The 144179-nt window shown below is 38.1% G+C and overlaps 1 pseudogene across 2 annotated transcripts; it reads right to left on the bottom strand.

Annotated features, from left to right (window-relative positions):
* Nucleotides 1-132836: 132836 nt before the first annotated feature.
* Nucleotides 132837-135526, bottom strand: LOC149140559 (PRA1 family protein B3 pseudogene; annotated as a pseudogene). 2 transcript variants are annotated; one of them, XR_016264069.1, is made up of 2 exons: nucleotides 134726-135526; nucleotides 132837-133085 (listed from the first exon to the last, which is right to left on the bottom strand). The product of XR_016264069.1 is annotated as a PRA1 family protein B3 pseudogene, transcript variant X2 (transcript). The 2 variants fall into 2 exon arrangements; XR_016264068.1 differs by having other exon boundaries at nucleotides 132837-133082; nucleotides 134726-135524.
* Nucleotides 135527-144179: the final 8653 nt, after the last annotated feature.

Below are 144179 nucleotides of genomic sequence, written 5' to 3'. Positions count from 1 at the left end.
GTTCCTAATCCCTGATGAACAACAATATGTAATGAGGGAGTGCATGGCTGACTTCGCACTGGTAAGATGAGATGGAGGATGTGGATGAGAATGATTCACTATCAGATCCTTCAGTGTTCTTCTTTGCCCTTTTCCTGTTAGGTAAGGGCAACTTAGTAGGTTCGATACCGAGTTTTCTACTCTGAAGTCTGGTGAGAGGATGAGGTAGATTGAATTGCGAAGTCTCACTGCCTTGTGATACCTCAGATTTCTATGGTGATATCAAGAAGCTTTGAAGTTTATGGATGAGTAACTGAACTTCAGGGGACTTAGGACTTAATCGTTCTAGAGTATTGTGGGCTTGAGCAGTGGTAGTTGATTCCTCTTCTTCTTGCTTGGATACTGGAGAACCAGCATGCAATTGGGAAGTACGAGGTGAGGTGGAGCGAGATTTACTCTCAGAATGGATTGTAGGTTTGGGTTTGCTCGCCATTCACAGTTCATGCCCTCCTTCTAGCACCAAAAATGTTGATTCCTCGAAAGTCGTTGCATCAACATCGGGGATAACCACCCGGTCCGGACCTTAGAGGCAGCTCCTTTTCCGTTTGGTATGGTGGCTCCGACTGGATATAATGGGACCAGTTTCCCAATGATTGGTAAATGAGATGAATGAATGATTGATTTTCTAATATCTAACGATGATGGATGGATGATCTAATTTAAAAGTAAAATATAAACAACTATTCTATCCTGGGAAATTGCTTCTTTTAGTGTAACTTTGGATGGTCTTCATTCACAAACAGGTATATATATGACTCTTGTTGGTAAGCAAAGATGTTTATTCATATGATAATTACTAATCCCAAATAGTTGAACAAAGCAATCAAGCAAACATTACTACACTAGTTCTCATTTATATCATAGACATATACATGAGTGGAAGGATAACAGTCCTCGGACATCCAATAGTGAAAAGTACAAGGCTTGTTGTTAAAGCACATATATATATTCAATGATAGCAAAATTTAAACGAATGCAAATTCATATAAAAATGACAGAAAAGCATAGATAATAGTACCATATGTTTATTCGAGTCACTTCCAATATCAACCACATTCACATTCCTTTTTTCAGCTTAGAAAACACTTCCACAAGAGGCAATAATGCACAGATTATCAAAGCTTTCTTTGTCAAAAATCAGAATACTAGCCCAGTCTTTATAAAAAATAGATCAGAAGCACAATAGTGTGACTTCCTGATTTGAGTTTATACAAAAACTAAGGACCCTTTCCAATGCATTGAAAGGGCCTATAAATACTAATTAAACTAACTAATTACAAAATAAAACTGCTAATAAATTGGTACAACTATGCTATGAAGATCTCCTCAAAATCAGCTTGTCTTTAGGTGGTAGCATGATTCATTGCTTCGAATGATCTCCCTTCAGTTTGAGCTGGCATATTTCTAACATCGATTGCAACTCTGGGGAGCGGCTTAGGCGAGAATTCAGTTGAGCTGAGTATGTGGCATCTTGTATCTCGGGGATCATACAACTGATAGCATCAATTAAACACTTGAGCGCAGCCCTCTGACTGTATGTCTTGATTAGGAAAAACCAAAAGGTATCCCAAGTTAGACTTTGGATACCAGCGATCAATCTTCCTTTCTTTTCCAGCTCCTGGTTGCCTATTAGTTCCAAAGCTTTAGCCGATGTTAACTTTCCTGGGTTACACTGAGAACTCATATTAGATAAATAAAGAGTGTCGTTGACAAATTCAATTAAATTGCTAGTAGATAACCGACATCTCGAGGTTTCTCTTTCTGCCTTCATTAATTGAGTCTGCCACTCTAGGAACAGGATATCTTTATGTGCTTCAATAATTTTGGGCAGATCCGAAGCCTGTCCTTCAAGGGAGTCTTGCCAGGTGAGGAAATTGGTTAAGGTTTCATCGGCCTGTTCCAATTCCTATCTGGCTTCAACTGATTTATCAACTATAGCTGCAGTAATTTCACAAAGAGGTTCAGCCAAAGAAATTTTATGACATAGCAGTCTCATTTTTGTAATCAATGCTTTATTGATTTGTAGAGTTTCTGTTCTGAATTCTGCTATTTGAGGAAGGCTCCTGAACTTTTCCACTTCTTGTGACAGTTGAGCGATTTGCTCATCCTTAGTCTTGCTCATTTGTTCGTTCATTGCCTTTAATTTGGCCACTGCTTCAGACAGTTCCTTCTGTTTCTGCACTGCACTGGAATCTATCCTGTGTTTCTCTTTGTGTAATTGCTCAGTTAATTGGTTGTTGGTCTGCCACTGTGCTGCTAGCTGTTGTTCCAATTGATCTATTTTTCCTTGTGCCTCAGACACCTGTGACTGCAATGAATCAATCATTTGGTCCTTTTCCTTGAGGAGACTGCTCACTTCCGAATCCTTATCCATTGTGGCTATCGAACATGCTCTGGCATACTAGGAGAGTTTTGTAAGGTGATCGGAAGGGTTCAGTTCCTCCTTCCACACCACGTTAGCCATCTCTGTTTGATCTGGAAAAAGGGAAGATTGATCAAGTCTTTTCCTTTTCCTCTGTCTTTTCACCACAGCCCTGTGTTTAGGGCTGTAAAAGACGTCTAGTGGTGGTATGTCTTCTACCTGTAAAACAATTTGATCTGATGGATCTCTGGGGATTATCTTTGCATCCTTACTGCTAGGTAGGCCGCTGGTTCCTTCCATCGGAACCGTAGTTGTGGTTGTTTCTTGGCTGACTGTCACTTGAGGCTTGCCGAATCCTGGTGGAGTCTCGGGATTATTAATAATAGAGTCAAATTTCTGCCACTCTTGGAGGATTTTTGGATCAATTTGAGTCTCCAAATCAATGACTTCATTGTCATGCTTCTTCCCTTTTTCCTGTTCTTTTCCCTGCTCCTTTCCTTTCTCCTGCTCTGTTTCTTTTTCGATAATTTCTTTTGTAGCGGAGGCTCGATAGTGCTCTTCTGTCCAGGCTCGCTTGACTTAATTTTTGGTGTAGTGGTCAAAAAGTCCAGAGGCAGAGTTTGCAACCTCTGTTCTCTGAGCCTATTGGATTCCAACAGTGCTTCATCATTATATCTCATTCTATCCAATGTTTTAACCTGAGACAAGGATTCTACTGAAGAAAACAAATCATCAAATTGATCTTTTTCATGGTCAAACTTGGTGAGTTTGGCCTGTTCGAGCACATTGTAGGCAACCTTCCGGGGATCAAATTTCCTACTAGGGATGGTCGGAAGGTTGAGCACATTAATTTTGCCTGCCTCCTTCTCAGCATGTTTCCAATCAAGTATGGTGTAAACACCACATCTTAAATGGAATACGGGCCATAGCTGCTTTTTGGAAGTCCTAAGAGTTTTGGACATTCCAGCGGTTGTGATTTGGTAGGTTAATTCATGTGCCAACAGTTTATTGGGCACATATAATGGGAGAACATGAGGTTTTGTGGCATTGCCAAACACCCGTATATACGTGAAATTTTCTTCCCCGAACCAATTCCCCACTGCAGTTAAATCAATTTCGGCCTCCTCGAAAATTCTTGGGGCAGGCCTATCAAAGATAGCATAATAAATGGGCAACATAAAACCATTAAAAATTTGATATAAGTGGTCTTTGTAATGTGCCTTCCATAGCATCTGATGGTAGATGTGAATTGGTTTGGGGTCTTGTGGCGTCCATCTCCACTCGAGTATCGGGTATTCAGAATTAAAACACAACATATCCATGACATAAGCACTGTAATAGAAGGGAGGGATAGTCCGGGTAGTTTTGCGTGAATTGAATCTAAAATCAAGAATTGCAGAGGCTAATTTATCAGACAAAATATTGGCCCAATCCATGATATAACTACTAGTTGTCGCTTCCATTAAAGGAACCATTTCGATATCAAATCTTGCAGAATCATGCATCCCCCATATCCTACACATCATCGCCCCAGCGTAACAGTAAGGAGATGCTAAGGAATCCACGGAGTACTTACCCGATGACTCGTGTTTGTGTTTTGATGGATTCTATCTCCACTGTCTAATTGGGGCTGATTCCGTCTCATTTTCATCTGCGAATTTCTTTAGAAAAGATTTGTTGTATTTCTTCTTCGGCTTGGGCAAATGGTACATTTTCCTCAAGTCGTCAGGCTGGAATGAACCGAAAACTCTTCCATCGACCGTGCAAAAGGTCCTATTAGAAACAGGAATTTGTTCAACCACCCATCGGACCACATCAGTGTAAGGGAGAATTTTCTCCCGAGCTGCTATCCTGTGTAAAAACGAGTCGGCCAAATCCTTTAGCGAAGCTTCTGATCTGTTGGTTGAGTCTGCAATCGCTTCTTCTTCTGTTTCCTCTGGTTCTTCAGCCTCAATCAGATTATAAATGCTTTTCCAACTGGTATTTCCCAGGCTGAGACATGTAGTGTCTGAAATCAATCCCTTCTTGCTTGGTCTTGGGTCACTGGTGGGTTGGATAGTAACTGCAGGGGCTGCTGCCGCAGCGGACCTCTTAGATTTCTTCCCCATTTGCTCAAAACTTGAAACTTCGACGGAATTCTGCACAAGGAAGGAAGACCAGCGTGATACAAAGAAACAGATAGCAAGAGCCGATATGAAAGAGTATGAATAAAAATCACGATAAAGATTGCAGCAGATGGAATCTAAGTGGAAAATCTTGGCGTAACTCCTTCATTAATTGGCCGCTTCATCTGTCAGTGATGATAAAGGAGCTTTTAAATAATCCATCATAACGTATATTGATTCAAGCGTTGCTTATATTTTGGCGGTTAAGCGCATTTGATGATTGGCGTCGTGAAAAGGAGGATTTACATAATAATCCAAAATATCGTTCAATCACCGAAGGTGATACAATGCATGCCAATCTTTATTATGTTTAGAAATACGCGCCCAGATTTAATGTATCGCAATCGGGGCAGGGCTTGGGTTCCTTTATTTGTGCCATTGCGAATCGCCGATTGCCGATAGCGATGTGCCTCATCACGTCAGGGGATTTGAGGGTGGCTCAATTAACGCAACACTTACCAATGCCGATTGCCGATAGCGATGCCTTTATCGCATCGAAGGAATTGAGGATGGTTTAATTAACGCAACACTTGCCAATGCCGATTGCTGATAGCGATGCCTTTATCGCATTGGAGGAATGGCGAATGCTTTATAGGTGATGTGCTTTGTCTTTCCCCGATATCCGATAGCGATTTCCCTTTTCGGATCGGAATTATTCAATGTGCCTTTATTTATGTTCCTTTTTTTATTGCGATATGCGATCTTATGATCACTTTATCGCAATACTAAAAGCTTTATAATTTGCTTCTTTAAAAAAGCGCTTTTCTCATTGTTTTCAAAGGGGAAATCATATTTCAATTGGACTTTTTATGAGGGTTTTTTTCCTAATAATAAGTAAATACCAATTTATTGACATATCTATGTTTAAAAGGGACCCATTTCCTATTATGATTTCAAAGAAAAATTTTATGAAATGGGGGGTTGTTGTACAGCACAATAGCTTCTCTGTTGTTTTTTCATCTTCCCTTGAGAAATGAGGAAGAATTTTTAGGTATTCTTGAGGCACTGGATTCAATTGTTGAGGCAACTGAATAGGTGCATACCTATTCAACAAGAATGCATGTGTTGCCATGTTTGCACTTGAACTTACTAAACCTTGAGTACCAGCAGATGTAGAACCTGTCTAAGAGGTAAATGGAGTATGAAAAGGGGGTAATGTAGATATAGGTTTAGGTTGAACAACTATAGCAGATATATTTTTAAATATTGAAAAAGAAACAAACTCTAAAGACTGTTCTTGGTAGTTGGGTTCTTGAAATAAAGTGGATGTAAAAGGTAATTCTTGAACAAGAAAAGGTGAATGTTTGTATGAAAAATGTGCAAAACCGCTGCCAGGTGCAGATACTGTAGGATCTAGTCTAAATGGAGTTTTTGTCTTTCCAACCCTCTTGGAAATTAAACTCTCAAGGTTCGAAAGGGCTTGAGCTTTCTGTTGTGAGGTATCTGACCTCGTATGAGGCCTTTTTGAAGCAAAAGTTGTTATTCTTGTTCAATACAGCCAAATATTCCTCCTCACTGAACAACTAGAGGAATGCCTTCATTCCCCGGCAATGGCATCAATTAATGTTGTCCCTTAAGAAACCAATTTCTAGGTTGTGGATAAATTTTGTTTAACACGTTAAATTTTATTATGCATGTCACTTATTTATATAATATATCTTGATTTGAAGGATCTAAAGGGCCTGACCTTAAACCCTTAATATTTAGTTGATATGAAAATCTCAAGATGCCATGTGATGCTGAATATAAATGTTGTGTGAGGAATATTTTGAGAAATTAAAGACAATATGCTTTGTTTGACATAAACTATTATCTATAACTTAGAGGAAATATAGAGAAAGGGGTTTTAAATATGGGAGCGCTCTTTTAAGGAATTTTAACTTTATTCACATAAGAAAACAAAGACCTGTAGCTTCATTACCATATTTAAAGAGAGGAAGAGACATAATGACACATAATAGATCAATTACAAAATCATACCCACCATTGTATGGAAAACTCCTGATTCTTTCATTAATCATCAATCTATCAAGTAAAAAATAGTATAGTCTTTAGATTCTTCAAAATTCGGACCCTTCTTCTATAATTTCCTTCTTTTTATACATCACAAGATAATTGGTAACTACCAAAACTGTCAGACTACTTAACTACTTTCTAACTGTCTAAAGTAAAAGTCATTACAGAACATTACATTGGAGGGTAAAAGGCACCTCATTTTTCTCAGGAAATAGGACAACATAAAGTAAAAGAAATTAAAATATGATTGGTGATTGTTGATCGCTATTTGAATCTATGGCTTGAGTAGGTGGTCCTTCTGGTGTATCTTTGGTCTGCTCTATCATCCATTCTTTTCATTTTCTCCAAAATGGTACATTTGACTTTGGTTCTTCTTCCAATTTGTCAAGTGCTATTCTGCATGTTGTAATCCTACTATAAGTAGTCTTATCTGTAAACAGAGTCTTCACCATCCATAGAAGCTTCAAATCTTTATTAAGGTAATTTACAATAGTGGCTCCCTTCAATACTGTTGTCTTTTCATGAGTGTTGTCAACTTTGATTTTTGCGTCAACTAGCAAAGTCTCATATGTCTTCCATGGCAACAAGTTTCCTTGTAGATCCCAGCAAGAGGGAAGTCCAACTCTAACCCATTTATCAAATAGGATGTTAAACTTGGAAACTGCTTCCTTCATCTCATTTATATTCTTCTCAACAGTATTTCTGTACATATTTCTGACAATCATCTTGTTAAAATCTATTGCACATAGCATTCTGTCTAGCATGTCATGCTCCTTTAGTTCTAAAGTATATTTAGAATTAATAAAATCTATCATTCTCTTTGCAAACTTTGATCTATCTAAATCTTTTTGCTTATTTTGCATAACCACACCTTCCATGTCTCGGACAATTGTTTTCTCCTTAGAGATAATAACAAGGAACTCCCAGATGCCCCTGATAATTTCAATGATTTCATCCCATAGAATTTCCCTGGCTTGAATTAAGGACATATTGCCCTTCATTTTCTCCTTCAATCTTTTAATTTCATCTTCAACCCTTAGAATATCTTCCCTATACATTTTTGCATTTTCCTTCTTCATTCTTGCTTCTTCTTCACTCAAATTCAATAACTTACAGGCTATTTCCAATTCCCTTTGTGCTTTCTTCACATCATGCTTAGCCATTTTTAGCTTTGTTCCCAACTGTAATACCTGTGCTGCTTGATCCTCTATATTGGTTGGCATTACTATTGTGAAGACATGAGTATCTACCTGTTGTTGCAGCTTATCCAAAGATTCTTTAAGTAAATAAACTTCTTCAGTTTTCTACAATACATCTTGTAGGAGCTTTTCTTTCTCAATTTCAACTTCACCTATCCCTACAGCAATGCGATGCTCACATGTAGGCAGATTCAATTTCTTTTCTAAAACCCCAATCTCTGACTTAGCAGATTGCAACAATTTCTGAATTTCAGGTTGATCATCAGGGTTGACACCTATTTTTATAATAATCTTCTTTAGTTCATCTACCTAGGCATTTAGAGCCCTGGAGTTGGATTTCTCCAACTTCAATTGTTGAATTACTTTATTTAACATTTTCTCTGCCTTAATAGCAGTTGCATTTGTTTTATGTAAATCATTTACAATCAATTGTCCAGATTGCATGTGCAAATTGATCTTGTTAAGCATTGGAAGCTTATTAGTATCAACAGTCAAATTAACAGTTTTGAAATTACTGGTGGACCCAACTGACATTTCAGTAGGATGAGAGAAAGAAATTTTAAGTTTACTTTTCTCCAAAACCATAGCAGGTAACAATCTAGTTTGTTCAGGAAAAACTTGAGACTCAACTTGAGCCTCCATATTTAACTTCACTTTCTGGTTTCTCTCAGCTATTTGAGCAAACATACTTTAAATTAAAGGAACCTGATCATGAACAAGTTCTCTGGAGGATGGGGAAGCTGGTTCACCCTCTGTTTCTCCCAATTGAATTACTAAACCAAGTTTAGCTGCAGAGATTGCATCTATAATTTTAGTTCTTTTTGTTGCTTCTGATTCTTCTTCATCCAAATAAATAACATCTTCTCTAGCCCTCTTGACACCTTTTTCTGAAATACTAGGGGTTTTAATCTTTGTCCCCTGGGTGTTCTGTAAACCTCCATTTTCCATTTTCTTTGTTTCTATCATACTCTCATGCACAAAGGCTGAATATCCATTCTCTATCCTCCTCTTTGAAATAATTTGATGAGGGTCATAAGCCCACTCAACCACCTATAAAAGACACATGTCATTCAATAATTGTTCAACCTCTTCAGCATCATGTCTAGTATTCACAATGAAGGGTCCTACTGCTTTGGGCAGTTTGAAGAAATAGCCTTTCTTCATAGTAAAAAAATGAACCTAATCTACATTCAAGCTCTGTCTGATAAATTCAAGAGCAAAAAGCCCATTGGCCAAATTTTAGTAATCTGTATGGTTTGATAGAGGCTCCATAAAGCATGATCTGTATGGTTTGATAGAGGCTCCATAAAGCATGATCTATGCATGTTCTTCAAATATGAACCAATCTCCACATCTCACATCTTTACTCAATTGAAGGAATTCTTGAGCTTTAGGAAGAAATGTTGGGGGAAATGTTCCATTCAAGATATTGTAGGCCACTGGAAGGAATAAAGAAGTGAATTCAAATAAACCACCATCTCCTAGATCACCCCTTATCAGGTCTGTCCAGAATACCACTGACTACTTCTTTTTATTTATGTCAACAATATTTAGAACCAAACCTGTAAAATGTTCAGCATTTTGGTACAGAAATAAATAAGTAACAACTGAAGGAAACTTAAAGGACCTAGTAAAAGGAAAAGTCATGAATTGAGTATTGATAGTATCTACCCAAAATGTTGGAATATCTAGTACTACTTTTGGTTTCAACATTAAGGAGAAAAATCCCAGCACTGCTTTATCAATGTGCTTGGAGTCTTCCTTTCCTAGAATCTTAGAAATTACTTGCAAGACAGGTCTTATATCAACTGCAAAAATGTCTAAACAGAACAAATTTCCATCTAGAGAGAATTGTCCAGATTTAGGATCTAGGAATGAGGTAACATAGGAAAACTCCTAAGGTGATAGGTTATCGTAATATGAGACCAGAGACTCTTCAGCAAAGGTGGTGTAAGTTCCAGATACAGGGTAATTCAAAGCTTGGTGAATTAATTGAGAGGTTACTTGGAAAACACTCTCTCCAAACTGATTCATTACAAAACACTTCTTGGGGTACATTGCTAAGGATAACCATTGAATGAACTCAAGGAACAAATGATTCCTTTGGACAAACGCTGCTAAAACACCTAAACTAACCATTGTCATGAATTTAGGGGAGTTTTTATGGTTCATGGTGACTTCTTGATATAGCAAAAGGTGCTTAATTGTGTAGATGGTATCGGAAATATCACGTTCAACGTCCATTAATGGAGTATGGATGACTGAGGAAGAACTTACTTTTTTGGCCATGGCGTCTATGGATGACAATTGTTGATGATAGTTTTTGATTCGGAATGTTGAATTGGAAGTGAAGTTGCTCAGTACTGAAAGCAAATGACTAATGCAATGGGGTTTTTACATTTCGTTTATATATATGGTAAGAAAAATAGAGGGAAACTTGTAATTAATGTAAGGAATTAATGGAGTGGCAGATGAGGTGATGGGGTACAATGGGTGAGGTGGACGGTAATGAATGAGAGTGATGGATGACATGGAGGAGGTGAGGTGGAGTGAAATAGTGTGGGTGGCCCATTGTGGGGGTATAGAGTGTACGAGAGGTTCATGAGGCTTGAACCCCCGCAGCGATCACAGGTCGTAGATCTTGGTCAACCATATTGACGTCATGGTCAACTGCTAGGGTTGAGCCCAAATTATAACTTGTGCTCATTGCTCCCCCGCAGAGCACTTTGCCCGCCTCTTAAGTCGTCGTTTGATCACACTTCATAAAACTACTCAAGTTTTAGCAAATAGGTCGGGCCCACCTTATATTGCTTTGAATGTCGCCAATAGCATAAATCAAGTCACTACTTCGGACTTTCAAATCCTCCTTTGATTTTTCAAAACTTTAAACATAATATTTTATTTTTATGTGATAATATTAAAAATAAAATTCAAATGAAAATGGATGCTACAACACATGCAAAGAATTCGAGTTACCCAAATGTGGTGCAAATTCCAAGGCAGAGTAACATCGTTTGTAGACTATTCTTGAGTCTATAGGTGTTTCATGAAGTCAAATGATCAACCTTAGGAATTGTGCAAGCATTTTGGAGGAGATTCCTAAATAATAGGGGCCTAATTTCCTCAGGAATTGCACAAGGAAATAGGGGCTCAAGCATAGGTAGAAATTGGCTAAGTCTAGGTCAAAGCTTCTCAATGAGTAGAGAGATAGGTTATTCACTTGCAGGTTGAGCTCACATTGAGCTAGAAATTGTAATACATCTCTATTCATCAAATTAATGAAAGCAAGCAAAGGGGTTTTTAGCAGATTACTTTCCCCTGGAAAAATATTCCATGAATGTGTGTTATTTCTCATTGCATGTTTGTGATTGGTGTTATAAATTGTGAATTGAATTATCCAGAGTATTAGAGTAGGATTGTGCTTGCGATTTGGATTAAAATTTCATGAGCAGTTGCAATTCTACACCATAATTTCTACAATAATGTCTTGCCACATCATTTGTGGAATGTAATTGTGTAATTTCCCAAAATGAGAAAATGTAAAATATGTGGAAGACCAAGGGTCCCACATGGAATATGAAGAGTCACTATTGAGTTTTAAAGTCATATAGAAGCTCAAAGGTCATGTAATAATTTGAAAAGTCATTGTAGAAGCTCAAGAGTCATGAGGGAGGTCAAGAGTCACATGGGAGGTGGAGAGTCACCTCATTTGTTATAAATGCACCCTCATAACTCAAGCAAATGGACTTTGGTACTTGAACTTCCCACCTTGGCTTCTCTAGCATTAGCATAGGAGAGAAGATCTTTATTTGGAGGAGCAAGTGGTGACTTAATGTTCCACTATTGGGGCTAGTGTGGTAGCATTGTACTTGTATATCTTGGCACTTCCACTTAATATATGAATCTCAATGAGCCAACACATTTTCATGCATGTATCATGAATATAGTAAGAATTTCTTTATATGCTTGCAGTATGTATTTCATTCCCATGTACTAAGGAAATTGAACTATTTTTATGGCTTTGTTACTTACCTTGTTGAAGGTGTTTTGTATTTTGTTTTATGATCGTCGTTGTCTTGTGAACTATTTTGCAGGTTAACTAACAATCCTTTTATGCTTTTATGTGTCTCTTTTATGATAGTACTATTACTTTTATTCTAGAGTATCACCCCTCTTTCTCTTTACCATGAAAGTACCTTATATACATTGCAATTGTGTGCCTCAAACGGTCGACTTACATGCTTGTGTCAAAGAATGTTTTGTTGAGAAATGGCAATAAGAAATTCCAGTTTAATTTGTCCTTGAACTAAACTGAGAATTAAAATCGAATTCTATTCCCATAGAAACTTGTAAATAGTTAATTAAGTTTAATTAACCTAATTAGCTTAGGAATTTAAAGTTGGAAATATTTTTGTAGTCATGTATATGTTCTCCCTAAATTTTAGGGGTCCAATATGAGTTTAAATTGAGTTGGAAATTAGAGAACTCATTTTACTGAGTTAAGTTAATTAAATTAGTTCCAAACTGTTTATGGAACTAATAGAGAGTTAAAAGTCAGTTGGTGCACTAGTGCATTCACAAGTGTCACTCTAGTTAACTGAAGATTCCCTCATCAAAAACTCATGCATGTCGATTCTAAGAAAGACCCAGTTGAGACTAGAGTGCAGGGATAGTGTACTATTAGTTGCATTTTTTACTGGAGTGTAAATATCATGCATGCATCAGAGATTGATCCTATGTTTGGATTGTATAGTTTTGGAAGTATGAATTCCCTTTAAATACGGGTTATTCATCCTAGGAATTTCACAAGAGATTAGGAGCTTGGAGAGCTATATAATTGGCTAAGTGTTGGCCAAGAGCTTGCTTGTGAGCTAAGAGGGTTGAGCATACTTGTGCAGAATTGTTTTAGTGAGAACAATCTTTCTATCTTCACTAATATTTCTGATATATGAAATATAGATAGTGGGGTTTTTAGCAGTGTCTTTCCCCATGTACATATTGTGTTATGTGCCATTGATTTATCTTCTTCTGGTTCATATTATTTTCATCGATCTATTGGCTTCTGCTGGTTGCAAGTAGATGTAGATTCTTTTCATGTGCTTTAGTAAATTGCATGAGCTTATGAATCTACAGGAAATTCTACATGGTATCGGAGCTGAGAACAATATACTAGAGGAGATTTCGAAATTTTGAGTTTTCGGTTAGAGGTGAAATTCAAATTTGCAATACATACTTCAGGATCAGAAGATGGTGTTCTATGGTTTGCGGCTCAAGTATGCCTTGGAAGGAAGCTCAAATTTTATAGCCTGGAGGGACCGAATGGAGGTTTTGCTAGAGGATAATGGCTTGAAGTAATACGTTGATCAAGAAATTCCTAAGCCAATAGTATCAGATGCACAGAATTTGGCCAAATGGAAGAAGTGTGTGTCGAAGGCGAGGCGGATAATCCTTGACGAAGCTCGAGACCACATTGTCTCGAGTCTCCATGGCAAGAAAAATCTGTATGTTATGTGGAAAACATTGATGGACTTGTATCAGAGCATAAGTGACCAAAGGAAATTGAAACTGAAGGACAAACTTCGAAAAATCAAAATGGATAAAGGGAAGACAATTCCAAAATACTTAACCAAGTTCACTCAGTGTCGTGATGAACTTGGAAGTGTTGGAATCATGGTTTCCGAGGATGATATGGTGATTCTTTCTCTTCTAGGACTCCCAAAGAGTTTTTATATTTATCAAGACTCTGTCAATGGTCGAGATAAGCTTTCGAATTGGGAACGATTGTGGTCAGATTTTAGGCAAGAGGAGATCCGGAAGAACACCAAGGATGGCTCTTCATCAAATATTGATGATGAAGAGAATCGTACCTTAGCAATTAAGGTGAAGAAGGGGAAATGGAAAGCTTCCCATCCCAAATCAAATTCTTATCATGGAGGTAATAACAAAGACATGACGAAAATTAAGTGCTTTCATTGTCATGAGCTAGGCCATTTTGCTACAAATTGTCCACTCAAGAAGTCCAAGAAGAAGTCATCAGGAGGAGCGGCGGGTGAGGCTTTGGCCTCTCAATTAGAATTGGACGTTTCCCTCATCTCATGCATGGTGTCATAAATTATGGGAAGTGTATGGTACTTAGACAGTGGAGCTTCGTTCCACATGACTGGAGAAAAAGAGTTATTCAGTGACCTTGAGGAGAAAGATCTCTAGATACATATCAAGATGGGTGATGACGGGAATTATAGTATTATTGGATTGGGCACAATTACTTTCCAAAGGTGGCATGGGGCTCCACTCACCTTAAAGAATGTTATGTATGTTCCCAGGTTGAAGAATAACATGGTATTTGTTGCCATGCTTGAGGATAGAGGCTATGATGTGATCTTCTCGAAAGGAAAGGTGTTCCTTCGACACATAGCCACGGGTCAAGTAAAGAAGATAGGGATTCGGGTGAATAATCTCTGGAGGTAGAGGAGTGTGTTGCTTTGAGCACAAAAGCAGAAAGGATGTAGAGTCGAGACATTGGTGAGTTGTAGCAAAAGTAATTGGGCCACTTGCATCATGTGGCTTTGAAGATCATGCAATAGATCTCTATCGGTCTTCCCAAAGGTACACTTGATCAAGATAATACATGCAAGGGGTGTACTTTGGGAAAAAAACACCAAGTACTCCTTTCACAACAGAGACAGCCGAGCATAGGCTATTCTAGAGTGATTCCATTCAGATGTGTGTGGACCATTCTTGACAGCATCCACGGCCAAACATAAGTATTATGTTATATTTAGTGATGATTATTCTATTAAATGCTGGATATTTTTCATGCAGAAAAAGGACCAACTTTCACAAAGTTTTGTGCTTTTGAAGCATTGGTGGAGAAAGAGTTGGACAAGCATGTTAAATCGCTACGGAGTGATAATGGTGGTGAGTATGTCTCAAATGAGTTTAATAACTTCTTTGTAGTGGAAGGGATTAAACGAGATTTGACGACACCCCATAACCCTTAGTAGAATGGGGTGGACGAGGGGAAGAACACAAGCATAGAAGGGGCAGCAAAGGTGATGTTGCATGATCATGGCCTACCACTACACTTGTGGGCTGAGGCATGCAACACAACATTTTATGTTCAGGACCGTACCCCACATCAGTTACTTGAAATGAAGACACCAAAGGATGCTTATTCTAGTAAGAGGCTAGATGTTGGCCACTTCAGGATTTTTTGGTCATCAGTATATTTCCATGTGACCAAAGATGCATGGAAGAAGCTTGAGCCTACAGCAGAGTTGGTGATATTTGTGGGGTACACTAAGACACCTCACAACTATCGGGTGTACTTGTCGACTAGCAGGATGAAAGTGGTTCCTAGGGATGTCATATTCAATGAGGAGAAGGCCATGCGAGTTTTGTTGGGTTGTGTTATATTCTTTCCAAGACTAGCCTATATTAGGTGGGAAGAACCTACCTATGGTTTTGTACATGGCTTTGGCACATGTTTTTGGGCGCGATGGTTTTTCGGTCCATGGTATTGGATGCTTCAGCATGTATATATATGTATTGTAACATTGAAAGGAACATAATGAAAAATCAAGCTGGTAGCCCTAGTTTTGGGATCCAGGGGAAATGTACGGGGTTAGAACCTACATTTGGTATCAGAGTTGTTTTGGCTTCAAGGGGACACCTTTGTTGCTAAGGGGTTTCGCTCAAGCTTGTGGTAGACCCTGTTCAGTGGAAGATTTGCGGGATCAATTCTAGAGGTGAAGGAAGATGGCGAGCAGTGGAAAGATGGAGATCAAGAAATTTAATGGTCATAGTTTTGAGTTGTGGAAAATCAAGATGGAGGATCTATTGGTGGATAAATATCAGTGGATCACAGTAGATCCGGGTACTAAACCAACGGGAGTGTCCGATGAAGAATGGAAGAAGTTAGATCGGAAGGAAAAGAGCACAATTCGATTGTGTGTCTCAGATTCAGTTTGCTGAATGTATCAGGGGAAGCTACAGCGAAGGCTTTGTGGTACAAGTTAGGGACTTTGTACCAATCTAAGTCTCTGGTGAATAAATTGTTCCTACGGAAAAAGTTGTATAACCTGAGGATGAAAGATGGAGGCTCGGTGACAGAGCATTTGAATTCATTTAATATTGTGGTAATTCAGTTATTTTCTGTTGATATTAAAATTTCAGATGAAGATAAGTGCATTAGTTTGTTGTGTTCTCTACCAGATTTGTGGGATATTCTGGTTATTGTAATAGGTAGCAATGCAACTGCCTTGCAGTTTAATGAAATAGTCTCATCCTTGCTAATGGAGGAGATGAGATGGAAAAATATGGAAAGTCGAAATGGTGATGCCTTGTCTGTACAAGGACGGTCCTAGAACAGAAACAAAAATAAGTCATCGAGTGGGAGATCTAAATCTCTAGGAAAACATGTAAAGGTGGTGTGCTGGAAATGCGAAAAGGAAGGGCACTACAAAATGGACTGTAAATCTAAAGCTCCTAACAAAGGAAAGGGATCTGATGATGCTCCTTCTGCAGAGGTGAAACCCACCTCAGATGAAGGTGGGAATATGTACTTGGCTTCTTCAAGTACACATATAGATCATGAGGCATGGTTGATTGACTCAGGTGCATCTTTTCACTTCACTCCCCATAGAGAATGGTTCTACGAGTATGAGAAATATAATGGTGGTGATGCCTTCTTGGGGGATTAAAGGAAGGCTAGAATCGTTGGTCGCAGAAAATTAAAGTTACAGTTGCAAGGTGGAAGGATTAGAACACTTCTAGGTGTTCTGCATATTCCTGCATTAGCCAGAAATTTGATTTTTGTAAGCAAGCTGGATGATGCAGGTATAAAAAGAGTGTTCGAGAAAGATACCTACAAGATGGTTCGGGGAGCACTAGTATTGATGCGGGGAGTTCGAATTGGAACTCTGTACAAGCTGCAAGGTGATCAGCGCCAGAAATGGGTAATTATATGGGCTCATTATGCCTACTATTCTCATTTAATTCGCCATTCTCAATAGTTTTTTGCATGTTTTTTAATATATTTATGTCAAAAGAGTGAATGGGGATAGTCACTTTTCCACATAGTCTAATGAGTGTTTATTGCATATTTTTGGACATTTTTAGACAAAGACCGGACATTTATGAGCAGAATGGAAGCCAAAATCGAGGAAACAGGGCTAAGGACTTATAGGAGGGGTGTCTCCTGCATTAATGACCCCTTCCTCGAGTTCTCCACCAGCGGCTCGGAGTACACAGGCCCACAATGATGATCCAAAGGGGCAGCCAAGCAAGTCTAGTAGAGCTACTGTTATCTTCAGTTTAGGTTGCTGAGTTCCTTAAGTTTAGGAGGATTGTTGGGAGTCCCCACTTGTATAAATAAGAAGGCTTCAAGCCTCAGTAGGTTATCCATTTGATATTCTATTTTCGCACTTTTGTGCAGTCCTGAACTCAGCTCATTTTCAAGCTCTTTTTGCAGACAGTTTTATGATGTAACTATTACTTTTTGATCAATGAATATGAATCCAGTTTTGAACCAGCTCTGATCTTTTCTAGAGGGCTGAAGCTCTTGGGTTAGGGCCCAACCCAAGCTGCCTAGCACCTCCTTTGTGTATTTATATGTTTTGCTTGCATTCATAGGATAATTTCTGTTATTTAGGTTAAATCTTGCTTTGGTAAAATAGGTTGCTTTTGATGGTTAAAATAGTTGTTCTTGCTTCAAGTTGCTTAAGTAGTTTGATGTAGTAACAGATAAAGATCCAAAAAGGCTACCAGCAGGTCTTGATCTCCTTTCTCCCTCCTTGGGACCATGATTTGAGGTCAAGGCACTACTGCTGCCACCAAAAACACAGTTTTTGCCTTTCATGCAATTGCTAGTGTGATGTTTTGAGTTGGAGAAGTTGATATTTGCTTGGATCCACATGCTTGGACAATTTCATATTCATTTACCATGGATTTCTTGCATAACTTTGATCCAGGTGGATGTTGGTGGCCACCCACCTATCCCATTTGGACCCCCACAACTATCTCTTTCAGCTTTTTCAGTTTCCTAAATTGTAGCACAGTTTACTATTTTTAGCAATTTTTCGGGTCCTGAACTTCCGAAGCCGTTTTGAGGCCCTAAACGACGTTTTTTTGGGAATCTGGGGCAACATGGGTCCATGGACCGATGTTGCCTCCCAAAGTGGTAGTTCTCGGATAGATATTTCTTACGAGCTATCGTATGCGTCAAACGGAGATCATATGCCAAAGTTACGACCCCGGGAAATTGATGTACCAATTTACCCAAACGGGGCCCACAATTTGGCGTTTCATCTTCTAGGGTTAGGTTTTGGAATGTGAAGGGTTTTCCATTGTTTCTCAACAATAAATAGGCCTTCGAGCCTCATTGTAACTCAGTTTAGAACAGTTCAGAGGCATGTAGCCGCACATCTCTTCTCAGAGATAAGCTACCATCGCCCTAGCTGGTTTATTTCCATTTCTGGTTGTAAGCATATTTCAGTATTTTACAGTAATGAAATGAAGTATTATTTCCACTGCATCTTTGTGCTTATGGTTATCTCTGTATTTTATTGCATTCCTGTTTAAATCCGGATCTGTGATATCAGAGCGGTCTGCTTTTTTCTCTGTTTTTCTTTGCATGTCCCCAACAAGGTCGGGATATAAGGAGTTAGGGCTTGAACTGGTTGAACCTTTGCAAGACCAGCCTCGCAAATCCCGACGGCCTCCCATGGCGGATGAGAAGAAAGACGAGGGGGTAGGAGATCCTATCAAAATCTTGCTCGAAGAAGCGCTCGAGCGGCAAAGGAACGCGATGATGGATAGCTTTGCGCAGATCCTTCAGCGGCTACCCAGAGGCGACGCATCGGCTTCCAACAGCGACTCTAGAAATGCCACACCATTTAAGGTACAAGTTAATTTTGAAATCCCCATCTTTGAGGGTCAAATAGACGCAGATGCCGTAGATAAATGGTTAAATCTGCTAGATGGGTATTTTTCTGTTCATGAATTTTCAAGTCGGGAAAAGATTGTTTTCGCTCTTCTCAAAGCAGCCCCCCACGTCAAGGACTGGTGGGAAACCTACTGCGAGCAGAAGGATGAAAGTACACGCTCACTATTTTCAGCCGCACCCACTTGGAATGACTTCCGGGATGCCATCAAGGAGCAGTACTACCCTGTCAGAAGCTATGAGGACAAATACATCAAATGGACCACACCGCGGCAGGGACAAGACCAAGATGTGTCGGAGTTCACAAACATTTTTCATACCCTTCGCACACAGTTGGGTATCAAAGATTCTGAGCTGCATCTGGTACTCAAATACCGCGGCTGCCTACACAGATACATCCAGGAAGAGATGGTGTTCTTGAACATCTCCTCACTCGGCACGGCGTACCGATATGTTGTCAAAATCGAACAAAAGTTCAAACAGAAGAAGCGAGACTTTGGATCTGCAAATCCGAAGCCCAAAGGACAAAGCCAAGGCGGGGTGACCCAAGACAACCCGTCGAAGCCACAAGAAAAGAACAACACCATGAATCCAAAGAAGGACACAGGGAAGTGGTGTGAGTTCCACAACAGTCCCACTCATAACACAAGTGAGTGTCGGACCAAGCAGTCGCTGGTGGCCGAGTTGAAGGCTTCCGAATCAGATGCATGTTCCGACCCTGATCCAGAACTCGACAAGGGGAATGGCAAAGGGAAGCAGATCATTGATGCAGATCCCAGCGCCACTTTTGCCACCGCCAAGATCCAGAAAGATGAACCCGAAAATCCAGAAGAGGGGGAGCGTCTTTTCCACTCATAGATGTGGGTGAAGGGTTCGCCGCTGCAATTCATTGTCGACAGTGGCAGCCAAAAGAACCTCATTTCAGCAGAGGTCGTGAAGCAGTTGGGGCTACCGACTACACCACACCCACAGCCGTACAGTATCGGGTGGCTTCATGAAGGACGAGATCTCAAAGTTCGCCAGCAGTGCCGCCTTCCCTACAGCATCAAACCCTTCATTGACGAGGTATTGTGTGATGTTACACCTCTGGATGTTTGTGATGTATTATTAGGCCAACCATACTTGTGGAGGCGACATGTTGTGTATGAGTCAAGACCTCGTGCTGTCATTATTTCTTTAAATAATTCATTATACAGGATACCGGAGGTAGCCCCACCTACTGCCACATCTTTGATCACTGCTAAGAAAGGCAGCAAGCTCATCTCCCAAACTAGGAAATTTATCTGTTTGGTTCACTCCCAAAGTAAGGGGAAGATCGTTGCTACATCCATGACCCCTGCAAAGGGTTCCTCCACGCAGCAGCAGCAACAAAGGGATACGGTCATGACAGAACACAGGAACAACTTCTCCTCACCCACAAGGGTACCACATAAGTTTCAGGTGGGTAACAAAGTTTGGTTACATCTACAGAAAGAATGCCTTACAAGAGCCCATCAGAAGCTCCAACCACTCCGACATGGTCCTTACACCAGTACCAAGGCTATGGAAAACAATGCTTTGAAGCACAGCATTCCTCCATTCCTTCGCTTGCACCGAGTCTTCAATGTGGACCATCTCCGACCATGCTTCCCACCATTTCTGGTCACAGCAGAGATTGCAGAATAGCTCACCAGAGACCCAGCTCAGCAGAAGCTTCCTCATCTCAAGGAGGAACTCAACGCAATGGGGACCATTGCTTCCTAAGGGGGGAGGAATGATCCAGGTGGATGTTGGTGGCCACCCACCTATCCCATTTGGACCCCCACAACTATCTCTTTCAGCTTTTTCAGTTTCCTAAATTGTAGCACAGTTTATTTTTAGCAGTTTTTCGAGTCCTGAACTTCCGGAGCCGTTTTGAGGCCCTAAACGACGTTTTTTTGGGAATCTGGTAGCTCTCGGATAGATCTTTCTTGTGAGCTATCGTACGCGTCAAACGAAGTTCATATGCCAAAGTTACGACCCCGGGAAATTGATGTACCAATTTACCCAAACGGGGCCCACAATTTGGCGTTTCATCTTCTAGGGTTAGGTTTTGGAATGTGAAGGGTTTTCCATTGTTTCTCAACAATAAATAGGCCTTCGATCCTCATTGTAACTCAGTTTAGAACAGTTCAGAGGCCTGTAGCCGCACATCTCTTCTCAAAGATAAGTTACCATCGCCCTAGCTGGTTTATTTCCATTTCTGGTTGTAAGCATATTTCAATATTTTACAGTAATGAAATGAAGTATTATTTCCACTGCATCTTTGTGCTTATGGTTATCTCTGTATTTTATTGCGTTCCTGTTTAAATCCGGATCAAACTTTCTGTTCATAAAGTTCTGATCAGCAGTACTCTGTTTTAGGTCAAAATAGACAAACTCTGTTTTTCTATTTTTTCTTTGGTCAATCTTGGGAAATAAGTGTGTAGCTTCCTTGTAGAACATTCCAGCTTATCATTTCTCCATAGCACAACCTGTACTAGTTCATCTCTCAATATTTCCCCACTCATTCGCCTCATGTCGCCAAACTGCCCTATTTTCTGCATTTTTCCATAAAGTTGCTTTCTTCCCCTTTGAACAAATCCAACCCTCTCTTTCGTTCCAGATCTTCATTGACAGAGTCCTATACCCTCCAACACCTTCATCCAGCCTTAATTTCCCTTTTCCCACCATTTCTCCACCTTCAAACCTCAAAAAACCACTTTCAGCCTCCTCTTGTAGATTCTCCTGTAGATCCCCTGCAGCCTCCTGTAGAAGTTCATGCAAGCGATTTTTCGAAGTCTGATCGCAATGGAAGTTTCCAGAAGGGTATGAGGGACTTCTTATGACCTCTCCACACCTTCCTCATCTTCATCAAAAGCCAACTCCATCCTCCTTTGCCACCAACCCTCTGCACAGTCACAATCAGTCAAACCATAAGCATAATAATTCCACACAAAATACCCAAAAGTACAAAAAGATGATTTCTTTCCATCTCTCTACAGAAGTAGCTTGAGTAAATGAAAATTACCTTTTTAGATGTTAATGGCACCCATTTTAGTAGTTTCTATCTCTTTTCTTGCACAATTAGGGTTTGTTAGGGTTTGCACTTCATTTCAGCTTTCCTTCTCTTTCTGCAAGTAGAATGGCCCCTTTATAATTAGCTCTCTTCCATCACAGTAAAAGCTTCTTGTGAGAACTCATAGAAGTTGGCTTAAGCTCCTAGCGAACTTGTGCCAGCTGATCAAGTGACAGCCTGCAATAAGAGCTAGTACTTGTGCATACAGCACTGTCGCTTCCAAGTTTGTTACGAACTACCGAGTTGATAAAAGTAAAGAAGGAAGCCCCAGGAGTTGCAGCATTATTGCTACAATACTGGAGCTCACCACTCTTTTTGGTGTCGTTTCTGAGGAAGCATCAGAGTATTTTGTGATTACTGCTTTTCTTCTATTTTCTACTACAATGTTCTATAAGTAGTTTATTTCCGCAAAAGTAGAGTAGTTGTTTCATTTCCATTCTACAATTTCAATTCAGAAAAAGTATATTAGTCATTTCCTGCTTTCATTTCCATTCTGAAAAAGTAGATTAGACATTTCCTGCTTTCATTTCAATTCTGCAATTTCATTTCAGCAAAAGTAGATTAGTCATTTCCTGCTTTCATTTCAATTCTGCAATTTCATTTCAGCAAGCGTAGATTAGGCATTTCTTGCTTTCATTTCAATTTTGCAATTTCATTTCAGCAAAGTAGATTAGTCATCTCTTGCTTTCATTTCAATTCTGCAATTTTCATTTCAGCAAGGTTTATTTTAGTTAGTTGCAATTTGTTGTTCAATCCATTTCAGTTTTTGCAGGTACAAGCAGAAAAAGAAACACAAAAATCACCAAAAAAAAGAAATTTCCTTTCATGCCTCGTAGGAACAGAGACAATTCAGGAAAATTCCTACCCAACACCCCCAACACATCACTGAGTCACCCTTCTCTCTTCTTTGGTGGCAGTGATCCAGAAGATCCTATAGGTGAACCTCCAGAGATATACAAAGATCCTATAACAGAAGAAGAGCAAGAAACCATTCCTCCTGAGACCATGGCTGAAAACAGAAACATTAGAGGGAATGGGGAAAGAATAGAAGTTTCCTTTCCTATCTGGGAGACCAATGGGGACACAAAAATGAAAAACATAAGTCCTTCAGCCTTACCTCACTTCCATGGACTGACTATCGAATATCCTGATACTTTCTTGTTTGAATTTGTTGTGCTCTATCGAACCTATGACTATGCAGAAGATGAGCAGACGTTGAAAATGTTTCCTTCTACCCTCAAGGATACAGCCTTGTGCTGGTTCATGGGGTTACCTGGAAACAGTATCACAACTTGGGCTCAGATGCAGCAAGCCTTTAACAACAAATACCGGGACTATTGCAGGTCAAAGGAAACCAGGGAATAAATCTTTCGAATGACCATGGGTAGAGATGAATCTTTGGAAGACTATGAAGAGAGGTTTCAACTCAGTTATAAAAGGGCTAGGTGCACACTTGACCCTGAATCTCTGAAGTTGGTTCTGCTCAGAGGAGTCCCTGAAGACCTTCTAGATACCCTTCATTTGCTAGCTGGGGGGGACATCTACCAACTACCTTATGATGACATAAATACTGTGTTTAGAAACCATCCCAGGTTAGCTAGGAAGAGAGGTAGGGGAAGTCAACCATTAGCCAGTACATCCTCATCCAGCTCATCCCTTAGAAACGAACTTGAGAATCGACTGGAAGATTTCAAGAGCAAGGTGAGGCAGACTCTTGCCATGCAAATGGATACCTTGCATATCAAAAGGAAACAAGAGGAAGCCGAGAGAGCTTTGGCCATATTTTGTCCCAGGTGCACGAGAAAGCATCCTAGGAACGAATGTCCACTGCACTCTATAGAAGTGTGTGTAGTCTGTGAACAAGACCATCCTACTAATCGGTGCCCTTCTTTGCCTGGAATCAAAGTTGCATATCAGGGGGCTGAAGGAGCCACTAAGCCACCCTATTTCATGAACCAAAGGAGGCCACATGGACCCAGACCTTACCAGCAAGGAATGCAAGGGACCTCCCAGAGCTATAACCACCCCAATCAAGCCACTTCCATGCCTTCTTAGGGCCTCCATGCTCATCCTTCCTGGTCCACACCACCTCCTTGGTTATATCCTCCTCAATACCAAGCTCCACTAGTTTCTCACTTGTTTCATTCTTATGCTCAGCGACAGCCTTAATGGAATGGACCTCATTAGGGGTGGAGGCCCCAGTATAACTCTCCTCCCACTCTTTTGCCTCCACCACCTGCTCAACCACAACCATTACCTCCTGCTCCTCTAAGACAACCCCAAATACCTGCTCAACCGAACCTGAACCCCAACAACCGATAGGCCCAGCAGGTATATAGTGGGGAAACATCAGGCCCAACCTATGTTGTGGAGATTCAGGAGATTAACCTTCGATCTAGGAAGGTTCTCCCAGATATACAACCTCCTCCTCCTAAGGAGGCTAAGGAAGAAAAACAGGAAAGTGAACCCAACGTCATTCCACCCTTTCCTGAGAGACTAGCTGGAACCACACAACGAACCCCAGAAGAAACTGAACTTCTGGGAGAACTGAAATAGTTATGTGTAAAAATACCACTTCTCCAAGCCATAAAGGATGTGCCTATATACAACAATATGATCAAGGAGAAGTGCTTCAGACACCCATGCAGGAAAAAAAGAGATGCCCCAACTATCAATGTAATAGGACAACTGTCCGACCTGATGTTGGGGTAGGTAATTTGTCCAAAATATCTCAACCCTAGGAGTCCTATAGTTGATTTCCACATCAATGCCACCATAATCCCCCATACCTTGATTGATCCAGGGGTTGCCATTAATGTGATGACCAGGGACACTATGCTCAAACTCAACCTTCAGGGTTCCCTAAGAAATACCTCGACAGTACTGCAGTTGGAAAACCGCTCCACCGTGACCCCTGAGGGGATTGTGGAAGATGTCATGGTCTCTATTGATTTTTGGGATTACCCTACTGATTTCCTGGTTCTCCAACCAAAGGCAAAGCTCACTGGGTACCCTCTCATCCTGGGAAGACCTTGGTTGGCTACTACAGATGCCTACATCAATTGTTGAGCTAGGAACATGACAATCAAGAATAGGCATATGTCCAAATAGCTAGTCCTTTATCCTCCTGCCCAACCTCTGCTAGAACATGATTTACCTCTCAGGTTGGAGGAGGAAGATGAGGATGAAGTCTATTCCACACCATTGTGTATAGTACAAGCTACCATGGGGGGTCCAAAAACCGAGGATGATCTTATTGAGAACTTGATTCAGAATCCACCCCCTATTGTGTTTCCCTTAGAAGAACTGGTGGAAGAAACCCAAGCTAATCCTTTAGTTGATCTCTGTGTGGCTGATCTGACCTCCCTCCGAGTTAAGAATGAGGAATTTGGCCCAGAAAAAACCTTGAAAATCAACTCATCCGTATCCACCTCTCATGAGAAAGAACTGTGTAGCTTATTGAAGAATCATTTGGATGCTTTTGCTTGGAGTTATAAGGAGATGAAGGGAGTCCACCCTTCAGTCTGTACTCATCACATTTACATTAAAGAAGAATGTAAACCAGTCAGGTAGCCTCAAAGGAGGATGAATCCAGCCCTTAAGGACATTGTCAAAAAAGAACTGCAAAAGTTACTGGATGTAAGATTCATCTACCCCATCTCTGACAGCGAATGGGTTTCTCCTTTGGTGCTAGTGCCAAAGAAAAACGGGAAGTGGAGAATCTGTGTAGATTATCGGGAACTAAATAAGGCCACCAAGAAGGACCATTTCCCTCTGCCTTTCATAGATCAAGTGTTAGATGGCCTGGTAGGGAAGAAGTTCTTCTCCTTCCTAGATGGGTTTAGCGGGTACAACCAAATCCAAATCAACCCAGAAGACCAAGATGAGACCACTTTCACTTGTCCATGGGGTACCTTTGCATACCGGGTCCTTCCTTTTGGGTTGTGCAATGCTCCAGCCACTTTCCAGAGAGCAATACTGAGCATATTTGTTGAACTAGTTCATGATTCAGTGGAGATCTATATGGATTACTTTACCCCTTATGGTTCTAACTTCCAAGAAGCTTTGACTAACCTGGGAAAAGTTTTAGCCAAGTGTATTGAGATGAACCTATTCCTCATCCTGAAAAAATCGAATTCCTGATGACTGAAGGGACCATGCTAGGTCATACAATTTGTTAGTAAGGATTACAGGTGGATCCCAACAAGATTGCTATCATCCAAAGGGTCCCACCTCCTCAAAAGGTAAGAGATGTTCGGAGTTTTCTAGGCTTAGCAGGGTATTATAGAAGATTCATTAAGGATTTTAGTAAGCTAGCCTCTCCATTGTTTAGTCTTTTGGGAAAATATGTTGAGTTTATATGGACTGACAACTGTCAAGAGGCTCTGGATGCCTTGAAAGGTAAGCTGGTAACTGCCCCAATCTTGAGAGGTCCAAACTAGGCCTTACCTTTCCACATTCACACAGATGCCTCAAACAAAGCGATAGGAGAAGCCTTAGGGCAAGTTGAAGAGAATCTTCCTTATGCCATATTTTTTGTCAGTAAAAACTTGTCCAAGGCAGAATTAAACTACACTGTAACCGAAAAGGAGCTCCTAGCTGTAGTCCACTCCCTAAACAAGTTCAAACACTACATCACTGGCTATCAAACATTCGTACACACTGATCATGCTGCAATTAGGTATTTGATGAATAAACCAGATATAAATGCTTGTATCATTAGATGGTTACTTTTATTGTAGCAATTTGATTTGACCATTGTTGATAAGCCAGGTAAGGAAAATGTTGTTGCTTATTTTCTGTCTAGACTAGATCTGCCTACAGGTAAAGAAGGAATGGTGGATGATCAAATTCCAAATGAACACTTATTTTCTATTTCAGTACTCTCTCCGTGGTTTGCTGATATAGCAAATTACTTGGTTTCAGCACAGTTTCCGCCACACCTATCCTCAAAAGAGAAGAGCAAGATCATGAGGAAAAGTGCCCCATTCACTTGGATTGGGGGTAATATTTTTAAACGTGGCCCTAATCAAATTTTGAGGTGATGTGTCAGGGAGGAGGAAGTCTTTGACATCCTCCTAACCTGTCATGATGGGCCTTGTGGGGGCCACTTTGCAGCAAAGAGGACTGCCTTCAAAATTTTGCAGGCAGGTTACTATTGGCCCACTCTTCATCAAGATGTCAGGAGATACATCAGCCAATGTGACCGATATCAAAGGATGGGGAAACCGACTCCAAGGGATGAGATGCCCCTGCAACCTCAAGTGACTTTCGAGCCATTTGAGAAGTGGGGCATGGAATTTGTGGGTCCTATCAACCCTCCTTCAAAACAGAAATCTTAGATCATTGTGTGTACTGATTATCTAAAAAAATGGGTAGAAACAAAGGCGATCAAAGCAGCAACAAAAGAAAAAGTAGCTGAGTTTTTGAGGGAAAATATCTTCTACAAGTTTGGCTACCCAAGAGAGTTAGTCATAGATCAAGGGAGTCAGTTTACCTCCAATTTGGTTGAAGACCTGCTCACACACCACAAGATTAAGCACAGAACTTCCACCCCTTATCATCCATAAGCAAATGGACAGGTGGAAGTCACCAATAGAACTTTGGAAGGGATTTTGACTAAGGTAGTGAGCAGCAGCAGAAAAGATTGGGCAGATCGATTGGTTGAGGCCACCTGGGCCTATAACACCACCTGGAAAACCACCATAGGGTTTACACCGTATGAGCTGGTCTACAGGAAGAAAGCTCTGCTGCCAATAGAATTTGAATATAACACATTAAGGATGGCAGCTCAACTGGACCTAGATCTCAGCCATGCACAAAAGGAAAGATTGTTTTAGCTAAATGGATTGGATGAACAGAGAATATAGGTCCTACTCCACTCAAAGATAGTCCAACTTCAAAGAAAAATATGGCATGACAGATACCTCAAAGAAAAACAATTCCAGCAAGGAGATTGGGCGCTACTGTATGATTCGAGATATAAAGACTTCAAGGGCAAACTGAGGACAAGCTGGTTGGGACCATATAAAGTAGAAAAATGCAATGACAATGGTTCAGTCCTTGTCCGGACCATAGATGAATAAGACATCCCCATGCTCATCAATGGGCATAGATTGAAGATCTACAGGAAGCCCCTTTCCAAGCAAGAGTTCATTGAGAATTTGGGAAAAAAAGTGTTGGTAGTCGAGCAAGTCCCTGTCTCTACTCCACCCACACCCTGAGCCAAAAAAAAACAAAGAAAAAAACAAAAAAAGGACTAAAAGATCCCTAGGTGAAAACCTCTTAGATGCACCCAGCGCAGGCAGTGAGGGTGAAAACCTTCTGGAGGCGCCCCAGCTATCTCAAAAAAAAAAAGCTTAACTTCTTTTGAATAAATTGCAGGTTGCAGGAGGGTCACACAAGAGAAAAAGACATGGCCAAGCTGCATACACCCTTCATAGTCCATCCCTCCATCACCGTTATCCTTTTCCAAGCCTCAATATCATTTTTTTTGAAAATTATGTATCCTACAGGAAACTCTGTGTATTCTACAGGAGGATCCTGTAGAAACTACAGAAAGGCCAAAATCAAGTTTAGAAAAGAACCCGAGGGCTGGAAGTTTGTCTAGAAGGCCTGTGGAACTCCCTACCACCATCCATCTGCCTAACTCTCCATTCCACCCCTGTGCACTCACACTTCCACTTGCATTTCTTTCCCTGCACAGACAAAATATAGAAATTTTGCTTCTTTCATTTTGTAAACACAAAAAAAAATGATGACAAATAAAGTAGCAGTGTTCTTCTCGCTTATTCTTACCTGATACCTCCGAGCTACTATTTCTTTCATTTAGACCCTTTCTCAGCTTTTTTTTTAAGCCTGATCAAGCATCAGCCTGAAATTCAAAAGGAGAAGAAGCTACAGGAAATCCTGTAGGATTCCTGTAGCAGCTGATCCCTTTGAAAAACAAACTCCTTTGTTGCTTCTGGAGTTCATGAAAATGCATCTTTCTTCAATAATGTTGTTAGAGGTGCTGCTATTCTCCCATAATTCTTAACAAACTTGTGATAATACCTTGTCAACCCGAGAAATCCTCGTAGATGCTTTATGGATGTGTGGATTTTCCATTCTTTAATGGCTTTAATTTTGCTAGGGTATACCTTAACTCCTTCATGAGATACAATATGACCCAGATATTCCACCTCTTGTACTCCAAAGAAACATTTAGATCTTTTTGCATATAATTGTTTCTCCTCCAATAGTTGTAGCACCCTATCAACATGTTCAACATGATCCTTCCAAGACTTGTTGTAGATTAGTATATCATCAAAAAATACTAACACAAATTTTCTAAGGAAGGGTTTGAAAATGGAATTCATCAAGCCTTGAAATGTAGAAGGTGCATTGGTAAGGCCAAAAGGCATGACCAAAAATTCATAATGACCCTCATGAGTTCTAAATGTTGATTTCGGAATGTCTTCAGTCTTCATTCTGATTTGATGATATCCTGAACGAAGATCCAATTTGGTGAAGTAAATTGATCCATGCAATTCATCCAGTAATTCATCAATGATAGGAATGGGAAACTTATCTTTAATAGTGAGCTTGTTGAGCTCCCTGTAATCCGAACACATGCGCCATGATCCATCTTTCTTGTGCACCAATACTACTGGAGCAAAGAAAGAACTTTGACTAGGTTGAATTAAGCCAGCCTCTAGCATTTCTGCAACCATACGTTCAATTTCACTCTTTTGGGCATAGGGATATCTGTACGGCCTCATGTTTAGAGGAACACTTCCTGGAATCAGATGAATAGCATGATCATGATCACGAATAGGTGGGAGACATTTGGGAGTCTCAAATACCTTGGAATGATTGTCCAAGACTTTTTAGAGATCTGGAGAAATAGATGATTCCGATGTGGAAACATCTAGCGAACATAATTGTGCAATTACACCTCTTTATTCCTTTTTTAGAAGCTTTTCATACCGTTAGCGCTGATTATCTTTCCTAGTTTCCCTGTAATACCCCTTAATTCAACTTCCTTTCCTTCCGTAGAAAATTTCATGAAAATTTCTTGAAAATTAAAAGCTATTGTACCCAAGGATTGTTGCCATTGGACTCCTAGTACAACATCAGCACCTCCCATTGGAATGGAAAGCACTAGGCTATTCAATACATATTGTCCCATGGATAGCTTGATATTATGGCACTTTCCAGAGCAATTTATCATTCCTCCATTTGCAACCATCACTTGACACTCTGGTGCTGGATATACAAAGCAATTCAATTATTTTGTTATCTTACAATGAATAAAATTGTGGGTACTTCTTGAATCAATCAACACTATTACCTTTTTCTTCTTGATTTGTCCTTCTATCTTGATGGTTTGAGGAGTGGTAATTCCAACCAATGCATTACAAGATATGGTCAGATTCATTTCTTATTTATCTAGGCTTTGTTCCTGGAGTAGATCCTTTTCTTTTGACCTTTCTTGCTCCTTTTCTTCTTCCTCTTCACAATCTATGTAGAATAATTTCTTCTCAGCACACTTATGACCTTTAGTTTATTTGCTATCACAATTGTAACAAAGCCCTTTTTCTCGTTTTTCTTCCAATTGTTTTGATGTCAACCTTATAGGTTGTGGAAGGCTAGGGGCAACAACACTTCCATCTTTATAGTTGTGAGTGGTATGCTTCCTAGTTCCCATAATTTTGCTTTCCATTTTTCTTGCTAACCTGAATGCCTTCTCTAATGAATTAGGTTCCCAAAGGCAAACATCATGTTGGATATTATCCTTTAAAGTCCCTATGAACACATCAATCCTATGCTTCTCTGGAATATTTTTTACCCTTATGTTCAATTTTTGGAACTCCTCAATGTGCTCCATTATTGAACCCTTTTGTTTGAGACTTATCAATTGGCTAAAAAAAGTGTTGCTTTTTGTATCCTCATAATGTGTTGTCAATTCTTCCGTAAAAATTTCCCAAGTGATAATTTGTTTATGAGAGCAAAGCCATTGATACCATACAAACTGATTTGGTTCCAAATATAAAGTTGCAATACGTACCTTTTGTGTGTTTTGCACATCATTGAGATCGAAAAATTGCTCCATCTGTAATATCCATGTTGCGGGATCCTTGCCATCAAAATTCCTCATATCAATTTTTGGAATATGGTGGGTCTTCGATCCAACATTAGAGTCTATGGAATCATAATTAACATTTCTTTTGTTCTCACCATGAGTTTCCTTTGCTACCCTTTCACCATTAGTGACCATTTCTTATAGCAACTTATTCAATTTTATATTCAATTCTTCCATATTATCATCCATGCCATCCATTTTAGTGTCCATGCCATTCATCTTAGCTTCCATGCCTTTCTTTAAACCATCCATCTTAGCTTCTACACCTTTTTGTGCAAGTGACACTTGTTGCACTTGGTCTCGTAATTTTGATATATCATGTTGCATTTCTTCCTCTTCTTCATGAGTCATCCCAGAGCTTTCAGGTTGCTTACTTGGTGTTTACATTTTCTTTCCTCGGGGCATCAATTACCGATAATAATGTTTTACTATGCCCTTTGAATTCCTTCAAACTAATTTTTCAAACCAAGCTTATGCAAAAAAATTTAAAAAATTACACACCTTTTTTTCACTTTGTAGGAGCTTGATATTGAATTTGATGTATCTCTGTAATTTCAGATCATCCAATTCTGAAATTGAGACCTGTAGTAGCCCTCTATGTCCTATTTCCAATGCCACAAGTCTGGTCCAAATTGGATTCTCCAAGGAAGAGTTATGCACAATCTCCCAAGATGACCTGATTATAGACCTTTCCAGAAGCCCGAACTTGTATGAAGTGCCACGTGTCACTGTTTCGACCTTTGGCTCTGAAAAATATATACAATAAACTACAGTCCGTCCTCTTTCTGTACCTTCTTACAAAATTTCAATCTGATTCTCAGCGAGAAAGTTATGACGATTTTCCCCAGGTCACCTGTTTGGAATGTAATTCAGGAGTCTGTGAAAAGACCAACTTCCTCAGATCATATCTCCGCAAATATAGCGCAAAAATCTCTGAAATTCAGACCCGAGGTTTAGTGAGATTTCATCTCAAATAGGTTTTTTTTTTCGCTTCTGAAACGTCGCAAAAAAAAAAAAATTATATTGAAAATTCCACGATGACCTATTTGGAGTAGCGAAACCCTAGAATCCAAAGCTCTGATACCAAATGTTATGAAACCAGCTCACAAAAAGATAGAAAAGATAGATCAACACCTTAGAATTCAGCCTCTTCGACGGGGCAACCTCCTTTACATTACATAAATGAACAATTCTTCGATGATTCAAATGAAAAAACCTCCTTTCTATATATATGAGTCTAAGGAGTCACAATATACCCCAGCCGACCTAACAATAATAATATAAAGCCGCAAAAAATAACAATAGAGGGATTCTATGGGACACAATAATAACAATATGGGGACAATAGGGGCACAACAATATTAATCAGGGATACAACTACAATAGTAATGGGGTAATCACTAGTATTATAGGGATCTAACAAGCAGAAACAGCAATGAGGAAGTGAAGTGCCAAAGTCTGAAGCATGCATAGCACAGCAGCAACTAAGCAGGTAAGTGGCTAAACCTATTCCTTGATTGCATGAATATTATTTCAAAACTGCATGAACTATGGGAATGGTCATGATTAAGCGGAATCGGTGGCCAGCTAACTGGCCACCCTCGTTCAGTTTACACACCCTCGTGGAATTCAATTGGGCCACGTCCAATGCATACTACCGATCAGATACGAAATCAGCACGTGTGGCATGTCAACTCAGGAGGGAAACATTCGAAACCGGTAGTGGTGTAGGCATATAATGGGATTAAAGAAGGTGATGTTGGTCAGGCGACATGCAGAACCATAATTACACTAGCGTAGGACCAACGGTCCAGATGGGGATAACGCACCCATCCGACCACCTCACCTCCTCACCGTGGATTACGCCAGCAGTTAAGTACAGTGCGGTGTAAGCCTCCACCACCTTTTGTTTCATTCTAATTTATGAAGCCCTCGACTGGAGTACTCATCTACCACCTTCAAAACAACGAACCAGATGTTTTCTGCCAGTTTTTCAAAACCCTCCCGCCTATCGGGTTCTACAGGAGCACTACTGCATTCTACAGGAGCAGGAACACCGTCTATAGGAGGATTTCTCCAGGAAGGACAGAGAGCAACTCTGCAGTAGAAAAAGTTGGAATTTTTGTCAAATTCAAGCTAGGAATGAGGTAGGCTCGAAAACCTGCTCTGCATACAATATGTCTAGATAAGGTGGTGGATTAAAAATAGAGTATTGGTTGAAGAAAAGCAAGGAAAGAGAAATTCAAAAGTCTGCTATGTCTTTTCTGAGTTCTACACAGTCTCTCCATTTCCTTCTCTGCATTCAAAATCTGCCTTTTTCTTCCTCACATTCTGCTGTAAAAAAAAGGGGGATGAAATCATAGAAATCAAACCTGGGAAGGAAACAAAATTGCAAGTATGTCTACTCTATGAAAAACCATTGTTTTATATAGTCCCTGTTCTGTCAAAGTATTGATTTCTTCCAACAACTAAGAAGAAAATTTAGGTTGAGAACAGTTTGAAGAAGGGAAAATTGCAAATTGGTGTTTTGAAGAAGAAGCACACGGGAAATTCTTCCTACAGTTTTAGAAAAGAAACAAAACTCAGTTGTCCCTCTGTTTCTGATTTTGGAAATTGTGGTTTTTTTCCTCACCTGAGCACTTTCAGAAACCACTAAACACCATGCCAGGAGGTTTTATGAGAAATGAGCCTTTGAACTCCAACAAATTGCATGAGCACCCCGAGGTGGTGGCCCTCTTAACCAAGGTAAACTAGATGTCATTCTTTGAGAGAATTCATGGATATGATGATGATGTGACTGAATAATTTTTTATGTCCTTAAGACCCCATTCGAAAACACATGCTACAGTGAGCCTCAAGGGTCTAACCCTAGAGCTTACACCTAATTTTATCAGCAGAATCACAGGTCTTCCACTTAGGCTCCCTTGGAGTAAGGAGGAAAAAACATTGGGACAGTTTGCTAAGAAGACATTTTTTCAGCCTGAGGAGCATCCTGTAGAGGATAAAAATGGGGTCAGAAGGACAAGCTTACCTCCTCCATGGAGTGAAGTCAGCTACCAGATAATGAAATATATCACTTGTGAAGGAAGGTTCAATATAATTTATGGTTATCACTTTAGGTTATTGCATGAATTGAGATATGGGATGGACCTACCTGTAGTTAGGAAACTCAGTCTCCCATATTTCCTCCTCCAGTCCTTGATAGAATGTGGCACCAAGTTGAATGCAGGGGTCCCAGACCAGCTGGCCCACCATGGCCTCATTAAATTATTGGTGGAAGATGCCCTACACACATACCATCCCCATAGCTTGGGAAATTTTCAGGAATATGTCTAGGGGAGATGACATCAAAACTTTGACTGAGGACATTAGCCCATTTGACAGTGAGGAGGAGGAAGAGAAAGAGGAAATTGAGAAGGAAATTCATGAGGGGGCACAAAATATTCAAACAAAGGAGGAACGGGAAACAGAGGAGAAGTAGAAAGAAGAGGAGAAACTTGACAAATCCACTGTTGTACCCAAGGCAGAAAAGAAAACAGCCTTAAAAACAGAGAAAAGCAAAATAACAGAAGTTGAGAAGAAAAATCTCAAGAAAGCCCAAAAAAACACTGCCACAGGAGAGGCAGGGACCCAGCAAGAAAAGGAGAAGACACTACCAGAGATAGCAGAGACACAAGCAAAAGCAGCAGACACGGGAATGACTATAGAAGATGAAGGAAAAGAACAGCAGAAAGAAACATCCTCTGAAACATTAGCAAAGGAAGCAGCAGCCGTGCTTGCTGCATTGAGCACTCCAGCAAAAGAAAAGGGAAAAAGAAAAAGACAAACGTCCGTGTATTTCAAAGCCAGGAGGAGCACCAAGATTAAGGTGGGCAAGCCCCGGCCACCATCCAAAGAACCCATTATCATTGAGGATGCACCTACTAAGAAGAAGGAGGAATCTCCCTCCAAGATCTCTATCACCTACTAGAGGTGGAGTCCCAAAACCTCCACCAAGAAGGAAAGAGTCAAATTGATGGACTCCAAGGCAGTCCTACAGGAAGCTCAAACCTCTCTACAGGAGACACTAACCAAGCTTAAAGAAACTGAACAATTGGAAAAGGAGGCAGCAGAACAGTCACAAGAGGAAGGTAAGGCAAAAGAAATACCTGATCCAAGTCCTCAGCCTAATTTAGGCTCATATTACAATCTGATAAAAGGTGGGAAGATCATCCCACAGAAATTCGTTGTGCCTCTTTTCTTTGAACTAGAACAAGAAAGGGTCAAAACCCACACCTGGATGCAGATTACTAAATCTAAAGGAGTTGAAGATATAGGGCACATGGAAGACCAGTTGAGAGAGTTGAGAAGGGAGTTGGGCATGGTAAGACACACTAAGAGAATTAGAAGAGCCCAACTACAGGAGGAAAATGAACTGCTGAAAAAGCAATTACAAGAACGGGAAACTCAAGGGGGAGACAAGTCGCCAATTTTTGAAGGACAGCAACAACAGGAAGGTCCCCTAGTAGATAATGAAGTAGCAGAGAAATAGCAATAAGAGGAAGAGCCACAAACCGATGATGAAATTTTGATGAAACATCAGCAAGAAAAGGAATCTCGGTCAGCAACTGAAGTGCTGATTTTGAGACAATAGTTGCAGGAAAGGAAGCCCAGATGGCCTGTATGGCCAGCTGGGCAATGGAGGCCTTGCAGTGCAGACAACCAGCTAGATCATATGCACTATATCTCAAAGACCAATGGCTCCAATTCCAGATCAAAACATTGGCCCAAAGTGGCACAATCCCATTCCATAATTATAATCAGTTTATGCATTTATGTGATAATAGTTCAGCCAAGGATAGAGCCAAATTAGCAGAATTTTACCTCCATAATATGGCACTGCCAGACATTAACTTTTGGGATCCAAATGTTGCATTAGGAGACCTCCAGCTCATGGCTATGGCTTCATGGTTAAGCCATGAAGATAAGAGGGCAGTGGAAATTCAAAGGATCTAAGTGAACCCCTCATGATAAGGGCAGAACCAGAAAACTCCTTACCTCTCATTTATGCCCATCAACACCTTGCAGACAACCCTCAAGTCCTCCCGAATTATGTTGATAGACAAGAACAAGCTATCGCTCATTGTGAAGATATGGAGAGACTATTTGGCGATAAATGCCTTCATGCATGCATGAGAAGGTGGAATACCTTGTCATATAGCCTAAAGATTAGGGAGTATCACTCCCCAACCAGAATGAGGGAGGCTATGATGAGAGTGCCCCTATATAAACAATCAATGCAAACCTTGAAAGCCAATTGGATTGGCCTTAAGTTCAGTCCTCCACTACTGCTAGGACTGTTGGAAGGGGTTAAAGAGGAGGAAGAACAGAAACATTGGGAGGAAGTGGACAGAAAATCAGGTTTTCATGACAGAGAAGGGGATATCACCTCAGAGGCTTGGGATGTCAGGGAAGCTGTTAAAGCTATCAAAGATGAAGAACTGGATTAGTTGCTCAGAGAATGAGCAACCCATTCAACAAGGGGTGATGATGAGCCCCTAAAATGGGTAACTATATAGGCTCATTATGCCTATTATTCTCATTTAATCCACCATTCACAATAGTTTTGTGCATTTTTTTGAATATATTTATGTCAAAAGAGTGAATGGGGATAGTCGCTTTGCCACATAGTCTAATGAGTGTTTATTGCAGATTTTTGGACATTTTTGGACAAGGACCAGGAATTTATGAGCATATTGGCAGCCAAACTTGAGAAAACAGGGCTGAGGACTTATAGGAGGGGTGTCTCCTACATTAATGACCCCTTCCTTGAGTTCTCCACCAGCGGCTCGGAGTACACAGGCCCACAAAGATGATCCAAAGGGGCAGCCGAGCAAGTCTAGTAGCGTTGTTGTTATCTTCAGTTTAGGCAGCTGAGTTCCTTAATTTTAGGAGGATTGTTGGGAGTCCCCACTTGTATAAATAAGAAGGCTTCAAGCCTCACTAGGTTAGCCATTTGATAGTCTATTTTCACACTTTTTTGCAGTCCTGTACTCAGCTCATTTTCTAGGTCTTTTTGCAGACAGTTTTGTCATGTAACTATTATTTTTTTATCAATGAAGATGAATCCAGTTTTGAACCAGCTCTGATATTTTCTAGAGGGTTGAAGCTCTTGGGTCAGGGCCCAACCCAAGCTTCCCAGCACCTCCTTTGTGTATTTATATGTTTTTCTTGCATTCACAGGATAATTTTTGTTGTTTAGGTTAAATCTTGCTTTGGTAAAATAGGTTGCTTTTGATGGTTAAAATAGTTGTTCTTGCTTCAAGTTGCTTAAGTAGTTTGTTGTAGTAATAGAGAAAGATCCAAAAAATCTACCAGAATGTCTTGATCTCCTTTCTCCCTCCTTGGGACCATGATTTGAGGTCAAAGCACTACTGCTGCCACCAAAAACACAGTTTTTGCCTTTCATGCAATTGCTAGTGTGATATTTTGAGTTGGAGAAGTTGATATTTGCTTGGATCCACATGCTTAGACCATTTCATGTTCATTTACCATGGCTTTCTCGCATAACTTTCTGTTCATAAAGTTCTGATCAGCAGTACTCTGTTTTAGGTCAGATTTTAAGTCAAAATAGAGAAACTCTGTTTTTCAGTTTTTGCTTTGGTCAATCTTGGGAAATAAGTGTGCAGCTCACTTGTAGAACACTCTAACTTATCATTCCTCCATATTACAACCTATACCAGTTCACCTCTCAAGATTTCCCCACTCATTCGCCTCATGTCGCCAAACTGCCCTAATTTCTGCATTTTTCCATAAAGTTGCTTTCTTCCCCTTTGAACAAATCCAACCCTTTCTTTCGTTCCTGATCTTCATTGACAGAGTCCTAGACCCTCCAAAACCTTCATCCATCTTTCATTTCCATTTTCCCACCATTTCTCCACCTTCAAACCTCAAAAAACCACTTTTGGCCTCCTCCTGTAGATTCTCCTGTAGAAACTCTTATAGATCCCCTGCAGCCTCCTGTAGAAGTTCATGCAAGCGATTTTTCGAAGTCTGATCGCAATGGAAGTCTTTAGAAGGGTAGGAGGGACTTTTTACAACCTCTCCACACCTTCCTCATCTTTAGCAAAAGCCAACTCCATCATCCTTTGCCACCAACCCTCTGCACAGTCACAATCAGTCAAACCATAAGCATAATAATTCCACACAAAAATACCCAAAAGTACAAAAAAATTATTTCTTTCCATCTCTCTTCAAAAGTAGCTTGATTAAATGCAATTCACCTTTTTAGAAGTTAATGGCACCCATTTCAGTAGTTTCTATCTCTTTTCTTGCACAATTATGGTTTGCTAGGGTTTGCACTTCATTTCAGTTTTCCTTCTCTTTCTGCAAGTAGAATGGCCCCTGTAGAATTAGCTCCCTTCCATCACAGTAAAATCTTCTTGTGAGAACTCATAGAAGTTGGCTTAAGCTCCTAGCGAACTTGTGCCAACTAATCAAGTCATAGCCTGTAGTAAGAGATAGTACTTGTGCATACAACACAGTCACTTCCAAGTTTGTTACGAACTACCGAGTTGATAAAAGTAAAGAAGGAAGCCCCGGGAGTTGCAGCATTATTGTTGCAATACTGGATCTCACCACAAGGTAGCACTGTTATTGATGGGTGCAACATTTCTGTGGTTCCTAAAAGTGGAGCGGAAAATCTAGTGGTCTCTAGAGAAAATACCATGATATGGCATCAAAGGATTGGACATATTGGAGATAAGGGCCTTCGAATACTTCATTGTAAAGGTATAGTAAAATATATGACTAATAGCTCTCTGGATTTTGATTTTTATGAAAATTGTGTATATGGGAAGAAAAATCGGGTGAGTTTCCCCTCTGGTGGTAAGAGGGCGAAACAAATATTAAAGCTTGTGCACAGTGATGTGTTTGAACCTATGAAGGTTCCATCACTAGGTAAGTCTATGTATTATGTATAATTTATAGATGACTTCTCAAGGAATACATGTATGTATTTCCTCAAGAAGAAATTTGAAGTCTTTGACAGGTTTAAAGAATTTAAGGCTCTTGTGGAAAACCAGATAGAGAAGAAGATAAAGGTGTTGAGGATAGATAATGGTGGAGAGTTTTGCAAGAAGGGATTTGAATAATTCTATAAGAAGTGTGTTATAGCACGATAAAAGACTACTCCATACACACCTAAGAAAAATGTAGTTGCAGAAATAATGAACAATACGTTGATGGAAAGGGCAAGAAGCATGCTCAGTGATGTCGGGTTAGGACAGGGATTCTAGGCAGAGGCGGTGAAGATAGCATGTTACCTGGTCAACAGATCACCTTCATCAGCATTGGAGGATAAGACTCCACAAGAGGTATGGACTGGTAAGAAATCCTCTCTTTCATATCTGAGGGTATTTGGATGTGATGCATATGTACATGTTCCAAAGGAGAAAAGAACAAAGTTGGAGAGTAAATCTGAAAAGTGCATCTTTATTGGGTATAAGGATGGTTTAAAGGGTTATAAACTTTGGAATCCAATAACAAGGAAGGTTATGTATAGTTGAGATGTGGTGTTTGATGAGGTGAAAGATTTTATTAAACATGAAGTTCCATCAAAGGAACCTGAGAAGATAGAGTTTGAGATAAAGGAGGAAGAATCAGACTCTACAACAGAAGAGGAATCAGAAGATGAAGAGCCACAAACTCTGGTTGTGAGAAGATCGGTTCGAGAAAGAAGGTAGCTAGAAAGGTATAGTCCATCTACTTTATGTTCAAATTTTGATTTATCTATTACTGATGATGATCCTAGAACTGTGAAGGAAGTAGTAGATTCAAAGGATGGAAAACTCTAGAAAGAGGCTATGGTTGATGAAATTCCATCTTTGCACAAAAATGAGGCATGGGATTTGGTGGAGTTTCTGGCTGGAAGGAAACCCACTAGCAGAAAATGGGTGTTCAAGAAGAATATGAATGCATAAGGAAAGGTGGAGAAATACAAAGCTCAGTTGGTATAAAAAGGTTATTCCCAGGTGTCGGGAATTGGTTTTGGTGATATTTTTTCTTCTGTTGCCAAGGTAGCTTCTATTAGATTACTTTTATCTGTTGTTGCTTTTGATTTTGAGGTAGAATAGATGGATGTGAAGACAGCATTTCTTCATAGGGATCTAGAAGAGGAGACCTACATGAAGCAACCTGAAGGCTTGGCGATGAAGGGTGAGAAATAACTGGTATGCAAGTTAAAGAAGTCTCTATATGGGCTAAAACAATCACCAAGGATGTGATATCAAAAATTTGATACATTTATACAGGGACTTGGCTTCACCAGAAGCAAAGGAGATCACTATGTGTATTTTAAATTAATTGGTGACCATGTTATTTATCTGGTCTTGTATGTGGATGATATGTTGCTGGTTGGAAATGACAAAGAAATTATCCAGGATTTGCAGACGCAATTGTCCTCCAAATTCAACATGAAAGATCTTGGTGTTGCAAACTATATTTTGGGCGTGGAAACTAAGAGAGATCGGGCAAAGAGGAAGCTCTAGTTAAACCAAAGGAAGTATGTCGAGAGAATGTTGCAAAGGTTTAATATACAGGATAGTAAACTAGTGAAGGTTCCTATTCCTATAGGTGTAAAGTTATATGTTGAACAGTGTCCCAGGACACAATAAGAGGAAGAGGACATGTGCCATATACCATATGCAAGTGCAGTTGGTAGCCTGATGTATGTGATGGTCCGTACTAGACTAAACATTGCACATGTAGTGGGAGTATTGAGCAGTTTTATGTCAAAACCAGGGAAGGAGCATTAGAAAGCAGTGAAGCAGGTTTTCAGGGATTTGTGTGGCACTAGTGATTACGGTTTGTGCTACCAAGGAAGACCAGGATTGGACATTGTTTTGGATATTTGTGGCTTTATTGATGTGGACTGAGCTGGAGATCTGGATCAGAAAATATCTACAAGTGGGTATGTGTTTGACCTATTTGGAGGTGCAGTCAGTTGGATGAGTAAGAAACAATTTGTAGTGGCATTATCAACTACAAAGGCAGAATACATGGCAGCCACTCATGCAAGCAAGGAAGCAGTTTGGTTGCAGATATTTTGTTCAAGTATGGGGTTAGTGCAAGGAACTATAAGAATAGACTGCGATAGCCAAAGTGCAATTTTCTTGGAAAAGAACACTGCTTACCATTCAAAGACAAAGCACATTGATGTTCAATATCACTTTGTGAGGGATATTATAGAATACAAAAGTGTGTTGCTTGTAAAGGTGGACACTTTGAAGAATACTACATATGCATTGACTAAATCAATGAGTTGTGAGAAGTTCTCTTGGTGTAGAGAAACAATGGGCATTGCAGGGGTGGATAAATGACTAAGCTCTCCAATGGCCCACTGTGGAAAGAAAACAACAAGTGGGAGAATGTTGGGTTGTGTTATATTCTTTCCACAACTAGCCTATATTAGGTAGGAAGAACCTACCTATGGTTTTGTGCATGGTTTTAGCACATGGTTTTGGGCGCGATGGTTTTTCGGTCCATGGTATTGGATGCTTCGGCATGTATATATATGTATTGTAACATTGAAAGGAACATAATGAAAAATCAAGCTAGTAGTCTCGGTTTTGGAATCAAGGGGAAAATCTCTGTGTATATGTGTTTTATGTGTTATGCTCTCACATTGTTTATTTTCTGTTCTTAGAATTCATATGCAGGTAATTTCTGTACGTGGTTAAAACCTACAAGTTTCCCTTGAGAGGGAGCTTGAGATACATGTCGATGAGGAGATTTTATCTCCTAAGGTTGAGGAGCCTCAGATTGATGTGTAGCAGTCGCATGTAGAGGATCTGGGAGTGGAGACATCCACTCAGGAAGATTCTTCCAGAGAAGAAATAAATCTCACTAGAGAGGCTGACAGATTGTTGGATGATGCATGAGAGAATGTGGGAGCACCCACTTCTCACCATAGGCAGAGGAGGTCACCTGAGGGGTACGTTGGATACATGGATCCTATGGGAAAATGTGTTGTGACAGAGCCATATTCCTTTAAGGAAGTAGTGAAGCAGGCGGTTTGGGTTGATGCCATGGTGGAGAAGTATGACTCCATAGTTCATAACTGTGTTTGGGATGTGGTCCCAAGACAGGGGAACAAGTCAGTGGTGAGCTCCCATTGGTTTTACAAGGTAAAGCAAGCTAGAGATGGTAGTGTGGAGAAGCATAAGGCTATATTTGTGGCCCGTGGATTTTCATATGTAGAGGGGATTGACTATGATGAAACCTTTTCTCATGTTACAAGATACTCGTAGATCAAATCTATATTCGCACTATCAGCATAGATCGGTTGGAAGATACATCAAATGGATGTGAATACAACCTTCCTAAATGGCATGATTGAGGAAGAAGTGTACATAGAGAATCATGAAGGTTTTGAGACCTTCGACCGTGAGTCGCATGTGTGTCAGCTCAAGAGAGCATTGTATGGGCTGAAGCAAGCACCCCGTGCTTGGTACACCGGGATAGATAGCTACTTCACCAGGTTGGGCTTTACGAAGAGTGAAGCAGATGCGAACTTGTACCACAAAGTGATGGAAGGTAAATTGTTGATCATTGTACTTTATGTTGATGATCTTAATGACAGGTGATGATCAGCTGATCAAGCCTTGCAAGGAGGACCTTTCAAGAGAGTTTGAGATGAAGGACATGGGGCTTGTGTATTACTTTCTTGGCATGGAGGTATGGCAGAGAGATGGGGAGTTTTTTGTGTCTCAGGGAATGTATGCCAACAAGATACTCAAGATATTCTGCATGGAGAGAATTAAACCCATGGAGATTCCTCTAGTAGATAACTGGAGGAAGGAGGATGCTACTTCAGGGGAAGTAGTGGAAGCTATTATTTACAAGCATCTTGTGGGTTCACTCATGTACTTGGTGAACACACGACCGGATATGTGCTATGAAGTTAACCATCTTAGTTAAGCAATGGTTAGGCCTACCAATTTGTATCGGAAGGCGGAAAATCATGTGTTGAGATACCTCAGTGGCACTTCTCGGTATGGATTATGGTACAGATGGACAAAGGGAGTGAAGCTTCAAGGCTTCACCAATGCAAATTGGGTAGGGAGTCCATTTGACAGGAAGAGAACATCAGGAGGGATCTTCAATATTGGGTCAGCGAGAGTTTCTTGGTATAGCAGGAAATAGAGATTGGTTGCACTCAGTTCGGCAAAGACAAAGTACATGGTTGAGAGTCAGGCAGCATGTGAGGATATCCGGTTGAGGAAGATCTTGGTTTGTTTGTTTGGTCAATAGATGGATCCAATGGTGATTTACTACGATAATCATAGTTGTATCAAACTCTTTGAAAATCCAGTTATTTATGATCGGTCCAAGCATATTGATATCTGTTACACAAAATATTGTCATCATGACTTTATGTAGTCAGTATGAGTCTATCACCACTCATATTGTCCTCCTTTGCAAGTCTCAAACCTCAGCTCTTCATGTCAAGCTTTAAAAATGAGAGAAAGTCTTTGAAAAATCCATAAAACTCTAGTTTCGCACATTCTCTTACCATTACTTGCGGTCCCGCACCCCTTGGTCATGTTACCTATGGAATTGCCTGCTCTGTCTCTAAAGGAGTGGGTGCGGACCCCCATGAAAGTCAAAAAGGCGCAAGTTTATTCTTAAAAACTCACTTTGGGTTAATTCTGGACTCTTCTAGAAGAAATCTTGACGTGGTTGGTTCGCTCCTAGGTGGTTCATGCATCTCATAACTAAAGGAGCTAACCCCTTGATGAGAGGAGCTTATCCCTTTGAAGGAGGGCTTTATCCCTTTGAAGTTGTACCTAGTAACTTCCCTCCATTGCACTATAAATTAAGGCATTGGGCTGGTTGCTAGGGAGGTTAGAAGCTGAACATTTTTTAGGGTAAATGCTGTTGGAATTGAGACTTCCTAGTTAAGCTTGAGAGGAGAGATTACATACCTTTTGGCTTCTTTGGGAAGAGAGTGAAACTTGTCAAATTAGAGGAGATTCTTGCTGGACCCTGGGAGGAGCTTGTACAGCATCAAGGCACCAAGGTTGTAAAGTTCTCCTTTGATTAAAGTTAATACAATCAGATTCATTTTTCTCAATAAATTGTCTTATATGGTTTATTTCATGAACTCCTTGATCATCATGATAAATATGTTTTATTATATTTTCTTTTCAGATGCTATTTGATATGTGTGCATGTTTGTGTTTGCAGATTCTTTAAAAAGGAGCTAATTTGGATCAACGGAGCGTGGCTTCCACAAACTAGCACTGGACCCGAGGTAGGCCTAAAACATCTACTAGCCTTTATTTATAAATTGCATATTTAGAGAAAGATAGAATTTGTTTGGTTTGCTTGTCGCTAGATATCATTAGATACTAGGGAGGTCGGTCTTCTCCGCAAGAACGACTTATCCAACCGACAAAATGGCAACCATACTTGGGACTTGAATTTTTTATTTTTTCCTTTGCTTTTAATTTTACTTGAGAAACTGTTTCTCTGTTTCTAGTTTTTGCTTGTTGTGTGGGATTGGGTAGGTTCAGTAGATCTTGGATTATTTTTGTTTTTCGTGCTTTTGGAAGAGGACCGCACCCTCTGCTTGTAACACAGTGTGGACATCCCCCCACTTTTGCTTTACACACAGAGCGGTACCGCACCTGGGTATACTGGGGGCCTGCGGACCCTGTCCAAATTTTAAAAAACTTAAAATTTTCTCATTCAGTCAGCTTAGGATTTGTTTATGTGTTTTTAGCCTCTGACCAGATCTGCACGTGACTTGTCAGAAACGTTTCGTAGGTTAATTCCATTGGAATTTAGGTTTTCGGTGAAATTCCTAGAAGCTTTGTGTGTCGGGCTTGATTTTCGTTTGGTCTTTATAGTAACTCAAAGCTTAGAAGCCTTAGAAACCTCAGATCACCTTGGTTTTTGCTGGCCTTCTTATGAGTCTGACCGTTTTGTAAAATCTGCCTTTGTTGAGGAATCCATCTTGTTTTTCTCTTTGCGAAACTTTGAAAGAACTTGTGTTGAAAGTTTTGGATTTCATTTTTAAAAAAGAAAACAAAAAGCTGGTTGTTTTTTGATTAATTTGTGATTCTGGACAAATTAGTCCTTAGTTTGCTCATAACTAAGTAAAACATCCTTGAAAAGAAATCTTGTAAGATTTTACTTCAATTAGCTTTTTAGAATTTATAGATCTCAAGATTAGATTTTTCAATAGTTTTGAGTGTTTTATAAAATTTAAAAAAAAAAATCTCTTTTGAAAAAGTTTGTTTTTGTAGTATTTGAGTGTTTGAAAAGAAAGGGAAATTTTCGTGAGCATAACTAGTTGTCTCGTTTTTGAGTTCATTGGAAAAGACAAAAAGTTCTTCTTTTTATTTGTTTGTTAAGGAAAGATTTGTTTTTACAAGCATTTGCATTCTCAACTCTTTCTTTAGCTAGAAATTCATTGAAGAAAAAGGATTGTTTTTCATCTTAAGTGCATTTTTAGTGATTTGGAGTCGAGTCTTCACACCATAAAGTTTCATCTCCGCACCTTTTGACTTAAGAAAAAACCAATAAAAATAATGCTTAAAGTAAAATCTATCTAGTAATCTTTTATTTCTAGGGCTCTTTATCACCAAGATAGCTTAGGCTAGTATCTTGGAGTAGGGAGTAATTAACTCTCCAAGATAGTAAAACAAACAAGTAGTTGTATCTTGCGGTAGGAGATAAATTCCAATTGTTACATCTATGCTCTAGGAAGCTCCTCTTATAGGAGTCAAGCACGAGATCGTGTCTGAACCAGTGGGGTAATCAATCCTTCCTCATTGGGAACGATACAAGATATACACGTATTAAAAATAGTAAACCTCGGATTAACCATTGTCGAGGAGCCTGGGGTCACTTGTTGGTAAACCTTGGATTATGTCAAGGAGCCTTCAAGGGGATTGAGATTGCTACTCTGCCCTTGCGTGTGTATCAGATCACAGACTGTTCCCCCAGGTATATTTGTTTCTGTTGGTAACCATAGTGACCATATTCTATAGGATTCTTTCCTAAGGTGACGGTGGAGGGAAGATCCCACTGTACCTGGAGCAGACGTTGGCTAGACTCACTTGGATTTTCTGGGGGGTTCTCTTCACTCAAGATGGTTTAGTGGAGAAACTTGTGCCAGTCTATTCATTAAGTAGGTTGTCGGGGTAACTGTTCCAACCGCCATTTCTGTATTGAATTCTGCGACGTTGGATTTCATCACAAACTAGTGTTTTCGGTACAGAAAGTTATTGTTTGTGTGTGGTTTGACCTCCTAGATTCTTTAGGCGTGTGATTCAAAATTGTTTGGTTCTTTAGAGACTTTAGGTGGTTTTCATTGAGATTTTTCTTTGTTTGCGTGTGAAGTAGTTAAAATATTTAATCGTGGCTGAATTACCGAGGAAGTCCCGTAGACTTCGGGGCCAACCTCCTGAGTTTTCACCGAGCCAGCTTGAAGGGCTTCGAGCCCTTGTAACTCCTCGTTATAGTAGAGTTGGGTCACCTGAAGAAGGAGAGTCTTCTTTAGTTATACATCCTGATTATCAAGTGCAAGCACCAAAGTATATTTTAGAACCTATTTCTTTTTCCGAAGTTATTGATAGTTTTTCTTCTACTAGTGAATTAGTAGGAACCTGAAATATCTGAACCTGAAACTGAACCTGCTGCTACTCTAACATCAGGATTTGCCTCTCCAACTTCCAGTGGTCCTGGTTCACCCAGGGTAGAAAGAGTTGTTACCCAAAATCTTCCTTCTGGACTTATTTCTATTGAAGAACTTGTTACTCCGGAAGAAGGTATACCTATCCCTGAAAATCAACCAGCTATAGAACTTAGGGAGCGTTAATCGATCTTTTACAGTCCACCTAGGAGGGACGCTTGGTATCTTTCATTGACCAATTTTTTGGAAAACCCGGGACTAAGTTTTTCACCACCTCGCATTCCTTTTCATCCAACACCTAGGAGTTATTATCCTCCTTTGAATATGTCGAGACAGTCGTCCATGTTTTCTCAATCTCCAGAAACCTTTTTATATGGCGGTCCTTCTGTTTCCTCTGGGTATCAGTCTCTTACTGGTACTTTTTCGGGAGAATCTCCTCAACCTATTGAACAAGAGTTATTAACTGGTAATAACGGAACTAAGTCGTTGATTGTAGAAGATATTCTTATGATTTCAGGTACCATTCCAAATCCGCAACCTCAAGGTGGCCAGTTACCACCTGGGGGGCAGCCTCAAGGTCCTTAATTATCACCTGAGGGTCAACCTCAAGGTACCCAGTTACCGCCTGGGGGGCAACCTCAAGGACAGTACATACCTACGGGACAGTACATTCCTCAAGGTCAACCCCAGACTCAGTATGTACCTCAAGGTCAACCCCAGTATCAATATGTACCTCAAGGTCAACCCCAGTATCAGTACGTGCCTCACGGTTATCAACCTCAAGGTCAGTACCCAACCCAAGGTTTCCAACCACCTTTCGGTCAATCATTTGTCCAAGGAACTGGAAATGTACCTTTGAATTATCAACCCTACCCTCAACCCGGTTATGGTCCTCAATATGCTCAACCTGCTATGGGTCCATACCCCGGAATGAACTTAATGTGGGATCCATCTCAATCCCAACAGATCTTGCAATCAAATGTGCAGTTATCATCTCAATCTGGACAACCCTTGGTTTCTGGTTCAACCCAGCAACCGTCCAGTCTACTATTCAAACTTTTGCACCTTTTGTAGTTTCTCAGCCTGGGCCTAGTTCCCCTCGAACTCCGCCTCAAACAACTGTTGCAACTATTGCAACATCTGTTCCATCTACCCCACCTACTTCTGGAGTATCGACGGCTCTTGTTTCTACTGTTCCTGCATCAATTCCTCAAGCATCTTTACCTCATTCTGAACCCACAATTCAGACTTCGGTTCAAATGCCTGTAGAACAACCTGGTCCAAGTACGGTTGTCACAAGTCAACCTCAATTTACTTATCAACCATACCAGAGACAGTACCAATTCGGTCCTGTTGTGCAGAACCCAGTCTATCAGTATCAACCCTACCCTGGATATACGTATCAACAACCTCAACAACCCCAGTACAGTCCGGTTAATCCTGGTTTTCCAGGAGGATATAATATCCCAAATGCAATTCCAATTCCTAGTTATCCTGGATATCCTCCTCCCGGGGCTGGTCTCATGACCCAGGGTTTCAGAGACCCTAATCATCAGTTACCATTCATTCCAACTTTGGACTTGCCTGACTTGTCGCGCCTTACAAATGATCCAATTAATTATCTTCCGTTTTGGCCGCCAATGCCGAATAAGTTGCCTAGTGATATTCCTAAGTTTGAAGGCAAATCAGGAGAGTATCTGTCGAACCATGTGATGACTTATCACCTCTGGTGTGCGTCTAACTCCATTTCAGATGATTCAATCCATTTAAGGCTTTTTCAATGCACTCTAATTGGTCTTGCGGCCAAGTGGTACATTGAGTTACCACGAGCCACTTTTTATAAATTTAGTCAGTTAGCTACTTCGTTTTTAACTCATTTTCAGTTGTCAGTCAGATATGACAATGGCAGGAATTATTAACTTCACTAAAATAGTCAACGTCCACTTACATTTCAGATCACATTCATGAATGGAGACGTCGACGGCGTTTAGTGAAAGTTTTTATCCCAGATCAGATCTTAGCAGAATGGTTTGTCAAATCTTTATTACCGAAAATCACTGAGGATGTAGCTAAGGCAGGAGTCATTACTGAAGAGCAAGTAATTGCTCAAGCTCACTACCTTGACCTAATTTATACGCAGTCAGGTACGTTACACAAGAAAATCCCCGACCTTCCTAAACAAAATCAAATAACTGCAGCTCCTTCAGGGTCTCATGCCGCTAATGGTATGATTGGTACAGTTAATACCAAAAGTAAGAAGAAATCTTCCAAGAATTATTCTCATATCATAACTTTACCAGATTCCCCGACAGGAGATTCTTCCGCAGAAATTTCTGCCGATATTCATGTTGTAGAGTCATCTACAGCCAAATCAAAATCCGGTGGTAAAAATAAAGCGAAGAAGAAAAATAAAGCAGATAAAAATTCGAAAGAGAAACCAGAAAAAACAGAATCTACTGATGAGAAACGCAAACCTCGTTATCCTTGTCTCATTTGTGACGAAGAGCATTTTACAAGAGATTGACCTCATCGCACTGAGGTTGTGAAAATCATCAAAGGTTCCCAAACGCCTAATGTTTTTAAGGATCCTTTTCCTAGTCAAGATAGTAAGATGATAGGTTCTTCCTCAAATTCCTCTGAAGAACCCATAATGATGATGTCCCATGTTAGGATTACGACACGATCGCAAGATTATGGAAGTAAAAGTCCTGTTGGTGGTAAGGAAGCAGAATCTTCTAATTTGAACCCATCAACTTCAACTCCCAGTTCTGATCCACTACAGATCGAGAAACCTAACCCAGACTTAGTAATCAAACCACCCACCAAGGGTATACTTCGAAAGTCAGCTTTCAATCCACATGCGAGAGCTGCTTAGAACTATAACATTGAAGATTTGGCTATTTCACCTTCAGCAATGTCGGCTTTGAAGGTGCTGCAATCATGTCCAGCACAGCGTAAATTGCTATTGTCGGCTATAGGAGCTGTTGACAATCAGAACTCAAACCTTATAATTTTTAATCTAGAAAATAGTACACCTCGCTTACCTCATCAAATGGCTTTCCAGATTCCAATGTTAGTGAAAAACAGACCTTGCTATAGGATTGTGATTGATGAGGAAGCCTCAACGTGTATTATGTCGATTCAGTGTTGGAGATCGCTTGGTTCTCCTACACTTAATCAATCCCCGACGATTCTAAAGGCCTTTGATGGCCGTGGGTTCCATCCTTTTGGCATTCTACAAGATTTACCTATAGGGGTTGAAGGCAAAACTGTTAATCTAGATGTGGAGGTGGTTGATGCCCCTCTAGATTACAACCTTCTCTTGGGTCGTAGTTGGTCTTACGCTATGGCAGCTATTGTTTCATCGGTCTTTCGGCTTATAAAGTTCCCTCATAATGGAAAGATCATAACTATAGACCAACTAACTTACTTTTCATCCAACCCAACCTCTTCTGAAAGTATCCAGCATGTCGGCAAAACAACTATCCCTTATAAGGATGTTGGAGTAGGACTAGTTAAAGATTCTGGTTTACTAGGAACTTTTTCCTTTCCTCCTCCCAACGTATCGCCTTCTACTGCAACCATTCATATGATTTCATCAGACACTATTGTTTATGATGATCCTTGGATCGTACCTTCCGAATCTGAGATAGATTCATTTGGTGATGCTATGCCTTTGAGTCCATATGAAATTGCGTATCAGGTCGTACAGTCGTTTTCTGACCCTTCTTCAACCGAAATTGACTTAATGAATGTGGTCCATGAAGAATCACTTTCAACATCAAACTCAGATTCAACAACGTTTTCCGAACTTTTTCACACTAATGAGAAAATTCATGAAATCTTGTGTGTTGATGATTTACCATGGGAAGATCTTCATCATAGATCTTCGTTTTTACCTGAGATTGATCGCTTTGAAAATGAATTTTCATCTATTTTTACGACTGATTATGTCAAGGAACCTCAGAATCCAATGAAAAATCTTGATTCTGAGTTAAATTTGGGAAATATTTCTCGAAATATTCCTATTGACATTTCGGTTAAGCCTGGAATTGTTGAAAACATTCATATAGGTGCCTCTTGTACGGAAGATGAAATTCAAACATATAAGGCCCTATTTAAAGAATTCGGCGACGTGTTTGCCTGGTCATATGAGGAAATGCCAGGAATTGACCCAGCAATTCTTGTTCATGAAATCAAAACTTACCCGGATGCTAAACCCGTCTGGCAACGTTTGCGTCAAATCCACCCGCGAAAAGCTGCTGCTATTAAAGCAGAAGTTGAAAAATTACTTAAAGCAGGTTTCATTTATCCAATTCCCTTAACGGATTGGGTATCGAATATTGTTCCTGTTAACAAAAAGCAAGGAAAAATAAGAATATGTATCGATTATAGGGATATTAATCGAGCCTGTCCAAAAGACAATTACCCAACTCCCTATATCGATCAAATCATTGATGATTGTGCCGGCAATGAAATATTCTCCTTCATGGATGGTTTTTCCGGATACAATCAAATAAATATTCTACCTGCTGATCAACCAAAAACGGCTTTCATTTGTCCATGGGGGACATTTGCTTATTGCAAATTACCTTTTGGGCTCAAGAACGCCGGTGCAACTTTTCAAAGAGCCATGTCTTACGCGTTTCATGACATCAAGCACATTGTGCAACCCTATCTCGATGATTTACCTTCTCATTCATTATATCGAGCCGATCATCTCATCCATTTATGAGCAATCTTATGAGGTGTAGGCAATATCGAATTAGGTTGAATCCACACAAGTGTGTTTTCTGTATAGAAACGGGTCGTTTACTAGGGTATGTTGTCTCGAAAGCTGGCATTCGCGTCGATCCCTCGAAGGTTGAAGCTATTGTCAAATTGCCTCCTCCTTCGAGTCTTCGCCAACTCCAAAGTTTGCAAGGGAAAGCAAACTTTTTACGTCGGTTCATTCCTAACTACGCTGAGATCACAAAGGGTTTTACCCGGTTGTTGAAACAAAATACTTCGTTCTTTTGGGATGAGATAGCTGACAAATCTTTTGATGCACTAAAACACGCGTTGATCCATGCACCGTTATTGCATCCTCCCAACTACAACCAGAACTACTTCTTATATCTCGCCGCCTCGCATTCCACCATTGGAATGGTACTAGTTCAGGAAGATGAATTCGGTAGTGAACATGTGATATATTACCTTATTCAAACCTTAAATCCAACTGAGCTAAAATATTCACATGTGGAGAAATTGGCCCTGGCAGTTGTTCAAGCTGTCCAATGTTTTCATCATTACATTTTACTATGCAAAACTATAGTAATTTCCGGTTGCAACCCTATGATCTATATTTTGACCAAACAATTCCTAGGGGGCAAGTACTCCAAATGGATTGTGATCCTACAGGAGTTTGACTTGGAATTTGAAAAGTCTAAGTCAAAGAAATCTTTAGTTTTTGCGGAGTTTATGTGTGACTTCCCGCGTGCTGACACTGAAACTGTGGCGGAGGAGCCCATTGCGGACAAATCCTTGTTTCTAATCAGCACTTTATATCCATGGTATGGGGATATCGTAGTTTATCTCCAAACCCAATCCTTTCGGCCTGAAATTTCAAGATCAGAGCGTCGGAAAATACAATTCCAGTCCCAACAATTCAAAATTATTGGAGATACACTTTATCGTCGTGGGGCGGACTCTGTTTTCCGACGTTGTTTAATTCACGAGGAAGCTGAAAGGGTTCTAAATGACTGTCGCTCTAGAGCATGTGGCGGTCATATGTCTAGGTTTTCCACAGCCCAAAAGATATTGCGCACTGGCTAATTCTAGCCGTCTTTGTTTAAATATTGTATTAACGCGGTCTGAAAATGCCATAACTGCCAAATTTTTTATCGAAAGATGCGCGCTCCACCTGCTCCTCTCCACCCTATAATTGCCGTCGGTCCTTTTGCGAAATGGGGTATCGATTTTATTACATGTAACCCTCACTCGACCGGGGGGCATGCGTATATCATCCTTGCGGTAGATTATTTTACCAAGTGGGCCGAGGTGATGCCTACATTTGAGGCAGACGGAAAAACTGCTGCAATTTTCGTTTTCAATCATATAATTGCTAGGTTTGGTGTTCCACAAGCGATTATCACTGATCATGGGCGTAATTTTCGAAACATTATGATGACTGAACAAACAGACCAACTTGGCTTGCGTCACGATAGTTCAACTCCATATTATCCACAGGCTAATGGTCTGGTTGAAGCCATCAAAAAAGTTCTAGTCATCATGATCTGACGAATCATTGGGATTCATAGGCTGAATTGGCATAACATGCTATTTTCAGCGCTTTGGGCGTATCAAACCTCAGTAAAAATGTCAACAGGTTTCACTCATTTCCAACTATTTTATGGTTTGGAAGCTATGTTACCCGTTAAATGCGAAATCCCGTCATTGCATAGAATTACTTCCAGCCACTTCCGAAGAGGAAAAACATTTGTTGTACTTGGCTCAGCTAGATGAGAATCAACGTGATGCTGCACTAGCAATCGAAGCTCATGCCAAACGTATTAAAGCTCAGTATGATCGAAATGTTACGCTTGTAATTTTTCGGAAGGAGACCTAGTCTTACTGTACGATCAAGCAAATGATAAATTAGGCGCTGGAAAATTCGTACCCATGTGGCATGGTCCTTATGTTGTTAAGCAGAAGCTGGAAAAAGGGGCCTATGAATTGGTAGACTTCGATGGGGTCTCTTTAGGTAAGCCCAGAAATGGTCTTTACCTGAAGAGATATTATGCTTAAATCTGGGTGTGGAGATTTTTAGTTAGGTTAGTTTTCTTTCTAGCTGGTGTGTTTTAGATTAAAAAGTGCGCTTAGTTTAGAGAGTGTTTTCGTCATTATTCCTGCTTATCTTGATTTTACTCTAGATATTGCAGATGTCGACGTTTCTCCAAACATACATTGGTTTTGTTGATGGTTCTTGTCGTAATACACGGAACATTTCTTTCGCAGCTTGGGTCATCTATTCGCCCTCTGATGAGTTGGTATCTATGCATGGGGTAAGCCTCGGTCAAACAATGAACAACATTGCAGAGTATAGTGCAGTGATTGAGTTATTGTCTGAATCCATCTTATTTGGGATTCGGAGTTTGATTATGAGGTTAGATTCTGAACTCGTTGTGTTACAGCTTAATAGAGTGTATGCCATTAGAAATATAGTATTATTGAGATTATTTGTGAGAGTTTGTCTCTTGGAACGTGAATTTGACTATATTGAATATCAGCATATTCCAAGATATTTAAATACATTAGCAGATGTAATTGCTTCTCGAATGTTAAGTAGACATTTGCAATAATCAAACAAGTAAATTTAAAAACATTCCATAATATGTTTTACAAGATAAGCTGGTAATAGTGATATAGCATAGCATAAAAGTGTGTCAAATATACATCGTCTTTGATCATAGGTTGAAAAACACCTTATGATCGGCAAAAATGATAGTACAAAAAGCAAAAATGTCATATGAGTCTACAACAGGCAATCATCCTATCACTGGTGATGATCACGATAAGAAACCACTGTACGGGCCACCCTACAAAGGAACCTCCTGAAAGGTCCTGGGACCCCAATCACATAGCGATGTAGCCTAAGAGGAATGCCATCTATGCTAGTCTCTAGAATGTCTGTTGTCAAACGCTCTAGATGGTTTTCCAATTCGGCCAGGGTCTCTGTAGATTCGTCCTGTGGGGCTGGTGCTGCTGCAGCTGGCTGTTTCCTCTCATATGGCTGGAGAGTGGCTGGTCGTCATGGACCTACATCTGCATTTGTAACTTTTTACTATCAATTTTGGGACGATTTAAAAAACAAAAAATAAATTAAATTAGAAAATGTTGAAAATGATTTTACCAGAGTCATCCCATTGCTCTCCTGCTAGAAGAGCCATGTCTAGGTCACCATGATAATCCATCCCAGCATAAGGAAAATCCTGAATAGAAAATACTTGGTTCTCCAACCAACAAAAATACTCAGGAGGAAATCGAACAACTTCTGAACCCTCCTTAGGATGATGGGCCATAACTGCAACCCAACGCATCAGTTTGGGCTCTCGGGGAAGTCCAGCTCCAACGGAAAGATGTTGTCAGACCAGCATTAGGACCCTCTCTAAACCAAAGCTCACAAATAAAGCATTGTATCCAAATTTCTTCAGTTGTCCGTTCTTTCCTCTAGTCAGTTGGCCTTTTACATTAGCCAACACAGCCTCGCACCATTTGAAGATGGTGCCTCGAAAGCAGTCTACTTCCATCCGCATTTGGGATCCAGTGGCCACATGTAGTGTTGCGCTTCTGCAGAGCCTGGTAATAGTAAATGCAATCACTTTGAGTTTAGGACGGGAGATGGTTTTCATATCAATCCCTTTGTCTCTGGTTTGGCCATTACAAGACTCTAGCCGGAGGTTATCGACAGACTAGCCACCTGTCCTAGTCCTGAATAGAGTCAAATGTTCACCTCTCTTAGGAAAACCAGTCAAAAAGTAAATGTCTTCCTGCTCCATTTCGAGCTGGTGGCCACCAATAAAGAAACACTGGTCCTGTACATTCCACCTGTCTACCAGCCACTGCAAAAAGTCCACCTGGGCCCTCATGCCAGGTATGGACCAGAATTTGAATAAACTGCATGCCTTCAATGCATCAATCGAAGGTTGATGATTAATCACGGCGAGATCCACATCCTTGTGCTCTCGTCCCTGCCGGTCAAGCATGATGTATACCCTGAATTAAATAAAAAGGCGGATTAAAACATTTAAATCAAAGTTTTTGGGGCGGAATTTGAAAATTTTAAGTTTGAAAAATTATGCTGCGGGGACTGCACCCTCTCTGTTAGAGATGGTGTGTAGGTCCGCACCCAGGATATACAGCAGGTGCGGGCCCCTGACTCTTTTCTGCATGCGAAAAAGTCGGGGTCTGCAGGTTTCCTATGCTGCGCCTGCGGACCCCCGCGCGCGGTTTTTAACCTAAATTTTTCCCTAAAATCAAAATAAAACCCTAAAAACAAATTTCAAACGAATCAAATGAAAGAGTAAGATGATGTGGATTACCTGGAGGTGACAGTGTTCGATTTCAACGGACGGATTTTCCGCAATCTTCACGGGAAGTTTCTTACCAAAAGCTCTCTTTTCTCACTCCGAAGTCAAACTGTAAAAATGAATTTACAAAAGCCCTTTTTATAAGCTTTTTTGAATAAATGAATTTTTAATTTATTTATTTTTCATTTTAAAGAGGTAACTTTTGAAGCCATTTTATCTATTTTAAACAAGTATGAGTAATGTTTAAGTTTTTGTTCAAGATAACGGATTTTTCAGGCAAAATTGGTCATTTTTGACAAAAAACATTAGAGTCACCTTTAAGCTCTTTCTGACTCCTAAAATATGAAAAGATTTCCGAGTTTTTCTTTTTAAGCTCGTTAAAACGGAATAAAAAGATGATCCACTTACAGCCCTTTTCTGACCGTAAAAACATGAAAAGATTGTCGGATTTTTGTCGTTTCAAATTCGATATTGGTTATAAAACGACATGTCATTGATCACTTTTTTACTTTTTCAAATCAGAGGCACTAATTATGAAAAGTACTCCTTGGTCGTAATGGTCAAGCAGTTCTCTCAAGTATTACTTTATACTTTTTCGAGCTTGGGAGACACAAATTTACGAAAATGGACAACCATGGAGTTTTCTTAAGTTTTTTCAGACTCTCTAAAATTGAAAAACGCCGAGTTTCTCCTATACTGGACTCGTTAAAATTTAACAGTAAAGGACCTGTTCAATTACAAACAGGAACGGACCACTCCTTCTTAGGGTTCGAATTTAAACTAAGTTGGACTCATCCGAAGGATGAGCTTATAATCAAGAAAATATTATCCTCCTCAAGCTTGTCAAAAATAAAGAGGTACTTGCTAGAAATGGTGGGGGAAAAGAGAGAAAAATGAACTTGTTTGTTATACTTTGTGTCCCAAAAAAACATTTAACCACTCTTGAACATGACACTTTTTATCACCTGGCTTGGGAAATCCTTTGCCTAATAGTTGATCAAACCATATTGAAAGTCTTCAGTCGGTTTCTGGGTATTAACTTTGGGTCAATTGTCACCAAACCATCTGCAGTGTCGTTATGTGTTCAAGAGGTCAGTGAAAATAAACCATTCATCTGCAAAATATTTATCATCCATCTTGACCATCCCTGAGTCAGTCCTTGCAACTATATTTCTTCGAACTTGATCTATTATTTCGTGTTGTGGGCTTGCCTACGACGGATCGCTTTCTATCGACTTCAGCTCATTATCTAGAAATATGATCTAGAAATCATCAGTACCTTGGGATCTGCATGCCTCAATGGCAGGTTTCTCGCCTTCGACGATAGGTTACATCATTGACCTTCGATCGAAGGATTCCGTGACATGTTCGACATCAACACATCTATTCACATCTCATGGATTGTACTGAGTACTTTGAGAGCCATTGACATTAATGGTGGTTTCTCTCACACTGTTAACAGTTTACATCATTGACTGGTAATCAAGTGGTTTCTTCCATGTTCGACTTCGACACATTCATTCACATGGATAGAATCGTACTATTTCGGGAAGTAGAAATCAAGACCCTGGATTTAGTTTCCACCATCCAGGCTATGAGGAATTTTTGTAGTCATTATACAGTAGACTATTTATAAAACAAATGGTTGCGCCCATACTGTGTCTACATGAGTCTATACTTGTGATGTATTGCAAGATCATTCCTATATCAGAGCAGTTTAGTTAGTTTTCTAGTCAGTTTTGATCTGAGTATGGGAATGCCTACCTCAGCGATGATATGATCTCATATATATATTTTGTATTGAATGTTTTTACATGTTACAACCAGGCTCTCCACAAGATGATCCTCAAAATGATAAAGTACTTCACTCTTCTTAGATGATAAATGAAATCCTCATCTACTATAGACTTCACACTTTAGGGGGAAATCTGTTACACAAAATATTGTCACCATGACTTTCTGTAGTCAGTATGAGTCTATCACCACTCATACTGTCCTCCTTTGCAAGTCTCAAACCTCAGCTCTTCATGTCAAGCTTTAAAAATTAGAGAAATTCTTTGAAAAATCTATAAAACTCTGGTTCTACACTTTCTCTTACCATTACCTGCGGTCCCGCACCCCTTGGTCATGTTACCTGCGGACTTGCCCGCTCTGTCTCTAAAGGAGTGGGTGTGGACCCCTGTGAAAGTCAAAAAGGCACAAGTTTATTCTTAAAAACTCACTTTGGGTTAATTCTGGACTCTTCTAGAAGGAATCTTGACGTGGTTGGTTCGCTCCTAGGTGGTTCATGCATCCCATAACCAAAGGAGCTAACCCCTTGATGAGAGGAGCTTATCCCTTTCAAGGAGGGCTTTATCCCTTTGAAGGTGGACCTAGTAACTTCCCTCCATTGCACTATAAATTAAGGCATTGGGCTGGTTGCTAGGGAGGTTAGAAGCTGAACATTTTTGAGGGTAAATGTTGTTGGAATTGAGACTTCCTAGTTAAGCTTGAGAGGAGAGATTACATACCTTTTGGCTTCTTTGGAAGAGCGTGAAACTTGTCAAAGTAGAGGAGATTCTTGTCGGACCCTGGGAGGAGCTTGTACAACATCAAGGCACCAAGGTTGTAAAGTTCTTCTTTGATTAAAGTTAATACAATCAGATTCATTTTTCTCAATAAATTGTCTTATATGGTTTATTTCATGAACTCCTTGATCATCATGATAAATTTGTTTTATTATATTGGATTTTCAGATGCTATTTGATGTGTGTGCCTGTTTGTGTTTGCAGATTCTTTAAAAAGCTTCCACAAACTAGCACTGGACCCGAGGTAGGCCTAAAACATCTACTAGCCTTTATTTATAAATTGCATATTTAGAGAAAGATAGAATTTGTTTGGTTTGCTTGTCGCTAGATATCATTAGATACTAGGGAGGTCGGTCTTGTCCGCAAGAACGACTTATCCAGCCGAAAATATCTAATATCATCATCTCAAAGATTGTTTATTGAGGCGGATTATGTTGTTAGATTACATTCCCACGAAGGAGAAAGATGTTGACATTTTGACAAATGAATTGTCAAGATGTAAATTTGAGTTTCACAGAGACAAGATCGGGGTAGCTGATAATCCCTTTCTTGTTGAGAGGGAGTGTTGAGAAATGGCAACAAGAAATTCCAGTTTAATATGTCCTTGAATTAAACTGAGAATTAAAATCGAATTATATTCTCATAACAACTTGTAAGTCAATAAATAATTTTAATTATCTTAGGAATTTCAAGTTGGAATCTTTCTGTAGTCATGTATATGTTCTCTCTAAATTTTAGGGATCCAGTATGAGTTTAAATTGAGTTGGAAATTTAATCACTTTGTTGAAAACTAGTTAAATTAGTTCCAAATTGTTTGTGGAACTAATAGAGAGTTAACAGCTAGTTGGTGCACTAGTGCATCCACAAGTTTCACTCTAGTTAACTGAAGATTCCCTCATCAGAAACTCATGCATGTTGATTCTGAGAAAGACCCAATTGAGGCTAGAGTGCAGGGACAGTGTACTATTAGTTGCATTATTTACTAGAGTGTAAATATCATGCATGCATTAGAGATTGATCCTATGTTTGGATTGTGTAGTTTTGGAGAATTCCCTTTAAATACAGGTTATTCATCCTAGGAATTGTGCAAGAGATTAGGAGCTTGGAGAGCTGCAGAATTGGCTAAGTGTTCACCAATAGCTTGCTTGTGAGGTGAGAGAGTTGAGCATACTTGTGTGGAATTGTTCTAGTGAGAACAAGCTTTGTATCTTCACTCATATTTCTGATATATGTAATACAGATAGAGGAGTTTTGAGCAGCGGTTTTCCCCAAATACATCTTGTGTTATGTGCCATTGATTTATATTCTTCTTGTTCATATTGTTTTCATCGATCTATTGGCTTCTATTGGTTGAAAGTAGATGTAGATTCTTGTCATGTGCTTTAGTAAATTGCATGAGCTTGTGAATCTACAGGAAATTCTACATGTTTCTATAACCTCTTAGGTTAATAATAGCAACTAAGGAAAATCCCTAAGGACAATGGAAACCGGTCATGTTTTTGGTTGTGGCTCCTACTCCAAATGGTGTGAGGTCTAATTGGAACTTCACACCAAGGAGACCCCCTTGGTTGAAACATTCCCGGCACCGTCAACACCAAGGTAGAAGTGGTTCAAACAAATATAGCATGCAAGGTTAGGGTCTCTACAAAATGATTCCTGGAAAGTATTAAGGATAAATATTTTGACAACCATTCATAAAAGCATGTAATAGTGTATATCCTACTGGGAATCTCAATTGTCGTTAGACCAAAACCCGCAGGTGTTAGTCAATGATCGCATCACCAGAGATAAGGATCCATGAGAAGCAGTTACTCCATGTAGTGAAACACACGAGGAGCATCAGTTTATCCAATTTCTGATAATCTCCCTCCACCCCCCCCAACTTGAGTCGGGTGTGTATCAAACTTGTGACCTACACTCTGATACCACTTGTTGGAAATGTTGTGTGTGGAGAATGATTGTTCAGAGGTCTTTGTTTCAGCCGGATGTATACCCCAGGAAGTTTGTACACCCCTCCATGCAGGGGGGACTTGTCCCCCTCGCGGGGGTCTGGGGGGGCTGATCCCCCCCGGCTGGGGGGTCCGGGGGCCAGCGATCCCCCGGCGGGGGTTCGGGGGAAGCTCCCCCAAAGCCAAAAATAGATGTAAAATTGCCTTGTAAAAGTATAGTAATTTCTAGTCAATCTGGGTCGTTCATTAGGCGGATGATCTGACGGTATAACTTATGTTTAGTTTAGGGTTTTTTGCCCTAGAAGGCAACCCCTCTCTTTGTATGAGGGCATTGTATTTGAGGCTGAGATATAGATGTGTATTCTGTGAGCAAGAAACAGAGAGGTGAGACTGTGAGAGAAAATACAGAATATTGCAAATCCGAGTCAAGTTTACCTAACAGGAAATACTGAGAGGGGGGGCGAATCAATATTTATTTTTCAATTGTTCTTGTTGGGAATCACAATTGTCATTAGACCAAAACCTACAAGTGTTATTCAATGATCTAATCGCTAGAGATAAGGATCCATGAGAGGCGGTCATTCCATGTCGAGAAACACATGGGAACATTGGTTTATCCATTGTCCAACATATCCAACACCAAATTCATTCAATCCAAACAATTTAGCTCTCTACCTTGCATATTGAAAGGATCAATGGAAACTCATGACAAAATATCAAGTCATTATTCACTTTGTATACAAACCTAGAAACCAAAATAGTAGTGGGCACATATTTGGTATAAAAAGTTCCAACAAAATAATGATATTTTCAAAAACAAAACAAAAAAAATTCCCTCTGTCTTTCAAATTAGTGCAATCACAAATTATGGACCACAGATAAAGTCAAAAATAAATCACAATTACACTCATTTAGTAAATAACGTGGATCTGCAAAAGGAATTTTAGATTTATGCCTATACACCTTCTGCATTCAAGGACAAGTATTTGTGTGTGTATTCAATTTTGTGAAGTAATCAACTAGGTGTGAAGAGTATACATGGCCCTCAGTGCTCATATAACAAAAACTATGATGTACATGTAGAAACTAGGACTCAACACTCAAGAGAATATATTGATCCAAGAAAAACCATTAAAGCATTGACACATGGCTCTCACACTTGTATATCATGATCCATCCACAAAGAAGAAATAATTCTTACCATACAAGAAACCTGAGATCGCTTAACCCTTGCCCACAGATGAAAATAATTGTTCCAAGAGAGAGGAGATACAATTCATCCAAATTGCACATTGATCTAATCAAAATTATTTTCTTTTAATAGCCACTTTGCCTTGTAAATACCACAAGAAAATCCATGGGATTTGTTGATAGTAATCTTTGACAGGATCAAATAGACATTAGACGGCCTTGTACACAATAATATCTTGGGAAATTCCATGGTTTTACCCAAAGGTTTTTTCTATTCTTCACATACAGGTTGTAACTCATCCTATCCTTTCAGGAAGTGTCTTATAATGCACCTTGTGCACTAGAGACTTGCATTACTTTGTTTTCAAGCCCAAAACTTAGTCAAATCTCTGTCACACTGCTTCCAACTTTTGGCATGACTTCTTCAATGCCTGTAGGACCTATCCAAGCCTTGAAAAGTATCAATAACACCTCAAAAACCTTTTGTATCTCCTCTATTATTATCATAATGTCCAGTCACCAATAGTGTCGTCATAGTATCCAGGTTGACACCAAGACCAAACACTAGCGATAATGCCAACATAACCTTTATTCTGAAATATGATAATTCAAATTCCTTTGATAAGTTTAGGCCCATATGCCTTTGTAAAACCATTTACAAAATTATCTCCAAGACTATTTCCCTTAGATTAAGAGGCACATTTTCAAACCATATCAACCATATCTCCCTCGAACAATTTGGTTTCTTACCTAATAGGTAGATTCATGAGGTTATTGGACTATCTAAAGAATCTCTTCATTCATTTCATATTATTTGTGAAAAATATTTGGTCTTCAAAGTTAACCTATCCAAATATTTTAATAGAATCAGTTGGCTTTATCGCCGTCTTCTTATGATTCACCTAGGTTTCTCACATTATTTTGTCTCCTATGTTATGAACTATAAACGCTCCTCCTTTTCCCATCCTTAAAAATGAGGTTTATTTTCCCTTCTTCCATGCAGAGAGGGGATTAAGACAAGGTTGTCCCCTCTTCTTTTTCTTTGGTGTCCAAGGGTCTGATTAGGTTGATTTCAAATGTGGTTTGCAGCAGAAGCTTCCAAGGTGTATTCACCTCTCCTTATTATTATCTCTCTCATCTCTTCTTTGTGGATGATGTTCTCATTTTCTCTAATGGAGGTCTTCCCCATATCCAACTTCTAAAGGGTATATTTACATATTCAATCACGCAATTGGAATGATTATAAAAAAATAGAAATGCTCTATCATCGACTAGCATATTCAGAAGTTGGCATGCCTATTATTATATGTATCCTTTCAACTAAAATAATGAGTATTGGTAAAAGCATAAAATATCCTGGTTTTATCCTTAAACCTTGCAACTGTCTTAAAAAATCTTGGTCATGGCTACTAGAAAGAGTGGAGAAAAGAATCATAATATGGAGCAATAGGTAGCTTTCAAGGGTTGGGCGCCTTGTCCTTTGTAAATCAATCATTGAATACATTCTTGTGTATTGGACTTCCCTGGCATGGATTCCCCTGATTATTCTAGAGAAGATAAATAAAATATCATGATGGTTTTACTAACCTAGGAAAGAACAAAAGAATTTTTTTCCCTCGTGCCTTAGAGTTCTATCGCTAAGCGTAAAGTTTATGGATGTTGGGGGCTCAAAAATATGCTCTGTTTAACAAAAGAATTGGCAAACAAGGGTGTCTAGCATCTCATCCAAGGGGAAGGTATTTGATTGCAAGTCATGCATCAAAAATATGTTGATCCTCTCTTAATCCTAGACTATATTTGTTCCCTCTAGAAATAATCTTTCAAATCATATATATTTTGGAAGGGAATCGTAAAGGATTTCCCCATCATAGGTGACCATCTATGTTGGAATATTCGCAACAACACAAAATTTCTTCTAGGGAGAGATCCTTAGATCGAAATACTTTAAGGACATCAACTTCCAGACCCTTTGATTCAACACTTTGTTGATACTAGGAAGTTTACTCTGCAACACATCTCCCAAGCCTATCCTCTAGATGGGCCATAAACATAGTTATCTTATAATAACCTTCATCTTGAAGGTTATAATTCCACTGCATCGGATAGTTACCTAAAGGTCCTTAAATTTACAAATTTTTCTCTCGCAAATTTTGAGGATCGACTTATTTGGACCCAAGCCCTTTTGGATACTATGCTCTGAAATATGTTTACATTTCTCTTATTCATGAGCAAGGGAACCCTCCCTGGTGGGGAAAGTCTCCTTGGAAAAAAAATTTTCCTTCACAATTGAAATTACTAATGTGGCTCGTGTTAAAAGACAAGGTCCCTACCGAGGAAAACTTACAAAAGATGATATTTTTAAGGGCCCCAGTTTCCACCCTCTACAAACAAGACATTGAATTTGTCTTCCATAATTTCATCAAATGCCCCTTTACAAAAAGGTTTTGGTCTTACATTAAGTCTTCTTATCCTCATATTCCCCCTTCGTAATTAGACAATGTCACTAATTTCCTTCAAACATGGCCCTCTCACTAGATACCAGATCACATAAAAGGGCTCCCCCTATGTGTTAGTTGGGGCATTTGGTTAGAATGAAATGCATCTATATTTCAAAACAAACATATGAACTACTCCAAAGTGACATCTCAAAGTTTGGCTATTGTTTCCTCCTCTCCTCCCTCCCCTAAGCATGCATTTATCTCTCCTACTTCCATGATTTTATAAACTGAACGCCCTTAGGATTTTTTTGATGGCGCATCATAGGGCTCAACTTATAAAGAAGGGGCCAATGGCATAGTACACCTATATGATACTCACTCTTTATCCTTCTCTACTAAAATTGGTCTAGCCACAAATAAATATGCATAACTATTTTCCCTCCATACCATCATCCTATTGGCCATATCTCGAGATGTACACACTTTACACATGTATGGTGACTCACAAGTAGTCATTGAATTGATGCAATGGAAAGTAGTCCTCGGGAATGATTCCCTACTGTAGAAATGTCACCTGTAGATCAACCTGGTAATGCAATGTCCTAAAGCATAATACTTGTTCTACTTCTACAAAACATTAAGCAGAAGCATAATTGAATTCATGAGCAACATCAAGTAGAAACATGCATAACTGATCAAGAGAAATAATCACACATAACACAAGATATATCCAGGGGAAAGCACCAGCATAAAACCCCAACCATGTATTATCAATCAAGTGGAAATCCTCTTCAACATACAAAAAGAATCAGCTCAATAGCTATCCTGCTCTCTCTGTACTCTGATGATCTTCAATCAAAAGATGAAAATCATGGACTACCTAGGCCTCAATATATAAGCCACAAGTCCTCCAATCTCCTATAATAGATCCTTCTCCATGCAAGGAATACTTACTAGAAATATCCAAGCATTTGAGAGTACATTGTCCCACATCTGATCTCAACTGGGTCTCTGATAGAACTGACATGCAACAGTTATCCATGAGTGAATTCTCAGTTATCTAAAATAATAGTTGTCACATGCATGCAAGCATTAACAAACTATATTTTATTATTTTAACAGCTTGTTAAAATAATCTAACTAGACTTGACTAGTTAGAACTAAGACAACCGATTCTCTCATTATAGAACTCATGCTTATTCCCTCAATCACTGGAGGAAACTCATGTGCATGCTCACAAAGACTTCAAATTCAAATTTCCTTAATTAATTAACTCAATTGAATTAATTAATTGATATTTTAAACTGATGTTAAGACCAAAATTAATTTTACTTCCTATAGATAGACTAGGGACTGCTATAAATAGGAAGGGCCCCATAAATGCTATTTTTAGAACTTTCTATTTTTAGCAGTTTCACCTCTCACCCATTGTGGCCAATGACCTCACTAGCTAAACTGCTATTTTTAGACATTCTATTTTTAGCATGTCTATTTTTAGCACATTCTGAATTTAGCATTTCTTGTTGCACACTTTTCAACACTCCCTCTCAACAAGAAAGGGATTATCAGCAACCCCGATCCTATCTCTATGGAACTCAAACTTGCCCTTTGACAATGCCTTTGTCAAAATATCTGCATCATGTTCCTCGGTCGAAATATACTGCAACATCATGATCCTCTTGACCACATAATCCCGTAGATGATGATAGCAGATATCTATATGCTTGGACCTATCATGAAACATTGGATTCCCAGAGAGTTTAATGCAACTCTGACTATCACAATATATCACCGTTGGATCCATCATCTGACCAAACAATCCCACTAGGATCTTCTGCATCCATATGGCCTCACATGCAGCCTGACTTGCTGCCATGTACTTTACCTCCGTTGAGCTAAGTGCAACAAATCTCTATTTCCGACTATACCAAGAAACTGCAGTTGACCCAAGGTTGAAGATCCCTCCAGAAGTGCTCTTCTTGTCTAATGGACTACCTGCCCAATCTGCATCTGTGAAGCATTAGAGCTTCACTCCCTCTATCTGTTTGTACCATAGTCCATACTGTGTAGTGCCTTTGAGATATCTCAGCACATGCTTTTCTGCCTTCCAAAATAACTTGGTTGGCTGAACCATAGCTTGACTCAGCTGGTTCACTACAAAGCAAAAACCTGGTTGTGTGTTCACTAGATACATGAGTGAATCGACAAGCTGCTAATAAACTATAGCAGCTACTACCTCACCTGAAGTAGCATCCTCCCTCCTCTAGTTACTTGCTAGAGGAGTCTCCATGGGCTTGCACATATCCATGTGGAAGCGCCTCAGTACCTCATTGGCATACTTGCCTTGATAAACAAATACTTCCCCATCTCTCTGCCACACCTCCATGCCTAGAAAATAGTGCATGAGGCCCATGTCCTTCATCTGAAACTCTCTTGCAAGATCCTTCTTGCAAGACTTGATCAACTCATCATCACCTATCAAAATCAGATCATCGACATAAAGTACAATAATCAATAGCTTACCATCTACAATGATGTGGTAGAGGTTCGCATCCGCTTCACTCTTGGTGAAGCCCAACCCAGTGAAATAGTTGTCGATCCTGGTATACCAAGCACAGGGTGCTTGCTTCAGCCCATACAATGCTCGCTTGACCCAACACACATGTGACTCACGATCAAAGGTCTCAAATCCTTCTAGTTGCTCAATGTATACCTATTCCTCAATCTCCCCATTGAGGAAAGTTGTCTTCACATCCATCTGATGGATCTTCCAACCCATTTGTGCTGATAGTGCTAGAATCAATCTGATCGATGAGTACCTTGCAACAGGAGAAAAGGTCTCATCATAGTCAATCCCCTCAACCTGTGAGAAACCACGGGCAACAAATCTTGCCTTATGTTTCTCAATACTACCATCAGCTGCCTGCTTTACCTTGTAAAGCCATCAGGAAGTAACCACTGACTTGTCCCCCGGTCTAGGAACAACATCCCATACATTGTTCCTCATGATAGAATCATACTCCTCTACCATCGCATCCATCCAAACTGGCTGCTGCACTGCCTCCTCAAAAGAAGAAGGCTCGGTCACTACACACTCCCCAACCAAGGCCATGTAGCCAGTGTATCTATCGGGAGATCTCCTCTGTCTACGATGAGAGGATGGCTGCCCCACATTCTCTCTCGCATCCTGCATCAATCTGTCAGCTTCCTGAGAGCATTTTCGCCCCTCTCTAGAAGACTCTCCAGTAGTGGTGATCTCCACCACTGGAATCTTTGCATGTCGCTGCTCCACATCATCAGGAGGCTCCTCCTCCTTAGGAACTAATAGTTCCTCATCATCACCATGCAACTTGAGCTCCTTCTCAAGTGACTCTCACATGGCTCGCTGCTCATCAAACTTCAAATCCCTACGCATTACTATTCTCTAACTGGCAGGCAGAAACACCCGATAGTTGTGAGGTGTATCCGTATACCCCACAAGTATTCCCAACTCAGCTGTTGGGTCTAGCTTCTTCCAAGCATCTTTGGTCACATGACAGTAAACTGGTGATCCAAAGATACGTAAGTGACTTACATCTAGCCGCTTCCCTAAAAAAGCCTCTATAGGTGTCTTCATCCCCAAAATACAATGAGGAATTTTGTTCTGAAGATACACTGCTATATTGCATGCATTAGCCCATAGATGAAGTAGTAGGCTTTGGTCATGCAGCATCGCTCGAGATGCTCCCACAATAGATCTTTTCTTCCTTTCGTCCACCCCATTATGTTGTGGGTTATGAGGTGCCATGAGTTCCCGTTTAATTCCTTCTGAAGCACAGAAGTCTTTAAACTGTTGGGAAACATACTCTCCGTTGTTATCACTCCGCAAGGCCTTTATCTTGCTCCCTAATTCTTTCTCTGCCAAAGCTTTGAACTCACAAAAATTCAAGAAGGTTTGATCCTGCTTTTTCATGAAGTAGATCCGACATCTACGAGAAAAATCATCTCTAAAAATAACAAAGTACCTTTGCTTCGCGGTGGAGGCTATAGAGAAGGGCCCACATACATCTGAATGAACTCGATCCAGAACTGCTCCTACTCTACCATCCCGATCATGAAATGAAGCCTTCGCATACTTACCCAGAGTACAACCTTTGCATGTGCTTGTCTGCTCTAGTTTTCACTTGGGTAATCTGGTAGAAATTTGCTGCATGATCTTCAAGGCCCCATGATGCAAGTGTCCCAGTCACCTATGCCATAACTCGCCAATATCTTGGCCATGCGCCACTTCTCCCTTGGAACAGAGAGCAACGCAATCTTCTACCTGTAACTTGTAGAGATTCTTAATTCGAATCCCAATCTGTTTGGTCTGTCCAGTGCCGATATGCCTTAGGAAAACCATTCCCAAACTAAAGACTACATCATAGCCTTTATCCTCAAGCATAGGAATAGACACAAGATTCTTTTTCAGCCCTAGTAGATACATAACATTAGAAAGAGTGAGGGGAGAACCATGCTCCCTTTGAAACATAACCGTACCTCTACCCGAGACACAGTACTTTCCGTCATCACCCATCTCGATTCGTATCTAGAGATCCTTCTCCTCCAAAGTGCTGAAAATATTCTTGTCACCTGACATGTGGAAAGAAGCTCTAGTGTCCAAATTCCAAACACATCCCATGTTGGATGAAACCATGCATGCAATAAGCAAGAAATCCATCTCAACCTGTGAAGCTAGTGCATCACCATCAGATTCCTTGGAGGAACCTTTCTTCTTGGACTTCCTCTTTGGGAAATTATTAGCATAATGACCCAACTCATGACAATGAAAGCATCTCACCTTCGACTTGTCAAACTTCTTCCCTCCTTGAGAAGACTTGGAATGGGATGTCTTCCCTTTCCCTTTCTTAGCTTTAGAAGCTAAAGCCAAGTTCTCTTCATCATCATGTTTTGATGAAGAAGCTCCATCCTTGGTGCTCCGTCTGATATCCTCCTGCATCAAATCCGACCATACTCATTCCCAATCTAGCAGTTTGTCCCTTCCATTCACTGAGTCCTAGTAGCTATGCCAGCTCTTAGGAAGGCCAAGGAGTTCTAGACTCACCATATCCTCATCGTCTGTAGTGACTCCTATGCTTGCAAGCTCAACTCTGTAGGTGGTGAGCTTGTTCAAGAAGGTAGAAATAGAGTCACCCTTCTCACACTTGATCTTTCAAAGCTTGTCCTTCAGTGCCAACTTCCTTTGATCACTGTTATTCTGATATAAATCTTTCAATGTTTTCCACATTGCAAACGAAGACTCCTTCCCATGGAATCTTGAGACTATGTGATCTCGAACACCCTCCAAGAGAATTCTCCTAGCTCTAGCCACACACTTACCCCATTCCACCAACTCAGTCTCGTCAGTAGGCTTAGGGACTTCTTTATCAATGAAATCCTTAAGACCATTATCTTCCAAAATTGCCTCCATGCGATCCTTCCAAGCTATATAGTTTTAGCTGCCATCAAGGGCATACTCAAGCCTCAAACCATTGAATGCCATCGATGAAATAGATGTGATAAGAACTTGAGATCTATATCAAGAATAAGAAACTTCGAATTCCTCCTGCTAGTATATTGTTCTTGCTTGATCACCTGTGCTCTGATACCATGTATAAATTTCACCTGTAGATCAACCTGGTAATGCAATGTCCTAAAGCATAATACTTGTTCTACTTCTACAAAACATTAAGCGGAAGCATAATCGAATTCATGAGCAACATCAAGTAGAAAAATGCATAAATGATCAAGAGAAATAATCACACATAACACAAGATATATCCAAGGGAAAGCACCAGCATAAAACCCCAACCATGTATTATCAATTAAGTGGAAATCCTCTTCAACATACAAAAATAATCAGCTCAATAGCTATCCTGCTCTCTCTGTGCTCTGATGATCTTCAATCAAAAGATGAAAATCATGGACTACCTAGGCCTCAATATATAGGCCACGAGTCCTCCAATCTCCTATAATAGAGCCTTCTCCATGCAAGGAATACTTACTAGAAATATCCAAGCATCTGATAGTACATTGTCCCACATCTGATCTCAACTGGGTCTCTGACAAGACTGACATGCAACAGTTATCCATGAGTGAATTCTCAATTATCTAAAATAATAGTTGTCACATGCATGCAAGCATTAACAAACTATATTTTATTATTTTAACAACTTTTTAAAATAATCTAACTGGACTTGACTAGTTATAACTAAGTCAACTGATTCTCTCATTATAGAACTCATTCTTATTCCCTCAAGCAGTGGAGGAAACTCATGTGCATGCTCACAAAGACTTCAAATTCAAATTTCCTAATTAACTAACTCAACTGAATTAATTAATTAATATTTTAAACTTTTGTTAAGACCAAAATTAATTTTACTTCCTCTAGATAGACTAGGGATTGCTATAAATAGGAAGGGACCCAGAAATGCTATTTTTAGAACTTTCTATTTTTAGCAGCTTCACCTCTCACCCAATGTGGCCAATGACCTCACTGGCCAAACTGCTATTTTTAGACATGCTACTTTTACACATGCTGTTTTTAGCACATTCTAAATTTAGCATTTCTTGTTGCACACTTTTCAACACTCCCTCTGAACAAAAAAGGGATTATCAGCAACCCCGATCCTGTCTCTATGGAACTCAAACTTGCCCTTTGACAATGCCTTTGTCAAAATATCTGCATCCTGTTCCTTGGTCGAAATATACTGCAACATCATGATCTTGTTGACCACACAATCTCGTAGATGATGATAGCGGATATATATGTGGTTGGACCTGTCATGAAACACTGGACTCTCAGAGAGTTTAATGTAACTCTAATTATCACAATATATCACCGTCAGCTCCATCATCTGACCAAACAATCCCACTAGGATCTTCCGCATCCAGATGGCCTCACATCCAACCTGACTTGCTGCCATGTACTCTGCCTCCACTGAGCTAAGTGAAACTAATCTCTGTTTCTAGCTATACCAAGAAACTGCAACTGACCCAAGGTTGAATATCCTCCAGAAGTGCTCTTCCTGTCTGATGGACTACCTGCCCAATCTGCATCTGTGAAGCCTTGGAGCTTCACTCCCTCTGTCTGCTTTTACCATAATCCATACTGTGTAGTGCCTCTGAGATATCTCAGCACATGCTTTGTCGCCTTCCAAAATAACTTGGTTGGCTAAACCATAGCTTGACTCAGCTGGTTCGCTGCAAAGCACAAATATGGTCGTGTGTTCACTAGATACATGAGTGAACCCACAAGTTGCTAATAAACTGTAGCAGCTACTACCTCACTTGAAGTAGCATCCTCCTTCCTCCAGTTACCTACTAGAGGAGTCTCCATGGGCTTTCACATATCCATGTGGAAGTGCCTCAGTATCTCATTAGCATACTTGCCTTCGGAAACAAATACTTCCCCATCTCTCTGCCACACCTCCATGCCTAGAAAGTAGTGCATGAGGCCCATGTCCTTCATCTGAAACTCTCTTTCAAGATCCTTCTTGCAAGGCTTGATCAACTCATCATCACCTGTCAAAATCAGATCATCAACATAAAGTACAATAATCAATAGCTTACCATCTACAATGATGTGGTAGAGGTTCACATCCGCTTCACTCTTGGTGAAGCCCAACCCGGTGAAATAGTTGTCGATCTTGGTATACCAAGCCCGGGGTGCTTGCTTCAGCCCATACAATGCTTGCTTGAGCCGACACACATGTGACTCACGATCAAAGGTCTCAAATCATTCGGGTTGCTCAATGTATACCTCTTCCTCAATCTCCCCATTGAGGAAAGTTGTCTTCACATCCATCTGATGGATCTTCTGACCCATCTGTGCTGATAGTGCTAGAATTGATCTGATCGATGAGTACCTTGCAACAGGAGCAAAGGTCTCATCATAATCAATCCCCTCAACTTATGAGAAACCATGGGCAACAAATCTTGCCTTATGTTTCTCAATACTGCCATCAGCTGCCTGCTTTACCTTGTAAAGCCATCGGGAAGTAACCACTGACTTGTCCCCCGGTCTAGGAACAATATCCCATACACTGTTCCTCATGATAGAATCACACTCCTCTACCATTGCATCCATCCAAACTGGCTGCTGCACTGCCTCCTCAAAAGAAGAAGTCTCGGTTACTACACACTCCTCAACTAGGGCCATGTAGCCAGTGTATCTATCGGGAGATCTCCTCTGTCTGTGATGAGAGGATGGTTGCCCCACATTCTCTCTCGCATCCTGCATCAATTTGTCAGCTTCCCGAGAGTGTTTCCGCCCCTCTTTGGAAGACTCTCCAGTAGTGGTGATCTCCACCACTGGAATATTTGTATGCGGCTGCTCCGCATCATCAGGAGGCTCCTCCTCCTTAGGAACTAATAGTTCCTCATCATCACCATGCAACTTGAGCTCCTTCTCAAGTGACTCTCGCATGGCTCGCTGCTCATCAAACTTCAGATTCCTGCGCACTACTATCCTCTGACTGGCAGGCAGAAACACCCGATAGTTGTGAGGTGTATTCGTATACCCCACAAGTATTCCCAACTCAGTTGTTGCGTCTAGCTTCTTCCAAGCATCTTTGGTCACATGATAGTAAACTGGTGATCCAAAGATATAGAATTGACTTACATCTGGCCGCTTCCCTAAAAAAGACTCTATAGGTGTCTTCATCCCCAAAATACGATGAGGACTTATGTTCTGAAGATACACTGTTGTATTGCATGCCTCATCCCATAGATGAAGTGGTAGGCTTTGGTCATGCAGCATCGCTCAAGCTACTCCCACAATAGATCTGTTCTTCCTTTTGGACACCCCATTTTGTTGTGGGTTATGATGTGCCATGAGTTCCCGTTTAATTCCTTCTGAAGCACAGAATTCTTTAAACTGTTGGGAAACATACTCTCCACCATTATCACTCCACAAGGCCTTTATCTTCCCCCTTGATTCTTTCTCTGCCAAAGCTTTGAACTCACAAAACTTCAAGAAGGTTTGATCCTTCTTTTGCATGAAGTAGATCCAACATCTACGAGAAAAATCATCTATAAAAATAACAAAGTACCTTTGCTTTGCGGTGAAGGCTGTAGAGAAGGGTCCACATACATATGAATGAACTCGATCCAGAACTGCTCCTGCTCTACCATCCTGATCATGAAAGGAAGCCTTCACATACTTACCCAGAGTACAACCTTTGCATGTGCTTGTCTGGTCTAGATTGCACTTGGGTAATCTGGTAGAAATTTTCTGCATGATCTTCAAGGCCCCGTGATGCAAGTGGCCTAGTCTCCTATGCCATAACTCGCCAATATCTTGGCCATGCACCACTTTTTCCTTGGAATGGAGAGCAGCACAATCTTCTACCTGTAACTTGTAGAGATTCTTAATTTGAATCCCAATCATTTGGTCTATCCAGTGCCGATATGCCTTAGGAAAACCATTCCCAAACTAAAGACTACATCATAACCTTTATCCTCAAGCATAACAATAGACACAAGATTCTTTTTCATCCCTGGTACATACATAACATTAGAAAGAGTGAGGGGATAACCATTCTCCCTCTGAAACATAACCGTACCTCTACCCGAGACACAGTACTTTCCTTCATCGCCCATCTCAATCCATATCTGGAGATCCTTCTCCTCCAAAGTGCTGAAAAGATTCTTGTCACCTGACATGTGGAAAGAAGCTCCACTGTCCAAATACCAAACACATCCCATGCTGGATGAAACCATGCATGCAATAAGCGAGAAATCCATCTCAAACTGTGAAGCTAGTGCATCACCATTAGCTTCCTTGGAGGAATCTTTCTTCTTGGACTTCCTCTTTGGGAAATTATTAGCATAATGACCCAACTCATGACAATGAAAGCATCTCACCTTTGATTTTTCAAACTTCTTCCCTCCTTGAGAAGACTTGGAATGGGATGTCTTCCCTTTCCCTTTCTTAGCTTTAGAAGCTAAAGCCAAGTTCTCTTCATCATCATGTTTTGATGAACAAGCTCCATCCTTGGTGCTCCGTCTGATCTCCTCCTGCATCAAATCCGACCATAGTCATTCCCAATCTGGCAGTTTTTCCCTTCCATTCACTGAGTCTTGGTAGCTATGCCAGCTCTTAGGAAGGCCAAGGAGTGCTAGACTCACCATATCCTCATCAGTTGTAGTGACTACTATGCTTGCAAGCTCAACTCTGCAGGTGATGAGCTTGTTCAAGAAGGTAGAAATAGAGTCACCCTTCTCACACTTGATCTTTCGAAGCTTGTCCTTCAGTGCCAACTTCCTTTGATCACTGCTATTCTGATATAAATCTTTCAATGTTTTCCACATTGCAAACGGAGACTCCTTCCCATGGAGACTTGAGACTATGTGATCTCGAACACCCTCCAAGACAATTATCCTAGCTCTAGCCACACACTTACCCCATTCCACCAGCTCAATCTTGTTAGTAGGCTTAGGGATTTCTTGATCAATGAAATCCTTAAGACCATTATCTTCCAAAACTGCCTCCATGCGATCCTTCCAAGCTATATAGTTTGAGCTTCCATCAAGGGCATACTCAAGCCTCAAACCATCGAACGCCATCGATGAAATAGATGTGATAAGAACTTGAGATCTATATCAAGAATAAGAAACTTCGAATTCCTCCTGCTAGTATATTGTTCTTGCTTTATCACCTGTGCTCTGATGCCATGTAGAAATTTCACCTGTAGATCAACCTGGTAATGCAATGTCCTAAAGCATAATACTTGTTCTACTTCTACAAAACATTAAGCAGAAGCATAATCGAATTCATGAGCAACATCAAGTAGAAACATGCATAACTCATCAAGAGAAATAATCACACATAACACAATATATATCCAGGGGAAAGCACCAGCATAAAACCCCAACCATGTATTATCGATCAAGTGGAAATCCTCTTCAACATACAAAAAGAATCAGCTCAATAGCTATCATGCTCTCTCTGTACTCTGATGATCTTCAATCAAAAGATGAAAATCATGGACTACCTAGGCCTCAATATATAGGCCACAAGTCCTCTAATCTCCTATAATAGATCCTTCTCCATGCAAGGAATACTTACTAGAAATATCCAAGCATCTGATAGTACACTATCCCACATCTGATCTCAACTGGGTCTCTGATAGAACTGACATGCAACAGTTATCCATGAGTGAATTCTCAGTTATCTAAAATAATAGTTATCACATGCATGCAAGCATTAACAAACTATATTTTATTATTTTAAAAACTTGTTAAAATAATCTAAGTGGACTTGACTAGTTAGAACTAAGTCAACTGATTCTCTCAATATAGAACTCATGCTTATTCCCTCAATCAATGGAGGGAACTCATGTGCATGCTCACAAAGACTTCAAATTCAAATTTCCTTAATTAATTAACTCAATTGAATTAATTAATTAATATTTTAAACTGTTGTTATGACCAAAATTAATTTTACTTCCTATAGATAGACTAGGGACTACTATAAATAGGAAGGGACCCAGAAATGCTATTTTTAGCAGTTTCACCTCTCACCTAATGTGGCCAATGACCTCACTGGCCAAACTGCGATTCCTATACATGCTATTTTTAGCATGTCTATTTTTAGCACATTCTAAATTTAGCATTTATTGTTGCACACTTTTCAAAACCTACTCCCTATTCATCAAATAATCACACAAAAAATCATATTGTAAATGTGTTGTAATTGACGTCAACAGTGTGTCCACAAATGGCCATAGGTGCCATAGGTGTCAGGGATATGCCTCAGTAGCAATGGTTCTAAGCACAAGAAGCAAAACTAAGGAGCAACATGGATGAGAGGTGTGAATAGCCTTTAGAGCCTATTTTTCTGTAGCATACCACCTTAAATTCAGGTGAAACTGACATAGCTAGAAAGATCTCTAAAAAATATTTCCATTGATGTGTGGAAGCTCGGAAATGGCCTCCTGGATCATAATATAGAGCCAAAGTTTCATGACCCAAATTCAAAGTTAGCAGAGTAAGAAGGATCTTGGAGACACCTTTGGTGTGCATCCAAAGATTGGCAGAAGTGCCAAATCTAGCAGAAATGGTTGTGAAGAAATTAAAATTTGAATCGGGCAAATTTGGTTGACATCAAAGAAATCGAGAATTCTTCTATTGGCTCATGTCGAGCCCACCCAGCGAAGTTACCCCGACAATAGAACCCTAGTGGTATGGTTATGGAGCAAAATTCTTAGCATTGGGATGTATGGAGCGAGATGTCGCAAGTTAATAACACCATCCCTGTGAAGGTGAGCCCGAAAAGGAAAGCTCGAAAGTTGTTTGGGGAGCACAACGCTGAGTGTTGGGATATGGGCATTAGGCACATGTGGTGGGTTTTCGACAAGCCTATAGGCAGAAGTCTTGTCAGGCCTTGCAGTGTCGAGAGGTGGTTTCCCATACCGCTAATTGCATAGATAAATGGCGAAGATCCATCCCGGGACCTCTCCTCCATATACCACAAGCCACAATCGAGTGGTGTCGAGGCTTGAATCCAGTGTTTTTCTTTTATTCACAAATAAATTGGTCGCCAAAAACAAGGTCTCGTAGACCCTTTCTCTCTCCTCTCTAACAAGACACTTAGCAGTATAACATTGGCCCTCAGGAGATGGCGTGGGTTGATGATGTCAACATGATTTGTTGTACACATGGCATGCATTTTTGGCATTTTCAAGTACCTAAAAGGCCCATTTCTGGGTGACACATGTCACCAATCATTGGTTGACACATGGCTCAAGTGACATCAGAATGATGTCATCCCGCTAGATGGAGTTCAGTTGTTTATTAAAAATGCATAGAGAGTAAGCGTCGGGCAGTGGGAGCCAAGATAGGTCCGCAGGCAGCAAACAATTAAATGAAGGTTGAGAGGACCCCGCAGGATAGCTAATCCTATAAGGCCTATCTCGTGGGATTTTTTAGGTGAACAAAGTGGAAGCACTGGGTGAGGAAGTGTCGGGACACATCAAACTAATAGTAATGCAATGGTAGCCAATCAAAAGGCATCGGGGCATTCCCCACGGGACACATTGACTCGATGATGACCTCGTAGGTTTGTCAATGGCACGTAAAGGGCATTTGCTGCGTCAAGATAGGGGGTTTACGGGCTAAACCCTGGCCTTTGGCTATTTCACAAAGAAACAGACCAAGGTCGCAGAAATCTTATAAATAAATATGGCCCGCGAAGGGATTAAATAGGCTTAGCGCCTAAGAGCCTAGTCAATGGTCCCAGAGACCTAGTTCTATGGGAGAAAACAGTTAAATGGTCTGATCAAAAGGGGCACAAGGTAAAAAATAGTGGAACTATAAGTTTAGCAGCAAATTTGGCAGCTAAGCCAAAGTTAACAGTAGACAAAATTAGAAAATCCCAGCTAAAACCTGTCAAATGACCATAATGCCTAAAATTACCAAATAAACTCAGTTCAACCTGCAGAAAAGGATGGTTAAGGTCAAAGAAATTTTAGAGCACATCTAGAAGATTAAGGTAACCAATACAAAGGCAAAAAATAAGAATGCATTCAGCAATCAAAGAAAATAGAAAAGGCCAAAGATATCAAGCCAAATTCTATATAAGAAGGCTTGAGAAGACAAAGAAGCGGTGTGAGTTTTGCGAGCGTTTTGTAGTGAAGATGTTGGTGTTTTCTCAGTAATCAGAGATTGCAAAAGGTATTGGTGATTAAGGAGGAAATTTTTTTATTTTGAAAATAAAGAAGGCATTCATGCCTCTAGTGTGAAAATGGATGAAAGATGAACCATTGAGTGTCAAGCAAGTTGCATCTTGAAGATCAAGGGTTGGTGCTCCTTCTAGTGACTGTTGGTAAATAGTTAGGGTTGCAGTTCCATTCAGTTGTAGCTAAAAAAATAGGGAGTTGTAGCTTACTTCTAGTTGTAACCAAAGAATTGTAACAATAAGTTGTAGCTTGCCCTATGAATGAATTGAAGAGTAGTTTTGAAAATTTATTTGTTCTGTGTGTTCCATTTAGATTGTTGATATTAATTCTTATCATGATTATTTCAATCAATTTTTGAAGTATTTATGATTTCCTATGTTCTTGCACAAAGTAAAAGAAAGTTTTTAAAGTGGTAAAAAATTACTGCAATATTGATTCACCCCCCTGTCAGTATTGTCCTAGTTTCCAACACATCCCATATTTCTCTCACATTACTTTTTATCACATCTACAAGCATAGTAACAAGGAAGCTTAGAGGCTCTCGAAAAATAGATTGGATTTGGAACAAGGAAAATGCACGGTCATTGAAAATAAAGGAGGCCACAAGATAGAATTTATTGTTGACCCATGGGTCTGACTAGCTCCTTGTCGGTTTATTTAACATATCACCATTTTATATTTTCGAAGATATTAGACTTTCTATAATTTTTATGTTTGGTGTTTAATGGCATATAACACACATCCTTTGCTAGATCTTCAGAGGGGATTATGTTATTGATTTTGTAGGGGATTTAATTAGTTGAATTTGTCCATTCTTTTTTACTTGTTAAATCAGAAATGTTGGAGTGATTATATATTATCTTTTTGATGAATATACCTAATCATAGAAGGAAATATCTATCTTGGGCCATGTCCTAAAATTGAATTATCATGTGTATACTGATGTAACTATTTTTATCTTATAATGAAAGCTACAAAAAATTCCTTGGAAAAACAAATATTTTGAATCAACAAACCATCTCTTCCTTTTTTCCCTTCTCAAAGGTTGTGTGGGATGATATTCCCCTCTTAAGGTAAATCCTATCTCTGGGAGGTCCCTTCAATTGAGCCAACACTTCAAAATTTAATAAGCTCACTTAATCACAAAAAAACATCGCAAATTTCTTCCCCTTATGGTTACATGGGGAATTTGGTTGGATAGGAATCTAGTTGTATTCAAAGACAGACCTCCTTTAACCACAAAAATTTCCATCCCAATAATTTCTATCACAGAATCCTTTTTCAAGCCTAGTGGTCCAATTAGCAATCCCCCATTGCACTATACAAATCCAAAAGGATCCTCCAGGGATTTCTTTGATGGAGCATCTCAAGGAACCCCACAAGGATGGGTATTAAGGGAATCCTTCATATATCTAAAATGCACTCCATCTCCTTTGTAGTTAGCATTGGTGAGGCTAAAAATAATTATGATAAACTCCTTATTATACACCTTCTCATGATACTTGCAAAAGAACAAGGTATCTCTCACATTTATATATATGGTGATTCACTTGATGTAATAAATTGGATAAAAGGCATCTACATAATGAAAAATTCTTATTTGCAACATCTACTTCAAAACATTTTTCATCTCAGAAAGGATCTTACTTGCTTTACTTTTCTCAAAGTCTTCAAAATTCAAAATCAAACAACAAACGCACTTCAAAGTTGGGCTTGGACTAGGATCGAGGACTATGGTAGATCAAATAAGATAAATACAAGGCCCATTCATAACATTTCCACACCCTTTGTACCTAGTTAGATCCGTGATAACTTTTCTTCATATCTACATATTCTTATTTATGCTCTTTTTTGTTACTCTTCACTAATTATTTTTGGTCTCACTCTGCAAATTCACTGAATGCTTTCAAAAACCTAAAATATGTATATTCAAATGCAAAAAAAAAAAAATTAATATTATTTTGGACTCTTATAAGTCAGTTGTATCTTGGAATTAGATTTTTGAACCAAATGTATATGCAACCATATGTATAAATATTCTAGAAAAAACATTATATATAAATAAAGTTACCTTTTAAAAAATAATAAAATTAAGAAAAAAAAATATTTGGCTAGTAATTAATCATTAAATAACTAAAAAAAAATTATAAAATAAATACATTATAAAACATAATATCTCTATTTTATATAAATAAAATCATTCTATATCTAAGAATGAAATAATGGGATATAAAGAAAATCTTGTATTTAATAATGAAATAATCAATGATTTCATTGTTTTTGATAGTTTAAAAGATTATTTATGATAAGGTATATCTTTTTATTTTTAATATTTGTAATATTGTTAATTTAATTGTACCGAGCATTCTCCATGATAACCCAGTATGGCAGTGATGTTATGAAATGTTATGCTTATTTACTGAAATTATTTAAAATAGAATTAAATTTTTTAAAAATAATAATTATTAAGATAAGTTTGACTTAGTTAATGGGTTTACCAATAGTAATTACATTGTAAGGCAGACCTTTGAAAATAACTCCCCTAACTGCCACTCTGTATTGGTCTTCAGCGTTGGATGGAGCGTTATACAATTGAAAAAAATTTGACCGTTGGATCCTACTTCAATTTTGAACTGACTACTTGTGTCAGTTATTAATTGATTGCTTGTGTTTAGTGGTTATCAAATGAATCGATGCTCCTCTATATTTTCAACTTCTTTAACAGTTGGATTTTTTCAACAAGAGGCTCAATCGTGCTTAGAACCGACACCTCGGGTAGTGATGTTGATCTCGTCATCGTCCTTGTATTTTTCTAGGAGTCGCTTGAGCTCTCACAAGACTTGTTCCCTAGCATTGGTTTTGTTGAGATTCAAGCAGGGATTGTTGGAGGTGTAGATAGCGAACCAACCCATTTTCACTCTCACATCATTTCTGACCATTTTGTTAGTTGCTTCGTCGAGGTTTATTCTATCAAGGAGGAGGGTGGAGAAAGAGAGTTGTCTAGGGTCAAAATCGTTCATCCACTCCAGACTCTGCATGGTTCCTCTCAATGTGATTGTGATGTCATGTCGCTCGTAGTGGGTTTTCTGGACATCAGTAACGTGGGAAATGTAACCCATCCAGTTGGACTCGCAGCTCCAGGACTCGCGGGAGAGTGATATTAGAATAAAATATTTCGGCACATCGATGGCATTGTCTAGCCAGATTATCCAAGAAAAAAATAGTTTCTCTCTTAATTTCACTGTGCTTATTTTTTATTATTTTTAATATAACAAAAATATACTCATGTGTCCATAATAAGTGTGATCCATTTACAAGACATTCCTTGAACGTCTAATCTATTGTCATAAAAATAACTGACTAAAAAATGCTTATCTGTAAACATCGTTTACCTCTAAGCGCACAACCCATCTTTCCAAAACAAAGGCTTTTGATAAAATCAAAATGCGGTGATTCCGTCTGGTCATATATCTTTGTCCGTCTGGCCAGATTTTATAGGTTCAATTTGATCGACGACTTTCCTCGAATTAAATAATTCAATCAATTGGGGTTCCATAATTGTTATTGAGGTTGTTTATAATCATGGCGAACCAGTTGACCTCTCGTCAGTTTCTTAATGCAACGTTTAATCAAGATAACAAGTTAGTGCCACAATTGTACTCTTACTCCTTTAAAAAAATATTTTGTACAATAATTGTGGGTGGTTTTAAGCAACGAAAATTGTTCTTCACATCAAATACTTTTATATGGATGTGAAGTAAGTTTTAAATACAAAGACAAAAACAAGACATTCATATTGTTACCCTGTAATGAATACATTTCTTATTGGGATGCATTGAGATGACTTCAATCATCAATATTAAAGATCTACATTGAATTGAGTGAAATATTCTTTGACTATTATTGAATTTTGAACTTCCTCCAATCCTCATCCTGTGGGAATTTTTGGTTGTTTTCAACCACATATTAGTGTAGTTTAATGTTGTAAATTGTAATTTATGCGATTCGGGGTACCATTGCGTTCACTAGTCTATTGTATATGGTCAGTCCCCCATTACCCAAAGATTTTTCCAATTGATTAGTTGCCTCAGAACATGTTGCAATTCATATTTTTCAAGGTTGTTGATGATTTCTATAAAAAAATAGTTGTTGTCATTAATTGGTTATTCAGTAAAAATACTTGTTCTCCTGAAGCATGCACTGGCTATTCTCTCTCTTGGTTGTTCATCATTGTACAAATGTGTTGGAAATAATACTGAGAGGGGGGGGTGAATCAGTATTATCAAATTCTTTTTCAATATATTTATACTTTGAATTATTGTATGTCAGTACCATAAAACAATGAGCATGAACAAGAAAAATAGATAGTCACACCAAAGAACACTAGATATAAGGTGGAAACCCAATGTGGGTGAAAACCACCTGCTGCAATATGTCTCTATCTTCTATCAATTAGAAACTCCTTTTACAATGATTTTGTACTAGTGCAGTCCTTTACCAGTACGTAGGCTGCAACCTGCAGAGAGCTACAACTCTCTCTCGTTTTCCAGTCTCTCGTGGAAGGGAGTTACAACCCCCTACTTCTTTTCTTTCAAGGACCACTTTTCATTAATTTTCAGACTGGATCCAAGAACATCAAATAAACATCGAGTACATGTGAATCAACCAATCTCCTTATACAATCAATCCAATGAGCCACCCAAACTTCTCAGAATGCTGTAAACAGAAAAACAACACCAGTAACCTAAACCCAGAACACAGCAGCAAATAGAAAACAGGCAGCCAACAAATATTTCAAAACAGGTCCGCAACTTCACCGATATACACCTGCGGATACCCGCACTTCACCTTCAGCTGCGCTACGTATACCCGCACTACGCCTTCTTATGTACTGCGTACCCCGCACTGCGTCGTCAGTTGCGCTGCGTATACCCGCACTATGCCTTCCTCTGTACTGCGTACCCCGCACTGCGCCTTCAGCTGCGCTGCGGATACCCGCACTGTGCCTTCCTCTGTACTGCGTACCCCCGCACTGCGCCTTAAGATCGCCTACGAACCTCTTATTAGGGCCAAATTAACAGTCCTCCAATGTACCACAGACAGTCAGATCCACAGATCTGATCATGCGCCCGAGAGATCACGACTCAGCAATAGATCCTTGATTTAGATCTGGCTTTTAAAACTGATCACCCAAAATTCAGTTCTTATAATATTCAAATTTCAAAGATATCAAAGCCAAGTGATCTCCTTCCCTATTTATAGTCAAGCCCTTATTCACACCATGGGACAAAACCATCAATAACCAATACAAGGGATCCAAACCGGGGCTAAATTAGATCCTATACCACGGGCCAAAACCATAGGATCATGAACGACGGGCTAAATACCACGGGCCAAACATAAGAAACCCCATGTGAGCGCACTTCTCTGCCTTGAAGAGAGTGAACTAGGGGACCGCACTTTCTGAACGGATAAACTGCGGGTATGACCGCACTTCCTGGAAGAAGAACCTGCGGGTCCGCACCTTTTGAACCATTCACCTGCGAACCTCTTGATTTCCATCATTTTGAGAGTCTGAACAGAGTTTTGCCACTTGAGTGAGTTGCCATCAAGTACAACACCTGTATCATAGAGCCATACCAGAATCATAATGCCAACAAAATGTTGTTTGTTGTTGTTAATAACCCTCTGTTTACTATTCTTATACAAGTTTTTTTGTTGTTTTTAATTCTCTTTTTGTTGTTTTTATACAAGATTTGTATACAAGAATCATTTGTTTCTAATCATGTGTTTGTACAAGTTGTTGTTCATTTGTTATTATTAATTTAACTATACAAACTCAAATTCCCCATGTGACTGTTTGTTGCTATTCATTCTATATGATGGCTGAAGTTAATACACCTCTGTATAAAAATATGAAAGATTCATTATTGTTATTCATTTTATTGTTATACATTTCTCCCCCTATGATTATCCTTAGCTTTTTCAATACTCTCCTTGTTACTATACCTAACTATCTTTAGATTCTCTTTTGAGGTGTAATTAATGAAGAGAATAATAAGGTACTACTCCCAATTTTTGTCTTAGATATTCAAAGGGCTCCCTTGCAAAAGGCTTGGTGAATATATATCAATGTTTTGTTCTTTAGTTGATATGTATTCTATATTTACAATCTAATCAACCACTATCTCTCTGAGGAAGTGATACTCGATGGGAATATGTTTGGTTTTAGAATGAAGGACAAGATTCTCTGATATGCTTATTGCACTTGTATTATCACATGTAATAGGTATGGGCTCATCATATGTTACTTTCATGTATTGAAGAGTTTGCTTCATCCATAATACTTGTGTGCAACAAGTTGTTGTTTCTATGTATTAAACTTCAACAATAGATAATGAGACTGAAGTTTGCTTCTTGCACAACCAAGACATCAATGATTCTCCTAAAAAAATGCACCAATGCTTGTACTTTTCCTATCATCTATACAACTGGCCTAATCTACATCATTGTAAGCTGCTAGTAAGAATTTATTTCCTCTTGGAGTTTCCTCTTGGATACCATAGTCCAGAGCCCATTATTCCTTTTACATATCTAAAGATTATTTTTGTTGCTAATATATGGGTTTTCTTATGTTAAATAGGTTTGTAATACTCCTTTCCATTCTTGTTGTTAAGGATGTCCTTCTGTCAGTACCCTGTAAAATTAAAAATTAGAGTTGGAGCCAGGGGTAAAACAAGGGTAACAAAATGGATCTTGTATTGTTATTTAAAGTCCCAACTTGATCTGATTTTAGGCTATTGGAATGTCTTGATTTGTGGTTTTTACACAATCAAAATATATGTGTGAGCCAAAAGATATGTGTGCTCTCCTACCCCGTGTTGTGCATTAGTCATAGAGGTTATAATAATAATTAGTTTATAATAAAATTATTTTGTATATTTCTTATTTCTTCAAATTCAGCATAAATTATTCTGAGTTGGCTTCCTCTTGGAGGATAATAACTTTGTTTCATGGATATCGAACAATGCCAAGTTTTTAATGGAGTGTATCACTGAATTAAAACTAAGAAACGGTCATTAAGGAATTGGGCATGATATATTATACCTAAGTCACCTGACATGGGGAAATGGGACACACAAGGCATAGGGATACAAGAGTCTCTGACACGGGACACCAAGGCCCTCCGGAATAGGACACATAGGACACATTTTATATATATAATTAATTAATAAATACATCATATTATGATATTACAGAAATTCTCATGATGATACAAGTGAACTAACTTGATTCTCATAAACAAACTTACAACAGATCATCCAACGATAAAGAAGAAATCATCAAGAAATTATAGATCCCTGAAAGGGAAGAATGGACAAGAGATCGACAGTCTTCAAATAAGGTGGCCCTCCAATGAATGTGTCCTTGAAGAAGCTCTCAATGTAGATTCTGCAAAAATTTCCAACAATTTAGGTAAACCAGGAGTCTGAGAAGATGTGTTTCACAGTCTCCAACCAACCGCATACAGGGAAAAGGCCATCTGAAAACACACTTTTGATCAAACATGCCTTGAATTGAATCCTTGGGTACATCACCAGCTAGGAAAAAACTTATAGCTTATAAGAAATCTGGATGGACCAAATACGGAAAAGTCTTTGTACCCATTTTTTATCTATATAATTAAGCATTGATCTCACATTCAGTACCAGTGACAAAAAATGATGATGGTGCAAGAGTGAGAAACATATTTGAGTATCATATTTCTCAATATGCTGCCCAAAGCTCCATCTCTAGTTCTTCCCGAATATACCTGGCATCCCTATATTCATCTTGAATAACTTGGCCTTCGGGATGAGCTCTCTCAACTCCATAATTTGCAGGGGATCCAAGGCCATCAAAACAAACTCCTAAGCAAGAATGTACTAGTCCCTTCAAGAGTGTGAGATGAAATCCCAAATGTTCCCCCAAAATAAAATATTGTTTCTACTCAATTTCTGAGCTTGATAATGGGGTATATTAGCATCACATTGACCGTGCACCCTCCAACTCCAGATGGGGTGACAAGCTAAGTTCCAGCTTGCCTTTCTGCCCTCCTAAGACCAATGAACCAAACTATCCATGGCTTTCCAAGCTACCCATATACTTTGGAATATGAATGAGCTTGAAACTTGAAATAAGTGAGGCATAGAAATAATATCACACGAGCCAAATGTGGTATCAAAAGTATGTAGAAACATCATTCAGGCTAAATCTACGTCATCTTTAGGATTGGTGCACACATCCCAAGGATCCATCAAGATGCTCCTCTCCCCATTATACTTAGATCATAGCCATAGATATGATTGAAGAATCTGATCCAAGCGTTGAAATTGAATTTTTCTACAATACCAACAAGAGACATAATAGACATGTCAAACTATTACATATAGTCTATTGCTCCATGTGGTGTGCATTATTCATCTTGATTCAAGCCTATTACACTTCAAATTGTATTATATGTTAAAAGCTCTAATCCACAAGGCACAACCCCATAGGGAACTACTATGACAATCACCATTGTCACTTAAGAAACACATCTTCACTGACCAACTTTCCTATGGCTCAATTACCTAATTTATGCTTGTGCTTTTGTTTTTAAAGTGAAAAAGTTTCTTTTCAAAAATATTTGATATTGTAATAATAAGTGTTATAATCATAATTATATAAATAATATAAGTAGGTTATAAAAATGATTCATCATTCAAGGACATCACAGGGAGAATCATTACATCATCATGGGTCATAATTGTATTGATTTTTAGTGTAACTCTTAGTTGAGGAGACGGAGTAGCCCAAATTTTTTGGGGGTAAATTTAATGAATTTTATTTTATTAAGATTCTTGAATTTAATTATGAATCTTTTAAATGTGGGCAAGGAGCTTTATTACATTTGGATGTTTCTAATTGAATAAACATAACCATTGACTCATAGTGCAATTTTCTACCTCATTTTATCCATTATCATGTGAACGGAAGGAAATACTTACCTTTGTTTGTTATAAACCAATTCCATAATAATTGCCAAATGTAGTTGACAAATTTTTTGTTTTGGTTATAGATTATTTTTGGAAGATCAAATCCTAATAATTATTTTTGGTTAATAATGATGTTTTGGTTAATAATTTTTTTTGGGTTGTCGATATCATCAATTAAAAGGACTTTGGTATCCTACTCTAGCCTCATAGTCCTCTCTACGATTCAAATATCAAATGTTTTTATCTTCATTATTCAAATTTGCCATACTTGTAGTATAGTATGGTAATTTGAGATTTTGAACATCCTTGAGTTCAAAAGATTCATATTTTGGCTTCAATTTGATCTTATTATAATTTATCCAAAAGAATTCGATGCAAGTCACTATGATCAGGTCTACAGACTGATCAAAAAGAGAATGATACAAATGTTTGCTAGAGTTTGAATTGGGGGAAAAATGTAAATGGATTTAAATGAAACCTGGGAAAGTTATATCAATTGCAAGAAATATTCAATCCCAAATAAAGTTGGCATATACAAATAGGGTGTGGATAAATTCCAACCATTCAAGTAGGCTAATACTTCAAACATAAGTGTTTCTAGTGCAAATACATATGGATGTTTAACCAAAAGACCAAATCAAGGTCTTTTGGTCAATAATTGCTAAGGATAGAGATCTTTGTCATATCTACAGTGCATTGTTTGGCAACTACACTAAATAACCAAAAAGAGACAACCTGATATTGTGGATGATCTTGTCATATGAATGATGTAATTCCTGAGACCCCCCTCTTTATCTAAGATCAAAAATTCCACTTAGACCCTTTGGAAACATCTAGTGACACTTTCATTTTCATCATGGAAGAGTAACAGTTTAATGCTACTCTTTCCTACACCACTGCCTTACAGTGTTTCCTCTGCAACATCTGGTGCAATTGCTAGTTTACAACCTATGGTATTTATTCATGATATTTTTTATGATGAAGTCTATGGAAATGATTTATGAAATCCATATTGGAATGCAAGAGTAGAGTATATGCATCTTAACTTTGGAGTCCATCCCTCTTAGCACTTGGTAGATCCACATTTGAGATGGATATGGTTAGTCTAATTTAAGTGTTTAAAAAAAAGAGTATTGTTTTCTCACCCATGTTAAATTCTCATAAATGTTATGTTAATGTTTAAATAAGAATAATTTTAAGTTTTGTATTTATAATTCTTGAGTTTTTTAAAATCTTATTATTTTAAATATCTTTTTTAGAATGCTTAAATAATTTTTACTTAATTTGGTGAATAATTTATTTTTCCTATTGCTAAATTAAGTTTTGAAAAACATGTTATAAATGATTACGATTAAAAAATTCTCTCCCATATACATAATATTTTCAAAAATAGGTTATAACTAATTCCGATTCAAAAATCTCTCCCAACATATATATTGCTATCACTTAGGGAAAACCCAGGATGCAGGGAAAACCCTAAGGTAACCTCAAAATCTCTTTTAGGTTGAAAGTTGGCCCTTCAACCCAGAGAGGGATCTCTCCGTAAAACTCAACTACTCTATGGTCACTGTAGTAGAAGGTTTCGCAGTTAAGTTCAGTGGCCAAATTTAGATCTTAGGATGAAATAGGTTGGGTAGTTTTCAAAACATACCATTGGGCATGGAGTCCAGTTCTTAAACAAATGAGATTACAGATCCAATGAGCAAGTTGTACAAAGCATGAAAGCAACAAGTCCTTTGACTATTTGAGAAATTGGGAGAAAGAGGGACTGGAAGGAAACAAAGTTTATAAATGACTAGAGCAACAAATATTAATGACTGATAAATACAAGAAAGGAGCATAAGTGAAATCCAATCTTAGATACTGACATTTTCAGACATGAAATAAAGTTTGCATAACAAAGAAGTACTGACAGGGAAATGCAACACATGAGTTTCCTACAAAGTGCTCATTAAAAACTGTAAATATATTCAAGATTGCTCAAATATATCGTATGAAAATACGTTTTTCAAGTAATTTTCAACCTTTCTTCATTGTTCATAAACTGTTATATAAGACTTACATAATTGTTTGCACAATAGTAGTCACCATATTAATTACAATAATTTGAGATATCTAAAATATCTTTCAAGTTCATGCATGTAAAATATAAAACTTAAATATATTTTGTTTTTCCTAGAATAGTTACAGGAAAATATGTTGATGTTTAGGTAAGGCAAAATATCTTGTTAAACTGTCTCCCTTGGAAATAGAATAGGTCCCTAAATGGTAGCTCAACATCCTAGCTAGAAAAACAGGTCCCTTTGCAAATCAAGCCCAAAACTCCTCCAAAACCGCTTTTCTGTTCATCCTTATTTTCTTCGAACCTCTTGGAAAAAGCGTTGATATTGTGGATGTTACCTTCATAGGTTTCGCTAACAGGCTGACTCTCAGCATTTTCATTTTCATCTGATTTCAAAATTGTTGAGAACCAGAAGGTCAACATTTCTACCTATTTGAATATTGTTGACAACAGAGATGTCAGTGCTCCTTATTCACTCCAAAATTGCTGACACACAGATTGTTACAAATTGTTTGCCTTTATCCTTGTATTGTTTTTCCATCAACCGACACACATAGTTTTCACCCCAAAATAGCTGACAGTGGCTCTGTCAACTTTATCAAAAATGTTGACAACAGGAACGTCAGCTCTCCCGACTATTACGTTGCACACAAAAGCTATAAGGTCGACTGTCAGCGATAAAGTGAAAACTTTGTTTCATAAGATAGGTAGGAAAAAAATCTAAGTTTAATACCCAAGCATTTTAGCTAAGGGTACTAGCAGCTTTGAGCAATACATCTACCTTCTCCAATCTCTTCTTTTTACTCTACCTTGTCTCCATGGGTCCCTTTTTCATAGTTTCTCTGCTTCGGCTCTTCTTAGAACCTGTATCCTTCTTCTTCCTGTTAATAATGAGGTCCTTCAGTGGCATGTTATCAACGTCAATCACCTCCTTATCCAACTCTGGGTTATTTATGAGTTTGATCTTGTATCTTAACTGGTTAGTTGGCCTGGTATGTCTATTTCCACCCTTGAATACCTTAGGCAGTGTTTCTTCCTCTTTGCTTTCCACCTCTGGTTCTTTTCCCTTAGGGTCCTCTGTTTTGACTGTGTCTGCAGGGGAATTTTTGGAGGGTGGAGTTGCAGCATGGGAAGAGCCAACATCAACTAGTGGTTTCATAGGGGGTACAGGGTTTGTTTTATGAAGCCAGACACTTTTTCTCTGGTAAACTTTAGGGATCTTCGAACCATATGAGGTAGATGGAACTCCTAGGTTTTCTTGGCTGGGAGGGGGCTCAATAGGAGCTTGATTTTTTTCTTTCTTCCCCTTTTTGGTAGTCTATGGTCTACCTCTTCTTCTCTTAATGGGTTGAGGTTGAAAACCTCCCCAGAAAATGAAATGACTCCAAGTCCTTCCTACCTTGGCTAGTTGGTTCTCTATTATCAGTTTTATTAGGGCTTTGTGGTATATAAAATGAGAAGATGGATTAGTGCGAGCCCTGAACCTGGCTACCATATGTTTAAGGCTCTCTAACAGATAAAAACATGGATTGATCCTAATCTGACCAGCAAGATGAGCGAGAAAGTAAAAATGGTAGAGGTTTACCCAATTAAACTGACCTTCACACGTAAAATATTGCTAACAAAGGCATAGAGGGATGTTCCATTGATCATGCAGCCACTCCTTTCGAAATCCAACCCTCTAATTTTTCCCTCTAAATTATTCTTTGAAGAAAGGACATTAATCCCTGCCAAAATGTGACTGTGAAAAATCTTCTCACCATTCGTTGGTAAGGTTGCGGCCTCAGCAATGGTTTGCTCTGTAACTACAAATGACAAGCCTCCCACCTCCACATGGTTCCCATCGGACCCCTACGCAAAAGACGGAGCCACAAGATTGTCGTAATCGGTACAGTGGTGGAAGAATTCGCTCCAATATGCCTGTTGAAACAACCGAAGAATTTCGGGGTAAATGTCCCGCGAATTTGGCACCTTGGGCTCGAAACGATTCATCTTACCTCCTCTCCCCATTTCGTTGTGTGGTCTTCCCAAGATTCAATCCTAAAACCCTGTGATCAAAACAGTTCCCAATTGCAAGTGTAAAGGATCCTGAATTAACACCAACAAACTGCTTACGGGACAAGCTGAGGTAACTTAACATACGGTTGAGGTAAAACAGGTGGCGAGTGAAATAATCACATCATTCCAGGTTATGATTACGAATAAAATTCGTATCATATGATAAGATCGTGTTAAATGACATTTCACTGATTACAGTGGATGAAAAATGATTTAACCTATACTTTTACCCTCTCGAAACAGATGGAGACACGTTTAATCAAAAACGTTGACGCTGATGTGGTCAGCCAGACATCATTTTTTGAAAATTGGTTTTTGCACTGACAATTGGCCTGTGAGGCAAAATGAAAAATATTGCTACCCTCGTTATCAACAAATTCCTTTGCAAGGCCATATCGAATTACCAAAAACATTGATAGCCCTGTTGTCAGAAATTTTTCCTGATTATTACAATTTAAATGTTGACATTGCAACTGTCAGCATTTTCTAAAAAAATTAAATATTGAAGTTTATTGTGATAACATATATAATAGTACTATGAATGCTTTTCTTTAATAAAATGGGAAAGAAATTGAAAATAAGTTTAAAAATTTACATAATATTGTTAGGCAAGTTGTGGAGAGGCTAAGATTAATCAAAAATTCAATTTATAATAAAAAGGTATGTTATACTATTATATGGTGGAAAACAAATTTGAATATCATGAAAGTTATAGATCATAAAACATAAAGTAATTTAATTACAATATCGGAAAATATAACTTTATAAAATATAATTCTAGTAAAGTCTAAATATTAATGAATCGAGAGGCTCATTCTACATCCCAGTATGAGGGATGTGCAAGTTTACTCTCATTCTACAGCCCAGTATGAGGGATGTGTAAGTTTGTTTGTCCGTTTGTTCCCTTAAAAAAAATGTTCTAAATAGAAATAATGTTGGCTATAACAAAAAAATGGATATGTTGTAAAGTAATTAGAAGTAAAAAAAAATGTGTAGTACGAAGTTTAAATCTTATACTTTTCAAATATATTTCAACAAGAGATTTAAATAAACTATTTGAAAATCTATGTTAACTAATTTATGTCTATCACTTCATATATATATATATATATATATATATATATATATATATATATATTAAAAAAAGGAGTTAAAATAAAATATTTTAATATTGTATATAAAAAATATTCAGTGTGGATTATGAACAAAATATTTTAATACGATATTAATATACTTAAAAATACATTAATAATAAAAAAAAAAATCATTTTAATTTGGATGTACATGTTATGCAAAATAGTTTAATGTCAATTATGTATATGTTATATATCATTTTTACAAAATTTTGTATATATCATGAAAAAATTAAGTTTTTATGGATAAAAAAATTATTTGGGCCTCCAGTATGCCCTAAAAGTGCTTCTAATTGGCTAAGAGATCATATTCCTCGTACATAAGGAAACAGGTTAACATCCCAAGATACAGAGGCAAAAGTGAAAGTCTTCCCCCTTACGGACCACCAGCGGGTTATTCCAGGTGGTGTGGTTTTCCTTGAATAATGGTGGTGAGTCACGTTGCATTCACGGATAGCAACCAAAGATGGTTATCCTCACTATTGGTTTGACAACTCAGTTATGATAGGTTTTCCCACCTTATATAAATAAATTTAAAATATATATATATATATATATATATATATATATATACACACTCTATTTTGCATTTAAAAATACAATTTAAATAATGAAATTTTGCATTCTAAAGAGGTTTGTACCTGAAGAAATTTGGTCCCTCTCCTCTCATGCTAGATCTGTACTTAAGATGGATCTATGCTGGTATAACTATAATCGTTTAATGGATTAATTTGAATGAGTAAGAATTTAAATAATAACTAAAAAAATTGGAGATAAAATACTCATATTAGCTATTATTATTTATATAAATTTTATTTAATATTATATATAAAATAATTTATATAAATTTTTTATATTAAATATTATTTGAAAAAAATAATAGCAGTTAATATATAATTTGTTTTGGTGGCCTACTCTTTGGAGCTCAACACTAACAATGTCCTCATGTTCTTTGCATTGGAAATTGGTTTGTGGACTGCTGCAACAAATATTTCCCCTGCCTATTGGTCGAAGGGGACTCCAGCATCATCATCCACATTCTCAAGAAAAATTTAAATGGATCCAGTCTAGAATGTGTCTCCTCTAGTTGGTGTCTGGTATCCTACATAGCACACATAAAAAGTATCTTGCAAGATATTATGATGATCCTCCCAATCCATGTCAAAAGATCTGGCAACAAAGTAACTCAAAAATTTGCCAACTTTGGTTGTGATGCGGCAAACATCTACATCTCATCTCACTCAGAGACACTGGAGCCTTCAGAGATGGAGGAATGTAGTAATTTCATGAAAATGGATAGGCGGATCTTGCTAAACAATCAGGAAAGCTCATATAAATACACCACTAGAGTTGATATATGCATTAGGTGACTCAAGTGCATGAATGACATAGCACTCCATCATCAACCAATCACACTAGAATGAGAGCCAAGTCAAGCACCCTACACTTAACGTTACAAATTGTGAGGGTTATGAATGTTGTATGCAATATTGTCTTTACAATAAAGACCATCCTAGATCCATCTAAATCCAGATCTACCATTCGTCGAGAGGGATCAAATACCTTGAGGTGCAAACCTTCTTTCTAGAGTTTATAATTTTAGGAAATGTTTTCACATCGAGGGATTTGATCCCTCTCAACACATGATAGATCTGGAGCTAGATGGATCTAGGTTGGTTCTAGCTGAGGGCAACAATGTCATATTTTTATATTATCATTATTATGTATGTGTGAGATAAACTTCATACTTTGAAATTGCTTGCATCTAGTGCAAGAAATAAAATAGAATTAGAAAACATATACACTAAAATCAATGCATCTAGTGCAAGCAATCAAATAGGACTAGAAATCACATTTACGCTGAAATAAATACATCTAGTGCAAGCAATCAAATAATATTATAAATAACCATATACACTAGAATCAATGCATCTAGTGCAAGAAATCAAACAGAATTAGAAAACATCTACACTGAAATCAATGCATCTAGTGCAAGCAATCAAATAGGATTAGAAATCAACATCTAAACTGAAACCAATGCATCTAGTGTAACCAATCAAATATCATTAAAAATCAATATCTACACTGAAATCAATGCATCTAGTGTAAGAAATATTCTTCTCTCTCTCCCCCCTCCATCCATCCATATATATATATATATATATATATATATATATATATATATATATATATATATATATATATATATATATATATATATATGTATGTATGTATGTATGTATGTATGTATATATATCCCTCCATCTCTCCTTCTTTATCTCTTTATCTCACCCCCAAACATACACACACTCTCTACATCTCTGGTTTGTCACTCCCTCTCTCTCTCTCCACTTATCTCTCTATATGTCTTTCTTCTTCCCTCCCTCACTCCCCTTCCAACTCTATCTCTTTGTCCCTCTCTCTCTCCTCCTCTCTCTCCCTCCCTATCTCTCCCTCCCTCTCTCCTCCTCTCTCTCCCTCCCTATCTCTCCCTCCCTCTCTCCTCCTCTCTCTCATCCTTCCTCTCTATCCCTTTCTCTCCCCCATATCTCTCTCTCTCTCTTAGGCTTCTCTCCATCTATCACTCATCTCCTTCTCTCTCTCTTTTCATTCCTCCTCTTCCCTGTAATTTAGTTTATCTCCTTCAATGCAAGCAATCAAATAGGATTAGAAATCGCCATCCACACTTCAATCGATGCATCTAGCGCAAAAAATAATCTTCCCTCTCCATGTCAAAAGATCTGGAAACAAAGTAGCTCAAAATTAGCCAAGTTTCGTTGTGATGCGGCAAACATCTACATCTCATCTCACTCAGAGACACTGGAGCCTTCAAAGATGGAGGAATGTAGTAATTTCATGAAAATGGATAGGCGGATCTTACTAAACAATCAGGAAAGTTCGTATAAATACACCACTAGAGTTGATATATGCATTAGGTGACTCAAGTGCATGAATGAAAGAGAACTCCATCATCAACCAATCACACTAGAATGAGAGCCAAGTCAAGCACCCTACACTTAACCTTACAGATTGTAAGAGTTATGAATGTTGTATGCAATTTTGTCTTTACAATAAAGACCAGCCTAGATCCATATAAATCCAGATCTATCATGCATCAAGAGGGATCAAATCCCTTGAGGTGCAAACCTTCTTTCTAAAGTGTATAATTTGAGGAAAGGTTTTCACATCGAGGGATTTGATCCCTCTCAGCACATGATAGATCCGGATCTAGATGGATCTAGGTTGGTTCTAGTTGAGGGCAACAATGTCATATTTTTAGATTATCATTATTATGTATGTTTGAGATAAACTTCATACTTTGAAATTTCTTGCATATAGTGCAAGAAATAAAATAAAATTAGAAAACATCTACATTAAAATCAATGCATCTAGTGCAAGCAATCAAATAGGACTAGAAATCACATTTACACTGAAATCAATACATCTAGTGCAAGTAATCAAATAAGATTATGAATAACCATATACACTAGAATCAATGCATCTAGTGCAAGAAATCAAACAGAATTAGAAAAAATCTACACTGAAATCAATGCATCTAGTGCAAGCAATCAAATAGAATTAGAAATCAACACCTAAACTAAAACCAATGCATCTAGTGTAACCAATCAAATATCATTAAAAATCAACATCTACACTGAAATAAATGCATCTAGTGTAAGAAATATTCTTCCCTCTCTCCCCCCTCCATCCATATATATATATATATATATATATATATATATATATATATATATATACACACACTCTCTACATCTCTGGCTTGTCACTCCCTCTCTCTCTCTCCACTTATCTCTCTCTATGTCTTTCTTCTTCCCTCCCTCACTCCCCTTCCAACTCTATCTCTTTGTCCCTCTCTCTCTCCTCTCTCTCATCCTTCCTCTCTATCCCTTTCTCTCCCCCATATCTCTCTCTCTCTCTTAGCCTTCTCTCCCTCTATCACTCATCTCCTTCTCTCTCTCTTCATTCCTTCTCTTCCCTATAATTTAGTTTATCTCTTTCAATGCAAGCAATCAAATAGGATTATAAATTCCCATCTACACTTCAATCAATGCATCTAGCACAAAAAATAATCTTCCCTCTTCCTCCCCCCCCCCCCCCCCCCCGCCAAACACACATGCTCTCTCTCTCTCTCTCTCTCTCTCTCTCTCTCTCTCTCTCTCTCTCTCTCTCCATATTTATCTATCTCTCCCTCTCTCTATCTCTCTCTTCTTTCCTCTCTTCACCTTCCATCTATATCTATATCTCCCTCTGTCCCTCTTGTTTTTCTATATCACCCCCAAAACATACACACTCTTTCTCCCTATATATTTATCTCTCCTTCCCTCTTCCTCTCCCTCACTCTCTCTCTTCCCCTTCTCTCCCTCCCCCCCCTTCTATCTCTATCTTCCCTCATTCTCTCGCCTCTCCCTCTCTATGTGTCTTTATTCTTACCTTCCTCTCTCCCCCCCTTCCTCTCTCCTTCTTTCTCTCACGTCCTCGCTCTCTTTGTTTCTCTCCCACCTCCCTCTATCCTTCTCTCTCCTTCTCTCCCCCCTTTCTCTCCATCTCTCATTATTTGTCTCTCAATCTCACGGTACCCCAAGCATAAACATTCTCTCACCATCTCTTCCTTGTCGCTCCCTCTCTCTCTCTCCACTTTTTTCTCTCTATGTATTTCTTCTTCCCTCCCTTTTTCTCCTTCCAACTCCTTCTCTCTATCCCTCCCTCTCTTCTCCTTTCTCTCACTCCCTCTATCTCTCCACCTCTACCACTCTATGCCTTTGTTCTTGCCTCCCATATATATATACATACATACATATATATATGCATACATATATATATAGAGAGAGAGAGAGAGAGAGTTAATACATATCATTATAATATAACAAATTTAATATTGTATTAATTAAAAGTTATTAAGATGAATAATATTAATATTAATATTAGATTTAATAATAATATTAATATGAATATTAATATTTCAATATTAATATTAGATTTAATGATGTTTTTTACATGGCATGATAACAAAATTTATAATAAAATTACATCAGATGAATATTTTTGAATATTACAACTTTGACGTGGAAATATTTGTGTATAGAGATTTTAATATATCCATGGGATATGGTTTTCCTTTCAAAGATTCATTTTACAAATAATTAATTAACAGAAATATTGAAATATTTTACAGCAAGATTTTGGATTATTTGTGTTGATTTAACCTTTTTACTTTGATGTAAGAAATGATAGTGGCTTTAGTAAAGAGTAAAGATGTTTAAAATTTACTTAATTTGGAATTTTAATGTGGTAAAAAAAATTGTTCATGGTAAATTTATGATCCATTCAAATTCAACGTATATGATAAAAGAACTCTTAAATGCGTGCAATAAGTGTGTTGTAATTTTTTTATCTAAATGCATGAGATAATTGTATTGTAGTTTTTTTATCTATATGGTTATTTTAATTTTTGTTTCGGGCCAACATTAATTTTTTCTATTTTCATTATTATTATTTATTGGAGATATGAACATAAACATTATTTAGATTTCTAATTTTTTATTTTTATGTTGGCCAACATTAGCTAAAATTTAACTTTGAGCACGAACATACTTACACATTGGGGTCATACTGGGTTGTAGAAATGATCCCCTTGCTGCAATAATTTTGGGTTGTAGCATTCACCTCTTCGTGCAATAATCTTATTTTGTCACTAGTCCAACATCCCTAGTGATTGTGGTAAAACTTGCTAATGTATCTTTCATTCTATAGTTGATCCAAGGGATCAGTTTAGTGCTCAAAATTCATAGTGCTAAAAAATGCTCGAAAATTGTACCTTTCAAAGAAACATTGAAACCCTAGATGGAATGAAAGTTGTTATGAAGTAGTCTATGGCTTATGACAAAGTCCCTATTAAGATGAATAGTATTTATCTCTTGTTTTTCTATCTGATATATGTAAGGTTGCAATGCTTCCATAATTCTGATATGGCTAACTTCATGCTTATATAGGTTTGGTTGTACTTGTTATCTAAGTTGTGCAGGTACATAATCTTCAATATGGTGAAGATGTTTGTTGATGTGATAAGCATGATGAGGATGATGATAACTTTGATGAAATAGTTGGAATCCACGAAATATTCTCCCATGACGAAAAGAAGAAGTTGATCTCCCTAAGGAAGCCTAAATAGAAGAGATCTCCCTAAGATTAAGAGGGAGTCTAGATAAAGATATGCTCCTTGATTGAGAGGGAGGGCATAGCTTGGCTTTGATTGAAGAATGAATTTCAAAGGATATTTTGTTGCATGAAAAGTAAGAAATGAAAGTATGATGGATGAATCTTCTATCATATTTTCAGTTGATAGTCATATTATGAAAAGATGAGAAGCAACATCATGCTGCCTGAAAGACCCCAAAGGTTTGTATTTGTTTATGTACATGTGAAAGTATGTATATTGTTCAAGGTAAATTTATGATCCATTCAAATTCAATTTATATGATAAAAGAACTATTAAATGCAATATAAGTGTGTTGTAATTTTTTTATCTAAACACATGAGATAATTGGATTGTAGTTTTTTTATATATATATGGTTATTTTCATTTTTGTTTCGGGCCAACATTAATTTTTTCTATTTTCATTATTATTATTTATTGGAGATACAAACATAAACATTATTTAGATTTCTAACTTTGTATTTTTATGTTGGCCAACATTAGCTAAAATTTAACTTTGAGCACGGACATACTTACACTTCGAGGTCATACTGGGTTGTAGAATTCACCTCTCAGTGCAATAATTTTATTTTGTCACTGGTCTGACATCCCTAGTGGTCAACCATGGTAACACTAGCTAATGTATCTTTTGTTCTATAGTTGATCCAAGGGATCAGTTTAGTGCTCAAAATTCAAAGTGCTAAAAAAATGCTCTAAAACTGTACGATTGGATAGATATCGGCGATCTAAATCGAACACAACTTGTTTCACTGAAAATCGGTATCGTATGCTCCTAATATCACGTTCTGATCGAATTAGCAAACAACTAAAAATTTTGGAATTTGGGTTGGAGTTACACCTAACAGTAGTTTGTATGTTGATTGGGCATTTGACTGGGCTTGACTATGTATTTATTTGGGTCAATCATTGGATGACAAGTTTCATCGTTTTATTGGCTCGTATATGGTGGTTTTTATTAGTTCATTAGTTATTGTGTTGGACGAATGAGGGAGAGCCACTTGGGTCAATCGTTGGTTGTCACGTGGCCTCCACTCATCTATGCAAAATTTGGTTTATGGCCAGATCGGGGCTCCATGGGATTCAAACAACAAACCTCTGTAGTGGCATCATGGTGCTCCACCACCATCCCACAAGTGTTTTTTGTTAACCTATGGTCACGAACCATTATTTATATTTTATATGGCGCATAATTGGGGGACGGGGTCAGGCTAAGCCCTAGCCCCTGTCCACCCTAGTGCCCACGGGGCCGCAGGAAAAGGGGCCAAGCGGCTAGGTCTTAGACCGGCCCACAGCCACAGCCTGCAACACCAAACATAATTGGAGCTAGCGCAAAGAATTGTGGCGGTAAATTTTAAGGGGCCAGCCCCAGGGTCACATGACACCCCATAGCATTGGGCACACGGAAATGAAAAGGGGGGCATCCCAAGGGGGACAGCCCCAAGGCTACATGACGGGTCATAGAATCGAGAGCATGCGGAGTAAGGGGGCCATCCCTAGGTCACCAGGACCCAATATGACCAAGTGCGCAGCAAACTAAAGGGGTGTGGAGTTAGGCCTTGGAATCTCAACCCCCAATGCAGTCATATGTGACAATGTGACCGAAATTTTCAAAACTGGGGGCTTAATGGGAGGATTAACGATCCTACAATTTCACCCATTGGGAGGGATTGTAAGCTAGATTTGTGCATTGGTTCTAGGTTTGGGGCTCAAGCTGGATTTGGGTTGAATTGTAGGATGACTAGCCATAGAATTTGGGAAAAACTTGTAACAGACATAACTTTCTTAATTTTTGGCCAAATGAGGTGCAGAAAGAACCAAGATGGGGGTTTTTGACAGTTTTGGATCCATTGGAGACATAAGTTCTCTATGTGTGCATTGAAAATCCATGTAAACACACTTTTGAGCACTTAATGAAAGAGGCCCTACATTAGAAGTTGGACCAGGAGATGTAGCTCAGGAGAGGGGTGAACTCCTTTATCATGTTTTGTGTTATGTGTTTCATAAATGCTCATTTTTTCTCTATTTGGTTGTAAATTATGGTTAACTTCACTTGTTTTATGTGTTTAGTAAATTGATCCTTGTAACAACCTCCAGGGTAAATGTGCATATAAAAAACATAATAGGAACAGGAATACAATAAACATATCAGCCATCAAAATTCATATATACATAAGTACATGTGCACATGAAATCAAGGGAATAAATTTTTTCATTAATAAATGCAATGAACCAACCGAAGATGGGACTACCACGTTCCACTCGACCATAGATTGGTTGAGCCAAGTCTCTCTTCAGCTAATCACCCCCGTGCCATATTCCAAGCATGAATGTGGGATCTCGGAGAACACATCAATAAAAATTCATTCAGGGCTTCCAAAGGCCACCCACCTCAATCCATCAAACAATGATTCCACCTCACGGTCGGACATCACCAAAAACCATCATCAGATTGGTCTCCATCCAAGCCTTCCAGGGCTTCTAGAGCGTTTTTCCAACCAAGGCTTCCAGAACTAGTAACTCAACCCACAGCTTATACAGGGCTTCCAGAGCGTTTGTCCAACCAAGACTTCTAGGACTAGTAACTCAACCCACCAAGGGCTTCCAAAGCATTTTTCCAACCAGGGCTTCCAGGACTAGTAACTCAACCCAAGTTGTTTCAAGGCTTCCAGATCGTTTGTTCAACCAGGGCTTCCCTAACTAGTAACTCAACCCAAGCTATGGAAAATTAGAACCAACCAAAACAAAGCAATGAAATTAAACCCACAATCACCATGGCTATCCAAGAAATGGAAAGGCTAGGCAATCCACTATCAATCCCGACCATCCTCCATGCCAATGACAGATCATAACCAAGAAACCACATGCATGTGCCATGCATGCCAAAACTAGTGAAGAAATCATACATGCAACTCAGTACCTACAAGAAAATATGATGTAGTTGTTGATGTCGATGCTTTCTTGCAGTTTCCTTCTCTTCCTTTTCCTTCTTGCTCCAAGAATCCAAGTATGCCACACCCTCCAAGTGTGCTCCAAGAAAACTCTAAGTAACCAAGAGTATGAGAGAGAGATAATAATGAGAGAGCTCCAAAGCTAAACTAACCAAGCCTTGCCCACTGATCCTCATAAGACTTTTTATTAATGAGGCCTCTATTTTCTTCATTTTCCATTATTTTCTTTCAATTTTCTCCTCACATGCAAAATGTGACCTTTCACCTTCCTTTTCTCCTAATTTCCATTATTTTCATAAATAAATGTGCCAAAATACCTTTTTGCCTCTTTAATGCCTTAGCCATTGCCTTTGCCAATTTCCTTAGTCATAAACAACCAAATGAATACCCACTAGGATGTCCTGCCCACAATTCAACTTGGAATATGTGTCCCATCATCCGTGGTATTTATATATTTTTACATGGAATTTTCACCAGGGCTGTTACAGAACCCTCCCCCTTGGGGGGACACCGTCCTTGGTGTTCAATGACACCTATAACAAAAATACTTTTGAAAACAAAACATACTGCCCATGGAGCTTTATAACACAGCTCGTTGCAGTATTTATAATGAAAGATCTGCTCAAAATCAAAACATCATGAATACATGACGAGATAAAAACCATACTACATAATGGAGCTTTATAACACAGATCATTACGTATTTCAATGATATACACATATACACATTTTCTTAACCAAAAAATAAAGGATACGATGCACATATCAATCAACAAGGGAATCTAGAGGCTCACACCTCCACCCTAAAAGTAATAGCAGGAATCACCTCCTTCCCAGGAAGTCCAAAATCCACTGTAAAGTCAAATTTGCATCCAATGTCTAGTGCTATAATCCCTCACCACTTATCCTCTCAGCTAACAGTTACTGGCTCATTGTTCCAAGGCACACTCCCAATGTGCATTTGATTCCATCTGGCAATGCTAATGACCAAAACAAATCCATCCATGACCTTCCCTTCTCTGCTACACAGTCCCTCGGGAATCTAGTCACCCCTTCCATGCAGTCACTCACCTTCCAAGTTCCATTGGCATCCCCATCCTGGGCAGTCCATCCCTTGGCAAGGCTTCCTTGCATCGGAAGATACAACAACCAAGGCATATCCCTGCCTTAAAACCATCATACCAATCATAGCATGCTCATGGAAATCAATGGACACAATTGGGCACCAATGTCCCAAAATGGCCCTACTTCTGAAGTGCTCTACGAGCATACTTTTGCATTTCTAATTTCTTTCATTGTTGTTGCTAATTCTTGCAGTCAATTTCAACCACCCAACTGGGCATGTTCATGCTTCCTATACCAAGAACATAACTTCCATTAGATTCAAAAAAATTGAAATTACTTTCAAATCATACCTCATTGGTAGTTCGTCAATAAGGTACACTTGGAATCCTATTCGCTTCCTCCCACAAGAATTCATACTAGCATCTTTAACCAAATCAACATGTATAAAAATATCACTTCATGTTAGCTCAAAACACAACCATCATAGATCAAAATCATAAATCACATGTAACCATCATAAACCATAATCATAGATCATAAATCATAATCATAATTCACATATAATCATCATATACTAGAATCATAAGTCACATGCATAATAAAATTGAAATACAATACTGAGACCTATCCTTCATCAATCCTTACTTCTGCCTTTGTTCTTTTGTTCCATACGCACTCTGGATCAGTTTCTACACTCAACAAACACCTAGTGCCTTCTCCTCAACCATGTGCATAGACGCATAGTGTACATCACACACATACAACCACACAGCATACCACACCATGCAATACATGCATCTACACCTGAAACACAAAACATACACCTACACCCAGAGTATACAATACAATGCATCCATCTATACCGGATGTGAAATACCACCCAATGCATGTACCTACGCAGAGTACTACACAGCGAGTACACACGCCGCAATACCATGACTACATGATGCATATACATAATACCGCATGCCCATAACACAACATCGATGACATGCACACAATACCACACGTACACCAGTACCATATGTACAACATGTACACAGTACCACCTATACACTACACCACTTGCACAACATCACATGTACATGGCACCACCTACACAACGTGTACACAACGCCACATGTACACTACACCATTGTACAATGTGTACACAATACCACATGTACACAGTACCACACACACGATGAGTACGTGACACCATATGTACATAGCATCACATGCACGAAATGTACATAGCACCGCATGCTCATAGCACCTTATGTACAACATGTACACGACACCACATGCTCACAACATCGCTTGTACAATCATGCACACAACACCATATGTACATAGTACCACATGCATGACATGTACACGACACCACATGTAACAGCGCCACATGCACAACATGTACATAACACCACATGCACACAGCACCACTTGTACAATATGTACACGGCACCACATGCACAAGGCACCACTTGTACAATCATGCAAACCACACCATATATACATAGTACCAATGTACCACATGCATGCAAAACCACTTGTACATAGCACTGCATATCCAAAATGTACATAGCACCATCTATACCCAATATTGAATATGCGACATTCATACAACACTATTTGTACCATCATGTACATAACATTACATAAATAACATGTACACATGTTATGCATACACAACACCAAAAGTGCACACATCATAGATGCAACATATACAACATATAAAACATATCCATAAAAGTAGTACCACACATCCAAAAGCACACTGTCCTTACCAAGAAACCTTGCTTCTGGTATCTCATCCATGCTTATCCTAGCATGCTGCAGACCACACTGCTTTCACTTTGTTGATGTATCCTTCAACATTACCTATTATAACATAGACATAGGCATAATACAAGTATACAATATCAAATCATATCCACACGATACCGACCTCGTGTATTTTTCGTGACTATTCCTCCCAAATTCCTCGTAAGACCAGGAACCTCTTCAAGTTATTCTCCTGCATAAGCAATCATTCCTCCACAAGAATGATCTCTGACAACCCTATTAGATAGTAACATAGATAAATGGATACATACATACATATATAAACGTTAGCATAAAACAATCATGATCCTGTCAGACAACGACATACATACATACATGTATACATATATAAACTTCAACATAATCATGATCATAAAATAATTACCAGATATCAAGGTCAAGGTTAAGAGAACTTCCTTTATTCATGCACAACATGCACGATATTGAGAATAATAATTCCCAACATAGCCAAGGCATCTAACACCTCAGATCCATTTACTTTACCTTTTCTGGTTACCTTTCTTATGTCTGCACTGCTACTGTCCATTTACCACAATAGACCCAACCAGTCTAAGCAATTGTCATAGTCTTACCTTCTGTTGTGCTTACTCATGCACGGAGCTTCATCTGGGTCTTATATCATCAGTTGGGTTCCACACATCTCTCCCAATTTCCATCAACTTTCCTCTTTCCCTACCAATTCCCCAAACTCAAAACATAAAAGGTAAGAACGAAAATAACAACAATAAGAAAATCATGAAAACCAATAATAACACAACTCCGCAAACAAAGTGGTATGGCCACACTCTAGACATAAACAGATCCGCAAATCAAGCACAAGAAAAACATAAAAGACCAAAAGCACAAGACTAACAACAAACACCATGACTCAATCCCCATGGTTCCTAGGGAATCCAAAGGAAAGCTCAACCTGAACCTTCTTCACGATTCATGGAAATCTCTCTTGCCATGCAAATCCCTGCATCATGCTCACACATGTCAACCACATGTTCCAAATATCAAGATAATCATATTTATCAATTTGAATTCAACTTTTACAAACAATCATGTCATAATACATAGTCATTAGGTATAATGCTACAACTATCAACTACATTCAAGTACATATCAACTGTCTCAACACATACATGTTAGTATAATCATCTTAAAACAAAATAATTTGAACACATACTCATATTAAGCAATTCATCAATCATTCAACCAATTGCAAAGATACCATGTTAAATAAATCAACTAGGCACCAAACACTCAAACACCAAATAGACATCATAATCAAACAACCAAGCACCAATATATGACATAAGAAAACGCATACCTTAATGTATATCAGGGGAGGCTATCTCATCTATATAATAAAGCTAGGTTAGTATGATACAACTTCACAACATATCAACTCCAACATAAATCATGATATCCCTAACAGTAACTAACTAACATGTTCACGTCATAAGGTAATAAGCATATGTCATTCATCCATAACAATCACATATGTATGATCAGTCTAGATTAGTATGACATCATATCACAAATATGTTAGCTCATACCTGAGATTCGCAACCATAACCATCGGCATAGGTCAAACCAATACATATAACATCAAGATCTTCAATCCAATGAACATAACCATCACGCATATGACCAATCCAAATTATAACATCAATATCTCAATGAAATGACCCTAATCATCAAGTTAATAGCATATAACAACAATAAGCTATATATTATACTCATCAACAACGTACAACATAATCATCAGGTTATCTAATATAAAACAATAGCAATGCATAAAACTGTAGGTTACTATCATTCTTGACTATCTAACACATGTGCATATAACCACACTAATCATCTAACATATATCATGAATGTAACCATAAAATCAAATACATGTTCGTAAACCTAATGTATATAACCCTAATGCATATAATAATCCGTAACTTACATACCTGCATGCCAAACATACACTACCTGTATGATGATCTGCTCTTATCCCAAAGTCTAATGTTGCAACCTCGTTATGATGATCTGCATCCCTTGCTCTATCTCAACTAGCTCATTAGAATCATAACAACCAATAGCATTATGATGACTTAAATTTCATACAATGACTTTACAAGGCATGTTTGACCTACTATACATGCATAATCATAGCCATGACCATACATGCATAACAACAACCATTACTCCATTGTACATATTGCCACATGCAACAAACAATATGTGTAAGCAATGCTAAATCAACTACACCTACGCATAAACGCATGTAGTCGAACATAAGTGATCAATTCTTGTAATCAACCTACAAGAATGATACATGTAATCAAAATATTCAAAAATGTAACCTAACATACAAGGATGTAAGTAGGTATCATGAAATCAACATGTAAGCAACATATAATTCATACACAGTCAATCACTTGTTCTAAAAATGAAGACACCGTGTCTATTAATTTGAAATCATCATTCACCAATATAACAACCTATAAGCATACCCCCTTACTGTCCATGGTCCGCACTAAGGTAGGAGGAGGAAGCTACTATAATGGTATGATCTCCATTGTCCAATTAAGGAAATGGGATCTCCAAATCTCTATTAAATTTAGCTATACTTGAAAAGAAATTGATTTTTATTTCTCATACATTTGTATGAGACTATGTCAAAAATATTGCACTTATTCCACTTGTAACATCATAACTAAAAACATGGCACTTTTTCATTTCCTTGCATGCAACCGTTCAAATTCCCTACATGCAACTCTTCAAATTATTTGCATGCAAATAGGCATAGATCAGCTACATCCATATTATCATACTACAATACTATCCCATCCAAGAAAAAATAACATTTTCTTCAAAAATTTACCATACTTTTACATTTTCCACAAACAGCTACTATAGTATTACATTTGCATGTAAGCATTTATTCAAACACTTTACATGAAAACTAATATAGAAAACTATTTGCATACAAGTAAGAATACATCAACTACAGAAATACTATTACACATCAATACTATCCCAAACCACAAACAACATACTCATTGGGACATTTTATCAAACAGTTTGTATGCAATTAATCATTGAACCATTTAAGCATTTCATCAAACACTTTGCATGCAAACTAATATAGCAAATGATCCAATGCATATATCCTAAACTATAGTAGTACAAGTTATGGAAACTTAACCATATTATTAGTGGAATTATCCCTCACTATGGTTCAAGTTTCAGCTTATGATATTTCATAGATGAAAAGTTATAACAAAAATACCAACACAATCCTATTTGGTGCACAATTCTAGGAGTCTAGAAAACTCGATTTACACTGGTCATATCTCCTAAAATATAGCAAATAAATGTCTGAAATTTTTATCACAATATAAGTGGGATTTCCTCTCATTGTGGAAACAATTTCAGCTCCTGAGAGTGCCCAGAATAAAAGTTATAACAAAAATGTCAGCGTGACCTATTTGAGACCTGATTTTAGGAGCATTCAGAAGGCTCGACTCCCTCTGCTCATATCTCCTAAAATATTGCGACCCAATATCTGAAATTTCTACCACATAATCATTGGTATTTCCCCTCAATGTGGAAGACTTTTTAGCTTCTGAAAGCCTACAGAATAAAAGTTATTGCAGAAATGTCAACACAACCTGTTTAAAGGTGCATTCAAGAAGGTCATCTTCCTTAGATCATAATTCCTAAAGTATTGTGAACCAATATCTGAAATTTTTACCACATTATTAGTGGTATTTACCTTCATTATGGACAAATTTTCAACTTCTGATATTCCACTGAAGAAAATTTATAACATATATGACAGAAAGGTCTAAATTAACATTTGTTCTTCATTTTACCTATGATAGAGCCCATCCAGTCCAAGTATTTGAACCATGCTCTGATACCACTCTGTAACAACCTTTGGGGTAAATGTGCATATAAAAAACATAATAGGAACATAAATACAATAAACATATCATCCATCAAAATTCATATATACATTAGTACATTTGCACATGAAAATCAAGGGAATAAATTTTTTCATTAATAAATGCAATGAACCAACTGGAGATGGGACTACCACATTCCACCCGACCATAGATTGGTTGAGTCAAGTCTCTCTTCAGATAATCAGCCCCGTGACATATTCAAAGCATGAATGTGGGATCTTAGAGAACACATCAATCAAAACTCATCCAGGGCTTCCAAAGGCCACACACCTCAACCCATCAAATAGTGATTCCACCTCACGGTCGGACATCACCAAAACCATCATCAAATTGGTCTCCATCCAAGCCTTCCGGGGCTTCCAGAGCATTTGTCCAACCAAAGCTTCCAGAACTAGTAACTCAACCCACAGCTTATACAGGGCTTCCAAAGTGTTTGTCCAACCAAGGCTTCTAGGACTAGGAACTCAACCCACCAAGGGCTTCCAGAGCGTTTTTCCAACCAGGGCTTCCAGGACTAGTAACTCAACCCAAGATGTTACAGGGTTTCCATAACTAGTAATTCAAACCAAGCTATGGAAAAATGAGAACCAACTAAAACAAAGCAATGAAAATAAACCCACAATCACCATGGCTATCCAGGAAATGGCAAGGCTAGGCAATCCACTGTCAATCTCGGCCATCCTCCATGCCAATGACAGATCATAACCAAGAAACCACATGCATGTGCCATGCATGCCAAAACTAGTGAAGAAATCATACATGCAACTCGGTACCTGCAAGAAAATCTGATGTAGCTACTAATGTCAATGCCTTCTTGCGCTTTCCTGCTCTTCCTTTGCCTTCTTGCTCCAAGAATCCAAGTATGCCACACCCTCCAAGAGTGCTCCAAGAAAACTCTAAGTAACCAAGAGTATGAGAGAGAGAGAGAGAGAGAATAATGAGAGAGCTCCAAAGCTAAACTAACCAAGGCTTGCCCACTGATCCTCATTAGCCTTTTTATTAATGAGGCCTCTGTTTTCTTCATTCTCCATTATTTTCCTTCAATTTCCTCCTCACATGCAAAATGTGACCTTTCACCCTCCTTTTCTCCTAATTTCCATTATTTTCGTAAATAAATGTGCCAAAATACCTTTTTGTCTCTTTAATGCCTTAGTCATTGCCTTTGTCAATTTCCTTAGCCATAAACAACCAAATGAACACCCACTAGGATGTCTTGCCCACCATTCAGCTTGGAGTATGTGTCCCATCATCGTGGTATTTATATATTTTTACATGGAATTTTCACCAGGGTTGTTACAATCCTCTACCGAAAACACATATAATTTTCACTTGCAAATTGTTAAAATTCTTCAAGTTTACATATTCATATCATTTTGGTATCGGAGCCAGGTTATTGTGAAGGTTTGACTTGTTTCCAAGTGTTTTTCTTATGCTTACAAGGTTGAAGCTTAAAAGAAAGAGGAAAAGGAGAACTTGTGGAGCCAAGATATCAAATTGTTTCAAGGAGAAAAAATACACCTCAAGCTTCAATAGTCATGGCACATGAAGAAGGTCCTGAAGGGATGTTTGAAGATGAAGGAACTTACACAAAATCATTCTTTGAGATGTCTGAAATGGTAAAGGTTCTTTATGAAGAGAGAAATGCAAAGTTTTATGGAGAAAGCTCAAAACCTCCAAAAGGAGATGGACGAAAAGGAACAAACCTCTAAAAGGGAATGGAGGGAATAGTGACAAACCACCACCTTCACCTCCATCATCCTCATCCTCATCTTCATCCCCATCTTCTTCTATTTCTTCTACCCTTTCAAAAAAACAAACACCTCCAAATTCTCCAAAAGGACATGGTAAAACTCCTTTGCTAAAGCTTCATATTAAGTTTTAATTTCTTATGTGCAATGGGGAGGTAGATGTTGAGAAATTAGATAATTGGATTCGTCAAATTGAAGTGTATTGCAGCATACAAATAATCAAAGATGATGAGACAAAAATTTAGCTTGCTTCTCTTAGATTGGAAGGTGCAACACTAATTTGGTAGGAATTCAAAACTTAGGAGGACATGAAAAAACATGGTAAGGTTTTATCCTCTCGAAATGAATTTTTGTTGTAATAAGAAGGCAATTTTATCCATTAGCATACATGCAAAAAGGTATCATGGATTGGAAAAACTTTAGGCAAGCTAAGGAGCAAAATGTGTAATCTTATACTGAATAATTTAGGAAAAAATATTTTATTTTGGGTATAGATGTGTCCTCACAAGATACTTTTCTCAAATACATTAGAGGATTACATAGTTACTTGAGACATACCATTATCATGTTTAACCCTACAAAACTAGATGAAGTTTGTGTACAAGAAACTCATTTAGAGGCAAGAGGGGAAAATATTTCTAAAGAAACTAGTGAGAAATCAATCAAGTATGGAGAAAAAGGAAAAGGGAAATTTAAAGTCAAAGATAAAAGAATTTTGTAGTCAAGAAAGAAGGAGAAAATATCACATGTAAACATTGTTCTAAAGAAGGCCATGATGAAGACCACTATTGGAAATTTCCTCCTGAAATGAGACCCAAAAAGTTTAATAACAAGGAGAAAGAAAATATTGTTGCAACTACACAACAAGATTTAGGTTTTGATTCAAGGGATGAAACGAATATCACAGCCATGGGTTTTAAAGGTAAGGAAATTGCAAGTACTAGTTCTTCAAATTGTCTAATTGATACTCAATATGAAAAAGCAAGAATAAAGATTTTCCACACTAGAGTCATTTCAAAACATACCAGGATAGATACATTGTTTGATAGTGGTTCACAAGCAGATATTATCTCTGAAGACATTGTTAAGAAGTTGAATTTTGAAACCATTCCTCATCCTAAACCTTATCCTTTAGGTTGGGTATGTAAGAATGAAAAATTGCAGGTGAAAAAGAAATGCATACTTAGATTTTCAATCACTGCAAACTTTCTTGATGAGGTTGAACTTGTTGTAGTTTCACTTTATATATGTGGTATTGTTTTGGGAAGTTCATATCTTTATGATAGGAGAGCTATTTTTCATCACCATGAGAATAAATATCATTTGTTCAAGAATGGGATTGAGTACATCGTTAGAGCGCATAACAAGAAATTGATTTTATCTCCTATGAATGTTGGACAAATGAAGAGGATTGTTAATGCTAGTCATAATTTTGCATTGTTAATGTTCAAGAACAAAGATGTTGCGGAACCTAAATCCTTTCAAGGATATGAATCAAGTTTGAAATTTGAATTCATTGAGGTTTCTAATTGATGTGATAAGATTTTTTAGGAGTCTAACAAGTTGCCTCCTAAAAAAGGTTAACAAAATGAAGTGAAAATGCAGCAGAATGCTTCATTATTGAACATGGTCTGAACAAGATGTCATTGTTAAAGCATGTAGAGGTCAAAAACAAAATGCAAAGCCTATTTGACAAAGAGAAAATTTGTCCCAAAACATCTTCTTGTGGATTTCATAATGTTTTGTATTTGAAGAAGGATGGTGCATAGCGTGGCGATCACATTTGGTGAAGAGTCGAGCCAAGTGCAAGGCTATACATGCTAAGCATCGTTATGGTGACATTGTTCAATGTGAAGTGAATTTGAAATTAAATAAGTTTCCTTTGAACCGAGGAAGCAATGTTAAGATTCCTTCAAGGGTAGTTTTCTTTTCTGAAAATCTTGGGAAATTGCAACAAAATTTCATCTTTAATAGCAAGACAAGGACTCCAAAATCAGGGAAAGTGATGTACTTTCATGAGAAGCTCAAAGCGACAAAAACAAGAAATTCTAAATGGACTGAGGTTGGAAGGGTGAGGGAATTGTACCCTCAGCTAATTGTTCACTGAAAATGGGTTTTGGAGGTCTAAAAGCTTCCAATGGGGAGCAGTGATCCGAGGGATCAGTTTAGTGCTCAAAATTCAAAGTGCTCGAAAATGCTCGAAACAGATACGATTGGATAGATTTCGACGATCTGAAGTGATCTGAATCAAATACAACTCATTTCACTCAAAAACGATATCATATTCTCCCAATATCGTGTTCTGATCGAAGTGGAAAACATCTAAAAATTTTGGAATTTGGGTTGTAGGTACACCTAGTCAGAGGTTTGTATGCTGACTGGGCATTTGACTGGGCTTGACTGTGTTTTTATTTGGGCCAGCCATTAGATGACAAGTGCCATCGTTTTATTGGCTCGTGTATGGTGGTTTTTATTAGTTCATTGGTTGTTGTGTTGGACCAATCAGGGAGAGCCATGTGGGCTAATCGATGGCTACCTCATGGCGTCCACTCATCTCTACAAAATTTGGTTTATGGCCAAATTGGGCCTCCATGGGATTCGAAAAGCAGATCTCCAAAGTGATAACACGGTGCTCCACCACCGCGCCACAAGTGTTGCTTGTTAACCTATGGTCATGAACTATTATTTAAGTTTTATATGCCAGATAATTGGGAGAGGAGGTCAGGCAAATCCCTAGCCCCTGGCCACCACAATGCCCACAGGACCGCAAGCGAAGGAGCTAGGCCTTAGCCCAGCCCACAGTCACAGCACGCAACACCAAACACAATCGGAGCTAGTGCAAAGAACCGTGGCGGTAAATTTTAAGGGGCCAGCCCCTGGGTCACATGACACCCATAGCAACTAGTGTGTGGAAATGCCAAGGGGCCAACCCAAGGGGGCCATCCCCAAGGCCACATGACGGACCATAGAACTAGGAGAGCGCAGAGTAAAGGGGTAAACACCAGGTCACTGGAGCACAATATGATGAAGGGCATGGAAAACTAAAGGGGCGTAGAGTTAGGCCCTGGAATCTCGGCCCCCAATGCGGTCGTATGCGCCAACGTGACTGAAATTTTGGAACTAGGGGCTTAATGGGTGGATTAACGGTCCTAGAATTTCACCCATTGGGCGAGATTGTAGGCCAGATTTGTGCGCTGATTCTAGGTTTGCGCACTCAAGCCAGATTTGGGTCGAATTATAAGATGACTAGCCATAGAATTTGGGAAAAAATTGTAACAATCATTACTTTCTCAATTTTTGGCCAAATGAGGTGCAAAAAGAACCTAGATGGGGTTTTTGACAGTTATGGATTGATTGGAGACAACATTTTTGTTGTTTGAACATTGTAAAACCATGTAAACACACTTTTGAGCGCTTAATGAAAGAGGCCATGCATTGGAAGTTGGACTAGGAGATGTAGCCCAGGAGAGGGGTGAACTCCTTTATCATGTTTTGTGTTGTGTGTTTTATATATACTTATTTTGTCTCTGTTTGGCTGTAAATTGTGGTTAAATTCACTTGTTTTATGTGTTTAGTAAATTGATCCTCTACCAAAAACACATATAATTTTCACTTGCAAATTGTTAAAAATCTTCAAGTTTGCATATTCAGATCATTTTAATATTGAAACTAGATAATTAATAAACAAATCAATTACTATAATTCTACTTTAATATAAACTAATAAATAAATTAATAAAAATTATTATTTAATATATATCTTCGAGAAAATTAAATTTAATAACATATATATATATATATATATATATAATTTACTATAATTGCGCAACATTATTTTTAACAACGATTTGTTTGTATATCTCCCAGATAAATATATCTAATCAGTAGATATAGGTACACTCTGTATAGACTGGCATAAAGTGAAATTTGAAAAAGTTCAACAAATGCACCGTACCTCCAACAAACTACAAGGATCGAATAACAACCCACTCCAGCAATGTGAAAGCATTGAAGGAGATATGGCATTCATTTCCCCAAGTCCACCAAACTAGTGTCGTGTTTTGCATTTTAAATTTACGAATAAGATGTTATCGATGAGTCATTTAGAGAGTAAAGGTTAAGGTGGGAAAAAATGGAGAATATCCTGGGTTGCGCGTGCAAGCCTACTGCTTGACCTAGCGGGTTCACTCTCTGCACGCAGTTGCCACTCAGAAGCCTCTTGCTGCTAGAATTTCAAGGCCTATAGATCCCTCAGAGGAGGGCGATCCTCTACCAGATCAACTCCAAGGAAATGAATAAGTTGCTGAAGCATTTTCCTCCCCTATAGCAGCGACAGGACCTCCAAGAATCAGGCCAACAGTAAACAAGTTTGTTAAAAAGCTCGATGATATTCCAGAAATATCCCTTCCTCCTGCTCTTCCTTGCAGAGCAGCTTTGTCACTCATTGAACGTGGTCTAGTGGGTCGTTCACTAGGCTATGGTCATCCCCTAAATCGATTCAAATATGGGTTGAAAGAAATTGGAGCTCAACCATCAATGGGAAAATCGCAATAAGGTTATGTGGAAGGAGATACTACACCTTTCATTTTGAAACTAAGGAAGACAGAGATCTAATCTTTAGAAATGGCCCATATTTCATGGATACCAGAGGACTATATCTAAACCGATGGACCCCAGATTTCGATCCTGAAATGGATGTGCCAAGTGCAGTACCAGTACGGGTCAGATTACCCCATCTCCCTTTACACTGTTGGGGAGATGAGTCAATAAAGGCCATAGAAAATTCAGTAAGAAAATATATAGATAGATGTGCACTGAAGGACAATATGCATGCATGTGCCAAAATATGTGTGGGAGTGGATTTAGGAAAGGACTCCCAGAAGCGATAAAGATTAAGGTCGACCAATGAACTCATATACAGCAGCTGGACTACGAGAAAATCCCATTCAAATGCAAGGTATGTCATGAATATAGTCATTTTTAAAATAGATGTTCTAAAAAAAAGAAAGTGAAAATGTTGAGGAACAAGAAAATAAATGGGAGCAAGTAAAAAGAAAGAAGCCCACCGACAAGAAACCCCTCGGCCCCCCCACCATCTTTGCAGCCCCAGGAATCAAATGAAACTTCCTCACCATCTCCCTCCACTGCCCTCCCCTCACACCTCACAAATTCGAACCCCTTTGGGCCACTGGAAGATACTACAAATCCCCCCTCACCCAGATCCCCAACGCATTCCCACAACCCTCTTATTCTCTCCACCATCCCTTCAATCCCTCATTCCTCTCCCCCCCTCCCCCATCAGTGGATAACATCTTAACTAGAAACCAATCCAAAGAGACCATACAAATCAATGAACATATAAAAAAATAAAAATAAAAAAAGTAGGCAGAAAATCCAACAAGGAAATAAGGGATGAAGCAGCAACCAAAGAGATGGATCTAGGTACTCAACAACCAATGGACTCCTTCACTGGGAAAAATACAAGAAACAGTAAGAAAAATCAACAAGGAGGGAAGGGCATCACACACCAACAAACCAATAAATAATGATAGTGGTCTCTTGGAACTGTCCTAGTCTAGGCACATCCTACAAAGCAAATGTAGCAAGAGACATCCTAACAAAAGAAGTGCCGGATATTTTCATGATCCAGGAGACAAAAAAAAACAGTCAAGAAACTGGAAAAATGATACAAAAGTTAAAAAATTATGAAGGAATAGCGCTTGAGGAAACAGGAGCCTCAGGAGGAATATGCACCCTTTGGGAAAAATGGAAATGGAAAATCAAAAAATCGGCAAGCATTGGATCAAAACAGATTTAAAGGATCTCAGCACAAAGGAAAATTACAGCCTCATAAACATATATGCACCAAATCATTATAAAGAAAAAGAACAATGTTGGAACTCGGTAAAAGAAGTACTAACAGAAAGACAAAATGGGAAAATAATTTTAAGAGGTGATCTAAACATGGTAAAAAAGATAGAAGAAAAATTTGGAGGCACTTAGCATGCAGATTCGTCAAGAGAAGCTTTGGAAGAAATAATGGAGCAACACAATCTAATTGATATCCCGCCAAGTAACAGGAAATACACATGGAGCAACAAGAGAGTGGGTAAGAACAATATAAAGGAGAGGTTGGACAGAATTTTAGTTCAAGAAAACATAGCAGCTGATTACACCTATGTAAAATCCAAAATTATTCATACAACAACTTCAGATCATAAGCTAGTAGCACTTATTTTGGGCAAACTGGACAATCAAGGTCCTCTTCTGTTTAGATACAATTCGATCTGGAATAGCAATGAAGATTTTAGAAATCAAATCAAAGAGGGATGGGCACAAAACATTATAGGATCTCCCCATTATGTATGGAAACAAAATTGAAAAATCTGAGAGTAAAGCTAAAGATATGAGCAAGAGATAACGAAATTAAAAAGAAAAAAAAATAGAGCTGCAAAAAAATGGACAGCGTGCAAGAAGAAAAGGAAAATAAAGAGGAGGATAAGCAGGAATATTTGAAAGAAAAAGAATTATTTTGGGAAATATACAAGCAGAATAGAAAGAAAGAAGAAGAGCTCAAATTGAAATCTAGATGTCTTTGGTTGAAAGCAGGGGATAAAAATATTGTCTTCTTTCACAACACGGTGAAAATTAGAAGAACTAGAAATTAGATAGATCAAATTAAAGTGGATGGACAAGAAATAAAGAGAGTGGAGGAATTAAAAAAAAGCAGTGTTGGCATTATGATGCATGTGTTGTACTTGATGGCAACCCACTCATAGAAGAACATCTCACTCAGTTATAACTAGATGAATCTTCAGAAGAGATATCAGATGTGATTGAATGCATGAGAAGCAGGACAAGCTCAAAGGAATCAGATGATAGTTCTAAGTGTGACAAATTAGCTTTTCCATCAAGTCCAAAGGGGGAGATTGTTGGCATTATGAGACAAGTTTTGTCCTTGATGGAAAATCACACAGATGACGGATCATAGTGCAGCCGGTCAGCAGCAAGGATTCGATGATCAGACTACAAGAATAAAGAGAAAATATATAAACGTATGTTCAGTGAAGCGAAGCCGCGTATACACGCAGGTTATACGTTACAAAGGCGCGTATGCGTATACACGCACTTTCATGCAAGGAAAAGCGCGTATATGTTGGAGAACTTACTTTTGGTCCGTGTTAGTTAGTCCTTGGTATTTGAACCTATGGTTTTGGACCATGGTATCTCGTCAGAAGTGTCTACCCCAGGTATTGGGTCCTTAGTATTGTTTATTATGGTTTTGGACCGTGGTATTAAGCAAGGCCTAAGACTATAAAAGGAGAAGAAGATCATCAGGCTAGGGTATCCGAAAAAAAAGACTTGAATATTTGAGGAAGGATGAGATCCAGTATGCAGGTTATGGGTTGATGATGCATTGTTTGATCTGAGCTAAGGAGGGATCTCACTGGTTGATGGAGAACAAGATCTAAGGAGAGATCGGGATCAAATGGTTTGAAATGAACTATCTTTATATGGTTGATTATGCTTATTCTAGATCTGCATACTGACGCATGTAATGTTCTATAAATGTTATGAGTATTACTGATGTATGGTACAGCTGCAAAGTTATAAGAAATATTTTTAGATCTGTAAGCGGGTTGGACTTTGAAAAAGCGCGTATGTACACGGGTTTGATTCATCGTAGTAGCGTATACATTTTGAAGTTTGATGTTTGAAGTTGCAGTTGGGTCTGATTGTTATTGCAGAGTTCTATTATCTGCTCTGTGTTCTGGTGACTATGTTGTTGACAGGGTTTCAGTGTTTCAGTGATTCAGAGATTGATGATTCTAGTATTAATTGTTTTGTGCTTCAATGATATTTATGGGTCTAGTATGAAAATTTGATGAAACGTGGCCTTCAGATTATAGTGTTGTGCTTCAGGAGTATCCAGTCTGAAAATGTATGAAATGTGGTCCCTGGAGGGTGAAAGGAGATTGTAGGGCGGCGCCTACGTACTAGTACATCAGCTAGTAGAAGAGCAAAGGGGGCAGTAGCTCCCTTCCGATAGCAGCTGGAGAATGAGTGAAGATTGGAGCATTCAGTAGGCAGGCACCTATGTACTAGTAAATGGATCAGCTAGTACAAATTGTAGCTCCCATCCAGGAGAGTCTGGAAAACGAGAGAGGGTTGTAGCCCTCTGCATGTAGAAGCCTGCGTACTGGTAAAGGACTGCACCAGTACAAAATATTGTAAAATGAAGTATCTTATTGAAATAAGATAGAGATGACTTGCAGCAGGTGGTTTTCACCCACATTGGGTTTCCACCTTATATCATTGTGTTCATGTGTGCTTCTTGTGTGTGATGATCTGTTCTGTTTTACTGCACTTGCTTATTGTTCATATGGTTAATGAAGTTCTGATGCACTAACTAAAGATCAACTTTTAATGGATTAACTGAATCATAAGTATTTTGGATATACACTAGTTGCATTAGACACAGTTGCGTAGCGTATATGTATTTAAGTATGGAAATGAAAAAAAATTATTGATCTGATAATACTGATTCACCCCCCCCCCCCTCTTGGTTTTATTTCCAACAAGCAGCACATAATCACTTCAAAGAGCTATTAATAGAAAATGAACAACAAGTAGATAATGAGTATTTTCCACAACACATTCAAAAAAATAAGTGATCAACAAAATTTGGAAATAAACTAAGAAATCTCTGAAGATGAAGTGATGGCAGCAATATGGAGTCTTCATCCAAACAAGGCTCTAGGGCCAAATGGATTCACAATCGCCTTTTATAGGTAGCACTAGAATATCATTAAAAAAGACCATGAGAATAGCTCTCATTCCTAAGGATTCCAATCCAACAACATTCCATAGATTTAGACCAATATCTCTCTGCAATTTCTCTTACAAAATTCTCACAAAAATCATTACCAATAGAATCAAGAGAGTTTTCCCTGAAGTAATCTTTGAAAACCAGGGCCACTTTCTCCCAAACCGGCAAATAATTGACAATGTGATTATTGTCCAGGAAGCAATACATACTAGCATTCAAAGGAAAGAGAAAGAAATTATTGTAAAGCTAGATATGGAAAATCCCTTTGATAGAGTTAGCCACACATATCTAACAGCAGTTCTAAAAATGTTTGGGTTTTCTTAAGACATAATCGAGACCATACAGGCTTGCATCTCAACTCCTTGGATAGTGCCACTAATAAATGGAAGACCCAGAAAATTATTTCAGAGCTCAAGAGAGTTGAGACAAGGATGTCCTCTATCTCCATTTCTATATATCATAATGGTTGAAACGCTAAGTGCAACATTGGAAAATCAAAGGAAAGAAAAAAATCACAGGTATCCAAATTGCAAAAGGTGTCAAAAATATCAATCATTCTCTTTTTGTTGATGACACTCTTTTATTGGGAGGGGCATCAAGTATAATAGCAAGAAGATTTTAAAAAGTTCTGGATGACTTTCTTTGGGTTTCCGGAGGGCTATTAAATAACTCAAAATGTAGAATATATGGTTGGAACACTCCTCCAAGAAAAATGTAGAACATTTCACAAATTCTTGAAATTCCAACACAAGCAAGATGGATGCACTTTACCTACCGAGGACTTCCAATTGCCAAGGAGAATATGAAAGCTGAAGTATGGAGCAAACAAGTGGAAAAAATGAAGAATAAAATACAAAAATGGGGCATGATGTGGCTCAATATGGCAAGCAATGTGATTATGATTAAGGCACTACTATCAGCTCTTCCAATATATCAGTATGCGATTATTTTGGCTCCGGCAAATGCACACAAATAAATGGAAATAATTATAAGAAGCTTTATTTGGCAGGGAGGAAAGCAAGAGAATAAAAAATCCAGTCTGGTAAAGTGGGATCAAGTCACACTACCATATGAACAGGGAGTTCTATCTATACGTTTACCAGGCCTAATGAATGTTGCATTAGCGATGAAAATAATATGGAGAATGATAACCGGTAGGGGAAGTTGGTGGAAAAATTCCCTTGCCACAAAATACTTGAATCATTCCAGAACAAAGTTACTGACAGAGATCATTCCTATGAGGCCTTGCACGCAAGTTTGGAAACTTGTAAAGAAAATAATCCCCTCAATCAGGAATCATATATCTAAAACTCTGGGAAATGGGAAATTGATGGCGATTTGGGATGACATAATCATGGGAAAAAAGCCCCTAAATCTTCAACAGGACCTCTTTGGCATACAAAAATGGATGGTTGAAAGAGGGTTGAATACTCTTCATTCGATCTCAGCATGGGATCAGCATACTTTGCAAGAATGGCAAATCCCAAAAATCCCAATAAACTTAAAAGGAAAATGGGAGAAACTAAAGCATCACCTCAAAGGGGTGGTGCCCATAAGCATCGAGGAAGAGGACAATTATGTTTGGGACCCAAATGGATAAGGATACATAGTCAAAATAGGGTACAAAGCACTTCAAGAATAGCAAAACCATCAGGAGTGCAATCTCTAGAAAGTGGTTTGGAAATTGAATGTCTCCCTAAAATCAAAGCATTTATATGGACTGTTCTCAAAGGAAAAACTCTAACTACTCATAACTTTAAAAAAAAAGGAATTCGGGGCCCATCTAGGTGCGCCATGTGCTTGATAGAGGAAGATTCCATCTAGCATCTCTTCTTGAAATGCAGGATAGCTAGAGAATGTTGGAAGCAGATTACAAGCCCACTGGAAATCAACTTAAACTTCGCAAACACTCTCATATTTTTATAAAACATGGGAGAAGAATTACCCCTACACTAAAAAAAACAAGGCTACAATAATCAAGCTTTGGAAATGCCTTCCAACAGTACTGTGTTGGCAGATTTAGCTAACTAGAAATAAAAGTATCTTCAAAGAGCAAAAGCCAAGAACAAGTAAAATCTTATCAAAAAGATGGGGTTTAGTCTCAGAAATTATAAACACTAAAGGAATGTCAGTGGTGGATCACAACAATCTTCGGCAAGAGAAGAGAGATTGGATTGGCAAAGAAATATTGGAAAACGTTGGGAAAGCAAGACCAAAGAAAGCTCCTACATCAAGAAATTGGAAACTAAAGATGAGCGAAAAAAAATTGAAGAGTGGAGAAAAATCAAAATAGTTTCAGTCTTTTTTTCGATGGGCATTGAAAAACAATCTAGGGAAAGCAAGAGCAGGTGGAGTGATAAGTGATCCTGATGGGAAATAAATCGTCACATACGAATGGGGCCCAAGAGAAACCACAAATAACAAAGCAGAAGCCTATAGTCTCTTATTAGGCACAAGGATATTAAAAAAACAAGCAATCTGAGATCCTATGATAATAGGAGACTCTGCAATTGTTATTGAAGCAGTGATTAATAGTAAAAATCTCAATAATACAACTATCAATAGAATATATTAAAGGATAAGACTGAACTTAAAAGGATTGGAGAGGGTCATCTTCAATCATGTTCTGAGAGAACATAATAAAGAGGTTGATATCCTCGCCAATAAGGCTACAGAAAGAGAATCAGGAAGTGTAAAGGAAAACAACGAAATTTATTGTATCTCCATCACATAATTTACAACATCCCTCAAGATAAAAGAGAAAAAAATGGAAAAAAGCATGAAGAAAATCAAAAAATCAAGGAGAGTACACCAACAGATCAAAAGGTAGATTTGTTAATAGAGGCACTCAATGGGTACCTTCAGGAATATAAGCAAAAAATCCAAACAAAATCTAAAAATATCCAAAGCTCGCATGCCAAGGAATACAGAAATACTTTCTGCTTGAATCGAGCCGATATCTGTCATATCAGTGTCAAGTTACAAGAAACAAATGTGTTCATAAATTGTAATTGAATGATCATATTCAAACACTGCAACAGGACACGCATCCTAGCGTTCATCTACAAGTCTAGTAATCTCAATGCAAGCTTAAATAACTACACAGCGAATAGCAAAAATTCTCAGGTAGAAGTCTTCAGTTTTCTGTGTCAAGCCATCAATGAAGCAATCTCTCAATCAGGCACTTTCATACATTCGGGTCACCCGTCATCCTACTGCGAGCTCTTCGTTAGTCTCTCAGCTATCCCTAAAATTTGCAATAGCAAGAAGGTTCCAGTGTCCTCTAACAAGCATTCTGATTCTGTTTCCAATAACCCCTATGTATCCCTCCCTTGAATCGATAGAGAATTCTTTCTTGTGTCATATTATCAGGGTGTCTTCCTCTTTTCGAAATCTCCATCAAATCCCTCATCTGCCTCATCACAACGCCCTCTCCACCACCCATTCAGCGTCCGGAAAAGCCTCGGTGGACATCCCATCAAACAAGCTTCATAATATTTTATCAAAGCTAGCCTGGTGTATCTTCTCTTGGCCAATTTGGGCGCAGCTGTGTAATTGTGTGGCAACACGCTGCATCAGATCAAACTCTCATTTCAAGGACAGAGAAGCAAAGCAAAAGAATCTCAGCAAGAGCACACACAAAACGAACAAAAAAGTTACAAAAAACTTAGCAAGTCAGAGGATCAAAATGGAGTGTAATCCCATAGAAAGAGTTGAAAAAAATAATAGTTGTCCAACATGTAGGGAAAACAGATTCATGATAGGTAGGTTCAACGCAGCACTCAAGGATCTCAGGGCAGAAATGAAAATGGAGAACATGTATAAACAAAGAGACATAGATAAACAAGAGGAGTCAATGAACCATTTTTGGTGAAATCTTTTAATTTTATATGTATTGCAAGTTTATTTTACTTCTATGACAGTGTATTCGGCAATACGTCAAGTTAGTCAAAGGAATACATAGAAAATTGGTTTCAAGTTTAGAATTAGGGACTACGCTCCCATTTTCAACTTTCTACTTGAACCCATGCCCCATCGAATGTAATAGGAGTTTGCTTCTCTCTTTTTTTGCAATATAATCAATACCCGACTGTGTTTAAAAAAAAGGTTAAGGTGGGCAAAGGCGAGTTTTTATTTAATCTAGGCACACGGAATATAACGAATTATTGTGTTGAGTGGCACTCCATTTAATATAGATGTGTAATATAATAAGTTGTAAATTTAAATAAATAATAATTATTTATTGTATAGGAGGTATTATTTATTCCTTTATAGTAGAGATGTTGAAATATAATATTTAATATTTTGAGTAAGTCAAATTACATAAAAATAAAAATAAATAAAAACATTAATGATGTAAATAAAAATTAAAATAACTTTATAAAAACAAAATAAAAATGGCTCATGGTATTATTCATAGTATTGAGAACTTATAGTATTCATGTGGAATATAGCCTATTCAAAGGGCAAATTAAACCAACCTAGATCCATCTTCACGTTGGATCTACAAAACACGGAAAAGAATTATCAATAGATATGCAAACATCTTTTAGAGTGAAAAGAGTTTTGAATGATAGATTCAGAGTTAAGATGGATCTAAGCTAGTGGTAGGGATGTGTAAAGTAATGTAATGTAAAAATTAAAATAAATTATTATTATTATTATTATTATTATTATTTCATAATTAAGGTAACTTGACTTGTCAGTGGTTTTTGAGCGCTAAGTTTATGAAAAACCATAGTATTAAAAATATATATATATATATATATATATATAAACAAAAAAATATAATTATTAATTAAAATAAAATTGAGGTAATGCTAAATTAGTCAATTTACCATTATGTTAGGTAAACATTTTTACTCCACTTGAAAACCCATTGATTCTAACTAATTTTCAGATTAATCAAATAGTCATGAAAACCCATTTTTCCCATTGCATTTGTCTATATTGTAGTCTATTTAAAGTAATAAAATTCAAATGAATTTCCCACAGGTAAAAATAACCAAATTTGTTGTGCCAAATTTTAGATTTGAATCTTTGTGTGAGAGCTATATATAGACATAGAAGACTCATTGATAGACTTTGTCAAGGGAATCCATTAGGATTAGGACTTTTATTTGTGAATATTGGTAAAGGTGAGTCTTCCCCACCAAAAAAACATGGGTTATACATTGTGCTATTTCATGTTAATCGAATTTTTCTAAATGCAATTCAAATGTAACATGTAATTTACTTTAAATGGTTTTGGATGGCAATAATGGATATCAGTTGTTAAGGAGTGTTAACTTGTATATGTCATTTGTGTTTTAATCATTAATCTCCATTTCAAATCCAATGACGTATATGATTTCTGCAATTAATTTAAGGATTGTAAGTGCAGATATTAAATGGACTGGGTGCATTTAAATCTTTTATTTTCATTTCATATACAGTTCTTTTATTGCAAGTTATTGCAAGTTAGCACAAAAATTCAAACTCGGAGGATTGAATTTCAACCTAGTTAAAGTAAGTGATTCAAGTCTCTTGTCCACAAGATGTAACCCTATAGACCCTTACATGTCATAATAGTTCAGTCTATTATACCCCTTCGCAGCAAAACCCAACCCACACTGCCTTAAAGGTACTGATTAAATACCCAACAACCCATTGCAGATTCTGGAAAAACTTTGTTAGAAAAGTCGAACAAAATAAAGATAATTGCTTTTCCTTGCACTAACTCTAAATTCCATGCAGGTAAAGATCTCTTGAGTTGGATGAGTTTAGATAGCCCTATGTACGTTCCCCGAGAAGAAACCTTATTCAAATTAGATCGATAAGATTAGTAAGAGCTATCCATACTTACAAACTAACAAAGGGTAAACATATTTCCCCTACAAGAATGTTTTTAATCAAAGTGCTTTGAAACTGACCAAGAATAGGAACATCAATAAATAGTGGTTTAAATGGATGGCTATTTAGTCTTTTCAAACAATTTTTATGAGGACATGGCAAATAATGGGTGTATAATTTTGGAGTATCATGTTTATTTTAATGGGATACACAAAACAAATATTTTTTTAATAATGTATATATATATATAATCATAATGAAGTAAAAAATTAAAAAGTATATAATTTAATTATAATTTAGTCTTAATAGTTTAACATCTTTTTTGTCCCGTCAAGTATCACTAGCCAATGTAAATAGCCTTAGAGAATTATTGTAAATCACTTAAAGTTGATTCTGTCTCAAAACATTTTAAAGGATCAATTTGTCTTTCTCGATGATAGGCAAATCCATGAGGCCATTAGAGTGGCGCGGGAAAGTCTCCACAGTGTGAAACCAAAAAATTGAAGGGTATGGTTCTCAAAATTGACCTATCAAAAGCATATGATCGATCTAGTTGGTTGTATCTCAAAATGTTATTAACTCACTTGTGATTTGATATAAATTTTATTAACTGGGCGATGTGTTGTATCACGTCTATGTCTTTTGTTTTTTTAATAAACGATTCTGCTACAGATTTTTTTCATGTGGAAAGGGGATTATGTTGGAAAATGTAACTAGATTCGATTTTTTTCATGAGTCATCTTGTAATGTACTTGTCAAAAGAATAAAGAAAATAAGTTTTATTAATATTATTGTGACTTAACGCGGATGCGGGTGATCACAACTGCATTCAATGATAGATTATACCAAGCAGACACCTGGACTGACGGATGGCAGGCAGAAGGTCTACAAGGTACGCGTCGTAGGAGGTTGCTTCAGGATCATGGCAGGTGAATTAAAGCCTGATCAGTCACGAAGCGAGTTTGATATCAATGCGAGCATGGCTACCCTGCACACAATTCGGCTCATTAACATGGATCGGCTCAACACCTCTGTTGCAGTTAATGACTCTGTTCTTTATGAAGTCAAGCCGCTTCGGCTTTCTTGTCTGGTCTTTCCTGTCTGCTTAATCGCCCGGCTCTGGAATCGTCAGGATTTTATCAGTTCTCCCAACATCTCGGGTTTACCCTGTCTCAATCCTTCTCTCAAGTCTTTTGCTGCTGATACAATGCCTCGCAATCGAGGCATCCCGCGTCGTGGAGGTCGGTCAGGGAACAGGGGTCGCCCTTCTCCCCCTGCTCCTCAGCAGGTTGCCCCCATTGCCTTAGTCTCTCCCTCATCTCCGCCTTTAGACCAAGATAGGGTTATCCCGAATAACTCTTACCAGACCTCCAGGTTTATATTCCAAAGTCGGCTCAACAGGCTTGTGGTGATGGTGAATTTTACCGTTTTTGTCTCAGGATGACAGTATTCTTCTTGGGGATATGACTGGGTTGGTGTTTCATGTTGACCGAATGCAGGAGGACGCCCCTGTCTCGGCCGCGCCTCAGCAACCTGTCCCAGCTCAGGAAGATAATATTGTATGCAAGCCATCTCAAAGAGCAACTGGCTTTTTACATCTGGTTACTGATTCTGATGGAGCGTCGGTTCTGGACGAAGAAGGGCTCGTGACCTGGGTCGCTTCACCAAACCAGGCAAAGGAGGATCGGCCAGCTTCTCCAAGTCATGCGGATTAATCTCTGCTCCTTTCTGACGGGTCGACTTCTGGTCCACATGCTATGCAATTTTGGTCCTGTGTCTTTGATTTTGCAGTTAAATGTTCTTGTCTATTTCATTCTCATGCTTCAGGTAGCAACTTCAGACAACACAGATTTCAATTTTTGTTTTAAAGATAGCCATGCTAGTCGCTACAGTGTTTTTGAGGTCACTGAAGGTTATGTTAATTGTAGTCCTGGTAAATTTTGTCAATTTGTCAGGGACCGAAAACAAATCTCTGAGGTCTGTATTGTAAATCTGGTTGACAGTTAAAACTGTAAAGTCCCTGAATTTTTGGTTGAAGAATGGCCTCGGCCTCCTCTGAGGTCTTGACCTCATTGTACATATTTTTTCACCTTTTTTAATAGAATTAGTATTTACAGAGAAAAAATATATATATATTATTGTGACTTATTAAAGCATCGGTTTCATGCTTGGGTCGCCATGTTTTAGGGATTTAGATGTCTTATTTTATATTTTTGATGTTTTAGAATTTATAGGTTTTTAACATATTTTTGGAAAAGACATTTTTTGTTTTTATAAGCTTATAAGTATCCCTCAAGCTTTGGAAGGAGCCACTAACAACTCCCAAAGATAATTATCTCATCTCCTTTCAGTGTTTGGTTTCATTTACTCATTCAATTTTGATTATATTAAATACTAATCGCCATTCTCCCTCTATTGTCTTGATTAGGAAGACATCTACTATATCCTCAAGGAGTATGGAAGGAAGCCTAAAATTACAAAAGCATTGACTATAGTAAATGTTTATTCATTTGACAATATGTTACTAACATTGTTGTGTTTAGCTATATTGAATCATATCGATTCTTATTTTGGGTAACTCCTCACTTGATAAATCTACCCCACTCCTATTCTTAACTGGTTTTATAGAACCCTAGACAGGTTTTCTGGAAAACCCTAACCTAAGGGTATGCTAATGTGAATATATGAAACCCTAAACTGCTTAGGGATAGTGAAATGTTATTTGAAGTTTTATTAATGATGTCATGTTTGGGATTTTAATATGATCAAGAAAACCTAACTTACATTTAAATGATAAGGTCTAATAAAGTCTAAAATCCTAAACCTTTTGTAGTTTTGGTAAATTTTTGGTTTTGTTATGTTCTTATATTGAAACCCTAAATCATTAAGATTTGGTGGAATGTGTAAGCAAGACCCTTATAATGTCTTAGAAATGATTTCCTTGGTACGTGTTTTTTTGGTCTTGATCAAACCCTAGTCTAATCATGTTTGTTGTATGTTTAACTCTTATTTGATATTTTATGAAGTTGGTCTAGGTCAAAATAGGTCTAATGTATTAATGTTGTCAGACATATGATATGCTTATGCATGGGAATGAATTCCTAGATGTGTTGACCTAGTTATTGATGGTCATAAGTCTGAGGATTTAATATAAGTCCTTGTCTGAGATTCTAGGATGATGATATTTGGAAATCTAAGATTTTGCAGCCAAGCCCTAGTAGTAGTTAAAATCTCTAGTATGTGTGATATAACAATCTGAGATCTATTGATATAATGATTATTGAGATTATGAAAATGAAATTATAGGGTTTTCAAGTTGAACCTTAGTAAACAAAAAAAAAATTCTCTAATGTGTAATGACAATATGATGATTTGAGATTTGTGTAAGATTGTTGAAATTTGAGTTTTAGTTGTGTTTAATGGTTGATTAAAAATCTAGGGACTACAATTAACCCTAGTGGAAGTTGGTCATTTTAATTACTAAACTGTGATTGATTTTCATTGATTCTCTTGTATGAAATCTAGGATTTGTATGAAACCCAAGTAGAAAGTCTAACATATGAATTCTGAAAATTGTTAGATGCCTTGTAAATCTATATTTGTTTGAATTGTTTCTAGGGTTTGTTATATGTTGTAGTAGGGTATGTTACACCTCTCAATGCAACAATTTTATTTTGTCATTGGTCTGACATCCCTAGTGGATGTGGTAAAACTAGCTAATGTATTTTTTATTCGATAGTTGATCCAAGGGATCAATTTAGCGCTCAAAATTCAAAGTGCTAAAAATGCTCGAAAACTATACCTTTCAAAAAAAACATTGAAACTCTAGATGGAATGAATGTTGTTATGAAGTAGTCTATGGCTTATGACAAAGTCTCTATTAAGATGAACAGTGTTCATCTCTTGTTTTGGTCTCCGATATATGTAAGGTTGAAATGTTTCCATAATTCTAACATGGCTAACTTCATGCTTCTATAGGTTTGGTTGTACTTGTTATCTAAGTTCTGCAAGTACAAAATCTTCAATATGGTGAAGATGTTCATTGATGTGATAAGCATGATGACGATGATGATAACTTTGATGAAATAGTTGAAATCCATGAAAGATTCACCCATGACAAAAAAAGTTGATTTCCCTGAGGAAGCCTAAATAGAAGAGATCTCCCTAAGATTAAGAGGACTCTGGATAAAGAAATGCTCCATGGTTGAGAGGAAGGGCAGAGCTTGGTTTTGATTGGAGAATGAATTTTGGGAGATATGTTGTTGCATGAAAAGTAGTAAAGTATGATGGAGTAATCTTCTTTCATATTTTCAGTTGATAGTCCTATTATGAAAAGATGAGAAGCAACATCAAGTTGTCTGAAAGACCCCAGAGGTTTGCCCCCTTACAGACCACCAACAGGTTATTCCCACTGGCTTGGCTTTCCTTTAACAATGGTGTAGAGTCCACCTGCATCCGCGATTAATAGCTAGAGTTAATTGTCCTCATTTTCCCACTATGTAAAAAATAATGAGAAATATATTTTACCAAATTAGTTTATTTTATACATTTATGAGATTAATTTAATTTTTATATATATTGTTTAGATTTTTAATATATTTGGTCTAAATTCTTTAAATTTATTTATTGAAAATGATGTTAATTATTATAATCATAAAGATATTGAAAATGATGTTAATTATTATAATCATAAAAAAAAATTGGAGAATTTGTAGTTGGTTGATGCTTTAGATTTCTTTATTGTTAATAGAGGAACCTAATTTTGTCATTTAACCTTCCTACATGAAAAGAATTAAGCCTACAAGCTAGGTTAGAGTATACAAAGCATACATAGTGAAAAATGTTCAAATTCCATTTCTCAAAACCATATTAAAATGTGCGATTTCCATTTCTCAAAACCATATTACAGACTTTTTTAAACACCAATTCAATTTTATCTAAATTTAATTATCATTATTTCTACATATAATATCATTTTTTATTTCCTCTTCTAAAATGTCATTTTTCAATTAGCATTTAAATCAGAGTGTGAAAACCATCAAATAATATACAAAATTAAGATATATTTTTTTAACCTTTTTTAAAATATATTTTATTAAATATATAAAATTAAGATATATTTTTTAACTTACATAGATTTTCAAATAGTTTAATAAAATTAAGATATATTTTTTAACTTACATAGATTTTCAAATAGTTTATTTAAATCCTTATTATAGTCGACATTGCTTTTCTATTTAGAGAATATTTTATTTAAAACCCAGAATGTTGTTACAAAAACTTTAAAATCAACCCCTAAAACAAAATAATAGCATATTTTTTGCTAACTTAAAATCACAACTTGTTTGAAACCATGGCCTTAACAAACTAGTATCATTGCAATCAAAATCTAAAAATCAATAATAGCATATTTTTTCCTAACTTAAAATCACAACTTGTTTGAAACCATGGCCTTAAAAACCTAGCATCATTGCAATAAAAATCTAAAAATCAACTGCCAAATTAAAAAGTTGTGCTAACAATAACACATTTTATTCAAATATGAAATATGAAATCACTGAAACCATGGCCTTAACAAACTAGTATCATTGCCATCCAAACCTGAAAATCAACCACCAAATTGAAAAATTCTGCTGACCATAACACTTTTTTGGAACATGAAAATATTTTTTTGGAACAAGAAATTACAACAAAATTTTAGCCCATGACCTAAAAAATAGTGATATTACAAACAAAAACCATAAAATCAACATTTCTGCCCCAAATCACTATATTTTTTAATATCATTTCAATAATATTTTTTCAACCCCACTTATATTTTTTAATATCATTTCAATAATATTTTTTCAACCCCACTTGATCGAAAGCCCTCCATTGTGTACTAGGTGATCGAAAGCCCTAGCGATACGTACATGAGGCCATTGTGTACTAGGTGATCGAAAGCCCTAGCGATACGTACATGAGGCCATTGTGAGGCCATACGTACATGAGGCCATTGTGTACGTACATGAGGCCATTGTGTACTAGGTGAGACGAGCGAAAGGAAACAACAAATACCACAATCAATGTAGAGATGATGAATCAAAATGGTGTCATTGTTTAAGGGGAGCACATGTGGCTAGTACTTTTTATACCTTTTCAATGTTGATGTACAAATATATTTGCGAAGAAAGAGAATCGCTCATACTTGTTAATATAAATGTCTAAAATATGTAGTTGGATACATGCAATGTACTAGACCAAGCATAAAAGTCTACATATATGTCAAAGTGAGGACAAGGAGAGAAGTTAGGAGTAAGGAACCTTGCCATGATTACTGCCATGTGTTACACAATTTTTTTTTTTGTCTTTGTCCATGTGTTCTTACATTTTTTTTGGGGTCTTTGTCCATGCAAATCATTGCATCAATTAGGGCAACATTTCAAAAATTGTGACCACAACAGGAGGTTGTGTTCATGATTTATGTACCAATGGACTACCCTCTATCAAGATTGGTTTGTTGTGTACAAACCAATTCAAGGATAAATCGATTATAATGAGGAGCTCATAGTTATCTTAATGTGGAGATCAATATGATGGAGAAGTTACATCCCTAATCTAAATTGAGGTGGTGCAAATCAAATTTTTTGAATGAAAAAGGAGCAAAATGTAAAAAATCCCACCGGAAGAATGCGATAGTAGTAGAGGAATTCAAAGGAGGAGAAGCCCACACACAATACACTTTAGTAGAAAATAAATAAATTGGTGTGACAGCATTCATGGAGTAAAGTAAGTGAAAGCACTAGTGGTAGAGGAATTCAAAGGAGAAGCCTACACACACTACACTTTATTAGAAAATAAATTAGTGTGACAACATTCATGGAGTAAAGAAAGTGATGGAAATAGCATACATTGTATGCACTTATAAGTTATCGTGTTATCGTTTTATGATGAGTTTTGATGTACAAATTGAAAATATGTATATGGATGAGCTTGGGAAAGTATATTTCTCAAAGAAACCAATTCATTTTGATATAAATTGAAAACATGTATATGGATGAGCTTGGGAAAGAGTATTGGATCTCACAGAAACCAATTCATTTTGACATCAAATCATTATCATGTTAATAATAATAAAAATTGGACTGAAAACCATTCATGCCTGTTTATCCACCAACAAGAGGAATTGTCAAAACACTAAATACATTTTAAACATGTTAAGAACACTGACTGAAAATATAAACTTTTCACATTTTCTTGATCTGCAAATAAAAATCAAAAGCCATGGAGTACCCACCATGTTAAAAAGCCCAAATTTGAGAAGGGAATGGATTACCAACCCGCATGCATCCAACATAATAAAATGAACGAAACTTTCGGATTGAAAAATAAACTGCGTGCCTACGTCCCTAGAGTTTGCCACAAGAGGTCCTGATGTTAAACTTCCATCTCTGCGCTAGTGTGCCGGGTGGACTTTATTTTACGCATTGTTAAATGCTTCGTTTGCTTGGCAATTAACTTACCTTCGTGATGATTTCGTGCGAAAAAGCACCGCATATCTAGTCTAGGAAGGTGCAGCTGGGTACTGTGATAAATGCTTTTGATGACAGCGTACCTTTGGCCGATCAAAATCATACTAAAAAGAAATGTAAATCTTGAAAAACGAATTTATCATTGAGATAAAAATGATTAGACTTGGATGGATCGTGAATAGTCATATCGCTTGTAAAAGAAATTTCATCAAACAATGAATCTGGCAGATGGTATTGTCTGATCTTTACAGTGCTAATTCAAGGACAGAAAGTAAATGCAAAGAGAAATCTAAGAAGATGAATGGTTGGCTGAAAGACAACCAAAGAAGTTGAAAAGATGGCTTAAAGCTACAACGGAAGCCATCATGTCGAATCCAGAAAACTCCATTTGATATCCAGGACATATATAGAGACAACACAAAATACAGCACACCTGTTCAAGAATAAAACCCACTTGCATACAATTTAACTCCGATAATAAACGATTTTACTAAATTTCAGACAGCGATCCACAATCGCATGAGGCAACAATGTTCATTCACACATAACAGAAACTATTTAATTATAACCTCTGACTTCAGGGTTAGCCAGCATATTTCAGGTTGAATTTAGTTTAAACAGACTATGTAGTAAAATGGTTAAATCTACTATATCTACCGGTAAAATGGTGAAAAGTATACAGCAGAATACAAAAACAAACCAACAGAAATACATTCATCTGTGTCTTGCAGTCATGCATTACTTTGACATCATGACTATCCCTGGAGTGTTTTGCAGCCTACTTCTACATGGAAATCATTCTACTTTGCTCTGTCCAAACATCATTTTATGAAATTCAACCATGATTTACTTGTATAAAAATTATTCTTGAGACAGAGAGCCTGAATTATGTCAGTTGCTTTTCGTGAACAAGGTCAGAAAGATCCTTTGTAAGCCGATAAAAAAAGTAAGGGAGAAATCTAATAAAGTCTATCCTTGCAATGTCACCTATATTGCTGCGAAAGCTAAGAAAATGAACAGAAAGCATGGAGTACGTACAGGAGACCAAAATTTCAGCGGATGTGAATATATTGGTAGGCCTACATATTAATAAATATGGAGTAAACTGTCTTCAAAAAGAATGAAATTAATCCTTATAATGTAAGTTATAGTGCTGCCAAAGCTAAGCACATGCCGAGAACAGAATCCATAAGGGATACATAAAGTACAGATGATCTGAATAGATAACTTTTCCCAAACTATCAAAAATACCATGTCACTTGTATCCAGTTATGTCCAAAGCACCAATGCTCTGCTTTGCAGCCTCGGTAGCTCAACTCCACTTAAGTCGCCAAACAAGTCAGAAGACTACTCTGCTAAGAAAGAAAATGAATCAGGCTACGTCAGGTTCAATAATATAATAACATTTTCTGCCTTTTTATATCGTACAGAAAAATTATCTTGCAGGCATCAAAACTAAACACAATAAATACAAAACCGTGTATGATTCCTAAGGCACTCTCAAAGCCCATCTGGAAAAGAGATATCACATAACGTCTGCAGCACTAATAACCTACGTTGCATTGGCTTCAGGAACAGGGAAAAAGCGGGTAGGGAAAGCAAATATTCAAAAAATGGAATGCACACCTCCAAAATTCAGGATATAACAATAATATTTATATATATGGTATTCACCAAAAAACATGAATGATGAAACATTGAAAGAGCACTAAATATCCGATTGGCAATCACGATATCAAAAATATGAAATTTAAATATCATAATACAGCAAAATGTCCAAATAGAAATCACGGAAGTGAATAAGATGTGGGGTGCAAGTTAGAGTAGCGCTCTTACTGTTTAGGCATTTACCCACCAGTCCCCAACCTCCCAGCATGATATACAACCCGGTGTCCTCAAATTATCTAGGATCATGGGCACTGCCCCTTCAAAATATATATATTCCAGACCAGAACCCCAATAGCATTCTTATGCTATTCCAAAGTTCACAAAATGCAGGATTGGAAGGTACATCAATTTTGTAAAGAGGACACATGTAGTGCAAAAATATAGGGAAAAGAATAAATCAACTCTTAGATCTAATGTCAAATTTTCAATTCAAGACTGGATATCTAAAAATATAGGGAAAAGAATAAATTAACTCTTAGATCTAATGTCAAAATTTCAATCCAAGATTTGATATCTAAAAATAATGATTCTTAGCTTCAATTTTTTTTTTTATATAAAAAACAAGATCCATCTTAATTCTAGATCCAGTCCATCTTAATCCCATATCTTTTAAATTATACGATCAAATCCTTACATTACAAGGATTTTAACATGACTTCAGATCCTTACACTACAAGGATTTTAACATGACTTTTTTATTCATCTCCATGGTTAATAAACCAATGTTAAAATAAATCTAAGATACATAAGGCTTTCCCTCAGTACTTAATTGATCTGATATTAAAATGAATCTATGTTAGTAAAAACCAATCTATTTTTGATCCGTAATTAAAACGAATCTATGTTAGTAGAAACCAAACCATGAAAATGGAGACCCAGCAAACCCAAATACGAAAAACTACGAAAAATGCTGGAATAAAACGAACAGCCATCAAAATTGCTTAGATCCACCAGGAGTAAATTATTGTCCATACTTCCCAAGGAAGCGCCAATATGAATCAAGTTCCTTTCCTCTATTTTAAAAACTTTTCATGTTAGCTTTACAAATAATAAGCATAATTTAATTTGGAAAAAAAAAAGTGACCCAGGGTTTCAATCTTTTTCCTGGTGAACCTATATAAACTTTCAAGGTCTTTTAGATATGGGTAACAGTAATATCCCTTTTAATCAGCTATGTCCAAATAAAACACATATGGCAAAATTGTAAGCCCTAATTTATATCATTTCCCATTATTGACATAACCCTTAGAAACCCTAGCTTGGCCCTTTTAACTATTTTTCATAGACTTCAGAGGAAGTAAAAAAACAATTTGAAAGACAAACGTACCTCAAACATGGCTAACCACCGGGGGCTGGGATCCACCACCACCGAGGAAGGACAAGAATCCGACCGCCGGCTCCTGCTCGTCCAAAAACAGATCTTCAGGAACCCTAAATGCACCGTGCGCGCAAACGATCCCCAATCCAACCATAAGAGCCGAGATGAGCAACGACCCAACGTTCGTCAGAAACACGACAACAATGGTGAGCACCGTCATGATCCCGAGAACCTCCCTGTCACTGTAGGTCCTGTTGAGTAGCACCAGGGGCTCCGCCCTGAGAAGATAAAGGAAGATCCAGCCCCCCAGCAGAGCAACAAGGAGGAACAATGATACAGGGTGCGAAACGAGGCTAAAGGCCAACACCCCGCAGAGAAGCAGCAGGTAATTGACGCGGAAATACGTCCAGTTCTTGCGGATCCTGCTGCTCGCCTCCGCCAGCGACTCCGGCTTCGTCAAGGCGCTCCGATCCACCATCTCCAGCCATGGCCTCCGCTGCGACAGGGCATTGCGGGCACCTTCCGAGATCCGGGCTAAGAAGGCTCGAGCCGCGGGTGTCGCGGCAACGCCTTGCGGTGCTGAAATTGGAAGGGTATTCTGTGTTGCCATCGCTTCTTTGCTATACCCAATTCCAATTCCAATTACAGCATTCTATGGAAAGACCCCAACAATTTTATTGTGCAGAAGCACGAACGCGAACAGCCGATCCCGTTTATTGTGCGAAGTTTCTGCTGCTTCTTCTGGTTTCTTCCGCGTATGATTCGTATTTGGAGCAACGAGGTGGTCTATATATACAATCTATGTCAAAATGCCGACCATCTCGTCATTTATTGGCCTGATTTTTAAATTAAATTTGCTTTTGAACAAAATTCCTTACTGATGGCTTCTTTAAAACTGTAATTATTTTTTCATTAAATTATGAAATGGTCATGATTCCGAACGTTATAAATATCAACTTCAAAAGCAAGTCAGAATATGACCTTGCACCTTTCGTGAGAATCAACACCTTAACTAACTCAAGTGCTTAGGCTTAAATTTTTGGGGATATTAATTGGTATAATTAACTAACCTTGGGCTTAAATTTTTTGGGATATTACTTGGTATAAATAGTTTAATAGGGATATGTGGGTTAGGGATTTTATTTTTATTATTTTTGGGAGTTGTTTTTAAGTGTTATTTTTTAGAGTTTTTATTGGATTTTTGGCCACAATTTAGTGAAAGAACATGATTTAGAGAGTTTGGAGAGAATTGAACTCGCCACTTTTTAGTAGCAGAGCTGTATTAATCACATGAGCTCAACCAATTAAGCTAATTCTTGAGCCCACTATATATAGTAGAATTATATATAATATTTTTTAATTTATTTTAAAAATGTATTGTAATAGGTTTAATTTGGATATTTAAAAAAAAAATGAGTTGTTTTTATCATTTTGAGTTTTTAGTCACGTGATTTTTGCTTATATGTTTGTTTCGAAAATTATTTTGTCTTTGTAAATTGTTGTATTTTGTGGATAAAATTATAATTAGTTATTTAATTTTCTTTTAAATGGTGTGGAGAAATGCTTTCCAACTCAATATGGTTAGAGATGTTGTAATGTTTAATATTTTGACTCAGTAAAAATTAAACAAAATTAAATTAAAATAAAATAAAATAAAAAACATAAAATTCACCAACTCATGGTTTTTTCCTACACGATATTTCTAACCGTGTTTTTTCCCATGATATTCTTCTCTAATGTCGCATGTTTAAAGATTAATAATTAAACCAACCTAGATCCATCTTGACAATCTACCAAGTGCTTAGAAGGATTAAATCTCTTTTCACTTTAAAAGAGGTTTGCACTTCAAGAGAGATATTTGATCCCTCTAGTAGGTCCAAAGTTAAAATTAATCTAAGTTGATAATAAAAATATGATGGTATTAAAAGTTTTTATGGACTTGAAATTATTTAGATCATTTAAAATTGGATAAAATCTTTAACAACTTAGAAAACTTAAATCATAGTATAACTTTGATTATATTTAAGATATATGTCAAATTTTGATTAAAAATATATATTTTTTATTATAAAATGAGTTTAATAGATAAAACCAAAAATAATCTTAAATTATTTTAAGAAATCATAATAATTTATGCAAAATTAATCAATCATAATAGTTTAATCAAATAATAATAATTTAATGAATCATAATAATTCTCAACAGATTTGATCTCTGAGCGCTCTGTAGATCCGGAGTTAATATGGATGTAAGCTAGTTTAATTATTAATTATTATTATTATTATTATTATTATTTTATTTTATTCTATTTTTTAAAATTTTAACGGAGTGTCTCTGATGGGGTGAAAATCTTGAAGCACGTGGCCATTGAGTCCCATGATCGTTAATAGTTGGCATGATAGCAGAGGACTGGCCTCCCGATCCTTTCATCTGAACTGGTGTAACGGGAGGTGTAATTGCAATTGTAAATGCGATCGTGTGAAACCTGGTCTTGTCTGGTGAATGTGGTGGGTGAAATTTTAGTGAGCGAGATGGCTCAGCAAGACGGCGTTTGTGTTTGCGTTTCATTCTTATGTTGGGCTCCTGGTCGGTATTCTGCAAGCAAGTGCAAGAGTCAGCGGTGGGCTTTCAGTGTCGAGTGGTGGCATCTGATCTTCCCTTGCGACTCTTGGCTGTGTGAATTCATTATCATTTGCTCCAAAGGCACCCCGAGTTTTATTGCGCTTACATAGTGCGCCGCAAGTAATTGGGGGAACTTGGTATTTCTGTCTTTCATGGTTTTTGGAAGGTGTGAGTAATTGGTGTTTTGGAGGCATCTAGAGGAAAAAATATACAACATATGAGCTTTGGAGGTGGTGTTGTTGGGGGTGGCAGTGGTTGTGTGAGGGATTCTTCATTTTTGGTGCTAGGTCCAAAAATGGGTGCACCTGGGGGTTTCGTGGGCGTTTCTCTGTGTGCAGTGGAGACAGAGGAGCCACCTTTCCGGAGTATTCGGCGTCGGCATTTTGGTGTGGGATACGCAAGGCTTCTTGGGGAGCGTCGGCCTGGGGTGAGTTTCTCCCGCCTTCTCCTTCTCAAGTAGCTCACGTTCTCATCGGGGTGCTCAATTGGTGGCGAGGTGGTAGCTGGGTTGTAGTGTGTGGTTGTCTGCGGAGAATTGTGGGTGAAGGGAGATTTGGTCTTTGGGTGTGGAGATCTGGACAAGTTTCAGTGGGTCGAACTCTGAAGATAGTTGGGGGATGTGCCTCTCTTCGGTTGTTCAATATGCGACCTTCATCGTATCATGGGCGCTCCTCCCCCTACCAAACCACGGTTTGCGGGTCATGGGGAACAAGCGAGGTTGGCTCCTTCAGAAGATTTAGAAATGGTGGCAACTGAGACATGTCGGGCCGGCAAGGTTGCTGACCACTCTCGGCTATCGGCTGTAGGAACGTGTGGCGATCATGGTGGCAGAAAGTAGGCTTCCCGTGGAGGTGGATGTGGGAGGTCTCAGCAACCTCAACAAAGTGGTGGTGTGCAGCGAGGTGGAACAGCTAATCATGGGTCTAGTCGGTGTGCAGCTCCCAGCGAGCATGTAATTCAACATTGTTGTCTGGAGAATTGTCAGGAACTAATTCAATCTCTACTAGATTGGGTGGAGTTGGTTGAACAAGTTCAAAGGGAGGAGCATGCTGAGTTGGTGGCCACCTTGGACAAGATGCATTACTTTCAGTGCCAGGTCAGAGAGCGAGTGGTGGTCTAGTAAGGTCAAAATCACCTTGCAAAAAAAGTGGAAAAGTTGGAGACTTGGTTGGCGCACTTCGAAGGGCACGTCCAGTGCAACTTCCACCCTCTGCCACCTCCAGGAACTGCCCTAGATAACCCAGCTTCCATTACATCAGATGACTAGTATGCTATCAGGTGTTTTTTATGTATTGTCTGTCTTTTGGTGCCTTTGGCCCTTTCATTTATGGACGTTGTCCTTAGCCTCCTTTTTGTATTTTTGTCACCTGCTACAAACATTGGTCAACAAACCTCATCGGAGTGAGACCACCTGCATTTTGCTCCACTGGATGTACATCTTTTTTACCATATGAATAAATATTGACTTACAAAAAAGAAAGAAAAATTAACGGAGTGGAAATGTATTAATTAGTAATTATACTTATTATAATTATTTATTTTATTTTATTTTATTTTAGTTATTTAATTTTTTATTTATTTTTGTATAATTTGAACAAATTAAAATATTCACCTAGCATAATAGAATAAGACCAGATGGAACATCATCTCTTCCATACTCGGTTAGAAAACACCTTTAAGTGCAATCAAATATAAATATTATACCATTATTAAAATATAAAATTCGAAAACACGAATTTCACACTTTATGCTTTATACGCATTAGTGGCCTTAATGGTTAAGAGTGTGTGTTTCCTCATAAGAGGTCACAAGGTCAAAACCATAGGGGGTAGAAGTATGCATGCCTTCGTAGACTTAGTAGTCAAATCATTGCACGGAGGTGGGTCCCTTATCCCACAAACAAGGGGGTCTCATACACCAATGTGGTATGGTATCTAAATCGACACAAAAATTTTATTAATCAAAAAATATTTGTAAAAAATATATAGATATCAACCCATGTTTTTTGAAAGTGCATAGCTCTAATTGTTAATATCCTGAGAACAATTCTACTTCAAAAACTAATTGTACCATTCCTTAATACTATATATTAGACATTACTCAAAAATTGTATCAAGTGTGTCCACTATTAAGCTTTATCAAATATGTGCACTATTAAGCTCTATTATCTAAATATAAGAGGATAAAACCGTAGAGGCGGAACAAGGTGACCGAAAATTTGGCGTGGAAAGAAGTATGAGAGTACCACAATGAACTATGACAGGAGCTTTGAAATCCACCAGGCGGTGAGGGTGCCAATCACACTGAGAATCATCTGCGACATGGGGTCTCCATTCACTGAAGGGACAGAGTTGAGAGGGGAGCAATGTTGACCAGTGGAGTATTAATCACATAGGAGTATCAGAGATGTTCCCCGAGTCATAGTCTGAATTTGAAACAACATAGTTCTCCACCCTCTGTAAGCATACAAGAATATCATCCCAGCAGTGTCGGATGTTTATTAGAAGGCATTTCAAATCCTCCTGACCTGCAAATATTTTGTAATGATGCAAATATTTTGTAATGATGCACTTGTTTGTCCTGGATGACTAAACGGAGTAAGGAGTCAAGTTGCTGATAACCTACAATTGAATGTAGGAAGTGCAACTTTCGCTTTTGAAATTTACCAGGGTCTGGAACCCATTTGAGTTCCTAATTTCTGACTTTAGAGTCTTAAAATAAGCTTTGTCCCCAAATTCCTGAGATTCTGAATTTCGAGTCTCCTTTCTAACTTTTGGGGGAATTGTGTCAAACAGAGTTTCCACAAAGGTCCATCCAAACAAGCACCTGGAGTGAGAGTTAGACCTCGAACTGAAACCTCTCCTATGGCTTGCCATTCTCTAACGAGGTGGCATAGTCGCATAGAGAAGTGCACCAAAAAGACAATAAAGACAAGCTTCAATACTACCCTGAGGGCTATAGACCAGATGTAGGAGCAAGTTTGAAAAAATCAGATATGATGTACCTCAATAGAGAACTATATCATCCCTGAAACTCACAATGCATAGAGTTGGATACAACCCCCAACTTCTTAAAAACCGTCTATATAGAAAGGCAAAGGGAATTAAAACTGACACTCGAGGGAGAACTAAACCAACTCGCGATAGAGAAAACACACCATAACAAAATATGTTAGACAATAGAGAGAAGCAAGAAGTAACATTGATACAATGGACAAGTACTTTTGGTAGGAAGGGAAGACAATAATCAGCTATTAGGCCAAGGATAAGGATTTTGCAACCTTCATGGCACTAGTACAACAGAAAATCATGGGTAAACTTAAAATGGAAAAAAACCCATCCCAAATTAAAGCCCATAAAGCACGATAAGCCCCATTATGACTCTGAGGAACTAGGGAAGATGAAACTGTTAAAACCAAATTGAAATATTGTTAGAGTACCAGGCCCCGCACACCAAATTTGAACGGTTGAAAGAAATACCTAGGAAATCTAGGCCCTGCAGCGTCGAGGAGGGAAGCACAACCACAAGTTCAAAGACCAACCCAAAGGTTGCACTGTGCAAGAACAATATAAAAAACTTTGACTTGGAATCCATTGTAAATCAAGATACTCTCTAGCCTCAAGTGCTTCCATCAACCGAGGTTGGATGAATAACTATTGATGCACAAAGGACGTTGTGTCAATCATGTGAAAATAAAATGAAACCAGAGGCCTTACGATGTTACAGAGTACCACGTACAATCGTGACCCTTTGCATCCCTTCCATTTATAATCACACGAAGAAGAAAACATGCATGCATTTGGAGGATTATTACTCTTCCTAGGAAAGGCTAAGGTAGGACAAGTGTATGGCACGCGTCTTAATACAAACATTCTCTTTGCACTGCGAGGCATCATTAATGCATTGCAGGCATGCTATATTAGTTCCCATGGTGGAGATTGTTAGGCCCATTAAAACAAACCTAACCAGCACTAAGTTAGCCAGGGTATGTGCACTTAACAATTACATGAAGTTATCGTTTTTGTCTCCCACCACCTTCGCTTGTTGAGGAGGGAGTACGTTGAATGATGAGATTCTATTCCCATCATATTTACCTTACACGTATCTGTATTGGAGAGACTTTTGTCCATTGCATGCCACGTTCCCCTCTACCTTAGATAATGTGCTAGTTAACACCCCTATTGGGGATATTTTTATATCTTATCAAGTAAAATATAATATTTCATATATTATCTTTAGTTTTTTTTAAAGGCACAAGACATTTTGATCATGCATAATACAACAATATTTATTTTAAGCATTTATTTGCATCCAAGTTAACAATAGATGAAAGTGTTAAGCATTTTGATCATGGATGATACAACATTGTTCATATCAAGCATTCATTTGTATCCATGTTAACAATAGATGGAGGTCATATGTGGTGGCCTGATGTTTTGTATCCAAGCCAACAATAAATGGAAGTCTCAGACATTGACATCATGCATGATATAACATTGTTCATATTAAGCATTCATTTGTATCCATGTTAACCATAGATGGAGATAGTATGTGGTGGCTTGATGTTCGTAAGATTAAATGTAAATGTTGTGAATGCTTGATTACGTAAATAGAGGTTAATCATATTATTATTAATTTAATAAGAATTCTTTAAAGTGTTTTTTTTTTTTTTTTTTTTTTTTTTGAATCATATATATTGATTGTTATTATTCCCATTTTAGAAAATGGTGTTATTAATAATATTATTTTCTTGAAATTAAAAGTACCACCTTTCGCAATAATGGTCTTCACTGCCTCGAATTGTTTTCAACGAAAACCTTAAAATCAACTCATAAATTGAAAAGTGATATTAATAGTAATAGTTTTTATTTTCAAGGTTAAAATTATAAATTCTTTGAAACCATGGATCTAATGACTGACATGCTTACATCCAAAATTGTGCATTGTGGGGTTAAAAGTGCAACTTTTCTTAAAAATCATAGCATTGACAACCATTGCCCTTGCAACTAAAACCTTGTAATCAACCCTAAATAAATAAATAAAAGTGTTATTAATAGTACTTTATTTTTTAGCCTAGGTGAGGCATCCCTACTGGCGATGGCCATGTGAGCGAGGAATTTGGTCCCCCGATGTTTTGGGTTCAAGTCCTCCTCGAATGAACAATGCAATCCTATGTAATACAATATCAACCTAAAAAAAATAAGAATAGTACTCTCTTTTTTGGGACTTAAAATTGCAACATTTTTTAAGCAATAACTTAAAAGTCCAATACTATTACTAATGAAATATATATATATATATATATATATTTTGAAGAGAAAATAAGAAAAGTAAAAAAAAAAAAACCATATTAAAAAATATTAATCTAAAGAAGAAAAAATATCTTTATTGCACCAAGAGTGGCAAGGTAATATATAAGGGGAGATTTTTTTTTTTGAATTAGAAGAGTCTTTCATTAATTTGAGAAAAATTATGTGTAGCTTGCTTTTCAAAGTCCAGAATCTACCATTTATCGTAAAAGGACTATAAATCTTGGCCTATCAACCAAAGATTCTAGTAAATCTACTAATTAACATCACTATTAGAGATTGACAATAACACTACTAATAACTAAGAACACACTTATTCTTTGAAGATTCAAGATGAAGTCTTTAGAGTTTTTTGGATTAAGAAGGAGGAGATGCATCTGATATTGGCATGAATTTCCTGAGTTGACTAACTTTTCTCCACCTTCTTGGACCAAGGTCTTAATGCTCTTGCACCCCCTTTTCAATCCTACTTGACCATCTTGGGGGTATCTTTGAAAGATTGTGTATGAACTCTCAAATGGGGATTTAAGGAACTCGTACCAAAATGAGAATAATCTACTTGATGGTTTGGCATGGATTGTGGATCTTTATTGAGGCAAGCCCTTGTCAGATAAATCATGTGTGGATCATCCAGATCCATGTCTTCAATAAGGTCTTTAGTCTCATCCACTTCCATTACTAAGCTAGTTGGCTCCTTTGGTGGAAAATTTTGCATATTACCTTCTAGATTATTTTCCTTGGGCTCTATGGGGGGTGACAAAGGCTTGGGAATATGTAACAACCCTGGTAAAAATCCATGTAAAAAAATATAAGACTATGGTCATGGGACACGTATTCCAAGCTGAATGGTGGGCAAAACATCCTAGTGGGTGTTCATTCGGTTTATTATGGCTAAGGAAATTGGCAAAGGCTTTGGAAAGGCAAAATGACACTTTTTGCACATTTATTTATGAAAATAATGGAAATTAGGAGAAAAGGAAGGTGAAAGGTCACAGGTTGCATGTGAGAAGGAAATTGAAGGAAAATAATGGAAAATGAAGAAAATAGAGGTTCGTTGATAAAAAAGGCTTCTAAGGATCAGTTGGAGAGACTTTGGTCAGTTCAATTTTGGAGCTCTCTTTTATTCTCTCTCTCTCACACATACTCTTGGACACTTCGAGTTTTCTTGGAGCACTCTTGGAGGAGTGTGGCATACTTGGAGTTTTGGAGCAAGAAGGCAAAGGAAGAGTAGGAAAGCGCAAGAGGACATCGGGATCAGCAGCTACAATGAGTTTTTATTGCAAGTACTGAGTTGCATGTATGTTTTCCTCACTAGTTTTGGCATGCATGGCACATGCATGTGGTTTATTGGTTATGATATGTCACTGGCATGGAGGATTGCCTAGATTGACAATGGATTTGCCTAGCCTTGCCATTTCCTAGATAGCCATGGTGTTGTGGGTTCATTTCTTTGTTTTTCTGGTTGGTTCTCATGTTTCCTTTAGCTTGGGTTGAGTTATTAGTTCTTGGAGCCTTGGTTGCACAAACGCTCT

The sequence above is a fragment of the Pinus tabuliformis genome, chromosome X (assembly GCF_031772625.1).
Source record: "Pinus tabuliformis cultivar Carrire ecotype Pingquan chromosome X, CPIR1, whole genome shotgun sequence".
NCBI classification, from domain to species: Eukaryota; Viridiplantae; Streptophyta; class Pinopsida; order Pinales; family Pinaceae; genus Pinus; species Pinus tabuliformis.
Note: the sequence above shows the minus strand (reverse complement) of the source record. Positions and strands in the feature narration are given on the sequence as shown.